A 144,179-nucleotide genomic window follows, 5' to 3' on the forward strand; every position below is an offset into this window, starting at 1 on the left:
CGAGATAGTGAAATTCTATTGCCAAAAACATAACTCTGTTGGATGTGGTGATTGTATGGTGTTAGAGCATAAATCCTGCAAGGTTCAGTTAGTTACTGATGTATCCGGTAACTATGGCAACAATGATGAACTTGAGCATATAAAGAAGAAGATAGAAGATCTTCGAAAAGATATATCAGCCTCAAAACATGAAATAAAGCGAAGTTTACAAGTTGCTGAGGAGGCAACGATCAAAATTATTAAAGATATAAATTCCTATCGCAGAGAAATGAATAGTTACCTAGATCATGTTGAAACAGATCTTATACAAGAAGTTGAAAAGCTAAATGCTAATGATGTGTCTCAACAAAGTCAGTTTCTAGACGAGTGCAAAACCATGGAAAACGAAAACAAACTAGATAAATATGCGGACAAGATTAATCAGTTGTTCGTAACAGCAAAATTGGCACGGATGAAAATAGAAGAATTTCGAAAGGATTCAGAAAATCTTGCTTCAAGATTTCAAATAAAGATTTGCGAGTTTGAGCCTTGCAAAGAAATGGAATCACTAAAACGAAACCAGGCCCAGTTAGGAATCATTGTGACACAAACGCAGACATTTATTACACACAGAAAGAAACGTGTAGTTGATATGAAGGCACATTATGTGAAGAAGCTCGATGTAAAATCTACTGATGACAGATATAATTTTTGTCAGATTACAGGGTTAGCAATGCTTTCTTCTAATGAGCTTCTGCTTGTGGATTTTCAAAATGATTATGTGAAGATTTTGAATGTAAGCGACAATACAATCACATCAAAGTATAAAACATCTGGTGTACCATGGGATGTAACAGCGATAAATTCTGAAACTGTTGCAATCACCTTACAAGATAAAGGGAAAATCTTGTTTATGAACAATAAAAACGGACTAACTGAAAGTCACAGCCTGAAAGTAAGAAAATGGTGCAGAGGGATTGATCATCACAATGGTGTCATTGCAGTGTCCTTTATCCGCCCACGGGCTGTCCAGATACTGAACATGAAAGGTGAGATTTTACATGAAGTCAAAGATACGAGCATGTTTCAGTATCCAAACTACATAGCTTTCAGAGGTGATAAGAGTATTGTTGTGTCTGACTGTGATAAACATGCAGTGTATGAGCTAACAGTAGAAGGGCAACTAAAGGCAACGATGACTAGTGAGGATCTTTTATATCCAAGGGGACTGGCAGTGACCAGCAATGGAACTGTTGTTGTTTGTGGACGAGATAACAGCGGAAGAGTAAGCATGATAGTTCCAGATACAAGAGAAATTCTGCCTCTCTATGTACAGCATGTCCAGCAACCAGTGTCAATTCTTGTTTGTGAAGAAAGCAACAAAATGTTTGTATGTGAAAGCAGTAGTTCTAATGATTGTAATTACATAAAAATGTATTACCTTAAATAGAGTGCAAAACTAGAAACGAACTGTTTATTTGGTACCTTGGCGTAATCTGCAACTCAAATAAACTGTACATACTTCATTAGAAATTATTCAAGTATTGTTATTTTTTCATAAAAGATGTTTATATACGTAATACAGATTATATAATATTAGTCATTCTGTACATGTAACATGCGAACAAGGTTGTTGTATGGTTTATAAATGCCTTTTTAGTTGCGGTCTTCATTCCTCATCCTAATTTCTAGTACCCAACTGTTTTAATAGATTGCAAAGGCTCCCCACAGAGTGTGGTGTTGGCAAATATGAAATATGCCTTTAAAAACATAAAGTCCTTAATTAAAAATGGGCTGCTACAAAATATATGTCAGTTTGTATGTAGAGGTTTGATACCAGTATTTAGGAATTTTATAAATTAAAATAAGACTAGTACAACCAGCGTTTCAGACATACTGTCTGAATATCCCGCAGTTGCAAACCTTATATTGTATAAGTAATATTACATATTTCTTATAGTTCACTAGACTTTGAATTTGACAGAATATTTTTAGTTAGAAAATGTTTTTATGAAGATACGTGTTGTAGCGTCAAATGGAAACCACAGCAAATACATTGTGCTAGATATTACCAGAAAAAATATTTTGCCTTTGACTTTTTTCTCTCCACCTGTTAGTATACTTGCTTTGTTACATGTTTTAGATATATTTATGAAATTATAATTTCAGGAATCTGAAAATCTAATTACTGAATATCTCTATATTGTTCTGTGATATTCCTCACATAATAAGTTTTTTTCATTAAGGTACTTCTGCACATCTGATAAAAAGTAACGGTGTCATTTATCCGGTTAACGTAGAACAAAACCTAGATTCAGTTTACGGAAATGAAAATCATTTTATGAATTATAAATTATATATGGCAATCTGTGAGAAAAATTTATCTAAACGGCATCGTTACAATCTTTCTAAAGGGAAACGTCTCGCACGTTAAGGGGACGCATATTGCTACATTCACAGTTCATATAGCAATGAGGAAGGGGTGCATATTCAAGAAATCGATGGTGGGAAAATAAAAAACATATTCCTAAACTGATATAATACTGATGGACACCTGTAATATTCAGTATTTTGTGGATAAGGATGTGGTACTATGAATGTAATAGGAAAACAGAGGTCTTTGTGAAAGTACATTCAACACAAAATATTAAGCTTTTGTATAAGGAAAAAACAGGTTTTTTTTACAATAACAGTGTTCCAAATAATGTTGAAGGGATGAGATTTTCTTTCTAACACACCAGGTTTGCTTAAACATGTAAAAATTTAACGCCACGTCTGTTCATCTCGGGATGGACGCCATATTTGTCATTGATAAAAAATGTAAACAAAAAAATCAGAGTGGGATTAGCATTGCAAGGGCATAACATGACATTCTACACAATGAATACCTTAGAACAGATATCTAAGATGCTACACAGGTCAGGCGGGTTAAATGCATAATGTCGATCACTTGAAATTCATCTTGAAAAGGTGGTTAATTTTAGTTTGTTTACATGGTTTTTAATTTTCCAACGACTTCTCGGCGATTCACTGCAAATGTATTACTGCGCCGGACGAAAGGTAACTCTAATAAACAACGGGAGACAACTTAGGTGTCAGCACGTGTACGATTTTAAAAAAAAACATGTCGATGATTATAATTTCTTATCAAATAATGAATCCTATTCAGATATTCGTCTTTAATATTAGAAAATTATTAATTTCTGTGGACATTTGTCAAATAATATTACTTACAGTGGACTACTTTGCGCATCAAACTGGTTTCCGCTTCAGTTGTGAGGCACTTCCGTTATACTTTTTGACAACAATAACAAAACACAAAACGAATCAATAAAGTCACTTACAAACCGACTGCTACTTAAATCAGTGTAAGTAAAGTTGTTGTTACAACATTATACATGTTCGTTACGTTATGAGATAAAGTTTATCTTGAACTGCATAATCCATTAATTACGTTTAGATGATATTGCATTTACAACTTATTTGACCCCGTTTTTTTACGTGAATGACAGCATTCTCGTGCAACTCGTGCAAACAGAATTATGAAAAGTATGGTGGAGAATTCAAGGACAAATTATAAATGACATTAAAGTGAGGATAACTGTATATTCGTCCAGTTTTGATCATTGACATTCCTGCTGTTTATTAGTAACTTTTGTGAACAAGATTAGAATGTTGCTTTTGCACATATACACATTGATTGGACCTCTCAACCAAATTTCATACCTTATTTTTGGGATTTTTAAGACAATACAATTCAAAAGTTTGTTGAATGTGTTTTGATATTTAAGTGCATTGTAGTTCATGAATACCAAGTTAAAAATTAATAATGGCAACATTTCTAGGCCTTTATTGTAAGCCACTAGACTTCTGTAACGATAAATGTTTAATGTATTAAGGGGAATATACTCTTTTAGTTTTGTAATGTGGCATTCCTTGACCACCGTATCTTTTCTTATGCACTACTTTGTAAACAAACTAAATAATGTGTTTTAGCTCACATATGCGAAATGAAAAGCAAGACAGTGAACTTATTTCACATTCTTTCTTAAAATTAGAATCTGTAGGACATTGATAAATGTTTGGACAAAGTGAAGCACTATTATTTTCGCACCAAAAAGTCTTAATTGTTGACTTTGAATGTACACAAGAAGTCTTATGTAATTCAACAATAACTTTCTTGTTTCAGTTTTTCTCATTTTTATTTTAGTGAGCAATCCTTTGTGTACTTATAACAGTTGAAACAGTATTCATTTCATTTACCAAAACCTTGTACTTTTTTGCAGGTAAATTTTATAATACCCCACCCACTTTTTTCTAATTTCAAAGTATGCGTCCCCTTAAGTAATTCCAACTAATGTCATAAAATCAGCGTGTCATGTGCAGATCTCTAATCATGGGCAAACATCTCAAAAACAAGCGCACGGACCGATACATTTTATTTCACCATATTATAGACCACAAGTTTGTTTATGACTGTGATAAACTTCGTTAAAATCTACACAGCAGAAGAAGTATGGTTTGCGAAAATGTTATTGTGAGTTTTCCGTACACGACCATTACGAGAACTTGTGCGAATTCCAAATCAGTCTAGCAAAAAATCAAGCACACGACTCTATCCTTTTATTTGCCGAATTTTCCTAGTATATTCTGAAGATTTTGAAAAATCAGGGTTTATTCAAATTCTACATTTTAGAATAATTCTTTTTCCAAACGTGCAGAACTACCTTAACGGTGGAAGTAACTCCAGGTTGTTTTCTATGATGAAATTATTGGCCTTTGCTCCAAACATGAATGGTTCAGACATCAGATGAAAGTGTGTTGTTTTAAAATGTCTAGTTACATAATATTTGCAATATTTATTAACTAAGCTCCATGCTAAAATTATCCAAATTGGTGCCTTTAGTTTGTTACATAGCTCATAATCTCATGACGCGACACTTCAGAAAAGCCGTAAAAGCGATGCTAAGTAGGTGTCAGAAATACGTTTTTAACTTATTTATCCCTAGGTCAAATGTTTATAAGTAGTATAAAATATTTATTTATTTATTTTGTTGGGTTTAACGTCGCACCGACACAATTTTAGGTCATATGGCGACTTTCCAGCTTTAATGGTGGAGGAAGACCCCAGGTGCCCCTCCGTGCACTATTTCATCACGAGCGGGCACCTGGGTAGAACCACCGACCTTCCGTAAGCCAGCTGGATGGCTTCCTCACGTGAAGAATTCTACGCCATGAGTACATCTAAATTTGGAAATGTGTGAAATGTGTGGAATTTTACCCCGTATCCCCTATTTCCACCACACACTTACATTACCGTTAATAAATCGTTTATTCTAACTGTACCTTTAATAGCCTAATATATCTATATGAATTAGAAATTCAGTATGCTTAGGAAGATATCAGTCGGACTGTGAATAAATACGTGCAGTTTAACTATTTGATACATGATCTTTCATGGTCAAAATTAATCCAGTGTATTATCTTTAAAAGGGAACTTCCCTGTATTTCCGGTTTATTTTATTCGTTAGTTTTAGAATAAAGTACTGTATATAACAAAACTGCAGTTGGTTTATTTAGCGCAACAATGGAGCATTATTTCATCACGAGCGGGCACCTGGGTAGAACCACCGGTCTTCCGTAAGCCATCTGGATGGCTTCCTCACATTAAGAATTCAACATCCCGAGTGAGGCTCGAAACTACATCGATGAGAGGCAAGTGATTCAAAGTCAGTGACCTTAACCACTCGGCCACGGAGGCCCCTCATCTATGGGTTTGCATTATAGATATCTGTGGGCAAGAACTTAAGATAGTAACACTTGGTAGCTGAACATGTTTCTCGGTATTGTATTCGACATTCTTTGGCTGAAAATGTAGCTTAACGCACACTTGATATTAAATAAAAATTGGAGATTGTCACTACGGGTCATCTAAAATATATTTAGTGAACCTTTTGGGTGAATCTTATCTATCAGTACGCGCATAATATAAAAAGATGCATTAAATTAGTTGTGGGCTTTTTAAGTCCAAGGACAAGGTCACCGCTGCTAAGTCGGTTCAATATGTGATATTTAGTGAATATATTTCAGAGAAACTAGGTAAAAATGGAGCCCAAAACTCATAACCGATTTAGGATGCATTATATCTGTTTCTCTAACGCAATGTATCAAACGATTTCGAGCTGATGGAAACTCACGATAGACATACAGTATCTGACAATGAAAGTAGTCACTGAGTCTTTAACATTCACTTCGACTCGAACTTTTTCAAATGTATGAAGTTCTATTTATAATATGTTTTAGCATTAATTTAACAGTATTCTTGCGTTGACATATCACCCAATAGTCTATCTCTTTCTTGTCCAGCATTGCAGCATCTTAATATCCAAGCCTTCAAATGTTTCCTTACAGTTTTGTCAAGAACGCAGAAGAGTATGCAGTTCCAGAAAGCTTGGCCGCTGGCACCATAACTTTGCATTGTAAGTAAAAAGTCTAGAAAACCCTTCATATGTTGTTGCTGCAAAACATCAAGATCGGCATATGTTGTTATAAAGAATCGAGTAAATCCCCAGAGTTTGAGCAAATAAATGACCATCCACACAAACACAAAGTTTTCGTCTTCATTGCGCAGCGTGTCTGATAAAGACGCAAGTTGTGAACTTTTGTGGTGCAGTTTCTGAAATATGAAACATTTTGCGAGATAATTGTTACGCTCATTTGATTCTTAGTTGAAATTGGTTCTCAGATAAAATTGGTTGCGAAATATTCCATAAAGTTTTCAAGTAAAGTCTGAGATTTGTTAACACACACTAAATGCTCCTCAAAACAGTGATTGGAAAATGCGCATTTATATGGGTCTTGCTCTCTACACTAATTAAAACGCTGTCAATTTAAATGTGTTTCACAAACTTCGACCATTTTACATTCCATGCCAAATCGCCATTACAGTATTGCTCACGAATACGCAGATTCCATTCACAATATCTGCTTTTCCCCAACTGTTTTATGGAACAACCCGAATTACTATAAGTATTACAGAAATGAATTCAGAATTGTTCCCGTTTTACACTCGAGCACACCTTTGCTTGGATTTGAAATTAAAAGCCTATTACAAACACAAATATTAACTTGATGAATTTTATATATGATTCTTTTTTCAAGAATTCAACATTATAAATGTTTAGATTTTGAATCACGATCCTTTAACTGGCCAATGATTCATGATTCTGTGCTTGTTGTCAATAAAAAACGAGGAAAATCCTCAAATCGATTAAAACAAATTATTTTAGAAATTAGAAACTTTCATTATGTTGAAGAAATTCCATACACATAGCAAACTGTTACCTAGCGTAATTTTCGGCAGGCAGTGACTCACTGCTTTCGTCGGCACTGACTGACCGGTGTTATGGTAGGTCACGTGACGTAGGAAGGTCACGTGATCGGAGGAGAGGTTCGTAGAAGCAAGAGGGGGGTTGGGGGGGGGGGGGGGGGGTGAGCTCCAGGCCATTGTCTCGGCTGAGCGATGGTCTCCGCTGTTTTATCTCTATAGCCTCTTTGACTTTGCGTTTGATGAGTCCACTTCCACTTGTCAGAATCTCGGTGTTTTCAGATTTGATGGTATGTCCGGTGTTTTGACAATGTCCGATCGCGTGACCTACCATAACACCGGTCAGTCAATGCTGAAGAAGGCAGTGACACACTGCCGAAAATTACACTAGGTAAAAGTTTGCTCTGAGTGTGGAATTTCTTCAACATAATGTCAAATCCAGAGCATGGGAACAACATCATCAGTTGTAGAATCTTTCAGTCCTACCAAATGAATAGGATCTTTGAAAGTATAGAACCCACAATAGAAAAATAATAACACGCTCGGTTTGATGGAGTCTGTTTAAAAAAGGTAATGGAAAATGTAACACCCCCAGCAGAATTCTGCTACATAGATATTGAGCGTACTCCGTGAAACCAGCAAATATACAGATAAGAAAGCTGAACAGCTGTGTCCAGAGCTCGAACTCATGACTAGTTATGGCATGAAACTTATATTATATACAATGTACCTTCATGAAAGCTGATATGCTAGATTTAAGAATGCTTACCAGATAAAATTTCAGATGGATGTAGAGGAAACATGCTGTTAAGTAACAAGCGATCTGCCATCCAATATCTGCTATATACATCCATGTCCGTATTTCCTGCGGCGGCAAGTTGCTCTTTATTCCACACCACACTCCGGTACCATAGCAGAAATCTTCTCCTAGACAGTCCTTGTGCAGCAGTATCAGAACAATAATTACTGTAAAATCAAAAAAGCAAATTACTTTAGTACGAAACAGTTACGGTATTTTGGCGAATCTTGATCGAATAGGTCATACTTGTACTTAACTAATTCAGTGTATGTAATAAAGCTAAACATCTTTACAATATTTTTCAAGTACAAAATTACTGACAAACTGAAATTAAGAGCTGTCACCCATGTCACTCTAAGAATCAGATTTCTTTGCTCGCAAGGAAATGTATTAAAATGTGACGAAAAAAATGTACGATTTTTTTATAATAGTAATGATACTTATAAGTTTAAAATTAACGTTCTGGAAAACCAAATTGCTGAGATCCCCAGTATATGGTTGCAATATGGACAAATGCTTACAATGCTAATGGAACCATAATTATACACATTTTCCCATATACGGTGCATATGGGTCCCATAAATTTCCCATATACAGTGCATATGGGCCCCATATAGACTTCGTGTCTTGATAGGATTTCTTGTGTTATGTTTGTGTACCTGCTAAATTTTAACGCGCATACGCTGAATAAAGTGCGTTTAAAGGCACGGTTTGCACATGCATGAACACTAGGTAAAATAATTTGATACATGTAATAACAAGTAAACATGATTTACCTAAGAAATAAGTGGAGAACACTTGGTATGTTTTTGTTCATAAATAAGAAAATCCCTGAATACTTGAATTAATAGATATTGGAACTCATCTGTCATGAATATACAGAATCATATTCAGTTCCAGCTTCAGTAAATATAACTCCATTTTCATAATAAAACACAGCGACTGGGACATTTATAATTTATGCGCTCTGGACAGACTTACTAAGCAGAGAAAAAGGTAATCAAATCTTGAGCAATACCCGGTAGTTTTTTTTTAATTGGCTCTATTCAACACTTCCTCAATGGATATCAGTAACAAAAGATAAAGGATCTTTTATTAACTGTTAAGTCTGATGTGATATCAATTAATTAACTGATAAATCACCGTGTATATGTAGAAACCTGATACAACAGATGAACATATAACCTTGTACAATCAGTGATTAAATTTTATTTGTTTTCTATGAAATGCAGTTGAAAAACTTCATCTCTTCATCCCATTTTTATTGCAAATTCATGAAATTTCCATCCAAACCTTGTTTCCTCAGATTCCAGTGATATGTGTTTTAAGTATTACTACATCACTATATTAATAGGCAACAATACATTCTACCGTAAAACGTTTATCTGAACTGTCATAAATGCTGCAAAGAAAAGACTGCTTTCAGAAGAAGAACGAAATATTAGCTCAGCTGATCGAGGCCGTTATGACGATCATAATAATGCCACTTTCTTTCTGTTTCCCATGGCAATACGTTCATTATCCACCGCCGAAGGCGGAGGGATATACTTTTGGCGTTGTTCCTTAGTCCGTCCGTCCGTCCGTCCGTATGTCTTTCCGTCCGTCCGGAGCCATATTTAGGAAGTGGTATGGAATACTTTGATAAAACTTCATATGCATATTCATCACTATAATGAAATGCGGCACGTCAAGTTTCAGTCAGATTACCCGGGTAACGCCAGAATTATGGCTCTTAATAGTTTCTAGTGTTAACTATATAGGGTACTATAAATATGACATATTTGACCTAGAACTATGAAACTTAGACTGAATTTAGATCATCATAATGTGGTAGTGCACACACAATTTCGCCAGGATCGCTTTATTAACTTCAGAGTTATTGCCCTTTAATTGTTTAAAAATCCCCATGTATGTACATAACAAACTAACCAATTGGTAGAATTTCATTAAACTTCTTTCATCTTTTCCCATGAACATTTATTAGCAACATGTGAAGTTGTGTTCCCACACCCGGAAACCCCCACCGCCCTGGTCACTCGCACTTCCCCCATATTTTTTTTTCATTTTTTCTTTTTTTTTAAACCTTAAACCTGCCATGAATATTTATCAACATGCAAAGTTGTACCCTCCCTCCACCTCGCTCCACCACCCAGTCACCTCCACCACCACGATCATGCAACCCCCCCCAACCCTCCCCCCGCAATTTTTCTCTCCATTTTTTATATTCCATCAATATTTTTTATCAACATGTGAAGTTTTATACCCTCACCTGGTCACATCCCCCTCCCACTATTTTTTTTTTCAAACCTTCCATGAATATTTATCAATATGTGAAATTGTACCCCCCACCTCCCACCCAATCACCGCCCACTTTCAAGATTTCTAACTTGATTGTGCTAAGGACATCTGTTCTTTTAAGTTCAAATGTAATAAAATTATTTGCCTCTTAGTAACATTCTTAACTTTTTGCCGGCTTTATTTCTTTGCCATTCCTCACCACAAACCCATTCGGCGGAGGATACCAATTCGTCGAATTTTCTTGTTTCATTTCATCTTACAATCAAATTTCGATCTAAATCTACTTACATGGAACTATCCAACACAGCACGTGATACAGCGCGTGCATGTAGTATACTTCTGTTCGTCGCGTTCTTATTATGACAGATGACCACAGATGTATTGCAATAACGGCGGTCCATAGGAAAGAAGCTAGATTCGAAAACGTCGTTACAAAACTTTGTCCAATACATAAGTACTCATTTTCTGTAATTTTATTAACAGAGGTACAGTTTTCAGCTACATGATCCTTGCCGTCGTGGGCGTATGCATAGCGCACGACGGCAGTTAAATTGCCGACGGCGGTAAATAGGTCAGCCAGTGTGAGATAAACAAGTAATTTCCTAGTGAAATTCTGTATTTCTCTAATTGTAAAGTATGTCACTAAAATAACAATTCCGCCAATAATAGACAAGCAACTACTCATCCCAGTCAGTACCAAGTTATATACAGCTAAAGTCACCGTTTGTCCCTCCATTTCTGAATGTCCGGAAGTTTTGATTAATAATTTTTTATCATACGAAAAACGAAAGCAAACGAATAGTGTACATATGTTTATGTGCTAATCAATTCGAGCGTTGAATGTCTGTACAGACATATAAAACATAATTTTATGAATCAGTAGTTCGCTTTTTTCACTGATATTCGGATACTTCGCTAGCTTCTCCACAATTCAAAAACCGCCTCTTCACAAATCTTTTCCATAACTTTATGATACACAATCTGACTAAAGTACATCTCCTATTACGCTACGCTTCGTTTAGAAGATCAAGTACTTAAGTCAGATTGCACTTACTGAATGAGATAAATTGACGTGTAGGTTTTATAGACTAAACAGTTTAGAGACAAAGATCTGATACCTGAGGTAGCCACAGAGGTCACGGCAGGACATTTAATGTGACCAGATAGTGTTCGAACTGGGTCGAGCCCTACCCAGCGAGCATGCCCATATCGGATACATATAAAGATATGTGGTCAGAATATCAGCAGATCGGCCCAATGTCTGTCCTATTTATAAAATAGTAACAGTAGTGATTAGTGTTATGTGTGTAAAATAGGATTGTTTAAGAATACGTTCAGGACCGGTTGTTCGAAACTTTAACAGGCATTGACTTTTATTAGCCTTACTCATTTGGCTTATCGTATGGAACGCCCTAGCTGATGTTGATATAGTGACTTTATGCAGTACATATACCGGTATATGAAATGCCTATACCTATATATACAGTGCTTATACATGTATATAAAAAGCTTAACACTGTACATGCGGTGCTTCCATCTGTATTTATATCCGGTGTTTCAACTTTATATGCGGTGCAAATAACATTATGTGCAAACTCTATTATGAGATCGGAATATTACGAAAGTTAACGAATATTGTCGAAAACATCCGACATAGGATATTATTCGAGGGCATTCTGCCTCTTCTACACCGGTTCGGGGTAGGCCTAAAGTGAGAAAATAAGGTTATTTTCGCGAAAATAAGATTTTTTTTTACGAAAATAAGCCATATTGTTTTATACACATTAGAAAGCACCACAAATATAGAGCTGAAATTATCGCATGTGCAGCTGAAACCACCGCATGAAAATGTAAACCCAATCCATATACAGTTGCAAGTACCACGTATACAGTAGAAAGCTTATCATATAAAGTTAAAAGCACAGCATATGTATTTTAAAGCATCCAATATAAAGTCAAAAGCAAAACATATAAAGTGAAAATCACCGTATATACAGATACAGATAAGAGCATCCCGTACACAGTTAAATCCGCATAAAGTTAAAAGTACAATAAACATTGTTAAATGCACGGCATATACAGATAAAGGCGATGCATATAAAGTTGAAAGCACCACATAAACAGTTGAAACGATCGCATATAAAGTTAAATATACAGCACAATCAGAGTGAAAGCATTGCATATGTCTGAAAGGATCGAATATGAAGTTTAAAAAACGCAGCACATACTGATGAAAGCACCCCATATACAGTGTTAAGCGCATCATATACAAGTATAAGCACTGCACATACAAGTAGAGGCACTTCATATACTGATATATGTACAGCATAAAGTGCTATTTCAACATCAGAAGACAGCTATGGCTGTCCATATTATCGGGATTACTTAATTTTTAGTAGTCATCCCTCTAACGAAGGGACGGTGACAGTCAAAAGTTATCACGCGGTCCCAGAACGTGTTGTTATTTGGACTAGGCTTTAGAAGACTTTAAAAACAAAGTTATTAGTTAAGGATTATGAGCACTTAAATGTCTTTGCAGTAAAATTAAAACACCGTACTAGTATTTCCCACAAAGACTAATATATTTTGAATAAAAAATTACCCGGCGATTAATTTAACAGCCTGTTCTTTCAAAGAACCGTTGGGCTCAGACAAAACAAAACCGTTTATGAATGTTTTTAAAATATCAATGGAGGGCCAACGATTGAGTAGGAAACAAGTCACTGGGCCAATGGAGAGCCAATTATAGGAGTAGGAATTTAAATAAACCAGTTGTTGGGACAATGCAGGGCCAACAATACAAGTAGGAAACCAGTCGCTGGGCCAATGGAGGGCCAACGATATGAGTAGGAAACCAGTCGTTGGGCCAATGGAGGGCCAACGATATGAGTAGGAAACCAGCCGTTGGGCCAATGGAGGGCCAACGATATGAGTAGAAAACCAGTCGCTAGGCCAATGAGCAGCCAACGATAGTAGTAGGAAACGAGTCATTGGGCCAATGGAGGGCCAATGATAGGAGTAGGAAACCAGTCGTTGGGCCAATGGAGGGCCAACGACAGGAATCGGAAAACAGTCGTTGGGCCAACGGTGTACTAACCGTTGGGCCAACGTTGCCCCAATTAGCAAAATGGCGTTGGGCCAACCACTGTCTGCTATCTGGGTAATTGGTCTCAAGGTGAAATAAAAAAAGGGACCATTTACACAATAATCTCATATCATTATTTTATTAACTTTTTACCATAACCTGGCAAATTATATTTTGAGAAAATCACAACCTATGATTAGATTTTTTTTCAAAGCGCCTAGGGGTTCAAGGGGGGTATTCGATCTACTCCTTACCACCAAAACAAAATGGCGGCCAAAACTGAAAATGTGAGTTTTTCTTACTTTTTATCTTTTTTAAGGATTTCTAGACCATGACACATGGCTATCAACCTGCTCCACTGTTTTTTCTATCTATCGGTACCTTTAACATTGGAAACAGTGCTGTAGTTTGTCTGGAATGCTGGTCATGGGATTTGAATCGATGGAAAATCCTCCGGTAAACACGGGATAAGGAATAGTGCGATTAGCAAAAATGGTCTTTTTTCCTTATAATTCAAATAATTGTGAGCTATTTTTCTAATTAGAAGAAAAGAATCAATATATATTTCCATCATGGTTAGGTTGGAGCCGATTAAAAGTCGTAATTTTAAATTACACAGTTTTTTGTCTGATGGTAAGGAACAGTGTACGAAAATAAGAGGATAAGGTGCAGTTCACTTCTTCAAGCAACTTTTTACTTTGCTCTTTTCAGAGACAATCAAGTAAAATTCTATTACAATAATATTTTAGTGATCATTTATAACTATCTCTTGCTAAATGTAGTAAGATTTAAAAGGTATCCGCCTGTCTATCAGACACGTGATGTACTGAAAGCCATAAGTTCAGCAAGTATTTAATATAGTATCCCTCGCCAACATTTAAGTACTTATAACTTTCTATTTGGTATAGCGCCCAAAGTCATTAATAACAAGCAATTGCCTTACAAAAATGTTGAAATATTATTTTTTTTGTCTTAAAAAACCATTAAAAGGTAAACCTACTTAAAATACAATGTGTTTTACTAAAGATAGTGAAAACTCAGCAACACCACTTAACTTGTTTAGGTGTTATGCATTCTTTGTAATTTTGCGTTAAAATACATACGTTATGCGACATTTAGGCGCACTAATTCACGATTTTATGGATACAAAGACCAGAAATTATTCATGGTTGAAGCTATAACTATGTATACGACTTTTCATAATTATGGTTAACTCTTACATTTTAAGTTAACGTTGGCTTAGAGTTATTAAGGAATATTACCTCGCGAGTTCGCTAGTAGATTATTGAACGAACATTTAACTGTAACAAAACATATTTAAAAACGTTGACAAAAGGCAAATCGCAAACATAATAAGCTCATAAAATCATAGATATACTCTTACGATGCCATTAACATATATATTTGGAAGAGCAATTTGAATATTTTATGTGTCCTGCTTGTATCTTAAGCTGCATTACAAAAGTAACGTAAGTATCATTGCACATAGGTATGAGAAAAAAATACATTCAAGTAAGGCTTAATATGTGGCAAATATGATTGTTATTTACCAACATTATGTATCTTATACCACGAATTTAAGAACATTTAATTATCAAGCTTTTCTTGGAAACATTTATGTCAATCAACAATAACACATATTAAACTTGTCAAAACTGATCAGAAATATGCTGATGGTAACGTATGTATCCCAAATTAACTAATAAATTCATTTTCGGGCATCAAAATTCGTGTTCAAGATTGCCATCAAATTGAAGCCGACCATTGTAAATCAAAAGCACAAATACTTACTTATTCAAATTAATTATTTCTTACGATTGTCAAATTAATTATTCGTATTTTCAAAGGTGGCTTTGATAATCTCGTTCTCTTGTATATTTGTAAGTGGCAGCTCTTATAACAAGTGCTTTTGTCACTGAATCCATGAATCACAATCACTAATGAAGAAAAGATAATTTTATTTGAGTACAACCACATTCATGAACAAAGCACCAACAAAAACCAACAATTCTACATATAAAATTTCATTCAGAGTTAACAGTTCTATTAAGTCTGTCTTTACTGTAAAGACTTTTTCAAATATATTAACAGTCTTGTAAAAAAATATTTCAAGATATATCACGGTTGGAACAAAACTTTATGCCCTTTTACTTGCAGATTTTTACCTTAACAGTAATTAAAGCTAGCTCTTTTACCTTTTAGCTACCAGTTCTACGGCAGCGATTTGTTTTAAGGTATCGATTTTAATAGATACGAAAATAAAGTAATATAAGGTCGCATACGTTCTTAGTAAAACTACAAACACTATCTTTTCGGTTAAGCCTGCGCCCGAACAACCAAAGCCTATTCAACAAACTAAGAAACAATCTCGATACTCCGAAAGAAACACGGTACATTTTCACAGGGAATGTATAATGTCATATTATACATTTCTTGTGAAAAAGTACTGTTTTTTTTTCGAAGTCTCGAAGTCCGTTTCTCGTTTTGTTTTTCTTATTTTCTCTCCTCCATTTTCTGTTTGCCAAAGGATATAATTAGCAGGGAGGTAATAGTTTCACTGTCTGATTCTCTCTTTTTAAAGTAGCGCACTGTCTTTAGCCTTCTCACATTCTCGATACACCTTTCAGATTTTAGCCCTTGATGTTACAATAATGTTAACCTGATGTGCAACCCACCACAAGTCAACAGTGATACACCAATAACCTATGTATTGTTACATACGTTACCGATCACTGTGCTATGGGTACCACGGGTATGCTGTTTCCATTCATTTTGTATTCAAAAATATGTTAAACATGTATCTTTATGCTAAAAACACTATGACATACGACCAATTCTGTAAACAAAACCTTTTTAGCAAGAAATTAATATTAAAGCATATATTATCAGATTTTAAAAATAGAATTTGCATGACGTGTTTTAAACAAAAATAGTGATAAAAACAAAACTTTTTAGCAAATTAAAACGCCTGAGCGTATTATCTTGGAAACTAGACTTCAAAAAATAAAAGAAGCCTCATGTTGTATAAAAAGTAATATATGAGGCATGAAAGGATAGATACGTTACCATACGTAACGTATGTATCAATAATTTGTACTGTGTTTATAGCGTACTCAATATGTACAACAACATAAATTTAATTGAAACAAAAAAATATAATTGTCATATAATCACAAATAGGTTTTACTTTAAGCTTCCTATTTAAACCGAACATTACCAGCGGAGCCCATTGAACATTTTCAGAAAAAGAAAACACGTCTTCAAGGACAAATGTGCGACTTAACCTGTGTGAAATCTGCATCTTACGACATAGACGATACAAACTGATGACACTGTCAATTAAAACTGAGTGACACTTTCTTGTTTATGTTATTTTAAATAAGATTGGTAACGTTTGTATCGATCACGTATCATTTTGCCATTTCTTATGCCATTTAAATTAAGAAGGACCTCTGCTTCATAACAGACAAATGATTGATGTATTGAAAATGCATATACTGTTTTGGCATGAAAAAACTACTCTTAGTTCAACATGAACTGCTGTGATTTTCAGTGTCTTAGAATAAATGTAACGTTTGTATCATAGAAAGTGGAATCTTTACATAAGGAAAGTTTAAGTGAAAAATATATCACTACTAAGTATATCTTGTATCAAATGTTATAACATGTAGTTGAAACAAAAACTAGAAATAACCTATAAAGACATAAAAACGATATTCTTTATATGTCAAGCTCATATATTCATAGTAGGATAGATCCATAACCAAAGTATTCCTTCATTGGCGTCATATCTGTTTTATTGTTTAGGAATCGTAATAACACAAACATACATATTATGATGCAGTTATTAATAATTAGGGAACATGTATTCCTTGCATTTACTAAAAAATCCGTCATTAACTATAAAAGCGGTCAAGCGTTGTGATTTTTTGTATAAAACTTGCGCATGGCGCCAGTAACGTATGTATCATTTTAAATTGTCTTTTGTACATTTTTTGGATTATGGATATGATAAATCCAATTGACATTTGGTAACAAGTATAAACACATATTCATTGGAATTATAGGATGTTTAATTTGCTTCCGGAGCCTATTTTTAAACAACCACGATAAGGAACACTCGATTGTTCATCATTTAAAACTTAACGATAGGAGGGTTTACACTATGGTTCATCTACAATATTAGTGTAGTTTAACAGCCAGGGTCACGATTCAGACCTCTTTAATTATAACATGGTATAAAAATGTCAACTGGTTATCTCAGAAATCGTCACCTCAGTGCAAGAAGTGGATAACTGCATTGACTTAAAGAAGGACTTATTCACTTTTTGCGCTAAGGTGACGAAATGATGAGAGAAAACTGAAAAATCCGTTTGAAAAAATTGCACTGCACCTTATCCTCTAATTTTCGCACACTGTTCCTTACCATCGGACAAAAATTGTGTTTTTTTGAAAATACGAACTGTGATCTGCTCAAAACCAACAGTATTAGATAAATATGTGGAAATATTCCTTCAAATCAGAAAAATAGCTTACAACCTGCGGTATATTAGGTAAAAAGACCATTTTTGCAAGTTGCACTATTCCTTATCCCGTGTTTACCAGAGAATTTTCCATCGATTCGAATTTCATGACCAGCATTCACAAATTAAAGTGCTGTTTCCAAAGTGAAAGGTACCGGTAGATGGAGAAAACAGTGGAGAAGGTTGATAGACATGTGTTATTGTCTAGATATCCTTGAAAAAGCAAAAAAGTAAGAAAAACTCACATTTTCAGATTTGGCCGCCATTTTTTTTCCATGGTAAGGAGTAGATCGAATACCCCCCTTGGGGGTTGCATATATGCCTAACTCGGCTACGAGCCTGCGATGTTTCATCTTCTAAATATAGTAACAAAAATTATGTCTAAAAATAGAATACACTAGCTATTATTTGGATACAATTTGCATTTATCCACAGTGTTTAGAAAGCCCGAGAGCTTGTGTATGGACTGACAAGAAATGAATTTTCTTTGAAAAAAATGAAAAGAGTAGTTATCTTCAAGAATGGACGTTTTGTTGACGGGAAGGTAAGATTAGTTGCCTTGTTCTTGCTCATGAAGCAAATAAGTTACATTTCTATTTTAAACTATGATAAATTTGTGACAATCAACTAACTAGCCACTAGATCAATTCACTCTGTTCGAGTCTATAAATTTCAATAGACTACTGACACTGAGTAGGAGCTCAGGAAATTGAAATTCTATCCATAAGCCACCATAATTCTGTAAAAAAGACTTGTGGTAGCTTATGGATATAATTTAAGTTTCCTGTGCTAATTGAGAGTAAGACAAAGACAGACACAGGGCTTCCTCATTTAGAAAAATCTAGTTGGTGCTTAGATTAAAACTGATAGTCACACAGCTGATTTCAGTCTACTCTTGTGTTGTCTTGAACCATATAGTCCCAGTGGCGTGGGGACGATTTGAGCATTGGGGGGGTGGAGAGGATGGGTTTGGGAGGGGGTAATCCCGGGTATCCCCCTCGCATCAACGGGGTCCGAGAAAAAATGCTATTGAGTAAATGGTGCAGCTGGCAACTTCTTGGACTGCTCAGTAGCTGCTGAACGTGAGTTTGATAAAGAAGTTACACACAAATTGTGAGGGGAGCGAATATTGAATATGATGAATTCAGCAATGAAATGTTTTGTTTTTTCCAGGTTATATCTGTGACCCACTGTTCTTCTTTGGAAGATGTTCTGTCAGATGCAAGCAAGAAATTGGGCTTTGTGGGCAGAAAAATCTACACTCCTCAAGGCGGGCTCATAGATGAAGTGTCACTGCTCAGGTAGGATCTTAGATCATCTATCAATCTGACTAAAGTACATCTCCTATATTACGCATAGGATCTGAAAACGACCTATTCATTGCTTGTTCTGACGGCTCTTTCGCTAGCCAATCACAGCCTAGCTTACAACATCTTGCAAATCTACATGTAGCATTGACTTTTGATATTTACAATTCTTATGTCGTAATGTATCAGGTAGCCGGTTAGCTCAGTCGGTAGGCCACTTACTTTGTAAGCGAGGGGTCCCAGGTTCGAGTCCTGGAATAACCGCATATTTTTCTTATCCTTTGACAATCGAACAAGTCGTCTGATTGGATAACATAAAAATAGCAATAATGGAAATCCAAAATATACAGAAGACGAATGTGAATGGGTCGTTCTCAGATCTTCGTTTAGAAGATCAAGTACTTTAGTCAGATTGATCATCTATGACCTTAAAGGCTCATAATGTTTTTGTTTGAAATATATGCTGCACAAAGTAAGATGTATACAGTATTTTGTTAAGACTATAAACATCATAATACTTCCTTCTCTTCCGTTTTCTTTTAATTGTCAGGGCACTCGTTTGGCCGTTTTTAGGGCTGAATATGGGCCCCATTCCCCTCATGAAATAATATGGGTTTTTTTCCCCTCTCAGAAGAAAATTCCCCAGATAATAGGTTGACTGTTTGATACAACTAGATATGAACTCTCTTTCAAGTTATATTATAGTGCAAGGTTACTTCTGCAATATAGTTACATTAGTTAGAAATGATTTAGAACAGTATTAATAAGTGTGAAAAGTAGTAACAGATATATATGGCTTAAAACTTCCCCTCTTTCAGTCAGGGGTGTAACTGTTTTAAGTTATGTAACCTATTTCAGTTACTTTTTCAAGCATTTTATAACCTGTATTAGTTATAAAATATTGTTAAGTCAGGTAAGTTATTCAAAAAAAGTACATTTGTATTTTTGCTGTTCTCACAAAGTGACCTTTAAAGTGAAATTAGTAGCAATAAGCATAATGGGATATGTTAAGAGTTTTATAGCTTTACATCTTTTGTGTAAAGTTTTATCAGCCTTGCGTAAAAAAATTTACTGCATAGCTGGAAAGATAAAAGTTCAAGGATTCAAGAAGTAATTGCATTAGTCTCATTCAAAATGAGGAATTGGCACAGGAGGACTTTGTAATATCTAATGATAACTGAAACAAGTTATGAAAGAATACGCAGTAACTCGAATGGGTTATAAACTGCGATAACTTGAAACAGTTACACCTCTGACTGTTTTTGTCTTAAAACGACAAAAAATTCCCCTTCCTGAGGGTATGGGTACCGCGCACCTGTCCCCAAAAATTGTCTAGTGCCCTGATTGTATAAATTGAAATAACATTGTTTTGAAAGTCTGCTTTGCATTGCACAGTCGATTTTTAGATAAAAGTTATCTACATGGCTTGTCTTAAAAGGACTGGCATTGAGGTTCACCCCAAAATTAATGTATCAAACTAACTTTTTAAAACAAATGGAATATGTTTGCACGTACTTGTTGTGGTGTGTATTTTTAGTGTTTTAATCTCTTTTTCAGGGATGACGATGTGGTGTATGTGTCTGGAGGGGAAGCTTTTAAAGGTACTCCATTTACTTTTATATTGAGTTGTCTGCCTTGTTTAGGACTTCAATAGTTATTCCTGACATTAAGACTGCTGTAGATGAACTGAAAATTTAGAGTGACTGTAATGTTAATTTGCAAAAATATCACAGCTTTTAATTTCAGCACAACGCAAATATCAATATTATTACATGTATATATTAAGGTATGTAGGTGTGACATTTAATTCAATATTTTACTGGTGATTTTTTTTTACTGATTATCTAATTTTATTTGTATGTCATAACATCAGGATGTATTTATGTATCCGCAGCAAAAATGCAATCTTTCTTCAATATACTAATATCTGATTTTCCAACAGCTATATTTCATGCCCTTTTTTACTCACCTGAACTTTGCTGAAGGTGAACTATTAGTATAGGTGGATGGTCTGGCATCCTGCTTCCTGTGTTAACATCTTGTCTGAAATCATTGATGAAAATTGATGAAACTTAGCCTTGATGTTCCTTATGAACACAGAATTCTGGTTGCCATAGCAACCAAAAGGAAACTCTTCTTCTCCAAAACTGCAAGGCCCTGGGCATACATGTTTGTTGTAACATTGTGGTTCCCTACTAGATCCTCTCAAATGATGCCCCTGGGTTAAAAATTAGCCCTGCCCAGGGGTCACTTGTATTACATAGACTTAGGGAAGAAAATCTTAAAAAACTTCTTGTCTGAAGCTGCAAGACCCAGAGTATAGACATTTGGTATGTAGCATCATCTAGTGGTCCTTTACCAAGGTTGTTCAGATCTTGCCACTGGAGTCAAATGGCAGTCACTTATTTTACATAGACTGATATATGAAAAACAATAAAAATCTTCCTGTCTAAAACGTCAAGGCCTAGAGCTCAGATATTTGGCATGTAGCATTGAATCGAGGTCCTTTACCAAGGAATCATATACCCACTTGAGACAGGTAAGCAGTATAGGTCAGTCATGGCCCTCTTGTCTTTATTTAAGGATAGTAGAAAATTAAAAATGGATCTAGTAGTGAAGCTATTATTGAAGAATTAATTTCTCAAAACACACAAAATACTGTTCATGATGCACATCATATAAAGTTTAGTTAGAAAATAAATTAATGATTTAGTAACCATTCTTCCCTTCCAGACACAACAGGAAAACTCGAAATAGTGTAAGAAAATTCCAACAAAAGAAAAAAACAACTACAATTTCCTCTTAAACAATTATCCTATGGTGACATTTTTCACCATTATCACCAGGAATGTTGAAGATATTTCTCGTATCAGAAAGTAAATAAAAACCATCAGTTGTCTGTGCTACTGTTTGTGCTATTCCAACTAAAATATCTATCCTTGTTAAGGATTTCTTTAAAACAGAAATTCTGTAACTTGTCTGTGGAAAAAAGTCAATTGAAAAAGTGTCACATCACCATTGTATATGTTAATGTTCTTCTGTAACAGTAAAATGAATTTCACCAGCCCCTCACCTGTTATAACACACATTGTTTTGAAGTAAAAAAAAAAAGGAATACAGCATTAAAAAGCTTTTCAGAGAAATCATTTCTTTGGAAGGACATTATAAAAAGTTATCACATTATCACAAGTGTTCTCTGCGTGATACAGTTCTTTATTAAAATAAGGGTTTTTGGTGAAATTGATTTTGTTAGGTTTGGTTGTAAATCTTTAAATTTTTGTTTTATTTTTGCAGCACCTCCTTGTAATCATTCCAGTGTTTCAACTCCACATAAATCACCATGTAAGGTGTCACAATGTAGTTCTGGTGAGTGGGTCACCCTGAATGTCGGTGGAACTATTTTCTCTACTACGAGGTATATGATAATGTTATTTTGTGCACCATGTTATTATATGAAAGGATACGGACACAAAATTAAGTATATATTATCATAGTAGATGATATTTCTTGCTTTTAATTGACATACATGACGGTAACCTGTTATAAATAGATTATAAATAGATTTTTTTTTTCTTTGGTGTTGTGTGTACAGTCTTTATTATTTCAGTCTAACGTTGAAGATGACAGCTAAAAATTGCCGTAAAAAGTCACATTTAATTTTTCTTTTACAACTTTACTTATTTTTAAAGCCCTGCCCCAAGTGGTGGGGGGTTATAGGAATGGTCTCTGTCCATCCTTCCGTCCGTCTGTTGGTAACACTTTCTTGTCTGCTCCATATCTCCTAAACCCCTTGAAGGATTTTCATGAAACTTGGATCAAATGATCACCTCATCAAGACGATGTGCAGAACCCATGAGTCAGCCATGCAGGCTCAAGGCCAAGGTCACAACTGAGGGTCAAAGGTTTGAGCCTTCCATTTTGTGTCTGCTCTCTATATCTTCTAAATCCCCTGAAAGATTTTCATCAAACTTGGGTCAAATGATCACCTCATCAAGGCGATGTGCAGAACTCATGAGTCAGCCATGCCGGCTCAAGGTCAAGGTCACAACTCAAGGTCAAAGGTTTTAGCCTTCCATTTCGTGTCCGCTCTATATCTTCTAAAGCCCTTCAAGGAATTTTATAAAACTTGGGTCAAATGATCACCTTATCAAAACGATGTGCAGAACTTACGAGTCAGCCGTGCTGGCTCAAGGTCAAGGTCACAGCTTAGGGTCAAAGGTTTGAGTCTTCCATTTTGTGTCCACTCTGTATCTCCTAAACCCCTTGAAGGATTTTCATCAAACTTGGGCCAATTGATCACCTCATCAAGAGCTCATGAGTCAGCCATGTCAACTCAAGGTCAAGATCACAGCTCAAGGTCAAATGTTTGAGCTCTGTATCTGCTAAACCCCTTGAAGGATTTTCATGAAACTTGGGTCAAATGATCACCTCATCAAGACGTTGTGCAGAATTCATGTGTCAGCAATATCATTTCAAGGTCAAGGTCACAGCTAAAGGTCAAAGGTTTACCCTTTCACTATCCATAACAGTGGCTGGGGATTCAGCTGTCTTTCAGACTGCCTTGTTACCACAGAGATGATGATCAAATTCAAGATAGGAAATTAGTATTAATGTTTTTGTGACTTTACAAATAGTCATGTAATGATGTTACTTTAATTTAATAAAACAATTGTTTTTGTACCCCCCGGCAACAAAGTTGTAAGGGGGGTGTATACTGGTTTCAGGTTGTCTGTCTGTCTGTCTGTCCTGTCTGTCTGTCCGTAGACACAATCTTGTGCGCACCATCTCTCCTCATCCCCTTGACACAATTTAATGAAACTTCACACAAGTGATCAGTAACAACAGTAGTTGTGCATGGGGCATGTTAGGTTCTTTCAGAAAAAAATCTTGCAGAGTTATGGGACTTTGTTTTTTGTTACTATACTATATACATAGACACAATCTTGTGCGCACCATCTCTCCTCATCCACTTGACACAATTTAATGAAACTTCACACAAGTGATCAGTAACAACAGTAGTTGTGCATGGGGCATGTTAGGTTCTTTCAGAAAAAAAAATTGCAGAGTTATGGGACTTTGTTTTTTGTTACTATACTATATACATAGACACAATCTTGTGCGCACCATCTCTCCTCATCCACTTGACACAATTTAATGAAACTTCACACAAGTGATCAGTAACAACAGTAGTTGTGCATAAGGCATGGTAGGTTTTTTCAGAAAAAAAATTTGCAGAGTTATGGGACTTTGTTTTTTGTTACTAAATTATATACATAGACACAATCTTGTGCGCGCCATCTCTCCTCATCCCCTTGACACAATTTAATGAAACTTCACACAAGTGATCAGTAACAACAGTAGTTGTGCATGGGGCATGTTAGGTTCTTTCAACGACAAAAATTGCAGAGTTATGGGACTTTGTTTCTTGTTAACATACTATGTACATACAGTCTGCATATGCAGTCTTGTGCGCGCCTAATCTTCCGAACCCTGGCACACAATTTAATGAAACTTCACACAAGTGATCAGTACCAACCCTAGTTGTGCATGGTGCATGTTACATTCTTTTAGATAAATATTCTGCATAGTTATGGGACTTTGTTTTTTGTTACTATACTGTATACATACAGTCTATATACATACAGTCCACATAATTATGCAATTTTGTGTGCGTCAAATTGCAATGTACTGTGTCAGTGCATGCGGAGGGTACATTCATCACCTTTAGTGATAGTTCTAGTTGTTTCTGTTAATTATCTGGTTAAAATAACATGAATAAATCTTGGGCTTAATATTCCATTAGATATATACCTGAATATTAACAATGGTACTATAGGAGCAGGAACTTGTTCTTTGGTAATGTAATCAGATTACGTCTTACTGTCAGTGAAACAGATGACAGGTTATTTTTGACAATTAGTCCCCTACTGGTTGAATACCAGTTTCGGGGACTACAGGATAGCGCTTTTTTGTCGGTCAGTCCATCATTCCGTCCGTCCATCCATAATATCTTGTCCAGTCCATTACTCTTTCATCATTGAAGGGATTTTAATATTACATGGCACAAATTTTCCCCATAATGAGACAGTTTGTGATGTGCAAAACCTAGACCCTTAGCTCAAAGTCTATGAAGGGATTTTAATATTATTAGGCAAAAATGTTTTCCATAATAAGGGGATCATGTGTCATACATAACTTTCAGACCCCTAGCTTAACCTTTGCCCTTCTAAATTTCTATAATGGAATGTTCCAGCATTCAATTTTGGCAGTACCACTTATTATTCAAAGGGGTATTCACTGAAAATTTACTGACTGAATAGCGAACAGTGCAGACCATGATCAGACTGCACATGATCTTGGCCTGCACTGGTCGCAAAGGCAGAACCACTTGCCGCCAGCAGGCTAAAGGTTAAAGCAGTGTTCCAGCCAGGATTTGAAAAGGGCAGGGTGCTAGTGCCCAAAAGGGCACTTGGGAGTCGCGAAGCGACGAGCAGGGGGGAGAGTGTGGGAGGTGGTAACTTCATACACTTAAATTGTTCACTGTGATGATCTTACAAGCAGTGCATGTGTTCCTTATCTCTACTTTGCTTTTTTACAAAATTATGTCCCTTTTTAGCTCACCTGTCACAAAGTGACAAGGTGAGCTTTTGTGATCGTGCGGTGTCCGTCGTCCGTCCGTGCATCCGTCCGTGCGTGCGTCCGTAAACATTTGCTTGTGACCACTCTAGAGGTCACATTTTTCATGGGATCTTTATAAAAGTTAGTCAGAATGTTCATCTTGATGATATCTAGGTCAGTTTCGAAACTGGGTCACGTGCCTTCAAAAACTAGGTCAGTAGGTCTGAAAATAGAAAAACCTTGTGACCTCTCTAGAGGCCATATATTTCATGAGATCTTCATGAAAATTGGTCAGAATGTTCACCTTGATGATATCTAGGTCAAGTTCGAAACTGGGCCACGTGCCATCAAAAACTAGGTCAGTAGGTCTAAAAATAGAAAAACCTTGTGACCTCTCTAGAGGCCATATATTTCACAAGATCTTCATGAAAATTGGTCAGAACGTTCACCTTGATGATATCTAGGTCAAATTCGAAACTGGGTCACGTGCCATCAAAAACTAGGTCAGTAGGTCAAATTATAGAAAAACCTTGTGACCTCTCTAAAGGCCATATTTTTCATGGGATCTGTATGAAAGTTGGTCTGAATGTTTATCTTGATGATATCTAGGTCAAGTTCGAAACTGGGTCACGTGCGGTCAAAAACTAGGTCAGTAGGTCTAAAAATAGAAAAACCTTGTGACCTCTCTAGAGACCATATATTTCATGAGATCTTCATGAAAATTGGTCAGAATGTTCATCTTGATGATATCTAGGTCAAGTTCGAAACTGGGTCACATGCCTTCAAAAACTAGGTCAGTAGGTCAAATAACAGAAAAACCTTGTGACCACTCTAGAGGCCATATTTTTCATGGGATCTGTGTGAAAGTTGGTCTGAATGTTCATCTTGATGATATCTAGGTCAAGTTCGAAACTGGGTCACGTGCCATCAAAAACTAGGTCAGTAGGTCAAATAATAGAAAAACCTTGTGACCTCTCTAAAGGCCATATTTTTCATGGGATCTGTATGAAAGTTGGTCTGAATGTTCATCTTGATGATATCTAGGTCAAGTTCAAAACAGGGTCATGTGGGGTCAAAAACTAGGTCAGTAGGTCTAAAAATAGAAAAACCTTGTGACCTCTCTAGAGGCCATACTTGTGAATGGATCTCCATAAAAATTGGTCAGAATGTTCACCTTGATGATATCTAGGTCAAGTTTTAAACTGGGTCATGTGCCTTAAAAAACTAGGTCAGTAGGTCAAATAATAAAAAAAACCTTGTGACCTCTCTAGAGGCCATACTTTTCATGGGATCTGTATGAAAGTTGGTCTGAATGTTCATCTTGATGATATCTAGGTCAAGTTTGAAACTGGGTCAACTGCGGTCAAAAACTAGGTCAGTAGGTCTAAAATTATTAAAATCTTTTGACCTCTCTAGAGGCCATATTTTTTAATGGATCTTCATGTAAATTGATCTGAATGTTCACCTTGATGATATCTAGGTCAATTTCGAAACTGGGTCACGTGCGGTCAAAAACTAGGCCAGTAGGTATAAAAATAGAAAAACCTTGTGACCTCTCTAGAGGCCATACTTTTCATGAGATCTTCATGAAAATTAGTGAGAATGTTCATCTTGATGATATCTAGGTAAAGTTCAAAACAGGGTCACGTACCTTCGAAAACTAGGTCAATAGGTCAAATAATAGAAAAACCTTGTGACCTCTCTAGAGACCATATTTTTCAATGGATCTTCATGAAAATTGGTCAGAGTTTTTATCTTGATAATATCTAGGTCGAGTTCAAAACTGGGTCACATGAGCTCAAAAACAAGGTCACTGTGTCAAATAATAGAAAATATGACGTCATACTCAAAACTGGGTCATGTGGGAAGAGGTGAGCGATTCAGGACCATCATGGTCCTCTTGTTTGACTTAGTAATTTTTGGTTAAGTTCACTCAAGCATTGATGGTTCCATAAACAAGACTCACTCAAGCAGCTCATGTGTTCACCAAATTGTTTTCCTTGTATCTTCTATGCTTTGATTGCTTGAAAACCCCGAGAGACTTAAATGTTTTGTTTATCACCATGCAACCTCAAGTGTTCATCTGTATCTCTTAAAAGAAACTAATATAGTATTTTATACCTAAATAAAAATTACTCAAATCTTGTATTTACAAAATGTACTCTTTCATTTACAGTGTTTCATACGTTTGAAATGTTTATGTCTAAAATGACTACACCTGCCGTTACATGACTGAAATACTGTTGAAAAATGGCGTTAAAGCTAAAACAAACAAACAAATAAAATGACTACACCACCAACTGAACTGTGGTTGTTTTAATAGAGTCACAACCTATACTTCCCATGGGAAACATCCTGTAAAAAGTATCTCAGATGAAAACCTGACATAATTATGCCAAAGAACTAAATTGTTAAACCTTTGGCTTTAGGTCGATATATATTTCATGCTGTTTTAGTTTTTCAGTGAATTATGGAAATATTTGAGTGAAGTATATTGGTATCTGGTAATTTTGAATTGAAAAAAAAATATATATATATTTTCCAGGTACATAATTACAAAGTTAGTACAATGCAGTTAAAACCATTGAAAAAAACTGAATTGTTTTACATGTAAGATCTTAGAATGTCTTTCACATATTTTACCACATGTGTAAATATTGCATCTGGTGTTCAATGAGTGAAAGATATTTCAATGCTACACTGAAAAAAATCAAACATGCTCTGTTATGTGCAGATGTAATGTTATAGAATGAAATCCATTTGGACTATAAACAGTTTCTTGTAACAGATGTTTTATAGAATAATCAGCATCTTCTGGCATATGCAGCTTTATGAAAAATGATGTTTTCTTTTAAAGGGTGTTTTTCAATATTATTTGTTTTACCAGAGGGGACTTATGATTTGCAACCCGCCTTCCCCATCCATCCATCAGTTTGTCACACATTGGGATCCTGTAATTACTAATAAGTACAAGGCTATTTTTCATAAAGCCTGAGGTATATGGTAGATGGAAGTCAGTTTGTAGTATAAGCGCTATATTCCCTTTTCTGTTATTCCATCAGTCACAAAAGATAGATCCTATGTTTTGGTTAAGAGAACAAGAAACTTTTCCATGACACCTGGTATATAGATGATTGATTATTTTGAAAGTATGCAAGGCCTTCAGTTTAGTGTGTGGTTCCTATGGTGGCAATAATGACATATGTCCTTTTTGGTAGGGGAACTTTAGTGCTTGGGATAGTCATTTTACATTATAATAATATTGCTTTTTTGTAGCTGATATTATATTAGTACTTTATGAAGGACCAGTGACTTGCTCATGCTTTGATATAAGAACTGTTTTGCATGACTTACAAGAATGAATTTGCTTCTCTTTCAGGAGCACACTTACACAACAACACCCAGGCAGCATGCTGTCAGCAATGTTCTCTGATGATCCAGGTATAGTTTTTATACTATAATCAGCATTAAGGCCTAAAATATGAGTATGAGGAATAATTTCTTTATTCCTTTACAAATACAGTCAAACATCATTCGCTTGAACTCAATGTGACTGTCAAAATTTGTTCGAGTTATTGGTTGTTTGAACCAATGAAACTTGTACATTATATAGAGATTTTGCTTGGGCCTGATAATGAGTTCCAGCAAGGGTGGTGTTTCAGTTATCGGAGTTGGAGCAAAGAAAGTTTAACTGTAGTATTGAATGCCATTGAACATAGATTACAAAATATAATCAAACTGGGCTAGTATATTTCTAGTCAAAAACTGTGTTCAAATCCAGTGCTTGTTTACATTACTGAATGTTTGTATTTATATTTTATCACCCAAGTTTTTCTAGATTGTCCCATATTAAACTTAATAATGGTTATAAAAATTAATCAAATTTCTACTGTGTATTAGTCCCCTACTGGTTTTAAACCAGTTTTTGGGGGCTGTAGGATTGTGTTTTACATTATCATTCCATCTGTCTGACTGTCCATATGTTCATGTCCAGTCCACAGCTTTGCCATCCATCAAGTGATTTTTATGCTCCCAGAAGGGGAAGCATATAGTCACCATTCCGTCTGTTAGTCAAGCTTTCCTTGTTTGGAGAATTCTTCAGCAACCATTGGTTAGAATTTAGTGAAACTATATCTTCGTGTGCGAAACTGTATCTTCGTGTTGCGGTTGGGTGATTTTTCACCAAGTTATTGTCCTTTGATTATTCAACAGTAGTATACTATAGATTAATTCTTGTCCAGAGTATTTCTCAGCAACCACTAGTTTGAATTTAGCCATACTTAATAGGTAGAGCCAAACTTTATAGGAAGCTTTACTACCAAGAGTTGATGTGCATATCATCTTCGTGTTCTTTATCAAATTATTGCCCTTTTAGTATTTGACATTAGTACCAATTCTTGTCCGGAGTATTTCTCAGCAACCACTGGTTGGAATTTATTGAAATTTGAAATAGGAAACTTCACTTCCAAGAGGAGATGTGTATATAATCTTCATGTTCTGGTCATTTTATTGCTCATCTGATTTTTTGAAAAAAAAGAAAAAAGATGAGTTATTGTTATCACTTGATTTGCGTCGGCGTTGCCTGGTTAAGTTTTATCTTTAGATCAGCTTTTCTTCTAAACTATCAAAGCTATTGCTTTGAAACTTGCAACACTTATTCACCATCAATAGCTGACCCTGTACAGCAAGAAACATAACTCCATCCTGCTTTTTGCAAGAATTATGGCCGCTTTTGGACTTAGAAAATCAGATTTCTTGGTTAAGTTTTATGTTTAGGTCAACTTTTTTCCTAAACTATCAAAGCTATTGCTTTGAAATTTGTAACACTTGTTCACCATCATAAGCAGACTCTGTTCAGCAAGAAACATAACTCCATCCTGTTTTTTTGCAAGAATTGTGACCCCTTTTTGACTTAGAAAATATCAGATTTATTGGTTAAGTTTTATGTTTAGGTCAACTTTTCTCCTAAACTATCAAAGCTATTGCTTTGAAACTTGTAACACTTGTTCACCATCATAAGCTGACTCTGCACAACAAGTACCTTAACTCTACATTGCTTTTTGCAAGAATTATGGCCCCTTTTGGACTTAGAAAATCATGGGTAGGACAATATTTCTGTTATACAGAGACAAAAAATCAAATGAGCATATGCACCCGCAAGGCAGTGCTCTTGTTTTGACAGAGTTATTGCCCTTTAACTTTTCAACATTAGTAAACTTTAGCGCCATCCTAGTTAGCAGAGTATTTCTCAGCAATCGCTGGCTGGAATACAGGGAAAATTCATAGGATACTTCACTCTCAAGAAGAAAATGTGCCCAGACAGTGAATTCCACTTTAAATTTGTTCTTTTAACATGCAATAATCATATCAGGGAATATCCATTGATTTTATGTATTCTCGTTATTACAGATGAATCGTGGTGTAGCTCTGTTGATGGTACTGGTGCATACCTTATTGATAGAAGCCCTCGCTACTTTGAGCCAATCTTAAACTATCTGCGGCATGGTCAGCTCATACTGGACAAGCATATCAGTGCTGAAGGTAACTTCTGTCAGACATTCTCATGCTACCACATGCTTTAAATAACATTTAGTGGAGCATGATGAGAAGTCATTGTGACATTCTAAAGTATCTTGATGTTTATTGTTGGCTGTAGTTTTATTAGCTCATCTGATTTTTTGAAAAAAAATGATGAGTTATTGTCATCACTTGAGCGGTTGTCGGCGTCGGCGTCGGTGTCGGCGTCGGCGTCGGCGTCTGCGTCGGCGTTGCCTGGTTAAGTTTTATGTTTAGGTCAGCTTTTATCCTAAACTATCAAAGCTATTGCTTTGAAACTTGGAATACTTGTTCACCATCATAAGCTGACCCTGTATAGCAAGAAACATAACTCCATCTGGCTTTTTGCAAGATTTATGGCCCCTTTTGTACTTAGAAAATATCAGATTTCTTGGTTAAGTTTTATGTTTAGGTCAACTTTTCTCCTAAACTATCAAAGCTATTGCTTTGAAACTTGGAATACTTGTTCACCCTCATAAAGCAGACCCTGTACATCAAGAAACATAACTCATCTTGCTTTTTGCAAGATTTATTGCCCCTTTTGGACTTAGAAAATCAGTTTTCTTGGTTAAGTTTTATGTTAGGTCAGCTTTTATCCTAAACTATCAAAGCTATTGCTTTAAAACTTGCAACACTTGTTCACATCATAAGTTGACCCTGATATAGCAAGAAACATAACTCCGTCCTGCTTTTTGCAGACTTATGGCCCTTTTGGACTTAGAAAATATCAGATTTCTTGGTTAAGTTTTATGTTTAGGTCAACTTTTTCTCTTAAACTATCAAAGCTATTGCTTTGAAACTTGCAACACTTGTTCACCATCATAAGCTGACCCTGAACAGCAAGCAATAATTATTTCCCCTTTTGGACTTAGAAAATCATTTTCTTGGTTGAGTATTATGTTTAAGTCAACTTTTCTCATAAACTATCAAAGCTATTGCTTTAAAACTTGCAACAGTTTTTTCACCATCATAAGTGGACACTGTACATCAAGAACATAACTCTATCCTGCTTTTTGCAAGATGATGGCCCTTTTTAGACTTAGAAAATCATGGGTAGGACAATATTTCTATTACACAAAAAAAATCAGATGAGCGTCAGCACCCGCAAGGCGGTGCTCTTGTATATTAAGAATGTCCTAAATATGTCTAGATCATTAAAATAAATACAGTTAAAATTATATGACATATACTGTAAAATCACTTAATTTCTAGGGCATGAAATTTCGTGGTTTTGGTCAAAACTGCAATTTCGTGGGGATATGAATTCGTGGATTTCAACTTTTGAACATAAAATGAATGGGAATTTTACTTGTTCGTTGGGATTAAAATTCGTGGATTGACTCAGCCACGAAATCCACGAAAATTAATCCCCCACGAATATTAATGATTTCACAGTATGCCAAGCTGTTACAGTTGTAAAATATGGAGGGCCTGTTGGGACTTGCAAGTATTGCTTGGCTATAAGGGCTGTACTGGGGCAAGACTTCCTCTGGGTGTAGCAAGGGAAAATAGAGACTGTTCAGCTTCGTTATTGTCTAGCACTTATTGAAGGACATGTCTTTCTCTGTATGTTTTCTGTATATTTATAATTAAAGATTTCTGCTGCTGTTTCAGGTGTTCTAGAAGAAGCAAAATTCTTTGGCTTGACTTCTTTAATAGAAACTTTAGAAGCTACCATAGAGGTTAGTATCACCATGTTCTTTGACAATTTACTTAACTTGTGTTTTTATAAGGAAGTTGAAATTACTCAAGAAAATGAGGTAATGCAACATTATATAACAAACATTCAAAGAGTAAGCTAGTAGAAGTAAGGATGTATGAGTTGAATTTGATCATATAAGCTCTCCAATAATTGTCTAAGTTTTCCTGGACATGCTTGAAATGTTTTTCACTGTTAGTCATTATTGCAGTAGTTAGTATTCTGTGTTGATTATAAATTGAAACTGCAGTGGTTGCTTAGTAGTAGAGTACCGACTTTGAATGTGGGAGGTCCTGGGTTTGCTACCTAGGCGCATTTTTAGCTTGACTATACGAAGTATGGAGAGCTGTCCTGCTCGACCCAGTGTCGGCGTCCTTCCGTGTCCGCACTTTAGTTAAAGTTTTGATGCACTTTCACTTTATCTCTGTAATTACTAGATGGATTTGTTTCAAACTCAAAGTAGTTATTCCTCATTATCACCCACATCATATGGCACAAGGGCCATAACTCTCACACCAGTATTTCATGAATTATCCCCCCTTTTTACTTAGAATTTCAGGTTAAAGTTTTGATGCACTTTCCCTCTATCTCAGTTATTACTAAATGGATTTGATTCAGACTTAAAATAGTTGTTCCACCTTATCACACACATCATATGACACAAGGTCCATAACACTGGTACCAATATTTCATGAATTATGCCCGCCTTTTACTGAATAGAATTTTAGATTTAAGTTTTCATGCACTTTCATTCTTATCTCAGTTATTACTAAATGGATTTTAAAATAGTTATTCAACATCATCACTCACATCATATGACACAAGGGCCATAACTCTTGCACCAATATTTCATGAATTATCCCCCCTTTTTACCTAGAATTTCATGTTAAAGGGTCACTTGATTTTACATAGAAAAATCTTAAAAAAAATTTTCTAAAAATAAACCAGAAGGCCTAGAGCTTAGCTATTTCGCAAGTAGCATGGCTTAGTGGACCTCTACAAACTTTGTTCAAATCATGACCCCCGGGTTCAAAATTGACTCTGCCCCAGGGGTCATTTGATTTTACATAGGAAAATCTTCAAAAATTTTCTAAAAATAAACCAGAAGGCCTAGAGCTTAGATATTTCACATGTAGCATGGCCTAGTGGACCTCTACAAAATTTGTTCAAATCATGACCCCCGGGGTCAAAATTGACCACGCCCCTGGGGTCACTTGATTTTACATAGGAAAATCTAAAGAAATCTTCTTCTCAAAAACCAGAAGCCCTAGAGCTTAGATGTTTGACATGTAGCATTGCCTAGTGGACCTCTACTAAAGTTGTTCAAATCATGACCCTGGGGTCAAAATTGACCCCGCCCTAGGGGTCACTTGATTTTACATAGGGAACTCTTCAAAAATTTTCTAAAAATAAACCAGAAGGCCTAGAGCTTAGATATTTCACATGTAGCATTGCCTAGTGGACCTCTACAACATTTATCAAATCATGATCCCCGGGGTCAAAATTGACTCCGCCCTAGGGATCACTTGATTTAACATAGAAAAATCTTATATTTTTTTTCTAAAAATAAACTAGAAGGCCTAGATCTTAGATATTTGACATGTAGCATTGCCTAGTAGACTTCTACAAAATCTGTTCAAATCATGACCCCCGGGGTCAAATTGACCCCGCCCCAAAATTTCAGAATTTTCTAAAAATAAACCAGAAGGCCTAGAGCTTAGATATTTGACATGTAGCATTGCTTAGTGGACCTCTACAAAATTTGTTCAAATCTTGACCCCCGCGCCCCCCCCTCCCCCGGGTCAAATTGACCCAGCTCAAGAGGTTACTTGATTGTACATAGAGAAGTCTTCATAAATTTGCTTAAAATAAACCAGAAGGCCTAGATCTTAGATATTTGATATGTAACATTGCCTAGTAGACTTCTACAAACATTGTTCAAATGATGACCCCCGGGGTAAAATTGGTCCCGCCCCAAGGGTTACTTGATTGTACATCTAAAAATCATCAGTTTGACATTTGAAACATGTAGCTCATATTACTCAGGTGAGCAATCCAGGGTCATCATGACCCTCTTGTTACTATATCTCAGTTATTATTGAATTGATTTGATTCAATCTTGAAGTTGTTATCACCCACGTCATGACACAAGGTGCAAAAATCACTCTTGCACCAATATTTTATGAATTATCCCCCATTTTGCTTAGAAATATACTTATTTAATGTTCTTTATCTCTCTTATTACTTAATACTTTTGACATCGACTCAAGCTATTGTCCAGTATCTTCATTCTTATTGGAGTCATTAAACAGTCTAGTGACAGCCCCAGCTTCTTCTGATGTACTCAGTTTCACAATCCAGCATCGAAATAGTCGAGCGCGCTGTCTCCTGTGACAGCTCTTGTTGTATCAAGGACATAAAAAAATGGTACTAGTAGTTTCTTCGCTTCAGCTATGCTTTAAGTGGATAGTTCTAGGTCTGGTCAGCCTGCTGTCAGTATAATGTGACTGGGTTGGGTATTAAGTTGTGTGTCTATGGCGTGATATTCTAGTGAGGCAGCGCTATAAAGTTTGGGGTTGTAGTCACTGCTACAAGTAGACTGTCATTTATGTGACTGAATGATTGGTGAAAAAGACGCTAACCTAGAACACACACAAACACATTATATATTGAAATAAAAACATGAACAACATCTCATTCATTACTATAAACATAAAGACATAAAACAGCTTTGAAAACATTGTCTAGACTGTCAGCAAGTGATTTTGCCTTTGCGACCAGTGCAGACAAAGGTCAGCCTGCCTGTCCGTGCGGTCTGATCATAGTCTGCACTGTTTACTGTTCAGTCAGTAAATTTTCATTGAACAGTTCCCTTCAATTAATAAATGGTACTGCCCAAATTGAATGATGGACTAGTTCATTTTAGAAATTTAGCAGGCAGAAGGTTAAATAAATATATGAAATATTGATTTTTATCCTCTATAGAGTGAATTGCCCCCTGAAGATCAGACACCGATCAGTCGTCGTGAGTTTGTGATGAAGTTGTTGGCAACATCAACAGACAAAGAACTGCGTTGTCAGGTATGTTGAAATATGTTACAGGCTGTCTAGCGTCCCTAAAATTCCTACTTTTTCCTATTTTTTTTTCAATTTGGCTAAAATTCCTATTTTTTTTAAAAAATCAAAGGAAATTCCTAAAAAGGCCCTATTTTTTCACACAAATTAATTCCTAATTTTTTAACTTTTTTGCAATGATCAAAAAGAGAAAATGTTTTAAATGTTGTTTAAAAGTTCTTCTAATTCAGAAAAAAACAGTTTAGCACAGTTCAAAGCAGTTTACCAGTGGTAGACGTCTTTTCTGTAAATAAAGCACTATTTGTGAGTTACTTTTATGTCAATCACATAAAGGTAAGCACATTACATGGTCTTTAAAGTCCATATTTTAATTTGAAGATTCCTAAATTTAGCCCTAAAATTTCCTTAAAATTGTACCAAATTCCTAATTTTAGCCCTATTTTTTTGTACAAATTGCCCTAAAATTAGCCCTAATTTTTTGTCAGGGTATGCTAGGCAGCCTGTATGTACTTTTTGATACTATACACTATCGCTAGTATACTAGATTTGCTTTAAGAAGAGATTTTTCCGGAAGAATTGTTTTGAGATATTGCTTATTTTCTTCAGTTCAAAGAAGTCATATGCTTACCCGCAAGATATTTTGTGCTTGGGATACACTTACACTAGCTATTAAAAGGTAGAGCTGTAAAATTGTATGCCTTAAGAAACAAACAGAAAACATGGGACTACTTTTTAGCTCGACTATTCGAAGAATAAGTAGAGCTATCCTACTTACCACGGTGTCGGCGTCGGCGTCACACCCTGGTTAAGTTTTTCGTACCAGTCAACATTTTGACAAAGTCTTTTGAGATAAAGCTTTGAAACTTTCAACACTTGTTTACCATTACCATGTCCAGTTATAGGCAAGAGTACATAACTCTGTCAAGCATTTTGACTGAATTATGGCCCCTTTTGACTTAGAAATCTTGGTTAAGTTTTTCGTACCAGTTCATATTTTGACAAAGTCTTTTGAGATAAAGCTTTGAAACTTTCAACACTTGTTTACCATCACCATGTCCAGTTGTAGGCAAGAGTACATAACTCCATCAAGCATTTTGGTTGAATTATGGCCCCTTTTTGACAAAGAAATCTTGGTTAAGTTTTTCGTACCGGTCCACATTTTGACAAAGTCTTTTGAGATAAAGCTTTGAAACTTTCAACACTTGTTTACCATCACAATATCCAGTTGTAGGCAAGAGTACATAACTCCATCAAGCATTTTGACTGAATTATGGCCCCTTTTGACTTAGAAATCTGGTTAAGTTTTTCGTACCAGTTTATATTTTGTGTAGTGTTTGACATATGGCTTTGAAACTTTTATATCTTGTTCAGTATAATAGTCTCTATCAATAGGCAAGAGTACGTAACTGTCTCATCTTTTTTGGCTGAATTATGGCCCTTTTTGAACTTGGAAATTGGTTCTGTTTTGTATATGTCCATGTTTTGTCAAGACTATTTGACATATGGCTTTTAAACTTTAAACACTTGTTTATCATTATGATTTCCATCTCTAGGCAAGAGTACATAACTCTGACAACTATTTTGACTGAATTATGGCCCTTTTTGGACTTTGAAATTTGTTCAGTTTTTCTTACAAGTCAGCGTTTGAACTGTGGCTTTGAAACTTTTAACACTAGTTTATCAACATGATTTCCATCTGTAGGCAAGAGTACATAACTCTGTCAACTATTTTGACTGAATTATGGCCCTTTTTGGACTTGGAAATTAGTTAAATTTTTCATATAAGTCCATGTTTTGCCTAACATATAACTTAACATATTTGCCATCATGGTCACACATTGCCATTTAGTGCAAGACTAATCGAAATCCACAAATATAGGAACATTTTTTGTTTAATCCATTTTTTTGTTTAGTCTGAAAATATATGGAAATATTTTGACCCCATTCTTCAATTAATTCTTCGAATAGTCGAGCGCGCTGTCATCCGACAGCTCTTGTTAATAACAGTCTTGACAAGTTTCATGTACTCTTAAATTCTTTTAGTCCGATTTCATTTATATTCATTTGAAATTCCTGATTATAAGTTTAGACTTTATATAGTAGATATTTATAAGGGTACAGAAATAGAATAAACTTGAAATAACAGTCAGTGTAGCAGATATTGTATTTTATTAATGCTAGTGTCATTGTAGATACAAAATTATGTAATAAAAAGGTTATTATCTTTGCATCATGAAATATGCACTCATTCTTTTGTTCAATGTAAAAGTAAAAAGCATATCACAGAATTAACTAATCAGTTTTTCTGTTTTTCTTCAAAACATACATTTTTGCTTGACTATACAAAATATCCAGAGAGCTATCCTACTCGATCTGGTGTCAGTGTATGTTCCGCGTCCACACTTGGTTAAAGTTTTGGTGCACTTTCTCTTTATCTTTTTAATTACTTGATGGATCTGTTACAAATGTAAATTACTTATTCCACATCAACACCAACATCATATGGTACAAGGGCCATAACTCTCAAATCAGTAAAAGTTTTGGTGCATTTTCACTCTATCTCAATTATAACTAAATGGATTTGATTCAGACTTAAAATATGTGTTCTATGTCACCACCTACATCATTTGACACAAGGTACATAACTCTGGCACCAATTTTTCTTGGATTTTGACCCCTCTATACTCAGAATTTCAGATTGATTTACATGCACTTACACTATATCTTTGTTATTACTAACTGGAATTTGATTCAAACTTAATTTAGTAGTTGTTCTACATCAACATCATCATCATCATCATATGACACAAGCTCTGGTGCAAATACTTCATGAATTATGTCCCCTTTTGCCCTAGAATTTTAGTTTTGTTGTTTTTTCACCGTATCTTTGTTGTTATTAAATAGATTTGATTCAAACTTAAAATGGTCATTTCGCATCATCACCTACATATCATAAGCCCCATGATATGATACATGGTGCATTACTCTTGCAGAAAGTTTCCATGAATTATGGCCCTCTTATACTTAGTTAATGTTTTGCTAAACTTAACCTCTACCTCTGTTATTACTAAGTACATTTGAAACTGTACAATTAGGGTCATTAAACACTCCAATGGCAGCTCCAGCTTCCTCATATGTGTCAAGTTTCAAAATCTAGCATCGGAATAGTTGAGCGAGCTGTCTCCTGTGACGGCTCTTGTTTAAAAACTACTCAGAAATATGAGTTACATTTTATGTTGTTAATGGAGTGTTGAATATTTTATTTGAAGAATGAATGGCCCTTTGATTATTATTCTAATCATGTTATCGTTGTAGGGAATGAATTTTGCTGGTGCCAACCTCTCCAAGTTAGATTTGAGAGGGATAAACTTCAAGTATGCAATACTGAAAAATGCCAATTTGAGTGGTGCCAATTTGTCCTATTGTAATTTTGAGAGGTCTGACCTGTCGAGAGCTGTGCTTGATGTAAGTATAGTTTCTGAACATCTGCACATCTACCTCTACAGTTTCCAGGTAATTCAAATGAAACTTGGTGTTTTTTTTTCAGATTTTGTGGATGGTACAAGTTTCGGTAAATTAGATACTTATGGATTTAAGTGGGTGAATTGATGATAAACTGCCACTTGGTTCAATCAACACATCAGTTTTAACATACATTACCCTGAAATCCCGAAAATAAGCTGCGGCTTATTTTAAATTTTCGTAAGAATTTGGTGGCTTATTATCAAGACCAGCTTATTTTTGAGTCCGGCAAACTTTTGAGTAAATATATTCAGTAACGGTTTAAAAACCAGCGTATTTTCGAGTACCAAAATGCTGAAGATATGGATGTCATATATTTTGCTTTTTAGTACAAACATTGACATTATTAAATACTGAAAATAATCCGATGCTAACAGATAATCACGCATTAAAATGTTTTGTCTTGCCTAACAAACAAATATTTAATCGGCCAACGGATATGAATAACTTACACAATATGTGATAAACACTGCATTGTGTTATAAATACTGGCCATGTTAATTACTGACGTGACAAGAAGTGTTTGAGACAGGAATTTTATTGCTTTTAAAGTTTTAATTTGTGTAGGCTTTTAAAAATCAGCACAACTTGCATTATGTTTTAAGTGTAAGTTTTATCGCTAAAACAGATGGAAATAATCTGCTATGTACACGTTGATTACTTTTGGTTACTTTTCTATCTTATATGGTGACCTAACAAAGTCATTTACACTATTACTGCTCCAAAAACCTGGACGACTTATTTTTGAGTGCGGCTTATTTATGAGCCCTTTTTGCCTGTAGTGAAATGGTGGCTTATTTTCGAGACTGGCTTATTTTCAAAACTGGCTTATTTTCAGGATTTCAGGGTATTTTAGTAACACAAAAAAAAGGATGCATTCACATTGTCCATATAATAGTATTTATAGTAGCAAAATTTTCATGTAGTTAACAGGAAGTTTACAAGTTGTTTCTTATAAGTCCTTGAAGGTAGCTTATTCTGTCCTTGAAAAGTCCTTGATTTTTGCTACAGCTTGCCTGTATGAACCCTGTTCTAGCTCGACTGTACAAAGTATATGGAGAGCTATCCTACTCACCCCAGCGTCTGCGTCTTCCCGTGTCCCCACCTTGGTTAAAGTTTTTTTTACACTTTCTCTTTTTTCTCCTTATCTCTGTAATTACTTGATGGATTTGCTTTAAACTTAAAATAGTTATTCCTCATCATCACCCACATCATCTGTCAAAAGGGCCATAACTCTCACACCAATATTTCTTGAATTATCCCCCCTTTTTACTTAAAACTTCAGGTTAAAGTTTTTTGCACTTTCGCTCTATCTCATGTATTTCTGTATGGATTTGGTTCAATCTTCAATCTGAAAGTAGTTGTGTCACATAATCTCCCACATCATATGACACAAGGTCCATAGCTCTGGTACCAATATTTATTGATTATCCCTTACTTTTACTAAGATTTTCAGATTAAAGTTGTGATGCACATATCTCTGTCAACTATTTTGGCTGAATTATGGCCCTTTTTTAGCTTGACTTTCGAAGAAAATGTAGAGCTATTGCACTCGCCCCAGCGTCGGCGTCGGCATTGGTTAAAGTTTTTGATAATGTCAAATATCTCTGTTACTATCAAAGCTATTGACTTAAAACTTAAAATACTTATTTACTATCAAAGTCTACAGTAGGAGAAACAATCCCCATAACTCTGATTTAAATTTTGACAGAATTATGCCCCTTTTTAACTTAGAATTTTTACTTAAAGTTTTTGATAAAGTCAAATATCTCTGTTACTATCAAAGCTTTTGACTTGAAACTCAAAATAGTTATTTACTATCAAAATCTACACCAGGAGAAACAATCCCCATAACTCTGATTTGAATTTTGACAGAATTATGCCCCTTTTTAACTTAGAATTTTTACTTAAAGTTTTTGATAAAGTCAAATATCTCTGTTACTATCAAAGCTTTTGACTTGAAACTCAAAATAGTTATTTACTATCAAAATCTACACCAGGAGACACAATCCCTATAACTCTCGTTTGAATTTTGACAGAATTATGCCCCTTTTTAACTTAGAATTTTTACTTAAAGTTTTTGATAAAGTCAAATATCTCTGTTACTATCAAAGCTTTTGTCTTGAAACTCAAAATACTTATTTACCATCAAAGTCTACACCTGGAGAAACAATCCCCATAACTCAGATTTGAATTTTGACAGAATTATGCCCCTTTTAACTTAGATTTTTTTTGTTAAAATTTTTGAATAAGTCAAATATCTCTGTTACTATTAAAGCTTTTGACTTGAAACTCAAAATAGTTATTTACTATCAAAGTCTACACCAGGAGACACAATTCTCATAACTATAATTTGAATTTTAAGAGAGTTATGCCCCTTTTTAACTTGGATTTTTTTTTCCTGGCAAAGCTCAAATTCAGAGTCAAGCACTGAGAAAATTCGAGCGCGCTGTCTTACGGACAGCTCTTGTTGACATTGAAATTGGTTCAGTTTTCGTACAAGTACACGTTTTGTCAAAACTATTTGACATGTGGCTTTGAAACTTTGAACACTTATCTAATGTCATGATCTCCATCTGTAGGCAAGAGTACATAACTTTGTCAACTATTTTGGCTGATTATGGCCCTTTTGGACTTGGAGATCAATTAAATTTTTCATGCCAGTCCATATTTTGCCTAACCTGTTTGTCATGGCTTTGAAATCATTTGTTTACCATCAAAGTCTACTTATGATCCTTTTTTGACATAGAAATTAGTTAACTTTCGCATACCATTCCATATTATGTCTAAGCTGTTTGATATATGACTTTGAAACTTTGAACACTTGTTTATCGTCATGGTCACATATTACCATATAGTACAAGACTTATCCAAATCCACAAATACAGGTACATTGTTTGTCTTATCCATTTTTAGATCACCTGAGCAATGCTCAGGGTGAGCTATTGTGATCATACTGTATCTGTAGTGTGTCCGTCTGTCATCAACAATTTTGTTTAAAAGACATCTCCTCCATAACCACTGAATGAATTTTGATGAAGCTTGGTATGGATGGTCCTCTACCAAATTTGAACGAACGGTTCCGCTTGGTTGACATAGGGGCTGACAGAGCTGAAAATAGAAAAATCTTCAAACAACATCTCCTCCTTAACCAATGGTCTGATTTTGAAATAATTTCACACAAATGGTCCTTATGTGATGTCACCCTCTACCACATTATTCAAATTATATTGATTCGTCAAAAAACATGGCCGCCAGAGGGCGTGGTCACTTTTCCCTATATGTATATAGTGGAAACTTTAAAAATCTTCTTGTGTGAAACTATCAGCCCAATTTTAGTATGATTTTACACAAATGGTCCTTGTGTGACCTTGTACAAAGGTTGTTCAAATTATTCTGATTCGTCAGAAAACATAGCTGCCAGAGGGTGCCGTCACTTTTCCCTGTATGTACATATATAGTAGAAACTTTAAAAGTCTTCTTGTGTGAAACTATTGGCCCGATTTTAGAATAATGTTACACAAATGGTCCTTGTGTGAACCTCTACCAAGATTGTTCAGATTATTTTGATTTGTCAAAAAACATGGCTGCCGGAGGGCATGGTCACTTTTCCTTATATGTATATATTGGAAACTTTAAAATAATCTTGTGTGAAACTGCTGGCCCGATTTTAGTATAATTTTACACAAATAGTCCTTATGTCACCCTCTAACAAGATTGTTCAGATTATTTTGATTCATCAAAAAACATGGCCACCAGAGAGTGTGGTCACTTTTCCATATAAGTATATAGTTGAAACTTTAAAAATCTTCGTGTGTGAAACTGCCACCCTGATTTTAAAATAATTTGACACAAATGCTTCTTGTGTGACCCTCTACCAAGCTTATTCAAATTATTTGGAATTTTCAAAAAACATGGCTGCCAGGGGGCATGGTCACTTTTCCCTTAATGTATTCCATACTTGTCCAAATTATTGCCCTAAGGTCAAAAGATGGCCACACCCCTGTGTCTATCATGTATTTATATAGGCTTTTATATTAGAAACTTTGAAAATCTTCTTCTCGAATCAATAATAGCTAGAGCCCTGATATTTGACATGTGATATCAGATTTGTAATGCCTACCGTAATTTTTCAAATTATTGCCCTAGGTTCAGAAGTGTGTGTGACATGTATGTAATATAGGTTAACATAAAAGAAACCTAACTCTGTACTTATACATTGTAACAAGCACACTTGAAGCCTTGTACACAGGTGAGTGCTTTAGGGTCAATGACTCTCTTGTTCTTCTTTTGTCTTAAAATCTGTGGTAATATTTTGACCCCATACTTCCATCAGTTCTACAACAGACAGCTCTGGTTGCTAGATAGATTTGATTCAAACTGAATGTAGTTGTTCCACATTACATGTATATGTCATATGGTATGACAGATGTTGCAATATACTTGCAGAAATATTCCATGAATTATGTCCCTTTTATTAGCTCGACTATACAAAGTATAAGGAGAGCTATCCTACTCGCCCTGGCGTCGGCATCGGCGTCTTTCCGCGTCCCCACTTTGGTTAAAGTTTTGGTGCACTTTTTCTTTTTTAGCTCACCTGTCACAAAGTGACAAGGTGAGCTTTTGTGATCGCGCGGTGTCCGTCGTCCGTCGTCCGTCCGTGCGTCAGTGCGTCCGTGCGTCCGTGCGTCCGTAAACTTTTGCTTGTGACCACTCTAGAGGTCACATTTTTCATGGGATCTTTATGAAAGTTGGTCAGAATGTTCATCTTGATGATATCTAGGTCAAGTTCGAAACTGGGTCACGTGCCATCAAAAACTAGGTCAGTAGGTCTAAAAATAGAAAAACCTTGTGACCTCTCTAGAGGCCATATATTTCACAAGATCTTCATGAAAATTGGTCAGAATGTTCACCTTGATGATATCTAGGTCAAGTTCAAAACTGGGTCATGTGGGGTCAAAAACTAGGTCAGTAGGTCTAAAAATAGAAAAACCTTGTGACCTCTCTAGAGGCCATATTTTTCATGAGATCTTCATGAATATTGGTCAGAATGTTTATCTTGATGATATCTAGGTCAAGTTCGAAACTGGGTCACGTAGGGTCAAAAACTAGGTCATTAGGTCTAAAAATAGAAAAACCTTGTGACCTCTCTAGAGGCCATATTTCTCAATGCATCTTCATGAAAATTGGTCAGAATGTTCATCTTGATGTTATCTAGGTCAAGTTCGAAACTGGGTCACGTGGGGTTAAAAACTAGGTCAGTAGATCTAAAAATAGAAAAACCTTGTGACCTCTCTAGAGGCCATATTTTTCATGAGATCTTCATGAATATTGGTCAGAATGTTCACCTTGATGATATCTAGGTCGAGTTCGAAACTGGTTCATGTGGGGTCAAAAAACTAGGTCAGTAGATCTAAAAATAGAAAAACCTTGTGACCTCTCTATTGGCCATATTTCTCAATGGATCTTCATGAAAATTGGTCAGAATGTTCACCTTGATGATATCTAGGTCGAGTTCGAATCTGGGTCATGTGCGGTCAAAAACTAGGTCTGTAGGTCTAAAATTAGAAAAACCTTGTGACCTCTCTAGAGGCGATATTTTTCAATGGATCTTCATGAAATTGGTCAGAATGTTTACCTTGATGATATCTAGGTCAAGTTCGAAACTGGGTCACGTGGGGTTAAAAACTAGGTCAGTAGATCTAAAAATAGAAAAACCTTGTGACCTCTCTAGAGGCCATATTTTTCATGAGATCTTCATGAATATTGGTCAGAATGTTCATCTTGATGATATCTAAGTCAGATTCAAAACTGGGTCACGTTGGGTCAAAAACTAGGTCAGTAGGTCTAAAAATAGAAAAAACCTTGTGACCTCTCTAGAGGCCATATTTCTCCATGGATCTTCATGAAAATTGGTGAGAATGTTCAGCTTGATGATATCTAGGTCAGGTTTGTAACTGGGTCATGTGCAGTCAAAAACTAGGTCAGTAGGTCGAAAAATAGAAAAACCTTGTGACCTCTCTAGCGGCCATATTTTTCACGAGATCTTCATGAAAATTGGTGAGAATGTTCACCTTGATGATATCTAGGTCAATTTTAAAAGTGGGTCACGTGCCTTCAAAAACTAGGTCATTAGGTCAAATAATAGAAAAACCTTGTGACCTCTGTAGAGGCCATGTTTTTCAATGGATCTTCATGATAATTGGTCAGAATTTTTTATCTTGATGATATCTAGGTCACATGTGCTCAAAAACTAGGTCACTATGTCAAATAATAGAAATAACGATGTCATACTCAGTTGAACACTGGGTCATGTGGAGATAGGTGAGCGATTCAGGACCATCATGGTCCTCTTGTTTCAACTTATCTCTGTAATTACTTGATGGATTTTATTCAGACTTGAAATACTTATTTCTCATCATCATCTGTCATAAGGGCCATAACTCTGGCACCAATAGTTCATGAAATATCCCCCCTTTTCACTTAGATTTTCAGGTTAAAGTTTTGATGCACTTTCACTCTATCTCTGTTATTACTGAATGGATTTGATTCAAACTTAAAATAGTTGTTCAACATCATCGCCCACATCATATGACACAAGGTGCATAATTCTGGCACCATTTTTTTCATGAAATAATCCCCCTTTTTACTTAGAATTTCAGGTTAAAGTTTTGATGCACTTTCACTCTACCTATGTTATTACTGAATGGATTTGATTCAAACTTAAAATAGTTGTTCAACATCATCACCCACATCATATGCCACAAGGTGCATAACTCTGGCACCATTTTTTCATGAATTATTCCCCCTTTTTACTTAGAGTTTCAGGTTAAAGTTTTGTTGCACTTTCACTCTACCTCTGTTATTACTGAATGGATTTGATTCAAACTTGAAATAGTTGTTCAGCATCATCACCCACATCATATGACACAAGATGCATAACTCGGGCACAATTTTTCATGAATTATTCCCCTTTTTACTTAGAATTTCAGGTTAAAGTTTTATGCACTTTCACTCTATCTCTGTTATTACTGAATGGATCTGATTCAAACTTAAACAATTGTTCAACATCATTACCCTTATCATATGACACAAGGTGCATAACTCTGGGACCAATTTTTCATGAATTATTTCCTCTTTTTACTTAGAATTTTAGAGGGGCCTCCGTGGCCGAGTGGTTAGAGTCGTTGACTTCAAACCATTTGCCCCTCATTGATGTGGGTTCGAAACCTCATTTGAGGGGTAGAATTCTTCACGTGAGGAAGCCATCCAGCTGGCTTACGGAAGGTCGGTGGTTCTACCCAGGTGCCCGCTCGTGATGAAACTGTGCACGGAGGGGCACCTGGGGTCTTCCTCCACCATTAAAGCCGGAAAGTCACCATATGACCTAAGATTGTGTCGGTGCGACGTTAAACCCAACAAAATAAATAAATAAATAAATAGAATTTTAGGTGAAAGTTTTGATGCACTTTCACTCTGTCTCTGTTATTACTGAATGGATTTGATTCAAACTTAAAATAGTTGTTCAACATCATCACCCACACCATATGACGCATGGTGCATAACTCTGGCACCAATTTTTTCATTAATTATTCCCCCTTTTTACTTAAAATTTTAGGTTAAAGTTCTGATGCACTTTCACTCTGTCTCTGTTTAATTACTGAATGGATTTGATTCAAACTTAAAATAGTTGTTCAACATCATCACCTACACTATATGACACAAGCTGCACAACTCTGGCACCAATATTTAATGAATTATGCCCCTTTTTGCTTAGGATATACTTATATAGTGTTTTGATACATTTTATCTTTACCTCTTTTATTACTTGAAGTTGATATTTTTGACATAGACTCAGGCTATTGTGCAATATCTTCATCCACAATTGGAGTCATTAAACACTCCAGTGACAGCTTTAGTTTCAGTTTCACTATCCAGCATCGAAATAGTCGAGCGCGCTGTCTCCTGTGACAGCTCTTGTACTTGTATCACAGCTCGGTGTTTTTTCTTAACAAATTAGGTGCAGGTAATTCGTATACACTGAGTACAGGGTGCGGTAACTAGAAGTGTGCAGGTATTTAATACCCCCACGCTAGTTACTGCACTGTTGGATAGGAAAGTATGCCAGCATGTCTGGAACAGTAGACAGCGAAGTGTATTTTATTGATTTTCTGCTCTAGCATTGGTTTATTAGTCCCCTACTGGTTGAAAACCAGTTTCGGGGACTATAGGAATGCACTTTTCCGTCATTCCGTCCGTCCGTCTGTCCGTCAGTCCGCAATTTTGTGTCCGGTCCATAACTCTGTCATCCATGAAGGGATTTTAATATTACTTGGCACAAATGTTCCCCATGATGAGACGATGTGTCATGCGCAAAACCCGGACCCCTAGCTCAAAGGTCAAGGTCACTATTGGAGGTCAAAGGTCAACAGGGCTTTTTTCCTGTCTGGTCCACAACTCTCCCATCCTTGAAGGGATTTTAGTTTTACTTGGCACAAGTGTTCCCCATGATGAGATGATGTGTCATGCGCAAATCCCTAACCCCTAGCTCAAAGGTCAAGGTCACAATTGGAGGTCAAAGGTCAACAGGGCTTTTTTCCTGTCCGGTCCATAACTCTCCCATCCATGAAGAGATTTTAATAGTACTTGGCACAAATGCTCCCCATGAGGAGACGACGTGTCATGCGCAAAACCTGGACCCCAAGCTTAAAGGTCAAGGTCACAATTGGAGGTCAAAGGTCAACAAGGCTTTTTTCCTGTCCGGTCCATAACTCTCCCATCTATGAAGGGATTTTAATATTACTTGGCACAAATGTACCTCATAATAAGACGATGTGTCATGCACAACTTTCAGACCCCTAGCTCAGAGGTCAAGGTCACACTTAGCAGTCAGATGTTAACATAGCATGAACAGGGTCTGTTTTATGTCCGGTCCATAACTCTGACATTCATTAAGGGATTTTAATATCACTTAGCCCAAGTGTTCCCCATGATGAGACGATGTGTCATGCGCAAATCCCGGACCCCTAGCTTAAAGGTCAAGGTCACAATTGGGGGTCAAAGGTCAACAGAGTTTTTTTCCTGTCCCGTCCATAACTCTGCCATCCATGAAGGGATTTTAATATTACTTAGCACAAATGTTCCCCATGATGAGACAACATGTCATGCGCAAAGCCCAGACCCTTAGCTCAAAGGTCAAGGTCACAATTTGAGGTCAATGGCAATAAGGTTTTTTCCCTGTCCGATCCAGAACTCTGTCATCCATCAAGGGATTACAATATTACTTGGCATAAATGTTTCCCATGATGAGACGACGTGTCATGCGCAACACCCAGTACCCTAGCTTAAAGGTCAAGGTCACGCTTTGAGATCAAAGGTCAAGAGGATTTTTTTCCTGTCTGGTCTGTAACTTTGTCATGCAAAGCAGGATTTAGATAACAGTTGGCACAAATATTCCCCTGGATGAAACAACATGTCATGCGCAAGAACCAGGTCCCTAGGTCTAAGGTCAATGTCATATTTAGAGGTCAAAGGTCAAATTCAAGAATGACTTTGTACGGAATATTTCTTCTTCATGCATGGAGGGATTTGATGTAACTTGGACCAAATGTTCACCACCATGAGGCACCCTTGTTTTTAGAATTACGTCCCTTTGTTGTTACTATAAATAGATTTTATTGTAACTTTTTTATTACTGGCGGTAGAGAAAAATCGAGACCACTTTTCTGTGGTATAGCATGCATGTTACATCCAATTTTTAGGTGTATTTTGACCTATCTCTACCTGGTTAAGAGTTTCTTGTGGACTTACATTATATAGATTTTTTTTTTTTTTTTTTTTTTTTTTTTTTTTTTTTTTTTGTGTTGTTACTATAAATAACTTACATGATAACATTTTTATAATCAGCCAAAAAAATTCAATATTAAAACAACTGTGGGTTTTTATATATGCACATTTTAATCCAAGTGTGTTGTTATAACATATTGTATATGTAGTACAATATTGTTTATACATCATTGACAGATATCAGTTCATTATGTTATACTGCAGTAGAGAAAATTAGGTGCCTTCCAGTAGGGGACTTTGTATTGCATGGCAATACTTCATTCACTTGTTTTACCTGGGCTTTACACATTTGTGAAGCAAGGATTTTAAGTACTCGCTGAACTGCTGTATATGGCAATGTGGAATGCCTACAACTACCATATATGGATGGCTATGATACAAAACAGAAAGAACATTAAAACTCTCGGGTAAACGATTTATACTCGGGGGCTATGCCCCCTCGTACAAATCGTTTACCCTTGAGTTTCAAAGCTTTTTCTATTACTTAGTTAATGTTTTGATACACTTTAACTCATACTTAAACTATTGTCCAGTATTGCTTAACCCTTTTGCTGCCGAGGACCCGATTACGTTATGTACACTCTAGTTTGCCAAGGCACTTTTCTGGAAATCACCTTAGTTTTGACAGAATAGATAAGCGTCTTTATTGTTCACAGAAAGTATACAAAACCTATAATTTTTAGAAAGAAAAATAATAAATGCATACAGATGAGCAGATTTATTCTAAAAAAAATTTGTTTTAATTTGAAATATGCTGACGTAATTTGTGAGACGGGTATACCCGTCATACCCGTCATACATGTAGACAGCAAAGGGGCTAGATGGGGAAGAATCACCGTAAACAGCTATAAATTTTTGAAGAATCTACTTGGTTTGTAAATCTATATTTAGAAAACAAAGCAATATGAAGTACCTAATTTCCTTATCGAATCTTCAACATTTAGAGGGAATATTGTAGTTGTTTTGTCTACATTACCCTGCAGTTGAATCGCCGTTTGAAATGTGGAAATTTACCAGATCACTTAGGTCATAATCGCTTTCCTGTGTACAGTATTCTAAAAATACAACAGCAAACACAGATGGAAAACATTCTTTTAATATGATTGGTTGCTCTGGGATAAATTTATGTGACGTTATTTGCATTGTTTATAGGTTGGAATGTTTGGAAATCCCAAGACGGGAAAACCCGTCTTGTAGAAAAATAGGCTGGTATAGGAGTGGGACGGGTATACCCGTCTTGTAGGCAACGAAAGGGTTAAGTTAATGTTTTGATACACTTCGACTCAAACTTAAACTATTGTCAAGTATTGCTGTACCCCAGTGTAAGCTCCAGCTTGTGTCTACCCTTACATTTTATCTTTTAATTCACCAATCGGCATTGAAAAAGTTGAGCACACTGTCTCTGTGACAGCTCTTGTTAGCTCACCAGAGCCAAAGGCTCAAGGTGAGCTATTCTGATCGTTTGCCGTCCGGCGTCAATCGTCCGGCGTCCGTCCATAAACTTTTACTTTAAACGACATCTCCTCATAAGCCACTAGGCCAATTTCATCCAAACTTCACAGGCATGTTCCTTGGGTGAAGCTCTACAAAAACTGTTCAAAGAATTGAAATCCATGCAGAACTCTGGTTGCCATGGCAACCGAAAGGAAAAACTTTAAAAATCTTCTTATCAAAAACTAGAAGCCCTAAAACTTAGATATTTGGTGTGAAGCATTGCCTAGTGGACCTCTACCAATTTTGTTCAAATCATGACCCCGGGGTCAAAATTGATTTTACATAGGAAAATCTTAAAAAATCTTTTTCTCAAAAACCAGAAGCCCTAGATCTTAGATATTTGACATGTAGCATTGCCTAATGGACCTCAACTAAAGTTGTTCAAATCATGACCCCGGGGTCAAAATTGATTTTACATAGATTTCTATAGGAAAATCTTCAATTTTTTTAAAAAATAAACCAGAAGGCCTAGAGCTTATATATTTCACATGTAGCATTGCCTAGTGGACCTCCACAAAATTTGTTCAAATCATGACCCCCGGGGTCAAAATTGACCCCGCCCCAGGGGTCACTTCATTTTACATAGGAAAATCTTCAAAAATTGTCTAAAAATAAACCAGAAGGCCTAGATCTTAGGTACTTGACATGAAGCATTGCCTAGAAGCCTTCCACAAAATTTGTTCAAATCATGATCCCTGGGGTCAAATTGACCCTGCCCCATGAGGTTACTTGATTGTACATAGAAAAATCTTCAAAATTTTCTAAAAATAAACCAGAAGCCCTAGAGCTTAGATATTTGACATGTAGCATTACCTAGTAGACTTCTACAAAATTTGTTCAAATCATGACCCCCCCCCCCCCCCCAGGGTCAAATTAACCCAGCCCCAGGGCTTGCTTGATTGTACATAGGGAAATCTTCATAAATTTGCTAAAATAAACCAGAAGGCCTAGATCTTAGATATTTGATATGTAACATTGCCTAATAGACTTCTACAAAATTTGTTCAAATCATGACCCCCGGGGTAAAATTGGCCCCGCCCCAGGGGTTACTTGATTGTACATCGGAAAATCTTTCAAAAAAAATCTAAAAATAATCAGTTTGACATTTGAAACATGTTGCTCATATTACTCTGGTGAGCGATCCAGGGTCATCATGACCCTCTTGTTTCTTTTGCCAGATATTTTATACTTTTCTGTTTCTGGTTTCAGTAATTGGTTGTTCTGTATGATTCCTATAAAATTTCTGATAGAAACATGCTGTAAGCCATTCTGTTATTTGACACATTTCACTCCTGCATAGTAAAAGTTCATTATAGTGTTATACATCTGACACTAACAGTCATTTAATTAGATTGTAAAGAGATGTGTTATGGATATTTCCATCATTGATGAATGATTGACCTTCTCATATATAGTCCACATTCATGAAAGTTTTAAATTGTATCCTCAACACTCTACTGGAGTTAAATTAACCCTTATCATGCTTGACATGACTGAGTCTGCCTTTGCAACTAGTGTAGATCATGATCAGCTTGCACATCCATGCAGTCTGATCATGATCTGCACTGTTTGCCATTCAGTCAGTATCTTCTTTGGTAAGCACAAATGGAAAGACAGACAAGTTCATTTATAATAGAAATTTAGCAGGGTAAGGGTTAACAGAGGTCATAAAAATACAGCATGAAGTACATTAAAAACAGGAGTAATGTATGCTAAATGTATAATATTGCTATATGTTAGTGGTTAAAGAATATTCTTATTGAAACATTTGACAAGTTAGAAGTAACCATTTAAAGTTTGTTTGAATGAAAGAAAAGTCTGCATGAAAGTTTAATGTACAGCTTACAGATAACAAAGGAAGTGAAATATTGGGTATAGGAAAGTTTGCCCCTCCTTCCATCCATACTAGCTGCCTCTCTAATCCTGGGGAAAATGCCTTGTAATAAAATGAAACCAGTCATTTCTGTAAATCACCTCTTCAAAATAAAATCTTTAACATCATTTAAAGTGACTTTATTAACCCCCCTTTCTTTCTCCTCGACAAGAAACCAAAACATAACAGGGAAACAATCAGTTAAAAAAGAAGGGAAATACTCAAAGCTAGGTAGATTATGAAGGTAGTTGTAAGACAAGTCTCTGATGCAGTTGTGGTTAATTTAAAAATTGTGTTCTATTGTTAGCAGTCAGTAATATGATGGATTTGTGACACTGGCCTCTCTAAACTTGGCCAGATCTTGTGCTGAAGTAATAAGACACGGGTTTCCGGTTGCCAATGGATGATCTTTCACAAACTTATTGCCCTTTGATTATTCAGCATTTGTAAACTATAGTGCCATCATACTCAGGAGTATTTCTCAGCAATCACTGTGAAATTCAGCAAAAATTCATGGGATGCTTTACTCTCAAGAGGAGGTGCACATATTTTTTTCATTATCAGTTGGAATTAGTTTCCAATGAGATATTGCCCTTAGATCATTCAGAATCAGTGTACTGTATATGCCCAGTTAGTAAATTCCACTTTTGTTCTTTTAATATGCAAATTTCGTGGAACATCCATCATTTTTACCAATATGTTTTGTGTTTCTTAGCTCGTAGAAGTATTTTTAGTCTTAACATTGTTGCCAACGACCACAAGGGACGAACACTAACAAAGTTTTCTACCAGTAGGGACTTCTGTATTGCCACTACAGTACTCAGTCACTTGTTAATTATTCAGTTAGCTTAACACGGGGTTCTCATGTGGCTGTAGGACATATAATATAGCTGTAATTTTTCATGTTTTCAGTCAGCTAATCTGCTAGGTGTGAAGATGTTATGTGCCAACATGGAGGGAACCTCACTGAAGGGATGTAACTTTGAAGATCCAGCAGGAACTAGGGCAAACATGGAAGGTATGTGTTTATTTGCCTGTATCTGAACAGATCAAAAAAGAGATATGGTTAGAGTGTCATTTTAGGATTTACTGGGTGCCCAGTTTCCCCACCCGTACACACATAGCAGTGTACCTGGTCTCTGCTAATCTTTTTCACCACACTTCTGTAGGTTTGATCCACACATGGAATGCCTTCACTTGAGTAAGCTAAGGTAAGCTGCCATGTTAAAGGTCTGTGGATCTGCTCAGACAAATTCTGAAATAATGCTTAGAGGGACACACAATGTCTGTTTCCACTATCAATAAGGAAAGTCAGCATGTGATCTAAGTTTGAAGTTCAACTGAAAGTACTTTTATTGAAATAGAATAGTTGAAACAACTTACACAGAATAAAATTGATACATCTGGAAGATCAATGTAAAAAGATCCAAAACATTTCAGCTAACATATTGAAAATCAAGTGTAAGCATCACATGATATCATATGTTTCTAAAAATAAAGGACAGAATTGTAATATTGTAAGTATTTTGGGAGTAGTAATTGTGTTACCGGTACTATTTGTCAAGTATGTGTAGCGTTGTGTGTGAAATGTTGCACATTTCATTACTTCTCATGAACAGACTCAATCAGGAAAGAGATACATGGGAAATTTTGATAACTCACTTCAATCTACAATGTTATAGGTCTCTATATTTGTGTCTCCCACCCGCTGTGGGAGACAAATTGTTTTTGCCCTGTCAATCTGTCCATCACACTTCATATCCAATCAGTAACTGGAGAACCGTTTGACCTAGAACCTTCATACTTGATAGGATGGCAGGGCTTATGGAGTAGATGACCCCTAGTGTTTATGGGGTCACTACATCAAAAGTCAAGGTCACAGGGGCCTGAAAATGGAAAACCATTTCTAGTCAATAACTTGAAAACAATTTGACCCAGATGTTGAAACTTCATAGGATAACTGGACATGTAGAGTAGATGACCCTTATTGATTTTGGGGTCACTCTGTTAAAGGTCTAGGTCACAGGGGCCTGATCATGGAAAACCATGTTTGATCAGTAACTTGAGAACCATTTGACACAAAATGTTGAAACTTCATATGAATGTGTGACATGCAGAGTTGATGACCTCTTTTGATTTTGAGGTCACTCTATTTAAGGTCAAGGTCACAGGGGCCAGAACAATTTATTTTTGATCAGTAACTGGAGAACCATTTAACATAGAACCTTCAAACTTCATAGGGCGATAGGACTTGCAGAGTAGATTACCGCTATTTTTTTAGGGTCACTCCATCAAAGGTCAAGTTCACAGGGGCCATCCACCAATCACACTTCATTTTCGATCAATAACTGCAGAACCATTTGACCTAGAACCTTCTAACTTCATAGGATGACGGGTCTTACAGAGTTAGATTACTCTTTTTTTGGGGCGAGCTTTCGAGCAAAGGTCACAGGGGCCTGAACATGGAAAACTCTTTCCCATCAATAACTTGAGAACCACTTGACCCAGAATGTTGAAACTTGATAGAATATTTCAATATGGATAGTAGATAACCCCTACTTGTTTTGGGGTCACTCGATCAAAAGTCAAGGTTACATGGGCCAAAACATTGAAAACTGTTTTCAGTCCATAGCTCTAAAACCACTAGGCCCAGAATGTTGAAACTTCATGGGATGATTGGACATGCAAAATAGATGATCCTTATTGCAGCCAACCATCAGTGTCTCATTGAATTTTGCTCCTTTCCCCTGTTGACTTCTTGCCTATTACTACTATGCATTTTGGAAGACTGGCACTTTATAGCTCACCTGTCACGAAGTGACAAGGTGAGCTTTTGTGACCGCTTGATGTCCGTCGTCAGTCGTGCATAGTACGTCGTGCGTCGTACGTCGTCCGTCAACAATTTCTAAAAAAATCTTCTTCTTGAAAACCGCTGGGCAGAATTACACCAAACTTCACAGAATGATCCTTGGGTGGCCCCCTTTCAAAATTGTTCAAAGAATTGAATTCCATGCATAACTCAGGTTGCCATGGCAACCTAAAGGAAAAACTTTAAAAATCTTCTATTCCAAAACCACAGGGCCTAGGGCTTTGATATCTGGTGTGTAGCATCATCTAGTGGTCCCCTACCAAGATTGTTCAAATTATCCCCCTAGGGTCAAAAATAGCCCCGCCCCGGGGGTCACATGGTTTATATAGACTTATATAGGGAAAACTTTGAAAATCTTCTTGTACAAAACCACATGGACTAGGGCTTTGATATTTGGTTTGTAGCATCATCTAGTGGTCTTCTACCAAGATTGAACAAATTATCCCCCTAGGGTCAAATATGGCCCCGCCCCGGGGGGTCACATGGTTTATATAGACTTATATAGGGAAAACTTTGAAAATCTTTTTGTACAAAACCACATGGCCTAGGGCTTTGATATTTGGTATGTTGCATCATATAGCGGTCCTCTACCAAGATTATTCAAATTATCCCCCAATGGTCAAATATGGCCCCGCCCCGGGGGTCCCAAGTTTAAAATAGACTTATATAGGAAAAAAAGTTTAAAAATCTTCTTGTCCGAAACCACAACACTTAGACCTTTGATATTTGGTTTGTAGCATTGTCTTATGGTCCCCAACCAAAATTGTTCAAATTGTACCCCTTGGGTGAATAGAGGCCCTGCCATGGGGGTCCCAAGTTTTATATAGACTTGTATAGGAAAAAGCTTTAAAAATCTTCTTGTCTGAAACCATACGACCTAGGCTTTTGATATTTGGTATGATGCATTGTCTAGTAGTCCTCTACCAAAATTTTTCAAATTATGCCCCTAGGGTTAAAAGAGGCCCCACCCTGGGGTCATTTAGTTATTATGTGAGTTATATAGGAAAAATACTTAAAAAATCATCTGATCCTATTTCCAAGACTGTTTAATTATAATTACCTGATGACCCCAAGTAATATGATGTCACTTGACTGTGACCTTGACCTACTGACCTACTTTCTTGTTTTTTTAAGATACAGCCTTGAAATTTTGATGACATAAACAGTTTTGCACACAAATTGTAAAACTGAATTTTATTGACCATGAATGTGACGTGACCTACTGACTTTCTTAATATTTTATCATCAGTTTGACATTTGAAACATGTAGCTCATATTAATCAGGTGAGCGATCCAGGGTCATCATGACCCTCTTGTCTACAAAATAATCTTCTAGTTCTCAGTATTGTCCTTTTGGTGGCCCAAATCACCACAAATCGCAACATACTATTTGCAGAAGAATGAAACATAGTATACCTAGACATTCAGTCAGATTACTTTAAATTGTTAATGTATTTCTTTTACTTTCCAAGAAATTATATGATTGTGTTCAGTATTTTGTGTGCATAATACACCTAGTATATAGAACCTGACTTTTTCCTGATTTCAGTCTGAAAATTTACAAGGGTATTATATATTGGTGCAGGTCAAAGTCATTAATGGTATATTTCAGGAGCATTGATGAAAAGTGTTAACCTGGAGGGAAGTCACATGGCTGGCGTAAACTTGAGAGTGGCTAATCTAAAGAATGCCAATCTTCAAAATTGTGACCTGAGAGGAGCGGTACTGGCTGGAGCTGATCTCGAGGTAATTCTAATTTACTGTATGATAAATACATTTTTTGCCACAGGCTGGAGTTATCCAATGATAACTATCCCATGAATTCTAGCTGTCAAGCAATACAGAGGATCATGATAACTATCCCATGAATTCTAGCTGTCAAGCAATACAGAGGATCATGATAACTATCCCATGAATTCTAGCTGTCAAGCAATAAAGAGGATCATGATAACTATCCCATGAATTCTAGCTGTCAAGCAATACAGAGGATCATGATAACTATCCCATGAATTCTTGCTGTCTAGCAATAAAGAGGATCATGATAACTCTACCATGAATTCTTGCTGTCTAGCAATACAGAGGATCATGATAACTATCCCATGAATGCTTGCTGTCTAGCAATACAGAGGATCATGATAACTCTCCCATGAAGCACTACAGAGGATCATGATAACTCTCCCATGAATTCTTGCTGTCTAGCAATACAGAGGATCATGATAACTCTCCCATGAATGCTTGCTGTCTAGCAAAACAGAGGTTCATGATAACTCTCCCATAAATGCTTGCTGTCTAGCAATACAGAGGATCATGATAACTCTCCCATGAATTCTAGCTGTCTAGCAATTTTAGAGGATCATGATAACTCTCCCATGAATTCTTGCTGTCTAGCCATACAGAGGATCATGATAACTCTCCCATGAATGCTTGATGTCTAGCCATACAGAGGATCATGATAACTCTCCCATGAATTCTTGCTGTCTAGCCATACAGAGGATCATGATAAATCTCCCATGAATTCTTGCTGTCTAGCAATAAAGACGATCATGATAACTCTCCCATGAATTCTTGCTGTCTAGCAAAACAGAGGATCATGATAACCCTCCCATGAATTCTTGCTGTCTAGCAATACAGAGGATCATGATAACTCTCCCATGAATTCTTGCTGTCTGGCAATACAGAGGATCATGATAACTCTCCCATGAATTCTAGCTGTGTAGCAATCTTTATGGGACTATAGTTTTTTGTGGGGCCTCCGTGGTCGAGTGGTTAAGGTTGTTAACTTCAAATCACTTGCCCCTCATCGATGTGGGTTCAGGCCTTACTCGGGGCATTGAATTCTTCATCTCAGGAAGCCATCAAGCTGGCTTATGGAAGGTCAATGGTTCTACCCAGGTGCCTGATTGTGATGAAATAATGCACGGAAGGGCACCTGGGGTCTTCCTCCTCCATCAAAGCTGGAAAGCCGCCATATGACCTATAATTCTGTTGGACTGTCAGTGCAACGTTAAACCCAACAAAAACATTAAAAAAAATGTGGTTTTTTTTGTTACTATACATACAGTCTGTACAGTGCAACCTCTGTAGCGCAACACCCTTTGGGAGATACAAGTATTGACTGTTATGTAGAGGTTGTTGTTCCGGAGAAAATTGATAGTATATTTCAGCCTAGGGAAATTTTGATGATGTTGTTATAGAGAGGTTTTTGCTTAAGAGAGGGTCGCTCTGTAGAGGTTGTACTCTGTATGCAATCTTTTTAAGTGCCTAATCATCTGAACCCTTGTACACATTTTAATGAAACTTTACACAGTTGATCAGTACCAACCTTAGTTGTGCATGTTGCATGTCAGGTTCTTTCAGAAAAATATTATGCAGCGTTAAGGGCATGTTTTTAGTTACTATACTATATATATAGAGTTTATATACAAAAAGTCCAGGTAATTTTTGCAATGTACTGGTCATTGTGTGCAGAGGGGTACATTCATCATCTTCAGTGATAGCTCTAGTTATTATTATTATTATGCCCCTCTTAAAGAAGGAGTGGTATATTATTTTTATGCCCCCGGCATCTACTGATGCGGGAGGCATATAGTGATTGTCCTGTCCGTCCGTCCGTTCATTCGTTCGTCCGTTCGTTCGTTCGTCCGTACGAGGTTAACCAAATGGGACCGTTTCGTCTAGCATCAATACCCCTTACTAGAATGACTTGATACTAAAGCATCAATACTGCTTACAAGAATGAATTGATACTAATACAGATGTAACCTGTGACCATTCCTCATCTTCAAACATCACCTGACCTCAGTTTGACCTTGACCTCGTTTTGGACTTAGGTTGCTTTGTATCGACAAGGATACCACCAGGGGCATCAAGCGTTTATTGAATGCAGCTCCTTAAATAATATTGTTCTTGTATGGGTCTGTCGGTCGAAAGACATGTTAGTTTCAGGGGCCTGTTTCAGTAAGCCTAATTGGGACGAAGTTAGAATGTAGGTGTAAGGTGGTTCACAAACATTTTAAGCAGATACATTTTTACTCTTTGACTATTCTTAGAAGCTGCATTGAACAAACATAAGATAGATTTGTCCTAAAATTGAATTATCATCACTATTTTAAATTGATACAAGTAATACCCTATTATTAGCTGTTGTCCAATATCTTGATCCACAGTGGAGTCATTAAACACTCCAGTGACAGATCCAGCTTCCTCAGAGTCAGATGTGCCCAGTTCAAAATAGTCGAGCGTGCCGTCTCCTGTAACAGCTCTTGTTTGCTTTAGAAAGCAGCAAGCAAATTGTATGATGATTAATATTAATTTTTTTTACATTTTTAGAACTGTGATTTGTCAGGATGTGATCTACAAGAAGCCAATCTCCGAGGTGCCAACTTAAAAGGTGCAGCATTTGAGTTGATGTTGAACCCACTACACATGGCTCAGGCCGTAAGGTGACTGAGAAATCACCTGCACCTGGACCAGGCCGAGAAAGCGCTTTATAATTTATGGTCTTTCAACTACTGTAGAATGAAATGAACTCTTGTCATTTTGTATTGCACTTGTCAGTATACCTCCCCCTCCCAAACATATAGCAGAGTTTAGAAAGAGGAAATTTTTCCCCCTCATGAATGGGATATCTAGCTCCAGAGCCATGCAGTGTCTGGAATCTGCCACAGTTACTGTAATTATATTTTTCATTGTGCTGTCATGTTTTGAGAGGTGGAGACAAAAATTCTATCTCAGCCAGTTATATATTGCCGGTATGGTATAAAGCTGGCTTATATTCATGACTGGTAAAATTGCCTTGGATGCATTGTTGAAAACTGTGAGGACAAGTAACACAAGAAAATTTCTTGCTGTAGCTGAATGTTGTAAATTATTCAGCTTATATGAGATATTCTAGATGTTTGGATCATTTGGCTTATATTCATTTTTAGACGACTTTTCAAAGAAAAAGTAGAGCTATTGCACTCGCCCCAGCAGCAGCAGCAATGCCGTTGCCGTTGGTTAAAGTTTTTGATAAAGTCTGTTACTATCAAAGCTTTTGACTTGAAACTTAAAAATTTTATTTACTATCAAAGTCTACACCAGGAGAAACAAACCCCATAACTCTGATTGAATTTTGACAGAGTTATGCCCCTTTTTAACAGAATTTTTTGGTTAAAGTTTTTGATAAAGTCAAATATGTCTGTTACTATCAAAGCTTTAGACTTGAAACTTAAAACAGTTATTTACTATCAAAGTCTACACTAGGAGAAACAATCCCTGTAACTCTGCTTAAATTTTGACAGAGTTATGCCCCATTTTAACTTAGAATTTTTGGGTTAAAATTTTGTCAAGTTTTTACTGGCAAAGCTCTAATTCAGAGTCAAGCACTGAGAAAAGTCGGGCACGCTGTTATCAGACAGCTCTTGTTTACTGTCACAGAAAAAACTTAACTTGAAAAATGTTGATAGTTGGAAAGGGACCAAGTTTTGACTCTGATGTAAGAGGGTGTCAGTTTCCCTCCTAGTATGTAGGAAAGGGAATCTGCTGAAGGGCATTATTGTATTGCTAAGTAAGAAATGTTCAGATATAAAAATTATATATCATTAGAAAACAACGCAGATAAGACTGAGGAGTTTTCTTTAAGGTTGCTCTGCATGTTTTGTATGCCCCCACACATTTATGTATCCGTCTGTATGTCCGGAAATCTTATGTGTCGAACTTTTTCCACACTGTTAGCCTGACTTGCTTCAGTCTCACAGATGAACAAGCTTGATGTGCAGATGACCTTAAAGGAAGGAATTTTTTCTGTGACTATTTTTGCTGCAGTTATGGCCCTTTTATAGTTTTTGCTATATGGAATATAGGGATAAGTCTTGTGTGTCCAACTCCTCCCGCACTATTAGCCTGATTTGCTTCAAACTTTCACCGATGAACAAGCTTGATGTGCAGATGACCTTTATATAAAGGAAGGAATTTTTCTCTGAATATTTTTACTGCAGTTATGACCCTTTGATTATTTTTGCTATATAGAGGAAGGCACCGTATGTGGGGGCATCCATGTCCTATGGACACAATTCTAGTTATCTGATGTAATGCAGTAATGTGATTTATCTGGACCACTTTAAATGCGACCTGCATCCAAGAGACTGAAATGTAAATCATTAGCCATTGATAATGTTAAGAAAGCAGTCTTAATACTTTTTATTTCTGAAGATAAATATAATAATAAAATATTTATTGGGAAATAGCATCAAATTTTGTCCAAAAATCAGCTTGAAATTTGAAGGCACCTTTAATCATTGGTAAATAGCTGGAAAGAAGTCACATGGACTCGTACAGTTTACATGTTTTTGTAGCTCAGCATATGAAAGAAAATATTTTAAAATCCATTAGCAGTTTCATTTAAATTTATATTGTTAAATGTTTTCTAAAATGCTGAAGTGTCGTCATAATTGAGATTTTCTGAGAGGCTTTCATTATTTAAACTTGCTTGAGGTCCAGATGTTATAAATCAGTCTAGCAACAAACACCAATGCACACGAACCTGTATATTATCTATTAATAAAATTGACTATTATTAGTAGAGAATTAACTGTCAAGGTTTAATCAAATTCTACATCGTAAAAAAATCTTGATCTGAACATGCTTAACTTACTTATACTAGTATTTTTTTACAGCAATTTTAACAGAATACTCCTATTATTGTATCTTGATAGATTTCTGACTTCACAGCTTTGGGTTTGAAAAGCTTGTTTGGGGTATAGATATTTTTGTGTGAAAAATATAGATATGTACAGTCAAACCTTTCGGCTTTTGGAAGGGAAAAGACAAAGAAATAAAATTTCTGAAGGTATGTTCATAAAAATATACATGCAGATATGTAGAGAGAAACCTGTACAAAGAGACTACACACTGGGAAAAAAAACAAGTTCTTTTCTACTCACAGTATGAAACACAGCAAGTTTAAAAACAAGCTTTGTGATCTGTAGAACTCTGCACGTGTGATCTGTAGAGCTCTGCACGTAACGGACTTTAACATAAGTTCGACTATATAAAGTTTGGCATCTAGGTTTTATCAAGCCTTTACATAGTTAATCAGAATGGATATAACATAAAGAAGTAAGCAGTAAAAAGATAAACATTTTTCTTACTATGATAAAACTGTGATATAATTAAGCAAAAAGTTAGTTTATAGAAAATTCATAAAATGTTAACAACTTGTAATATCACCAGTTTTCCTTTATGTTTTTTTGTAAATGTTCCTGATGTAAGTCATTTTGTTTAAGTTGTCTCAAGATAATAAAATGTGATTCATTAGGATTAATGGGTAAATTTACCTTTAAGAAAAAACGTGTTCCTTATACCAGTTTGTGATTATTAATCACATGACTGTGTAGTCAATTTTCCTTGAAATTCCAATGTAAACATTACATTCCTTTGACAGGAGTTCATTGTTCATAGTAATTATGCATGTAATACTTCCCATATATACTTATGGAAAGAAAGGATATCTCTTGAATGAATTGATATACATATTTTACATACCCTGTCTGATTTAGAATCATTATTATAAAAGGCAATCGCAGTTCAGTTTTAACCATTTCCAACCATTCCTGATATTTACACAAATTATTATTGATGAGAAGTTATACATTATATGAGCCGTACCATAGAAAACCAACATAGTGCATTTGCGACCAGCATGGATCCAGACCAGCCTGCCATCTGCGCAGTCTGGTCAGGATCCATGCTGTTCGCTTTCAAAGCCTATTGCAATTAGAGAAACCGTTAATGAACAGCATGGATTCTGACCAGACTGTGCAGATGCGCAGGCTGGTCTGGATCCATGCTGGTCGCAAATGCACTATGTTGGTTTTCTCATGGTGTGGCTCAATTATTGTCTTTCATTTACATACACTCACAAGACAGAAAATTATAGAATTATTTTAACCTTTACCCTGCTAAATTTCTAAAATGGACTGGTCTATCATTCAATATAGGCAGTACCAGCTATTATTCAAAGTTGTGTTCGCTGAAAAGTTACTGACTAAATAGCGAATGTACAGGCTGATCTTAGTCAGCACTGGTCGCAAAGGCAAAATCACTTGCCGCCAGCAGGCTAAAGGTTAAAAATGCCTATTTAATAAATACAACAAGGTTTTAATACTTAATATAAACACAATTCTTAATATGCTTTAACTTGGAAACTTGTTGATAAATTTCCACTTGCAAAAAATCTCCATTTTCTTGTCATCAGTGGATCTGTGCATGATGTCAGGAGTGAATTACACTCGTCTGTCAAGTTAACATCAACATCCTTACTGCTAGTCATCCAATATAAGTGTTGCACAAAATTTGTAGTTTTAATGTCGTTTTATGGTATGAAACTGATCTGTTAAATGTAATGTTGATAGTATACATCATTCAAAAGAGCTTTGAAGGTGGTAATGGCATTTTTCTTAAAATCTTGTGATATGGTATTTTAGATTGTCCATTTTTGGATGCAATTTTGACTCCATTTGTTACTTGATCCACATGAAACTTGTGGAATATCTTTTTAGCATACAAGCAAGAGAGATTTTAATGGCAATTATATTTTTACCTTTAATATTAAAATGATTTGAGATAGCTTCATAATTAAAAATCTTGTGTGGCTTTCCAAAAATTGTATGTCTTACAGGCGCATGTAACCTTCAAATGGTTTATTGACTTTTAAATTTGTAGTCAAGTAAGGTACATTTCTTTTGAAACACGAAGAACTCAAGGAAATAAAACTGCTTTGTCACAGCAATTTAATGTCTCTTGATAAAATGTTAAAGCTTTTTATTCACAGTTCAATTGAAAAAATATGGACTCTTCATTTAAACAGAGTTTAAAAATAAAACATACATTTTACATTGGGAAATACAGAAAAAAGCAAATCTTTGATACATGTTTACTTTGAAAGCTACAGAGATATTCAGCTATAACTTCACATGTCAGTCTGGATAATTTTAACAATAAATGTTGAGCACTTTGGCTTTATCCAATGAATGAACTATATAAGAAATTATAATAAACAAAAGATTTACCAGGCCATGAACAACACAAATCCCAATTGTCTGTAAATTAATAGTCATAGTTTAGATGTCCTTGATACGAAACTTTTTGTAGTAAAAAAAGTAACTCTTTTTGCACTCATTGTCTCTTTCTTTGTATTGTATGTTTAAGGTATCGATATTGTGCCAAATATTTATTTGTGAAATAAAGAAAGAAATTTGAAAAAAATATTGCTTTGTTTATTGACTTCAATCACTAGTGAAACCTGTAAGAGTATTTTGGATATTGTTGCATTGTTTATTAGCTGCTTTTAATTAATCAGCAAAACCTAAGTGAATGAATTTTGGGATAGTAATGCATTGTTTATTGCATCATCATAATTGAATCATAAGTGAAAACTATGAGGAAATTTGGGATAATATTGCATCGTTTATTGCATTGTCAACAAAACCTAATTATTATGAAGCAATGTGGGATAGTATTGTATATATTAGCTCAAAGATTCAGAAATAGAACATCCGTTTAATGACTTCCCCTCACGAAATGCTTGATGGCTCTTCATCAAGCTTAGTATGTAGCAACAATATTAGATCCTCTCTCAATTTTTAGCTCACCTGAGCAATGCTTAGGTGAGTTTTTGTGATCGCTCGATGTCCGGCGTCTGTCGTCTGTCAACATTTAACTTGTGTATGCGATAGAGGCTGTATTTTTCAACTGATCTTCATGAAATTTTGTCAGAATGATTACCTTGATAATATCTAGGCCAAGTTCGAAAATGGGTCATCTGGGGTCAAAAACTAGGTCACTAGGTCAAATCAAAGAAAAACCTTGTGTATGCGATAGAGGCTGTATTTTTCAACTGATTTACATGAAATTTTGTCAGAATGATTACCTTGATGAAATCTAGGCCAATTCGAAAATGGGTCATCTGGGATCAAAAATTAGGTCACTAGGTCAAATCAAAGAAAAACCTTGTGTATGCGATAGAGGCTGTATTTTTCAATTGATCTTCATGATTTTGGTCAAAATGATTGCTTTGGTGAAATGTAGGTCAGATTCGAATATGGGTCATCTGGTATTAAAAACTAGGTCACTAGATCAAATCAAAGAAAAACCTTGTGTATGCAGTAGGGGCTGCATTTTATACCGGATCTTCATGAAATTTGATCAGAATGTTTGTCTGGATGAAATCTAGGTCGGGTTTGAATATGGTCGTCTAGGGTCAAAAACTAGGTCACTCGGTCAAATTAAAGAAAAACCTTGTGTACGCAATAGGGGCTGCATTTTACACTGGATATTCATAAAATTTAGTCAGAATGATTGCCTTGATGAAATCTAGGTCAAGATAGAATATGGGTCATCTGGTTGAAAACTAGGTCACTAGGTCAAATCAAAGAAAAACCTCGTGTATGCGATAGAGACTTATTTTTCAATTGATCTTCTTGAAATTTGGTCAGAATGATAGCCTTGATGAAATTAAGGTCAAGTTTGAATATGGGTCATCTGGGGTCGAAAACTAGGTTGCTAGGACAAATAAAAAAAAAACGTTTTGTATGTGATAGAGGCTGTGTTTTTCAATTGAGGTTCATGAAATTTGGTCAGAATGATAACCTTGATCAAATCTAGGTCAAGTTTGAATGTAGGTCATCTTGGCTCAAAAACTAGGTCACTAAGTCAAATTGAAGAAAATACTTGTTTACACTTAAGAGACCACATTTTTGGTCCAATCTAAATGGACATTGGTCAGAATATTTGTTTCCATGAAATCACTAGGTTAAACATGTTTACACTGTTATGGTGTGTTTCTCAGGTGAGCGGCCTAGGGCCATCTTGGCCCTCTTGTATTCTAACAGGGCCACTTGGCCACTGTTAGTTTAGTTTATACTAATTTGTTTTAGCCTGATTGTGATGAAAGCTTCAAGCTTGCTGGAACCACTCTCCAGTCCACTTCCTGGAAAACCAGTACTGGTGTCATATGAGAAGTCATGGGCGTGACCCCAGTGGGGCTCGAACCCACGACCCCTAGATTGAGTGGCCAACACCTTATCCACTAGACCACCGCTCCCTACTATTAAGGACCTTTAGAGCTAAAGATAGAAATAACCCATAACAACTTCTTGATGGATCTTCATTGCGTTTACCGTCTTGGTAGCCTAGAGGTACAGCTCCCTTTTGGAGTGCGGGAGCCCCATGTGGTTCTGGGACGATCTGTATATGAAAAGAATTGGAACCACTGCCTTACCCTTGCATGATCGTAAGAGGCGACTAATAGGGTCTTAACACTTGGTTTTAGTTTAAACTGTATTTATTTTAACACTTGGTTTTGCTGTAACTCTGTGATTCCAGCAGGTATGCAAATTTTAAGTCCATACCTCCTGTTTTTATTTCGATGTAAATGAGATGTGAAACCAAAATTTGTAGTCCTGTTTGGCGCCATATAACCTATGCTGTGTTGGTGCGCCGTAAAACACAAAATAAATAAAAAATAAAATTGGAGTGCGGGAGGTTGCGGGTTCGATCCACGGCCGGGTCATACTTAAATTAATGCTGAGTACTAAGCGAGGAAGCTACTATTATTAATAATACTAGTAGCTTCCTCGCCTAGTGCTCAGCATTAAGAGGCTAGTGCTAGGATTGATCAGACCGTTGTCAGTATGTGACAGGGTGGGGTATCATGTCGTGTTTCTGTGTCGTGATATTCCAGTGAGGCAGCTGGGTTGACCAGTCTTAGTTCTTTTAATTATCGTAAATGCTGAAGCTACTACAATGTAGTACTATTTTTTATGTCTTTGGTATGACTCTGCCACAGAGCGAACTTTTAAAGTTAAAGGTACGTTTTATTTATAACGTTGTATGTAATAAACAATGTTCTTGTGCGACAAGCTAGGTATCTTGTAACAGATACATTCCTGTGCATATTTTACCTCTTGGTACAACCCTTAAAATACTGAGTGCCAAGCAAAATATCTACAAAATAGCTCAACTAGAACTGCAAATAACCCTAGCAACCTCATTCGTCACCATACCAGCGCCATTATGCATGCCAATGGCACGTTCAAGTAAATTTGGAGGAATTCCAGGCATATCAAAAAGAAAGAAAACTAATTGAATTCCAATTTTTTCAACGTCTTTTTAGACAAAAAAAAATTCTTCTCATGAACCGCTTGATGGATCTTCATCAAACTTGGTCTCTAGTATTATTATAAGATCCTTTCACAACTTTGTTCAAATGGAGGCACTTGGCCACTTTTAGGGACCTCTAGACCTAAAACTAGAAATACCTTTAAACGACTTTTTCTCATGAACCGCTTGAAGGATATTCATCAAGCTTGATCTGTAGCATTATTATAAGGTCCTCTCCCACATTTGTTCAAATGAGGGCACTTAGCCCCTTTTAGCTCTTAGAGCCAAAATTAGAAATACCGTTATAAACAACTTCTTCTCATGAACCGCTTGAAAGATATTCATCAAACTTGATCTGTAGCATTATTATACGGTCCTCTCCCACATTTTTCAAATGGGGCACTTTGGGGCCGCTTGAGCCAAAATTAGAAATACCTTTAAATGACTTCTTCTCATGAACCGCTGGAAGGATCTTCCTCAAAGTTTGTACGCAACAGTCCACTATGGTACTTATAAGCAAATTAACCGTAGTGCCGTAGCGTAAGTGATCGATGTATAGTCTACAAAACTCATCAGTGGCAGATCTGTTGTTTTCAGAATCTAAGAATGCCGAAGCACCATAACGCAAACATAGCAATATAGCGAAGATTACCATAGCGCAGAAATGTTTGTTTGTTTGTTTTGGGTTTAACGCCGTTTTTCAACAGTATTTCAGTCATGTAACGGCGGGCAGTTAACCTAACCAGTGTTCCTGGATTCTGTACCAGTACAAACCTGTTCTCCGCAAGTAACTGCCAACTTCCCCACATGAATCAGAGGTGGAGGACTAATGATATCAGACACAATGTCGTTTATCAAATAGTCACGGAGAACATACGCCCCGCCCGAGGATCGAACTCGCGACCCCGAGATCCAACGGTCTTACCTATTGAGCTAAGCGGGCGGGCTAGCGTAGAAATGAGTAATTAATTGTTTTTTTTTTTTTAAATGAGTTTGTTAATTACCGAAACGAACAACCTCTAAAACTAATTTGTAATTCTGAAGAATAACCGTCCCTAATTAGCCTGAAATGCATTGTCTTATTTACAGTTAATTTTAGTACATTATTGGAAACAAGGCGATTCATTTTCATTTCAAAAGTACATGATACCTGTGATTTATTGCGCATTATGATGCAATATATCATGTAAATGCTTCAAATTAATTAATCAGGTCGCTGTATACGAATATGGCAGCAATATTATATTAGTGAAAGTATATACTGTTACTAGGTTAACAGATGGAGACAGTAAAATACTGGCTTTATGCCGATAAATGTCTCTGTTTTGGACTTTTTGTATCGCCTGTAATAAAGTTCCTAATGCTGTGGCTTTTCGTTTATTTTGGCTAACAGTGTTTGATTTTTATCATATCTGATGCAGATTACCTTTCTTATCATTCCAAGGTTGCAAAATTCAATAATTTTATTTGTCCAGAAACTATATTTTTTGAGTCTAAACTGCCGAAGTCCAAATAACAGTACTTTTTACTCTCAATTTTTATATAGTTGAACATGACAGTCGAGCAAAGAACGCCATCAAAGGCAATTTCTAGGCCTATTTTTCGGATATATAGACATGAACATGAACTTTCCTTACCACATATGAGCCGCGCCATGAGAAAACCAACATAGTGCGTTTGCGACCAGCATGGATCCAGACCATCCGCGTCCGCGCAGTCTGGTCAGGATCCATGCTTTTCCTTTTCAAAGCCTATTGGAATTAGAGAAACTGTTAGCGAACAGCATGGATCCTGACCAAACTGCGCGGATGCGCAAGCTGGTCTGGATCCATGCTGGTCGCAAACGCACTATGTTGGTTTTCTCATGGCGCGGCTCATATATAGTTTTATACTTTTAAACACCGAAAACGAAACTCAGCTGCTTAATCAAAAGTCTATACTAAGGTAAGAAATGACTGACGTATTAGATTTCGGCTCTTACTGCGATCAGGATACAGTATTGCAAAGCATGTTTTACGTGACATGTATGTTATAAAAACCCTGTCATGTCTTAAAGAAGATAATATTATGGTGAGGAACAGGGAGCTGAATTTACAACACCGTGTATATCCAGTAATACCAACATGCGCAAAAAAGATCATTAGCGCAAAATATAATACCAGAATGTGCAAATAAATTGCGGAAAGCGCCACTGAAGGAACACATGGTGAGTAAACTGGCCAGTATATTTTGTACTAATCAGTGTGAAAACAATTAAATGCATACGGCTGCGACGAAAGTGTGTTACAAGCGGCAATAAGTAGATGCATGCTCTTGGTTTTCAAGAGCATTCGTGAGAATGACGACCCTGGAACCGTTTTGAAGGCGGACTTCGTGTTTAGTACAGTAGTGCATATTTTACCTCATTTTATAGTTACAGTAAAATATTTGACACAGTCACAAGGGAAGTTTATGTTGTGTTTATCAAAGTCTAGCACAGTGTCTGACGAACAAATGTAATATTTTAAGACTGGCTCTTAAAAGTTAACAAAACATTTGAATAGTAAGGGTATGCAACCTTTTGTTATATGACTGGAACATTAAAAAGTAACTGGTTTTAGAAAGAAGCGTAAACTCAGCATCTCAAGTTATATACTATGAAAGGTCATTCTTTAAGATTTAAAATATAGCATATGTATATAGCAAAAATGTTTATCATAATATTAGTAGGGATCTTTTGATGGATCCGTTTGCAATTTTCAGTTTGAACGTAGTCAAGGTTGGTTGTCAATGAAATTTAATCATTTGTTTCTAGGCCAAATGAAACTGTCTTTTGGTGTTGCTTAATACATTGGCATCCCACTGTATTCAAATATTGCACGAAAATCCAAAATAATTATATCACACCAACAGCCATTATGTGTTTCGAGACTTTCTCAGAAAAGAATCGACAATATACCAGATCTACAGACCAACAGTTAGGTACACCAGCTCTAATAATATCTCTAGTAAAATGAAAGCTTGTAAACTGTAAAATGTAAATTGTAAAATGTAAACTGACAAAAGCAATACTAGCTTAGCAATGTCTCAGTGAGTGAAAATTTAGACAAACGTAAGCCTTGGATTTAGTACCTTTATCTATAGACATTTGCGTAGTTTTAATAGCCACGGTACCGGTAAAGCAACGTGTATTGTGTCTGTTTGGGCTGATCACTACCAAATACAGTGTAAGCCTCCGAGGTCTAGTTACAAGTAGACCCAATTAAAATATAGTGCATTTTTTCACCTTATTTTTTTTTTCACAGAACATTGCTTGATGCCACTGATGGTGATTGTTACAAGTAATATAGGTTGTATAGTTAACAGAAGTCACTTTGGGTAAGTTTAATAGGCAATTATGAAAACAGGAAGTGGTGCAAGGATACCACTGTTAACAAGCCGGAACCGGTGTAAAAGTTGCTGTATTTTAGACGCTTATATAAAAGTTAACACCCTATTTTCTTTTAATTTTTTTGTTGCACTAACATCCAGCTTTTGAAAGATGGCAGGCTGCCAAATCTGATATATTAGAAAATAGATTTGCAGAGCTGGTTTTGAAGTGTGGTTTATATAGAATTTTATAAGGGATGCATTTAGTGGTGTTCAGCCTTTAAGGATTTATTATTTAGTACCGCCGAGATGACATTATGCATTTCTTATGCGTACACTGGTGTAAAATACGCGTATATTGATTATATACATCGCCAGTCCATAGTTGGTACTATTTTTCAAGTATATTTTGAAATGAAAACTTGAATAAAGAACATATTTTTTTTTGTATTTTCATGTAATGCCATGCCGGTCAGTACCATACATTTGCTGAATAACTGGGTTTGTTAGTTAATTATCATTACTATTTGCCCGAGGTCTGAATGCAACCAGTCTATAAATAATTTATTACATGAGATCTGAATTAGATTTTCAAGTTTTATTAGATACGGAACACTGCTTGTTTATTTGTTGGTTCAAAGTTTAGCGTCGTTTCTTGATAGTATTTCAGTTATATAACGGCGAGCCTAACTTGTGGTACTACCCTGTTCTCCGCGAAAAAACCTTTTGGAGGACGAATGATTTTAGAAACATTGTCTTCTTTCAAATAGTCACAGAGGACGTAAGTTTCGCCCTGGGATTTGAACTCGAACTCACAGCCTCATTATGTATAGCTCTCTCTAATGATCTAAGTGACTGGCCTTTGTTCGGACTATGGACTGGCTATTTATATAAGGATTATTATAGTTTAATTAATCTAAATATCCAATCAGCTGCCAGATATTTCCATTTGTACTCACTTATTGGATTAATATGCCGGGTTACAGAGTTCCTACCAGTGAGTCAGCAAAGACACTTATTGATTTCCTTATTGATTAAGCTATTGCTTTCATTTCATTACTGCAAAACGTAAATTTATTAGATGTTCAATAAATGATCTGCTGTTGTCAGAATATAAACATTACTTTTTATGAGTTACGAGCTCGATATCACTATTTAGGCACTATTTATTAATCTAAAATCACAAAAGACGCAGAACTGCTCTGTCTCGCCACACAAATAATTTTGAACTGTGCAATGCCGCCACACATTTTTTCGACCATGTCATGTTTGAATGTCTATAACTCGTTGAATATTGCGTTTTGACAGTTAAAAGTTGGACAATATTCAGAGTAAACATTATTTTAAAGGTTGACGTTAATAGGATAAGTGAATTAAATATATCACGATAAACTTTCGTTTTCGCATTTTTTTCAACAAAATCACACTTTTAACTCGGCATAACTTACTCAATAAACATTACTTTTAAATGGGAATCACATGGCATGTTCTTTGTTCATGCTACTTCTTACAGAAATAAATATCTTGCACCAACCGATTCTTGGATCTAAAATACTTACCCCGATATAGATGCCTGCAAAAATATCGGAGAACTGTTTTGTATGCCACGAATTGTTTAGCTCGCAACCGGTTAACGGGTCAAATTTATATCGGTCTAAGCCCGTTATTTCTTGTATATGCTTAGCTGCAAACAGAATTCAATGTTTAAATGCAGTGATCATATCGGAATGGCTGAAACGGCATTGTTTGCAAAAAGGAAAATATTATGCTTGTTACTTGTTACAGTTTGTTATCTAATACTGATCACTATTACTATCAAATTATACAACAGGACGGAAGCAATTCCTTTTAAAGAAAAGGCAAATATGAAATGGACACTCCTAGTGACAGTCAACGATGGCTTCTTCGACTTTTTTCAGAACTGGATTCATTTCTACAGAAAACTTCATTTGAACTATAAGCTGATAGTCATAGCGGAAGACGATATTGCTTTCTCAAAACTACAACAACTTGATGGGAATTTAATAACACTTGTAAGAAGTCGGCGGAATTCTTCGAGTGAGGCTGTAGTGTATGGAAGTCAAGCGTTTAGCGAGTTGGCATCTGGACGTCCGACCTATATTCTTAAATACCTTCAGACAGGTGTAAATATTGTGTACGCAGATTTAGATGCGGTCTGGTTACGGAATCCCTTTCCTTACTTCAACGGAAACTTTGAAATTTGGATGCAGTCAGACGGGCCTGGGAATTTCTGTACAGGACTGATGGCCATTGAAAGCAGCAACGAAACTATAAAGCTTATGCAGGAATGGCAAGCTTCATTAAAAAAACATCTTCAAATTGACCAGGATGCATTTAACGAGGTGGTAAAATATTCACAGGTACGCTTAAAGACCTTAGATACGAACCTTTTTCCTTCAGGAAAACTATATTTTCAAGAATTCAAGGACAAGCAAAGAAGACATGTTGTAATCGTTCATAATAATTACATTAAAGGTCATCCTGCAAAACTGCAACGCTTTAAAACATATAAGCTGTGGTTCTCCTAGTAGACAGTCAACTATTTTGCTTTCCAGATTTTATAAAAGGAACACGAATTTGAAATTTGACATATCAATAGCAGCTTTTTTGTTTAAAAAATATCACAGCTGCTGCGACTAGAAACCCGTAATCGAAAAATCATATGCCAAGGACATTTCGCTAAAAACATGTGTCTGAACAATATTTTGTTATCTAGTACTAGCATACGATTTGGTATGATAGGTTCGACAGTTTTTGTGTGAGGCTGTTGCTATCACTTCCTGTCGCTGTACATGGTTTCATGACTCTAGGTGAAATATTGTTAAGATGTAATAATGTAACACAATCTTTTAAGCATTCGCTAAATCAAGTACCTTAACTCTGGTCTGGCTAAGTGAAACCCGGAACACCAGGTGCACAACTTCACATCCTCTAATGCTTTATGACTCTAAGTAAAATACTTTTTGAGATACATGCGACATAAACTTCATATTCTTCACACAATCAAGGGTCATAAATGTGGTCCGACTGACAGAAAACCCGAACAAACTCCAGAGTCTTGCAAAAAAAAAATCAGGTGCACAAATTCACATGCTGAATAATATTCCTGTAATGCTTCATGACCCTAGGTCAAATACGTGCGACACAAATTTTTATGCCCTAAATGTATTTATTACTAGAGTTGGTGTACTTGACCCGGGGTCTTACAAGAGGTTTGAACAGAGCCACATTTGAAAGTGTCACACTTCTTAAAAACCATTTTGGTTGGAGAGTCTTTTAAAACATGGTATGATGCTAGGCTGGTCATGCTTTGGGTTAGACTACCATACATTATACACATACGACCATTTCTAACCCGACACCTAAAAATATCACTGTAAAATCCGAATTCACAAAATGGCATAACGCAAAAACGCAGTGCATGTCGCGATCTTGAAACAATCTTGAAGATGATTGTAACGATCCAGTTTCTACCTCACGTCTGAAATTTTATAGTAAATAAACAAGTACAATTTGGACGTGCTGAGTTAAATTGTGTTAACATTTATAATGTTCTGAATTTGAGATCTCAGATGCTTCATTGAATAAAGAATACATGTTACATATACACGTACTCGTACAGACATAAACATTCAACCACTCTAATATTGCATTTACACGTGGCACCGTCCTAGCTGAACCGTGACTATGAGATCAGTGGCAATGTTTTTCCAACGAGTTTCAACAAAGGCTCGCCGCTGTTGTCAGCAAGTTTGCAGCATGTGATACATAAAAATTAAAATTTGATTACAGTCTCAGTGCAGTCAATAACTGAGAATTTTCATATCATATGACATATGATAACTGAATCAAAACATTTTATCATATGTTCAATACAATCTAAAGGCTTGAAACAGAAATGCATCAATAATGTAGACTGTTAACGTCACGTTTGCATTCAAAGCCGCTTGGCAAATTGCGCAAACATGAATTTAAAATTTGAAAAAAATACTGGAAACGGATACGTTAATTGAAACGAATTATTATTCATAAGGAATATCATTTCGGATTGATTTTGTACTATGTTGAATATTATATATTAATGACCAATATTATATGGAAGTGATAAGCTCAAAAACACGGTATCATCACAAATTTGCGTTCAAGTGAATCTCTCAATGACAAATATCATATGTATATATGATAAATTATATCATGAATTTGGTAAAAATCATTGATAAAAACGAGATGAAAATGTTTGTTTTACGTGTTGCATTAACATATCTTTCATTTGTCATACATACTGCATCTGGTGTCCATTCTGAAAAACATTTCTATTTTGGCGTATCTTGTGCAGGCGTTGTCACCCTTAGGTTCATCATCAACTCGGCCTGTGCGGTGAAACTTCTGCCGAAGGTTAGCTATGCAGGGTGGGCACATGTCTGCCAATGACTCGGGCAACCTGTAAAGAAAATAACTCAATATTAAAATTTCACTGATAAATGTACATTTGTATTATAATTTATTGTGAAAAGATTCATTTTGTAAATATTTGCAGTCAAAATATCGCTATATAAATAAAATTCTAGTTACTTGCGTGTCTGAATGAATGCCCGGCTTGCAATATGCCGATTGCGCGACCGCGCTCTTGGATGTTCACCCTAACCATTAAAATTTTAATAACTAAATTATGTTGTTGTTTTTTTACAGGGTGAATAGAATTCTAGAATAACTTAATAAAAATAGGAATCGATATTTTTGCTTACAAACATTTCCTCGTGCAAAGTGTTGAAAGGGTGCAGGTACCAGGCGCAAAACTGCTGGATCGTCACGGTTGAAAGATTTTATAATTTCTGTACAGCTAATGTAGCCAAACAACTTTAAGTGTAGTTTCAAACTAATATATTGAACCATATTCGAGAAAACTGAATTTAAAAAGTGCCGGGTCAGAAATGGCCGTATGTGTAGTTATGACCAAATTCGACAGGCTGCCAGTCTATTAAACATTCCTTAGAAGGAGCATAATAATTATATCGGTTTTACATGATATTAAGTCGTACTGTATACCTACTGTCGTTTTCATGATCACACGTTATCTGTTTTCTTGCCACCCCCCCCCCCCCCCCCCCCCCCCCCCCCCCCCCCCAACCCCATGTCAAACTAAAGTCTTCTTTCATCAAGGGACAGTACCCTGTATTTACCGTTGATAAGAAGAATTAGATATGCAAGTTTCTCCCCTTATCTACCCGTTTGGTAACATAACGTATCTTATCACCTAGCCTGAGATTCAGTCGGTGATATTTTTTGCTTTGTCATAACATACGCACTATCTTATGTGTATAAGAAAGTTGCTGTTACTGGCCCGTTTAGTTTCTAACAGTAGAACAAAAACACATGAAAAATCAACAGACTGGAACCCAGGCTACTTTTCACAAATAAACAGTGTTGTTATTATCATCTATAAAAGAAAAGGAAAGACGAAATGAGAGTCCGTGTAATTAATGCAAGAATTTTACAGGATAAAATATTTTAATGATTTTTTCATTTTCATGATTTTCGTGATTGAAATTTCAATTAAAAACATTTAAATTGTAAAGATGTCCGGATAAGAAAATTTTGATTCATCAAAAGCTTTTAAAACTCGATTTGTAACATTTAGTGTTAAAATAATATTTTGCTTCAAGGCTTTCTTTCGATTTTAGTTCATTTTTGGGCAACGTTAAATGTCGCAACGCCGCTAAATGTCGCAACAACCGTTAAATGTCGCAAGGTTGACGTTAAATGTCGCAACCACCGCTAAATGTCGCAAAATCGTCTGCCGCTAAATGTCGTACCTTTAACGTTAAATGTCGCAAAAATTTGCCCACCGTTATATGTCGCAACACCAACGCTAAATGTCGCACAGCAAAATAAGGTAAGTTTAACAGTCTTTACAACTTAGAGATAAGACTGGGTAATGCATGCTTGATTTGGGAAGGGCTGAACTGACCTTTCACTCTAATTTGCACGTTTGCTTTTCAGTGGTACCGCACCATACATACGTTATATTTCATATGTAAAGGTTTGAGCACTAACGTGGTACTCGCCACAGTACTAGATTTATTTCAGGTCCGAACTATGTAATTCTAATGGAGTCCTGTTTAGCTCATGAGACATTAAGCTCGGGCTCCGTATTGTCGCGCGTTGTATCGCATGTCTTTAGTCGACCTGAATTTCGTTACACAACAGGCCGGGGGCCAGAAATTGTTGATGGAGGATGTGGGTGGGGGGGGGGGGGGTCACCAGTTTTAAACTAAAGCGTCACCGGCGACGTGCGGTAGATACGGGGTTCCTCTGTCCGTATTTGTGGGAACGTTTTTTATATACAGGTATGAAATGTTGGCCTGTGGTGCATTTTTGTCTATTTTTTAGGTACGTACTAGAGGGGTACTCCCCTTATTTTAGGTGGTTAGGGTCTTTTCCCATGGACAATTTTGAAATAAAAGTATGGAATGCTGGACTTTTATTGCATTTTTTGTTCAAAATTTCGGTGTATGGGAGGGGTAACCCCTGTCATTTTCAAGGGCTCAGGGTCTCTCCCCGGGAAAGTTTGAAAAACAGGTATAAACTGGTTGCCTCTGGTGCATTTTTTTTTCTTAATTTTAAGGTACTGGAGGGGTACTCACCCCCATTTTAAGGGGTAAATGGTTCTTCCGCCTGGGGAATTTTGAAATAAAAGTATAAAATGTTCGCCTCTGGGGCGTTTTGGGTCTACATTTTGAGAAAATATTATTTCCAAAATAGTTGGGTGCAACTTTGATGAGTATAAGTCACTAGTAAGCCAACAAAGGCGGGGTTTGGGGTGGAGGAATCGGCTCGTGCAACAATCCAGGCCTGTTACACAACAGGATGTTCAACTACGCGACACGAAGACTGTGTTTTGTACCAGCTGTAGAAAACGAAGATTTTCTATTAATCAGCATTGGGTTCTATTTCTTTGTTTGGAGGTTTACATTTAAAGCCATAAGGTGACTATCAAGCTTCAATGGTGGAGAAAGATCCTATGTGGCCCTCTGTACATTCTTTCAGGTAAAGCGGGAATTGTAATATTATTTTACTTTTAGTCTCTTAAAATTGTTTGGTTTAGTCTCATTCACCTCATTATCCTACTTTTCCGCCTACCCACACATAACCCCCTCTTTCTCTCTCCCCCCCCACGCCACCCGCCCCACCCCTTCAAACATGTAAATATTTATATTTTCTATTAATTTTCTTGGTGCTGTGTGTTTGTGTCTTAGATTTCTGTGTCGTAATATACCACGTTCCCCACCCATACCCAACCCCCACAAACATACAACACTATTACTAAATCGTATTTAGTTAGAAGAAACCTCAGAATATTTCTGTCCTAAAATACTGGCCCTATTACAAAATAATTTCACAAATATTTTTCTTGCATGACTGCTCAAGCAAGGTGTGGAACTCAGGTGAGCGCTCTAGGGCCAACAAGGCCCTCTTGTTGCTATACGTAACAGCACTTATCATTAAGATAATTATATGTATTACATAAACCTGCTAATTTTTCTTCCCTCAAAAAAGTAAATATACACAAGGAATCGATAGTCATAGTGTCAAATAGGAATTGCGACATTTAGCGTTGGTGTTGCGACATATAACGGTGGGCAAATTTTTGCGACATTTAACGTTAAAGATGCGACATTTAGCGGCAGACGATTTTGCGGCATTTAGCGGTGGTTGCGACATTTAACGTCAACCTTGCGACATTTAACGGTGGTTGCGACATTTAGCGGCGTTGCGACATTTAACGTTGCCACAGCGAGCAATGCGAGAACAATATGGCGGAATGAGAAAGTGAGGACGATTCGTGCATGATTTGCAGGGCAAAAGAACTCATTTCCTTATCCTTTTAGTATTGCGTGCAAACATATGATAAATTTATGACCAAATGAAATATTATTTGAATCTCGTGAATGTAACATCCGGGCATTCGAAGCGTGAATTTTTGTTGCGCACAATGAAGGGTCGTAATGAGGTTTGTTTTCACATATTGACCATGCATTCGAAAGTAACGAGGTATGTTAACCTTTGTGACAAATAAGAAGTTTGGCATGTTTCAATAACGCCACTTTTCCATCCTCGGGTTTAGTGATATGTAATCCACGGAGCGCGAGCAGCCAGAGAGTCGCCTCAATTAGGAGAGAATAATTTTAACGTCAGAGGTTATTTCTGGGGTCATGGAGTTTGATTTACCAGCTTGTAATGACAACAGTTTGCGAGGTCAGTTGCTCAGTCTAGTGTGACGTACCAATTCTAATGGCGTCCTTGGGCGCTTCGTTCTTCTTGTTCTTCTGTGTCCGACCCGAGATGTAATCGTCCTAACGACATGAACAAGGCCCAAGAACATTTTTCTCGGGTCAAAATTTCACACCACCTCCTAATCGGGAGGACCGCGAACAATGCGAGAACAATATGGCGGAATGAGAAAGTGAGGACGATTCGTGCATGATTTGCAGGGCAAAAGAACTCATTTCCTGATCCTTTTAGTATTGCGTGCAAACATATGATAAATTTATGACCAAATGAAATATTATTTGAATGAGGAAATTACACTTCTTTTGTAGAAATGTTGGTTTTCCCCGTCGATAATGTAAACAAGGCTATAAAACTCCACTTCCGGTTCCCGTTGTTAGAGCGTTTTACTCGAGCTACGTGATCCGACTCGGTTCAATTCCATCCGGGGAATAAACGCCCAAGGACGCCCTAAGTGTTCCTTCTAAAAAAGGAACAATAATGACTATTTTTCAGAGATCATAGATTTTCGTAGATATGAACGTGTTACAGGAGTAAGTAGAAAGTTGGTGTCATTTTTACAGTAATGGAAATATTGAAAGGAAATAGTGTGATTAAAATACATATGGAGACAATGACATGATACTGTTTACTATGGTACCTTATGTGTAAATGTAGTATATGCAATGCTCTCTCTCTCTCTCTCTCTCCCTCTCCCCCCCCCCCCCTCTCTCTCTCTCACTCTCTCACCCCCTCTCTCTCTCTGTTTGAAGTATGCTCATTTTTGTTACAGTTAATCTTGTGTGCAAAAAAGATCGGAGCTTAGTGTGTACTGTAGTAAGTACGCTGCTTTTGTTCTCATTGTTGATCTGCAGATTTACATTAAGTTCTTAAATGACGTGAAAAGCACACTAAACAAGTCTGACCGAGGATCCTTGCTCTAATATTTCTAAAGCAAATATTATATGTTATAATTATTACGTTATAACACAGGTGCATATGGACAAAATATGGACCAAATTGCCCGCTGTAAGTGAATGACTACAAATGTAATGAAACAAATATTAACATTGCGCAATGGCAGTTATTAAAACATGTTTGACCTTAATTCGATCCTCCTAGATAATCGGAGGGTTGACTTGGAAGATTATTTATCTCAATACTGTAAACTGAGATATATTCGCAAAAGTTTGATTTTTGCTAACATTCGCTATTGAATACACTCATTACATTTATTACTAGAATGGTGTATAGCCGCGAATTTTCGGTATTGCGAATAGGTCTTGGCACAATAAAGTCGCGAAGTAATAGAAAATTCTAATGTCAACAGTATACAACTTGAGTCTGCAAGTATTCTTATCTTTGTTAGGTTTTGTGTGGACAGTACTAACAAACGCAAAAGGTGAAAAGAAGTCAATATTATCTTTTAGACTTACTGTCCATAATATGTTTTCATTTAAATTTAAATATTTATGTATTAAATAAATCTCTATTTAAAAGTTGAAAACTAAAGTCGAAAAGTTTCATAACTTCTTCGTGTGCCGTGAAGGTATTTTGACAATGCACTTTTAGCGTTCAACTAAATGAATACTTTAAAAAAAATCTTGAATTTTTAAAATCATCTGCTTATGATTATGATAAGGATTTTTTTATAATATTAAGTGTAAATCTGGATATTAGAAAAAAATGCATTTATCTGTGTAGTCCTGTGAGTGAATTCTGTATTTCTCTGACCAAAGAAATATGTCCGAGGTTTTTTTTTAAAGAAACTAAACTCTTCTTGCTGCAAAAAAGTACGTTAAACATTTGTGAATACAGGCACAATCCATTTGAAAAACAAAAATCATGGACACATGCACTCTAGAAGGAGTTTATAGACGATTTTCTTTCTAACCGTATTTGTTCCGAATTTTTTCCATCATCGTATTCGTCCCTTTAGTTTTTGTTCTAAATTATTCCCTACATATATTCTTTAAACAGGCACGATAGCGCTTGACTCCAGGACGACAACATTGCTAATCTTCGTAGCAGGTAAGAATACCAAAACTTCTTATAGCAAAACATTTTTTTTTAATGTAAAATATACACACCTAAAGCTACATTCTTTTCATTATTTATTTATTTTATCATCTTATTTTATTTTTTGTTTATTTTTTCATCCTTATTTGTTTTTTCCAAAACGGAAATATCTTCGTTAATTGTTAAATGGTTTTACACCCCGGCGCCCGCTTAGCTCAGTAGGGAGAGCGCCGATCTACGGATCGCGGGGTCGTGAGTTCGATCCCTGGGTGGGGCGTACGTTCTCCGTGACGATTTCATTGTGTCTGAAATCATTTGTCCTCCAACTCTGATTCATGTGGGGAAGTTGGCAGTTACTTGCGGTACAGGTTTGTACTGTTACAGAACCCAGGAACACTGGTTAGGTTAACTGCCCGCCGTTACATAACTGAAAAACGGCGTTAAATCCAAAGCAAACAAACAACCAAAACAAATATTGTTTTGCATCAATCCTTAGCAAGTTAAATTCTGAGGGTGGTCTCTGAAATCAATTTAAGACCAGTGGAATCATATTGTCACAGTCTCAGTGTCAGAACTTTAGAGTATGTTCAAAACATCACTATGCAAAGATTGTACCATCATTTTTGTATCACTTGTGTTATACATTACGTGTATTTCGCACTTATAGTTTTGAAAATTTTGCCAGCGATATTCAGTTTTATGTTACAACGCTCATGCTCTATGAGAGCTAGCTAAGTCACTAGCTAATTTGCATTTCTCAGGAAGCAGCATCAAAATATAATAACGTAAATTACTAATTTCTCAAAAAAAGTGGTTTCTGAACCAGTTTTTTCAATCCCGGCCATGATAAAAAAATATTCCACCAATGGATAGTTACTTTAAACTAGACATAACATCTAACAACAACTAGCGGGTTCAAAATTTTTTGACTCGCTTATCCGTATTTAATATGTGAAGCTTCACAGTACCTGTTAAGTGAATTTGTTAAGATCATTTAATTGGAAAATACGGGCGTTCCTAATGACTACCTACAGTTTCACTTTTTACCTTTAGGTTATAGAATATTTACCTACAATCTAATCGTATACTTAGTAAAGTAGGTTATTGCTATCATTTCTCATCGGATCGTTACTGTGAAACTTGATCACTAAATGATCTATAACATATTTTTTATTTTCTATAGATCAATAGCCATGCTTAGTTTTTAAAGGTGGTCAATCACATTTAAGCAACATTTTTGACATTTTCAGTTCCCGCATATTCCGTTTGAGATTTATTTAAGGAACATAAAGACCCATTCTGCATAGAGCTAGGTATCTGTTAGAAATGTATGTTTCATTTTTTTAATTATTTTTTTCTTTTTGGTTAAAATTTGTAATTACCTCCCTTTTTAAATAAAAGTACTACAAAACGGATAATTTCTTTTAATTTCAATGTGATTTCTAAGGTTCCCATTAATCTGGTCTCATGTCAAATCCGAACGAGTGAATTTGAAAACAAAAATCATAATGATCAAAACTATTGTTTGCCGAATGAATTAACAAAATCATGGGGTCATCTAATTCCCTTTTTTTTCATGATACTTCATACAGTAATTAGAGCTGTTTACTATGTATCTGTTCTTAATCTTAGCGCTTTACGCTCACTTATCAGAACGTTATACGATATTATGTATATATGTTTTTTGACCTTGTATTAGGTTGTAACAGATTTGAGGACGAGGAACCATAATGGCTCAAGTCCTTAATTTGTGAAATAAACTATTCTTCTTCTTCTTCTAATCAGAAGTTCAACGAACAGTGGTGTGCGAAAAGGTGGGTTTTTTTTCTCTCAGTTGCAGTCTTTAAAACAATATCACTCAGGGCGTTTGGGTTTCAGTGCAGAATGTATAACAAACGACAAATCGAATTTTGCTTAAAATATGCTATTGATCATGTTATTTATGAAAATTGCTTTGAACATGTTTTTCTATATTGAAATAATTTTTTTTTCATGTTTGATTAAATGTATCAGTAAATATGTTTGCCGTTGAAAGACCCTGCGTAAAATCAAAGAAAACTATTAATATGGTTAGGAGATTTATACCATAAAACACAAAAAAAAGCACCAGGTTTGTAAAATATCAAAGCATACTCCAAATGAATACTTTTTAAATTCTTGTTTAAATGAATTAATGTTTATCCGAACACATAATTACATAAGGGCTTCATAAATGTCCTGAAGTTGTATGAACTTAAGTGAATAACAGTTCTTCCGCGATGTATATTATGTTTAAATAAATGTTCTTCATTTTCATCCATTTTCTGAAATGTACTTGCTTCGGATCCGATTGAAATTATTTATGATATATAAGCATCAAATATATTAAATCACTTGCCCCTCATCGATGTGGGTTCGAGCCTCACTCGGGGCGTTGAATTCTTCATGTGAGGAAGCCATCCAGCTGGCTTACGGAAGGTCGGTGGTTCTACCCATGTGCCTACTCGTGATGAAATAATACACGAAGGGGCACCTGGGGTCTTCCTCCACCATTAAAGCTGGAAAGTCGCCATATCATGTGTCGGTGCGACGTTAAATCCAACAAAAAATATATATATTAAAGAATTTCATGTAAGACTTTTTACTGAGGAGAAAAACAAATACAAGTAACGACCTTATTGCGAGGGTAGTTGTAAAAAAATATCGCGACAATTTAAATAAATGATTTTTATTCTATTATGTCGTTTTCAGTTCTTTATTCTATAAGCAAGTGTATAAAAATGGTATTTGGAAGTAGGTGGTAGGAGTTTAAAGGATTTAATATTTTTTTTATTGATTTCGTGGTATTTGTGGCAACGTAAAATGTCGCAACGCCGCTAAATGTCGCAACCACCGTTAAATGTCGCAAGGTTTACGTTAAATGTCGCAACCGCCGCTAAATGTCGCAAAATCATCTGCCGCTAAATGTCGCACCTTTAACGTTAAATGTCGCAAAAATTTGCCCACCGTTATATGTCGCAACACCAACGCTAAATGTCGCACTTCTTATTTGACACTATGACTACCAATTCCTTGTGTATATTTATTTTTTTGAGGGAAGAAAAATTAACAGGTTTATGTTATACAAATAATTATCTTAATGATAAGTGCTGTTACGTATAGCAACAAGAGGGCCTTGTCGGCCCTAGATCGCTCACCTGAGTTCCACACATTGCTTGAGCAGTCACGCAAGAAAAATATTTGTGAAATTATTTTGTATTAGGGCCAGTGTTTAAGGACAGAAATATTGTGAGGTTTCTTCTAACTAAATACGATTTGGAAATGGTGCTGTATGTTTGTGGGGGTTGGGTATGGGTGGGGAACGTGGTGAATAACGACACATAAATCTAAGACACAAACACAAAGCACCAATAAAATTAATAGAAATTATAAATATTTACATTTTTGAAGGGGGAGAGAGGGGAGTGGAGGGGGGTATGTGTGGGTAGGCGGAAAAGTAGGATAGTGGGGGGATGAGTCTAAACCAAACAATTTTAAGAGACTAAAAGTAAAATAATATCGAAACTCCCGCTTTACCTGAAAGAATGTACAGAGGGCGACATAGAATCTTTCTCCGCCATTGAAGGTTGATAGTCGCCTTATGACTTTAAACGTAAACCTCCAAACAAAGAAATAGAATCCAAAGCTGATTAATAGAAAATTTTCGTTTTCTACAGCTGGTACAAAACACAGTTACACTGTTTAGGTTAACTGGGTACGGGTATATAATAAGTGACACGGACAGGTTTAAGTCTCTCGTGTGCACACCTTATATGAACTGCTTTATTAAGATCGGTGCGGTTCGCTGGTGCATCAAATTGCGATTGAATTTGTTTTAACATATCGGGATTCGATCCTTTGGTGGCAAGACATTTTTAGTGTAGCATATATCTTAAAATTTTCATTACAAAACTATATTTTGTAGCAGCTTTTACTGAAATGAAACAGATTGGGCTGAGCTGGGCTGGGCTGGTTTAGCCTAAATATATGATAGAAGCTATTCGCTTTATATACGCCCGAAGGGACGTATGTTGGTATGACCCCAATGTACGTCTGTCTTTCCGTCCGTCTGCAAGCAATTTCGTGTCCGCTCTTTAACTCTTGAACCCCTTGAAGGATTTCAATGAAACTGGACATAAATGTTCATCGCACCGAGACGACGTGCAAAACGCATGTTTTGGACAACTTGCCTAAAGGCCAAGTTCACAGTTAGGGGTTAAAGGTCATATGACTTTGTCTTGTATCCGCCCTGTTACTCTGAACTTCTCGAAATGTTTTTAGAAACTTGGCACAAATGTTCAACATATCGAGAATGCGTGCAGCGCGCCTGTTTCCGATGGCTCGCTTCAAAACTATTGTCACACTTAGGGGTCAAAGGTCATGCCTTCGTGCGTATATCGTTTCGCATTGCGGTGCTCTTGTTATATTTGGTATCGTGAAGGTAAGTTGTTTGCAACTATCTAAATCATATGTTATATTTTAGTAATGTAGTAAATTATGGTGATACGCTTTTATCAAAACTTTAGAACAAGAGGGTCATGATGGCCCTGGATCGCTCACCTGCGTAATATGAGCTACATGATTCAAATGTCAAACTGATGCTAAAATATTAAGAAAGTAGGCCAGTAGGTCACATTCATGGTCAGTGAAAGTTAGTTTTAAGGTCAGTTTTAAAGTCGATGTGCAAAACAGTATATGCCATCCAAATTTCAAGGCTGTTTCTTAAAAAAAAAACAAGTAGGTCAAGGTCAAAGTCAAGTGACCCCTTATTACTTTGGGTCATCAGGTAGTTATAATTAAACATTCTGGGAAATATGGTCAGATTATTTTTGAAGAGTTTTTACTATATAACTATTTTGAATCGTACGTCAAGTGCTGGTATATGAGTTCCATAAATTAACACAATTTAAACAACATCAGAAAATCCAACAGTTTTTAATTTCTTGATACACTTTGACGTTAAATGGAAGCAAGAAGCTTTTACCCTATTACATTTATAAATATACTATTGCATTGTTTGTAAAGTCAAGAAACACCTACATATATGTTAATAAGTTATCATGTTTTGGAAAATATAATTTATTTGCATCTAAAGTAAAAGAAATTGAAAAGTTTAGTGATTTAGATTATATTTTCAATATAACCCATGATGATACTTTTAAAACAAAATTGGAAGCAAGAAGATGTTCATTTAGAATAAATATTTTCACATGAAATTAAAGAGGAGAAATTGGCGTATACTGTCATATGTGTTAAAATATTCACAAACTAAAATACATATCTGAAATTAATCATTGAAAATAAATGTCTTATATAATCTATTGCTCAAAGTGATATCAGCAGGGAAACCAATATTGATTATCGGATAAATTTCAAGGGGGACAACCTACTATGCCAGACAAATATGGGGATGCGTGTCGTAATGTATCTTGCGAATCGTGTTGTGTGTCGACTGCCTGCTCTCCTAGGTCGACGCACGAAATGCGATACGACGCACGACAATAAGAAACAAAGCACGCCATGACAAGCGCACCAGATCTGTTTTTAGTCACAGTCTTCGTGTCGTGTAGTTGAACATCCTGTTGTGTAACAGGCCCGGATCGTGGTCCGAGCCGACCCCTGCCCCCCCCCCCGACCCGCACCCTTGTTGGCTTAGAAGTGACTTATACTCATCAAAGTTGCACCCAACTATTTTGGAAATAATATTTTTCAAACTGCGGACCCAAAACGACCCAGAGGCGGACATTTTTTACTTATATTTCAAAATTCCCCAGGGGGAAGAACCCTTGACCCCTTAAAATGAGGAGAGTACCCCTCCCCTACCTTAAGATTAAAACAAACAAAAAATGCACCAGAGGCAACCTTTTTATACCTGTTTTTCAAACTTTCCCGGGGAGAGCCCCTGAGCCCTCGAAAATGACATCGAAATTTAGAACAAAAAATGCAATAAAATTCCGGCATTCCTTACCTGTATTTCAAAATTGTCATGGGGAAAAGACCCTAACCACCTAAAATAAGGGGAGTGCCCCTCTAGTACGTACCTTATAAAAAAAATGCACCACAGGCCAACATTTCATACCTGTACATAAACAACTTTCCAACAAATACAGACAGAGGAACCCCGTACCTACCGAACGTCGCCGCTGACGCTTTTGTTTTAAACTGGTGCCCCCCCCCCCCCTCCTCCCCATCCTCCATCAACAATTTCTGGCCACGGGCCTGTTGTGTAACGAAATTCAGGTCGATACAACGCGCGATAGCGCGATAATACGGAGCGCGAGCTTAATGTCTCATGAGCTAAACAGGACTCCATAGAACTACATAGTTCAGACCTGAAATAAATCTAGTACACTGTGGCGAGTACTACGTTAGTGCTCAAACCTTAAGAAATAAAATATATAACGTATGTATGGTGCGGGACCACTGAAAAGTAAACGTGCAGATTAGAGTGAAAGGTCATTTCAGCCCTTCCCAGATCAACACATTGCATACTGATGCATGCAAACATGCATTACCCAATGTTATCTCTATTTAACTTAGTACCTTATTTTGATGTTCGACATTTAGCGTTGGTGTTGCGACATATAACGGTGGGCAAATTTTTGCGACATTTAACGTTAAAGGTGCGACATTTAGCGGCAGATGATTTTGCGACATTTAGCGGTGGTTGCGACATTTAACGTCAACCTTGCGACATATAACGGTGGTTGCGACATTTAGCGGCGTTGCGACATTTAACGTTGCCACATACAGGCTATGAAATGGACTAAGGCAGTCTGGCATTGTGGAAACTTTAACTTGCAGCAATAAAAACACATGTATTTACAATATACATGTAACAGTACAGAAAGAAATAAAAATTTAAGACACCGGTCACATAATTTTAAGTACTAAAATTTTAGGTTTATCAGACCACTATCGCATTTGCATTTGCTTAATTAATCAAGTATAATATGTTGCGCAACAGAACATCTGGTTGTATATGGATAGCACACACTGCATGCAGTTGTGTAAACTCGCAATTCTGTGATCAAAAGTATTCAATAATTTCCGAAAAAGTCAACGTTTTAGGATATATTTTTAGGATAGAAATATGATGATTTAATTAAACATCCAGTTCATTTTCTTTCATTTCTTTTCATCATGAAGTTTTTCTTTTTATAGCTGACCCTTATACAGGCGCGGATACCTGCTGTGTTAGCAGAAGTTTTATCATATTGTCATGCTGACAGCTACTATACTTAACACTTTGCTATTAATGAGAAACTCATTACACGCTTATATATAATAAGCAAAACAGCCAACATGCTATATGATATTTTACTTTAAAATCAAAATTACTGTAATATTAAAATCTATTTTAAATTAAACGATATCAAGTTAAAAGATATATCATGTCAGGCCGTTGTTCACATTTAAACTTAGAATAGTTTTGACAACTATTTGTTCGACTGTAAACATGATAATTACAATTAAACACTCGAATCAATAGAATATTTTATATACTTCCAATAGTGCTAATTTTATGTATTAGTCCATTATATCATATAGCAATCTGGTAATACATATATTAACAGTAAAATTAATACAGTCGTTTGTTGATATAGCTGTGATTTATTCTGTTATGCACTGATCCGATTCTGATAAATACAATGTAATAGAAGCGAAACCCCTGTAAAAACAGTTAAGAATTCTGATTTTGTTTAATTTCTATACTGAATCTGCACGTTATACTATTTTTATTTCGCACGCACTAATTTCACTTTTACAAAAATGCAACAGATACATTCTGTCACTCACAGTGAAGCGTGGATGTACAATTTACAAAACTATAAACTGTAATTTTGGACATTTCAAATCTGTTATATTCTAAGATCGAATATTTCAATGACACGTGGTTGAGACAATTTACATTTTCTGACTGTAACAATGACACATGACTGACTCACCGAAATACACAGTAATTTTTGACACCATTTTCTTCTCTTTTTTTTTTTTAAATAAAATAAACGATATGTAACGCAAAATGGGATAAAGGCAATATTTTATCTTTTATTTTTAAAACAATCAGCCAAAAAACTTAAGCTTTACAATGGTATCTTATCAGCTAACCGAACATAACTCGGACATTTTGGGCAGAGTGGCTAAAGTGCAATTTTAGCCGTTTTTAAATGCAAATGGAAGCAAGATGCTATTGAATTACTTTGAATATTTTTATATCATCATTTTGTTTGTTTGTTATACTTTCACGTCATAACAGTGATAAAATTTGTTCCAGAGGAGAAACAGTATTAAATGTCCTTTAAAGTAAGCGAAAAACGTGTTTTGCTTGCATTTTATATAGGTTATATTGGGAAATACTATGGTTGGTTTCAAATGAAATTGGAAGCAAAAAGAAAATAGTGTTACATTAATAAAAAATATACCAGTGGAAAGATAAGAAAATGAATTGTATGGTAGGAACAGTGATAAATTTAAATATCAGAACAGGAAATAAGAATGGTCGAAACAAAATTTAATCCTTCTATATTTCAAGGTAAAACTCAGGTCTGTCTGATATCGGAAAGTCTCTGCGGCGGCTGTTCTCGCACCCCGTTGCTGATGGCTTGATAAGACGCCTAAGAAGAAAAAAGTTGGGTATGCACCCCAACACATACACACGTACATGTCTCACCACTTAGGCGATGGACCCGTTAAGACAATCGACAACATTCGTGCCGAATGCGATTTCGGAATCCTTCGGCTATAAGGAAACTTATTTTTCACAACAACCGGAAAATGCCGACATCGCATACGGAGAAAACACAAACGAACATAAACTGTCGATTGTCATTACGGGCCCATAGCCTTTATACATATTAGGGAAATTCGGCAGTAAAGGTAGGATAGATAAAATACTGTTTGAATTTTGTGTACTGTTTATACAACCAATAAAATATTCTGAAAGTCCTGAAATTTATTGAAACCTTATACTGTACATCGACAGAAGCCAGTTGAATGTCCAATAGACTGACGGAAAACAATCAAGGAAGTAGTTTTTAAAAAGAGAAACTAACTCCTAAGGCCATCATTAATTTATAAAAATAAAGACTTGAAAGTTTGCGGTTTGTATAGTTTAGTAATATATACTTGACTGTTAAAAATAAATATGCTTAAGATCACCAATGTTTCTGTTTGCTAATTTGATTTGGTGTAGTATCAATCTTAAGACATTTTTAGCAAATGTCTTTACTCTCCTTTTTTATTTGTTTTAATATCATTTAAATAGATTTTAGGTGGTCAAGTTTAACAGAAATTCAGAATTAGATTTTCGGGTATTTAACTTTGCATACTAGTATGTATGCACAAGAAGCATAATCACTCCAGGAGTGATCGTGTGACAATATCTCAACGACAATTGGTTACGGTATCCCTCAATGTGATCTGACTGGGATTTTATCAAAATAATTACATTGATAACCTTTATTTATGTCCTTGCATTAATTTGTATTCCAGAAATAAACGCATAAACTAACAAAAATGTAAAGATTTTACAGTTATACGTCTGTGTTATTAAGTAAACACTTGTATTTTGCTATTTTTAGAATAAAAGTTTATACCTTATGTTTTTCAAAAACAATAATTATAGATAATGATAACTTGATGTTTTAACCTCAAATATAGTTTTTCTGAAACTGCTTTTTCAAAAACAGACTGTATTTATTTAATTACATATTCCACATTCGACCGATGATGTAACAGACTCTAAACAAAGACATAGGCAAGCGTTACAAACTCTCATCGATGTATTATGGCTTAGCATATCATTTAAATTTTAGCTAAACATACGATAAGTTTAAATGCGTTTGAATAGAATTATGTTGAGTATTCACATTCTGTTCAAACTGTGTAATAGTTATTTTAATTCCATTTCTCCCATGGTTTTATTTTAGATATAAGACAATACTAATTAAATCATATATTAATCTATGGAATTTCACACTTTTTATACTTTCTTTCGATGTTAGTTTAGTTACTGATAGATTATTATGAATCTTTCTAAAATAAAAGTACGGTGGCACAGAAGTAATTTATACTGTTATGTGCGCATGTATTAGTTATTCATGAGCACGTAGTAGCAAATAAGTGTACACGTACTAACTAATATATTTACACGTAATAAGTAATACGTGCGGATGTAATGTGTAATGCGTATGCATGTTATAACAAAACATGACCACGCAGTAGCTAATACGTGCGCAGATTCTAGAAGTAATGTTCCACAATCCGGATTGTCAATGGTGCAGTGTTGATGACTGGCTTACTGTCGCGTACGCGCGTATTAGTCATAACGTGCTCAAATGTTAGCTGTTACGTGTACGCATATTATTCATAACGTGTAAACGTATGAGCTATTTTGTACCGACTTGGTAACATTTCGTTTGTGGCTAACGCTACACCGACTTTTTGACTTTTCATGGTGAAGGAAGACCCAACGGGCTCATTTAAACATTATTTCATGTATGAGCGGGCACCTGGGTAGAGCCACCTACCTTTTGCAAACCAACTGGAAGGCTTCCTCACATGAAATAAAGTTACACCCGAAATGAGGTTTTGAACCCTGGTGAGAGTCAAGTGATACCATGTCAACGATCTTAACCATTCGGTCACAGAGGCTTTTACATAATAACTAACACGCGTGAACGCATTGCATAAAACAGCCAATTGTTTGCCAATGTAAAATGCCCCTTTTAAATGTTTATTGTACATATCTAACCCAAGCAAAAAATCTGTTCAAAAGAAGTAAGGAAAAAATGCAAAACTGTATGGGGTTAAAGTAAATTCATACGTTTTAATAAATTGCAGTTTTCAAAATAAATGTGTTTACTGCGAAAGTACAAGAGATCTGAGTAAATGCAGCAGAAGTTTTGATTTGTTGTAACCAGCAAAATTATCAGAGATTTATAGAATTGCTTTTTATGTATTGCTGTTTAAAGAAAAAAGAAAAACTTTTTAATATAATCCGAACTATATTAGAGACTATAGTTACTGTAGTAGTTTCATGATTTTCGTTTTGAAAAAGGAAAAAAAAGATGCAATGAGCCGTAAAAGAGTCTTATTAATCATTCTAGCATTATAATGATTATAATTCTTCAATAAATTCAATGCAAGACAACCAGTTTCAGTCGCTTACATAAACACACTATGGTTAACATAAAAACATAAAATGGGCGCGACATTATTTATGGTTATATATCATGGCATACTGTATTTAGAATAATTATGTCATATGTAGCTGTATAAAAGAATTCCATCGAAGCAGTGTTAGGATGTGTAGAGATGTTGCACATTCGCTAACTCTCAACACTTCGAATCTACATTTACTACATACACGTTTCTATTCCCCGTTAAGTTACACTGGTACCGGAAACGTCAATATTTTTCCATACACTGACGCCTGAATTTCATATCGGGTGCGTGACGTAATTCAGTGTTTGTTCTTGCACTATTTTTTCTATTCAGTCCAGTATTGTCAATGCTGTTCAGGCTATTGAACAAATTTATAATATTTACGTTTTATTTATACGTGTAGATGTGTATGTAATTAAAAGGTTATTATCTTTGCATCGGGAAATATGCACTCGTTCTTCAGCGGAAGAATATTGCGCTCCTAAAGTCGCGCAATATTTCCGCTGAGAACTCGTGCATATTTCCCGATACAAAGCTAATAACCCATAATTATCTTACGTGCGTTGCGTTCTGTGCTTCCAAGGGACCTTCTATAGATTGTTTTACTGTCAAAGAGCAATTTTTAAAAACCGAGTGACGTCCGGACATATGTCTCTCCATATTTAGACTCAATAGTGTTATATTCTGGTCATTTGGAATCATGGAGTCTATTCAATGTATAATAGAAAACCGCTTAAGAATTATTGGTACAGGCCAGTAAGGCCTACCATGCACAACCCTAACCCTGCAACACAGATATCTTTTCATAGGTACCAAATTGTTTGGCAGTACCAACTGCAAGAAAATAAAAATGTTCCCATAAAATACATGTACTTGCTTGTACTTTATATGATTTCATTGTTTCGATGGCAACCGTTTATGCTTGGTCAGTTCTGGTAATAAAATAAAATAATGGTGCCAAAAAGAGCTTTTTATTTAGCAGTATCTCAATGTTAATAAACTAATTTGCATAACCGTGAATATTAATAGGAATTTTACAAATTGTTAAAAATAACATTTTCTAAGTTTTAAATCAATTTTGATTCAGAAAACAGTTTTAATTTGGTCTTAAGAACGCAGCATTCTCTACAATAGTATTTTGTTGCTCTGTATTAAATATTTAATGTACACTAGGCATATTGAGCTAACTTTCATTAAATGAACCAGTGCCACAACCAACATTATCACTTTATTTTGAAAACTGAATAAAATGATAAAATGAATTGTTATCAATAAATGGATGATTACGTGAGATATGTGACAGGACGCAAAAATATCATTTACATGAAACATGTCTTTTAATGTCATCATTTAATATATTTTATATTCTAACACGACCAGCAAATAACCTACATACATGTAGAGCAAAAATCTATCTCTGGTAAGTTTGCAATAAACCACTCGCGTGCAATGACGTCATCCGATCCAGGTGCGTAGCACGGTCGTAAAAAGTAGTTACCATTTTTCTAACAATGTTGATACTAGTATGTCGTGTAAGAATCGAAATAATAAGTTCCCAAGTGTGATTTATCGTAGAATAACCAAAGTTTTACGTTCTTATGCGAAACAATATATCACGAAGGCCTTCGTGATATATTTTTACGCATAAGAACTCAAAACTCGTGTTATTCTACGATAAATCACGTTTGGGAACTTATTATTTCTTAATTTTCAGAAAGATCCAATTGGATTGATTGATAGATATATTTATGCTTAGTACATGTATTGCCAATGTAAAAGATCGTAATAAATTTGTTTATCCTGTACCTTCCTCATATTTTTTGTGTGCAGTAAGTGGTACTTAACCAACTCGTAAGAATAGCCGTACAAGTAAAATATTCTCTTTCTAACTACCTTCTGCGAATGCACTGATGGTAAAAAAAGTTTTAATGATTTATATTGAAAAGTTAAATTAACATGAAAATTGATATCACACTTAACAGAGCTACATGTTGCTTATATATTAATTATGTTTATTAATCCATTCACGAGTAGATGGATATACATATCATGCATATCAACAGCAACAATCTTTTTGTCAAATATAGAAACCTTTCTAATCCGAAAAACTTTCTAATCTGAACTTCTTTTCTGGTCCGAGCATGTTCGGATTATAGAGGTTCCACTGTATAGTACTTACATATTTTAAAGCTTCGTCACGAAAAAAATCGATGTTTGAAAAGTATGAAACTATATCTAACAACTTGATAATAGAATATTCATGGACTGTTTTCTAAAAAAGTATGTAATAAAATAAGATATTGAAATGGTAACGTAACATGTGCAAAGTATGTTACATACTGATTCGTCATTCAAATAAGTGTTAAAGACTCTATGTTTTTCTGAAACAGCTTACATTATCACCAGTTTATTTACCATAGTTGATTTTATCATGTTTTTCACTTTTAGTAAAATCTTGTTTCATGGGATTTGTTTATTTTATGCAAATTAGTTAAACACTCCTAATGTGGAGTAAGTTATCTACCTATCAGAGGCAAAAGAACTATTTTAGAATATACTAAAGGAATTTAACATCAGACTAAAACTGGTACATTAAAGTTGATATAAAACTTGGAAAATGTTATTTTCTTAAACACATTTTGTCATTTTGTATCATTCTCTTTAATATTCATGAATAGGCAAATTAGTTTATTTGTGCAAAAAAGTGTTTATAAAAGGTCAGTGTCTAAGCTCCATTTCGATATCATTTTTATCATTCTAAAACAAAAACTGATCGTTCCTTAGAATTGGTAAGTCACACTTGACTGAGCAACTGACTTCGAAAGCTGTTGTCATTACAAGCTAGCCAATCAAAGTCCGTGACCTTAGAAATAACCTCTGATGTTAAAATTATTATTTCCTAATTGAGGCGACTTTCTGGCTGAACGTGTTCCGCGGATTACATATTACTAAACCTGAGGATGGAAAAGTGGCGTTGTTGAAACATGCCAAACATCTTACTTGTCACAGAGATTAACATTCGCCGTTACCTTCGAATGCATGATCAATAAGTGAAAACAAACCCCATTACGATCCTCTCATTATGCGCAACAAATTCACGCATCGAATGCCCGAAAGTCATATTCACGAGATTTAGTAGACTCTTCCACGCGTTTATACTATATAAGTACCGTAAAATATCCACTATTCACTTTTAATGTCCGCTACTGTCATAGTCTGGTATCATCTCACAGTGTACTCGTGAGTTAAACCAAAGAAGTGTATTTATTTTTATAGCTCTTTGGTTAAACTATTGTGCGTTTTATTCGACCTGGCGGGGCGGAGTATGCAAATAATGCTAATCTCAAAACACGAGCAAAATAGGTAGAGCAATATAATTTTTTAATTTCGTAACCAACAACTAAATTCAATGCTACATTGGTTACAAAGTGAGGTATAGTAGACGCAACTTGACCGCGATGGTTGACCTTCGGCTGATTATTCATATCCATTATTTCATTGTAGAAATAAAGGGTGATGAGGGTAGCCATGTATATTCATATGGAATATGTTTGTATCCAGTGCAGTATCAAAGTGTGTATACATACATTTGATCAGTAAAAACTTTCCAATACACTAATTTATAATTTCACAAATTTATATTTCCACTTTCTCATGCAGCTCGTGTTTTACGTACACTCCTTTTCAATAATAGTTGTGCCTAATTATGTATTATAATACAAAGGTCAACCACATGGTCAAGTTGCGTCCACTATAGATGGCCACTGACAATTTTTAGGCAATAGAAAACAACATATTTCTTTTTCAATGTTTTAGTTTTTTTTGTGTTTTTGTGCAGAAATAAACGCCCCCCTTGGTGCAAAATGTAACGCCCCGGGGGCGCTTAAACGGGGGATACGGAATGTCGATAAGGTAGAATGCTCTTGTCCTTGCGTCCAATCCTTGGGTTCCACACACAGATGACTGATATTTAAAACAGACATTGCAACCACAATTTTACAAGATGATCATTATATACTTATATAGATGTGCCCTAGAAAGAACTTTTGCTAAGCTTTAACTTGTTAAGATATTTTGGATTATCTATGTCTATATAGTTGTCATTATAAAAATGAATGGTTGTCATGGAAACAGTGAAATCATGTGAAGTTCAAAAGGACGGATTACACTAAACCGGAAGTGACTACTCAGTGTTACATGTACAGTGTGAAGTAGTCCAAAATGTAGTTCCATGCTTTGGATGAAATCTGTTATAATGAGTGACATGAGGAGGTGACAGTGAAATATTGGCTTATTTTTATTGCTTATTGTATTGAGAAAAGATCTAGACCATTTTCATTGTGAATTTCCTGGAATACGTTTTATTCTTTGCGAAAAATGTCTACCTACGCGTAATTGCTTAACGGCTGTTTTCATGGGGCATTTTTAGAGGATGATATTTCTCAGAACAGATTATTTTTCTTATATACAACATAACTTGTCAATATTTTTCTATTTTTATAAGAAGACATGTCATACTAAATGACCATATATGGTTTTTATGTCATTGAAATGCTTTAAAGTGCTGAAATGAGCTCTGAATATTTTATTGTTAATATGAAATAAATAAGGAATTGAATTGGTACAGTGTAACCAAAAGAGTTATTTTTTTTTCATTGGGACATTTTTACTCTGAAACAGTAGGTCCTGCCAAACAATTTGGTACCTATGAAATAATGTCTAGGGGACTGGGAGTGGATAGAATAAGGGTATTGTAAACTTTTCTTCGACATTGCCATCAATAAAACTTCCTTGAAGTACTAATGCTTATACGATGGGGGTGTTCAATAAACAGCTGGAAAAGTGCTCCTATTTCTTCACATAATATAACAAAATGACGAAACTGTTCTATGCTTCTAAAGGATCTTACAGATTTTATTAACTATCACATAAGCAATCTTAAAAGTGCCGTGTGGCGGTCATAAAACGTCTCCCCGTGCTTGGATTCAATGTTGTTATATTTTCTGGTCATTTGGGAAAATAGAGTCCATTCAATACCTATATAATAAAATTTTGCTTAAGCCGGTGCTGGGGGTGCTGCATTTTTCATTATCACTCATGAAAAGTTTAAATCAAACCGAGTCTGCTATCTTTTCGTTGTGGCCGCATTCAATGCTTCTATGTAAAGGATTTTTACAGATTTCATTACACAACGTAGATAAGGGATTTTTAGTTGAAATGTCAAAATCCTACCTTCTTTGGGCATAAATAAAGTAAAAGCTATACACATTGCAACGTCATGTGACGATAACAGGTCCATTTTTTTGTTGTCTTTTTTCCCATTTGTCATTCGCTAAAACATTACTTTTGTAAATTTCAAGCTATCATATATCTGGTGAATTTTAACGTGCATGTAAGTATTGCGACAATAACATCTGAATATAAATCAGATATTATTAAAATGTTTGGCAAGCATTTTGTGTTAATCATCGTCTGAAAATTAGTGTTAAATGGAAATATTTCGATAAAATTTTGTGTTTTGAATCAAAAATTAAGGAAAAGACAAATACTATGCTGCAATAGGTTTAAGGGACAATGCTTTGAAGAAAACACGATTTTACCTGTTGTATTGGAGGTTTCATATCGCTATTACGTTTAGCTCATGTATTATAATTTCGTGTCCCATAATAATTTCATCAATATCACAGGATTTTCACATGGTAAGCATTTCTTGGGTGTAAAAATGCGTTTAATGGCGACATATATTGAAGCACTGGCGATCACTATAGTTACGTTCACGTTCTGAAATCTCTAACTGAGGTATTCATAGTCAGTGTGTTCTTAACTATCGTAATTTAAGATCAGAAATATAGATAGTCGAGCATTATGTCGGGTGTTTTTGAACACCCTTCAAACTAACCCGGAAAATTTATTTCTACTCTTTACACTGATTGAAATGGAATACATTCATTTATTACAACGGAAACCATTACCTGTAACCCGACAGAAGCCAACATACTGGCCAACTGACAGTCATTTTCAATGACAGTATTTATACAGAAGGCGGACAACATACCAGGAAATAATTTGAGATAAAGAGAAACTAAAATGAGAGCCAAAGCGGACGGAAAATTGAATCATTAACTTGTAAATCTTCAATACACGACTCAGTTGGTACATTACGAAAACATAGAAATTCTCAAGTTAAAGAATAGGAATTATTCGATGTACTTAACTTAGCTGATCTTCTAATATGAATTCTAATACGACTCGGCTTGATTGCAAAATTAAACAAAGAAAAATGTGACCTCTACAGTGTTAACAAGCTTTTCCTTTGATTTCTGTGGTGACCTAGTTTTTGGCCCCACATGACCCAGTTTCGAACTTGGCCTAGAAATCGTCAAGATAAACATTCTTACCAAGTTTCATAAAGATAGTTTTAAAAATATGGCCTCTAGAGTGTTAACAAACTTTTCCCCTGATTTGACCAGCTGACCTAGTTTTTGACCCCATATGATCCAGTTTTGAACTTGGCATAGGAATCATCAAGATAAGGATTCTGACCAAGTTTCATGAGGATAGGTCATAAATATGGCCTCTATGGTGTTAACAAGCTTTTCATTTGATTTGACCTTGTGACCTAGTTTTTAACCCAACATGACCCAGTTTCTAACTTGGCCTTGAGATCATTGAGATAAACATTATTTGCAAGTTGGTATCATATCAATCGTAAATAAAACCTCTATATGGCAGAAAGGGCCAAAATAGACAATTATGCCCCTTTAAGAGGCAGTAACTCTAGAACTCATGATGGAATATAGACGGTTTTCGAAAGGAACAGAGATCTTATTGTGACTTAAGTTGTATATAAGTGTGGTTAAAATCAAATATAAAATGTCACTTCTATCGTGTTGACAAGGTAAAAATTAACAAATTTTGGCTCTTTCAGGGGTCAGTCAGGGGCCGTTACTCTGGAACCTATGATTGGATCTGACGGATTCATCATGAAATCAATAATCTATTTTTATTAAAGGTATTTTGCAAGTTTGTATCAAATCAAACCACAAATGAAGTCTCTATATGGCTGCAAAAGCCCAAATAGCAAATTTTGGTCTTTTAAAGGACCATAACTCTGGAACCAATGCCGGGATCTGGCCAGTTTTCGAAAGGAACCGGGATATTATGCCAATACAAGTTGTATGCAAGTTTGATTTAAATCCATTGCAAAATGTGGCCTCTATCGTGTTCACAAGCCAAAATAGCAAATTTTGGCCCTTTAAGGGGCCATAACACTGGAACCCATGATAGGATCTGGCCAGTTTTCAAAAAGAACCGAGATACTAGTACTATGCCAATACAAGTTGTGTGCAAGTTTGATTAAAATTGATTGTAAAATGTGGTCTCTATTATGCTCACAAGAAATTGTGGACGGACGGACGACGGACGGACGGACCACGGACGAAGGGTGATCGCAAAAGCTCACCTTGTCACTACGGCATGAAAATAAGAAAATACAGACACAACATTGAAGCGGTTAGGAACCTTGGAATAGCCTGGCCTTACTTTAATAAGCATATATTTTATGACATTGATGTTACTTAGGGTTAGATGTATATTTTTCACATCCGTACCGTTCATTATACACAAGCACAAGCATGGATAAAAACATCTTCGTGACAAAAAATGATTTTTACTAAATTTGTGAAGTTGTTATCACATTTAGGAATCTAATTATCAGATTATAACAAAGGCGTTTATTGATCTTCTTGAGGAACTTTGATTATGCCGGTTGTTCCGTGCATTTTTAAATTGTCCAGTACAATTTATATTGTTGCGTGCGTTAAAGTTTAAAAAATTGTGCTGCGTATTTTGCAGGTTGTTTTGTACATATTGTAAGTTGTTATGTACATCTAACAAGTTTCGCTGTACATTTTACAAGTTTCTCTGTACCTTGTTGTCATTTTTCATGTTTCCCTGTATATTTTGTCATTTTTCATGTTTCTCTGTACATTTTGCATGCTTCTCTGTACATTTTAGAAGTTACTCTGTACATTTTGCAGGTTGTTTCCCTGTACAATTTAAGAGTTTCTCTGTACACTATGCAAAGTTTTCTGTACATTTTGCAGATTGTTCTGGTTATTTTGTAGTTGTAATATGCATTTATAACATGTTAGGTACATTGTGCACCTTGTTCTGTACGTTTTGTAGAAGATGTTCTGTTCAATATGCAAGTTCTATGCGTATGTTAAAATTTTTCTGTGCATTTTAAACGTTGATGTATGCTTTGTACAAGTTGTCATGTTCATTCCACAAGTTGTGGTGTGCATTTTGTAAGTTGTTTCGTACACTTACTAAGTCATTATTTAGAAGACATTTTTTAGAAATGACAAACACGTGTGCAGTCTGCTATCTATCTTGCTAACGCGTTAATTACGCTAAAACTTGATATGAAAAACGAATTTAGTTGTAGTTTATACCAAAGTCACAACTATCAATCTAAAAAGTTTGATTAAAACGTTTTGATATTGTATGTTATATTTAAAAGTGATTTTCTTATATGCATCTGGAGGTTTCTTTAATCCTTATATAAATATATAATATAACCTAAAACTTACTTAGTCATTTTGTTTTTACTTCTTTTTTCTGTTACTACAAATGTGAGCGTTATACGTAAATTAAAAACAATTCTAACACGACCCCTAGCAATTGCTATATGAACATATAGCAAACAACCAAACCGAGCTGCGGTGGCCTAATGGATAAAACACCTACACCGCAATCGGGATGTCAAAGGTTTGAGCCCTGTAAGAGGCTTTTGGTGAGCCGCCAGCTAGTTAAATAATGGTTATCGATTGCCTACCTGCCTGGTGCCAGACGTTAAAAAATGGGAATCGGGAAGTAAAGATGTTCAATATATGTAGGTGTCTCAAGCCCTTTCAGTTGAGGTGACACTATAATAAACAAGCACTTTACTCTTTATACCAGATGTTACCTCTGCTTCCATTGTAGGCTTATGCCATTGATATACTCATTTGGATGCAGGTACAATAATCAACAATAAATATCTTATAATCCTTGTTCCAATCCTCCAGAATTAAGTATATTGTCGAAATTTCATGTCACGTTTTCTATTTTTAGAAACTGCATAGACTTCATAAACATTGAAAACACGACAAATCAGCAGTTTTGTCCTTTCGTTCGCGCGTCTTGAACACATGACAAAACAACAGTTTGTTTTCGGCCTATCATGTATTCGTTTCGCCTTCTGGTACACATGTGTAGAAAGATTACACAGTTTGCGTGTTACGAGTTTTGGCATATCAACTTGTAAACCAATCTGCAAACAAAACAACGCGTGGATATGTTTGTTCTAATATATGTGTAATCGTTTTGCCTATGTCTACAGGAAGGAAGAGACACGAAAGGTCAACAAATTGCTGACGTTTCGTGTCTTCGTGTTCGAAGCGATGAAACTAAGGCACGAAAGGAAAAATATCTTCTGAATTGTCTAAGATCGTTCTTTCATGTCTTTGTGTCTTCGGGGTGAAATCACTAAAGCAGAATTGTATTACACAACACATGTATTGAATGGACTTCAAGATCCCAAAACATCAGATGTATAATAGCACTGAATCCAAGTAGAAGGAGATCTTTCAGTTTAAAGACTGCTGTTGTAATAATTAATAAAATCTTTTAGAAAATCTTTCTAAAGCATAGAAAGCAATTAAGTTAAAGATCAGCACTCTCGGTTTGTCTGAGGAGTCATATGAGATAATGAAATGAAACACCCTTGACGCCCACTATAGCACCGGCTTATATGGAATTGTATCAATAAATATGCAGATACATTGAATGGACTCCATGATCCTGCAGGACAGCGCAATAGACTATTTATGTATGGGAAACTCCGTTGATATGGGGCCATATTTCTGCCACGAGATTGCTAGGTAGCTATCACGATAATATTGTAAACTTTCGAAGAAATTTGTGCATTTTTCTGAAAACATTTCAGCAAAACATAATATTTTCTAGATATTTTATTTGTTTTACTTAAAATATTTTACAAAATTTCGTGTTAGTGCTTAAAAACTGACACGAGATACTTGGCAACCATCACGATAATATTCTACATTTTCCAGAAAAGTTGTGCATTTTTCTGAAAACATTATCGCAATAAGTTATTGTTATCAAGTTATGCTTTTTATTTCCTAGAAACGTAGGCTATTTAGATAAAGTTATCAGAAAAGCTAGAAATAGCAAGATAATCGCTGAAAGTATCGTGATAGCTATCTTGCTAATAAATGGCAACTATGGGTACTTACAAAAAAATATCGAGATACTTATGCAAAAAATATCGCAATAATGTTTACAGGAAACTTTCTTTTCAGAAAACTTCGCTCTATCAAGATTACTTTTTTATCTCGTGGCAGACTGAATATGTCACCATACATTAGCAAGTTTAAAGTTATTGCATATATTGAAGGAGTGACTGTTCTGAAGCTGCCACCCATTCTCTTTTTTTGACCACCCTTTCTTTTACCAATTCCATACACATTTTAACACGTCATTTAAGAAAGCGAAATACGACACCAAACCATCTTTGAACGCCTTAATATTACAAAAGCTGTTTGGGATGTTCTTCTTAATTTCAGCCGTGCCATGAGAAAACCAACATAGTGGGTTTGCGACCAGCATGGACCCAGACCAGCCTGCGCATCCGCGCAGTCTGGTCAGGATCCATGCTGTTCGCTTTCAAAGCCTATTGAAATTAGAGAAACTGTTAGCGAACAGCATGGATCCTGACCAGACTGCGCGGATGCGCAGGCTGGTCTGGATCTATGCTGGTCGCAAACCCACTATGTTGGTTTTCTCATGGCGCGGCTCATTTGTTTCCTGTAATTTCAGATAGACTACGAGCAGTCGAAGTATATGTTTGAAAAATTCAAACTGCTTAATATGTTTTTCCAAACAGAGCTTCCTGTCTAAATTAGTCTTTAACTTCACCATTTCATACAAACACAGAGTCTAACCCAGACGTGTTCCAAACAATAAGAAATACGCTTGTGGACTTTTCGAACTAGACCCCTCATATTGTTACGAATATAACAATACATGTGATACACATATTCTTGAAAATTTATTCGAAGATATTTTAATTGTTGACTGAAATTGTGTAAAAAAAGTGTTTCACTGATTTAAAAAGTTTAACAATGGTAAAATCAACGATCGCTATGAAGAAAAGGCTATATTTTGGTTAGAAATGTGCATTTCATTAAAATGACGCGATCTGCGTCACATAAAAAGTTATATAATTCCATAATGAATGTTTTGGTAATGCTGTTCCTTGCTAAGAGAAAATGGTGGTGATTTAGTAGCCAGACTTTCGTAAAAACGGATCGGTTATGAATTGAAAACATATCTGAATCATTTCTAAATTACTTTATTGGTAAGATAACAAACCCGTCTATGTGACATGTGGGTTTAGATCAACATAGTTGCCTACCTTTACATCTGAGTGTTTTACCTGCGAAACATGAACTCGTGTTGCACGTGCCGTCCTCGACTAAGTTAATTTTCCAATACGCACGTGGATAAAACATTTATTTTATTATTAAGCAGAGGGTCGGTTGCGATTATATTCCAAAATATCTTAATTATTAGACGTGTGTCTTGGGAGAAAAGGGTGTAGTTGCAAAAGTCAAAATACTAACACCAATGATAAAAGAAGTAAAGAATTATCAGGTAAAATGTATTTTAGGGGGCAGAACAGAATTTGATGTGATCTTAAACGTTCAAACAAATTACTGTGAAATCATTAATATTCGTGGGGGACTAATTTTCGTGGAGTTCGTGGTTGAGTCAATCCACGAAATTTAATCCCAACGAACAAGTAAAATTCCCATTCATTTTATGTTCAAAAGTTGAAATCCACGAATTCATATCACCACGAAATTGCCGTTTTGACCAAAAACACGAAATTTCATGCCCACGAAATTAAATGATTTTACAGTATGTCATTTTATAGGCATGTGACAGAGGATTCAAAATGCAATCTTACCATAAAAGACACATGCGTTGGTAGCAATTCAACAAAACACAAGTTAATTAAGATATTGATAATGAAACATTTAGTATATTATAAGAATATATTAGTAATTATTGTGCGTTTAAGAAATATGATAAGCAGTCAGGGTAACACCTTATCTTACACCATTTCGTGCAGAATTCAGTACGTACTATTATGCGGTATATGGTCGAGCTCAGTATCAAATCACAGCAACTTCTCACTATTTTTCACGTTATGGATATTAAGGTTTACGGACACCTCAATTGAATAAATTGGCCAGAGGAAATTATCTTTATCTTTTGTCACGCATGCTTTAGCAAATTTTCAAACAATGCGTTTTCGTTCTTACAGTTTCGTATCTTGAAAGTATCTCATAATCGGTCACTGAATATGCATTAAAAGCATGCCTTGAACTCCACACGATTTATAAACTCTTAAAAGATTGAACCCAATACATCGAAGTAATATGAATCATTTTTAAATTCTTTCTTTAATCTGTGTACCGCCACAGGAAGCAACATTCAGGAGCCTTTAAAGGACGTACAATCTTTATACTGTTTTTATTTTATATAAATGGGTATCCATTCCTTAAGTATCTTGTACAAAAAGATACCTTTCAAGTAATTCATGACTGTATTCAATGCCATTATAGTATTACTTCCTTGTTTGGGACAAATATAAACCAGCCAATGGATGGAGGCTACATTTCTTCCAAAGCTATCGCATAAGATTCACCTGAAATGTTACAATTACTATGAATGGTGGATGAAAGGATTCTGTCTTCTTAAGCTACAAATTGTTTTAAGATATTAGATTTGAATAAGGAACAATTAACTTTTGTCCCTTTCGACGATGAATTTAAACCTGATTGTGGATATAGTGGGTAACGTCTTGTCACTAACCCTCTCAGGTGGGTAGAACATGTTTGTTGTTAATAAAATTCCTAGTCTTCATGTACAAGATTAATTTTGGGCTGGGAAGCAGGGGTGTGCTTTTTAGTTTGCAGTTGAAGTAAGTTATCTTGAATTGGTTGCAATTACCAGTGTTATTTATCTTTCTGTACATAGATAAGATAAGATAGAATAAGATAAGACATTAATAATGAAATAATGTGAAATATGTTTTTTTCTGAAATAGTGACCTTAGTTTATGTTTAAGTCAAAATGACAGACATATATACAAAAAAATGAAATCTCTTGAACATTATTGTTCTCGGGATTCACCTATTTGTCACCTGAATTGTCCTGATGGAGGCGTTAGTTGAAACATTAGTGTGATAAATGACTACAGAATAAACTTATCATGTTGTTGCTGTTGTTGAAATACCTATAACAGACATATATACAATGAATTTAAGAACACCAGACCACATGGATAACTAGTGTGTTTTTGGTGAATGTTTTATAAAAGCTATTTTGTGCGATTAAATGCGTTAAATTAACGATAATAACCCACAAGTATTTGAAGCCGATGCTTTAGAAATGAAGAAATCTGACTGATAAATTGGTAGTGCTTTTCTTCGATCTTCTACGCAGTGTTCTCCCTTATATACGTATAGGTAGATATTTCTAAAGTTGAAGGGAAGCAACTCCTGCGTGCAGTTTGACTTTTCTTAAAAAGACTGCCCCAGTCAAAATAAGAAAAGTCATATTTGGAAAGTTGTTATTTCGTAATGGTAACAGGAAGAGTTATGTGTGTATTGGGTTAAATGCTATAATTTCCTCGACTCTTTTTACACACATATCTATTTCAGCTGGATTTTCACTTGAAAAAAATGCGCATAATTCCACATTAATATGTGCAATATCTGTTTAATGCTAATATTTTTTTTTTCAAATGGAAATGGTAAATGACACATTTAATCTAAGATTTGTAATTTTACCTTGCACGTGCCTGTATCTAATTGCTAAATACTGATGTAACAAAGGTCAAAATAAAGAAATTGGCATATATTTTCTTAGGAGATACTATATTATGACATATGTAAACGTTTGCATATATAGAATCACAGCAGTTGAATATCGTTTACTATACTTCTGGTAACATATGATGTAGCAACAAATTTTGCACAGTCATTTTTTTTTTATCTTTGTTTGATTTATTTATATATTTATAATACTTCAAAACATGAAGAAAATGACAGATCAGATTTCAGGGGCCGTATTCATAAAACATCTTAAGTATAAGTTTTGAAAAACTTAAGTTTAAGATTTTACTTAAGTTTGTGGTGATTTCAGCTTAAGTCTAAGTAAAAACTTAAGTCCTAGTCATTAAACAGTTAAAACTTAAGATAAGTAAGAAATGACTTAAGTCAGAAAATAAAATAGCGTGGTGAGTACGATTAAAGTGTTGTTTTTCAGATAAAATCACTTTAAATATAATTGTGCATGTTGTATCTGTTTGAAATTAATGTTGTTTTTTAATGTTTTCGTCCACAATAAAAAAAACAAGAATTACTTATTAAGTTGTTTTATGAATAAGAAATATACTTAAATAAAATAAATTTCTAACCGAAGTAATACTTTTAAAAGTAAATAATCAATTTCTTATACTTATACTTAAGATGCTTTATGATTACGGCCCAGATCTCTTATTTAATATTGTATAAAGTACATCGTTGTTCTCGGCATTCACCTATATGCATTCAATGGAAGGATTCTGCACATCTTTATATAAAGGTGTTTGCTTTACTGTAGTACTCTCATACACGGACACTTTCTCCCCATGCAATTTTTAGAAGAGAGTATATTACGAAATAATACGAACAGATATATGAAGCAATATATATAACGCTTATATTATATGCAGTCAAAATGTTGAAACAATACATCGGATATGTGATAACATACCATCGGGCGGGTAGATCAAACAACAGGGTATACTTTTACAGTTACAATTTATCAAGATCTTTTAAAGGGATTGTACGCGTGTGTTTACCTATCACATTGATTCGTACCAGTTATTTATACTATTTCAATTAAGTCATTTCTTTACCGGACAACACGGGGAAGGGACTTTATTTTCGTCGTTTCAATCCCATTCATTTATATGCTAAAACAATTCTTATATAAATTGTCGGTCCATAATTTTTGCTATTGACCAGTCGAAAGTTTTGCTTGGCTATAGACAAAAATTGAATAAAAAATATTATGAAAAATTATTTTTTACTTTACTTATTGAATAGTTTGCCTTGCCGGTCAATAGTTTAAATTGTTGACCAAGACACTTTAGGGAGTAGACCATTTCAAGCTTTAAAAATGCACTGAGGATTTAAATGTGTCTTCTTTCTGCTAAGGAAACCTATCCTATTTCTTATGTTAGATTTCATGCCGAGAAAGATCTTTTCAATCCTGTAGCTACATACGCTGATTTTGATGTGCAATACACCAGTCCGCTATGATAGATGCATCTTTTGTAAAATAGTTCATCGAATAAGAAAATAGCATTATTAGGAAATGTTTTACAACAGCTGCGCACTCGCCAGCTCGACATAACGAAATATTCTAAACTAGCCATCATAAACATCCACAAGCATAAGGAATGATATGTTTTTGCATTACTGAAAAAGAGGATAGGCCTGATTTATAGAGAATTTTTTATGTAACTGTCAACTCTGATTTCTTTTTAGAGAAATGAACCTTTATCCTCTCTTCTTCGACAGGGCCATATTCGGACGTTAATTGGAGATAATTTCGATATTTGCTTATCAAATATCGCAATACCACAGGGCACGTATTTTTCTGTCTGACATATAATACTACACACATTTAATCATGACTGATATATGAATATCACACACGAAATAAGTTAATGTCAGGACTAAACATAAGATATTCCACTGCGTTTAGATTCCTGTATTCGTATAACTGACATGCAAACAGTAAATAGCGAATTAAAGCAGTAGAACAGTCTTACTTGTTAAATGTTTAACTATGAAATTATAAAATCTAAATCTAAATAATTGACAAGTGATACACTCAAAGCATACGTTTAGTCAGCATTTTTGCAAGTATAACTATAATACAAAATAAGATTTCGGCGTTTCTAAAGTTTTAACTGTATTTGTCAACTTCAACTTCTGGAGTCAGGCTTGAAGGTTATTGCCCCTATGTATAAAACAGCCTTTCGTGAAATAGAATATCTACTGTCTAGTTAAATAACTGAAATTGTGTAAATGATAAGAGTATAATAAAACTGGTAAAGTAGCTCATAATATGTCATCACTGCACATGCATTCTTTCTTAGTATCGTATAAAACTCTGATATGTTCTTAATCGAATAAGAATGAATTCTTGCTCTTTTCCCTTACGAATTACATGCAGTACAGTTATGCAAGTTTTTTTACACAACACAATTGCATTTTACACAATAGATGCATTTTTTTTCTATGAAATTGCACAGGACTACGGCATAAATATTACAGAGAACTTTATATGTACAGGAGAGGACAATTTCTTTGTTTGAACCATTCTTATAATAAGTGTTTTCAATAAACACCAATAAAAGTGCTCTAAAACCTCTGTTTCTGGTCCAGTGTTGATAAAATTTGAAAACATAGTAGATCTAAGCCAATTGTATGTGAATATTTAAATAACAAACATAAACATTCTTTATATATCCTTTCTAAGGCAACGTCACAACCTTTTTGGTGGCCAACGTCATTATAACGCCGTCATAAAAAACATTATTAATCATTATCATTCGTGATTGCATTTTCCAAACTTCTTGTGAACAAATGAAAACTGGTTAATAGTATTCCTACAGTATTGACAAAATTGAACCTTGCAATGTGATACACACATTCATATCAAGGAGCTGTTTAATTTTCAAACTGTGGCATGACGTTATTGTTTTTGATGTATGTTCCATACTAGTAATTCGTAAGACACGGTGCCTCTTTATGGGGAACATGTGTGCAAAGTATTATTACAATATCTTGTTAAATGACAGAGTTATGTACCGTACAGGAAAAAGAAACTGTTGATTTTTGACCTCCAAATGGGATCTTGACCTTTGTTTGCATATGGCATGTCGTCTCATTTTGGGGAACATTTGTGTCAAATACTATTAAAACTCCTTGATGGAAGACAGCGTTATTGCCCGAACAGGAAAAGAAAACACAATTGAGTTTTGACCCCAGAGTGTAATCTAACCTTTAATTACTAGACAAGATGCCTTATTAAGGGGAACATTTGGTCATAAGTAATATCATAATCCCTAAATGGATGACGCAGTTATAGACCGGATATAAAACAGACCCTATTAATCTTTGGTCTGACATCGACCTTTAACTGGGACATTGGTGTTGTGCATGTCATATTGTCTTGTTATGAGAACAATATGTGCCAAGTAACACTCAGATCTTTTGATGAATGATAGAGTTATAGACTGGACAGGAAAACAACCTATTGACATTACATTTGACCTCCAGGTGCCACTTTGATCTGTAAGCTAGGGGTTTTGTATTTTTGATGACATTTCATGATTATCGGGACTAATAACAACACCACTTATTGGATGACATAGTCCCAGACCGGACACTAAACAGACTCTGTTAATACCAATTTAATCTTTGACCTCCAAGTGTGACCTTTTAGATACAGGTCTGAAATTATGCGACAGGAAAAACCCACGGCTAACATCTGATCTTGACTTATGAGCTAGGATTGTGAATTTTGCATTTAACATGTCGTCTCATTATGGAAAATATATTTTCAAGGTAGCATTAAAATTCCTTCATCGATGACAAAGTTATGGACCGGATACCAAAGCGTGAATAGGCGAATTTAGGGAATGGCGGAAAAACGCAGTCCTGGTGACACTGTCGATTTCAATACTGTTATTACCATTTCATTTTTATAACTGATTTATTAACTAAAAACCTTGCATAAAAAGATATCAAAAACCTTGCATAAAAAGATATCTGTCTTTGGTCTTACTAGTATTTGCAAGGATATATTGAGGATATTTGTTTGTTTCAGTGTATGACTGAAATATCTTTCACGAGCAGCATAACTATGAGTAAAAATGCAAGGTAATGGTGTTCATGTGTGAAAGATATTTTGATCTTACATGTAAAACAAACACGTTTTCTTTTCATTTCATGTTTTGGCTGACTGTCCATAAATACAATAATTGTTCTTTGTGTGTGTGTGTTGTTAATGGCATGTTGATATGTTAAAAATCATGGTCGTCATGACCATTGCTTATTTTCTCTTTATGTAAAGAAAAGAAAAAAAATGTAACACAAAAGATTCTTTTTGGAACGTTTTACATAGACTTTTCACAGTATCCGAAAAGACATGGCCGCCAGAGGCTGTGACACTTCAACATGCGTATTGATATATATCGTATGTCTGAGCTGTGAAACTCGGTAATTGATCTTCAACCACCATGTTTTGAAAAATAATTATCTAGAGCCCTCGGAACCTTATCTCGAGCGCACGACGTCTTATCTCGAACGAACGATAATCTATTCTATAATGTGCGTCCTTAACAAACCACCGTAAACTTGAAGCATTGCAATTTTAATTGTGACTAGAATTATTTCATAATTCTTTCTTCGAAATTCTGTGTATTATAAAATTACGAATCAAATTAATATTGCATATGATATGACGAGAAAGCCTCTGGATAAACATAAAAACTTCCATAACCAAGAGGCGATTTCTTGGAACTGAACATGTTCTATTTCCTTTCAATCTTAATGTTATACATAATTTATGCCTTGCTTGATAAAACCGTAGATTTGTTATTTACAGTTTGCTCGATGTCAATTGTCTCAAGTCTCTACACGACTCAGACACATGCAACGCCTATACCGCACTGGATGCAGCCATGTAGAGGGTCTCTAGATTCAAACACAGAAATGCTTTTACCCAACATGCTACTAAATACACCAGATTCTGACCAACTGATAGCCCACAGACTGTGGATGAAGGCTAATGATGTCACCTTAATTGCAACATTTTTAAGAGATCAAATGGTAATGTTTGTTTCGTAGATTTTTTTATTATAGATGCATATGCAACAAAAAGAAATGTTTAGAAATAGCTTGGTAAACATTAAAAAGTAAAAAAATAAAGATTCACAACAGAAAATGATACAACCATTTCAAAATTACCACAGTAATGAAAAGGCAGCCATTTAGATCAAAGTGGCGTCATCGTTTTTCCTTACATAGACTTTACAGAATAAGATAACTATGGCAAAACAATTAAGAATGTTTTATTTTTTTCAAATTAATACCACATTATGACCTACTAAAAGGATTAATTTAAAATCAGAAAATTGCGAGCACGTGTCTCTTTCAAACAACCATCGTGAAGATATTAGCAAATTTTAGGTATAGGTGTTTTAAATGCTATAGTTTAACAAGAGCTGTCCGTAAGACAGCGCGCTCGACTTTTCTCAGTGCTTGACTTTGAATTAGAGCTTTGCCAGTAAAAAATATCCAAGTTAAAAAGGGACATAATTCTGTCAAAATTCAAATCAGAGTTATGGGAATTGTGTCTCCTGGTGTAGACTTTGATAGAAAATAAATATTTTGAGTTTCAAGTCAAAAGCTTTAATAGTAACAGAGATATTTGACTTTATCAAATTTTTTTTTTTTAATTCTAAGTTGAAAAGGGGCATAATTCTGTCAAAATTCAAATCAGAGTTAATGGGAATTGTGTCTCCTGGTGTAGACGTTGATAGTAAATAACTATTTTGAGTTTCAAGTCAAAAGCTTTAATAGTAACAGAGATATTTGACTTTATCAAAAATTTTGACAAAAAATTCTAAGTTAAAAAAGGGCATAATTCTGTCAAAATTTAAATCAGAGTTATGGGGATTGCTTCTCCTGGTGTAGACTTTGAGGGGAAATAAGTATTTTAAGTTTCAAGTCAAAAGCTTTGATAGTAACAGAGATAATTGACTTTATCAAAAATTTTAACAAAAAATTCTAAGTTAAAAGGGAGCATTCATTCTGTCAAAATTCAATTAGAGTTGTGGGGATTGTTTCTCCTGGTGCAGATTTTGATGGTAAATAATTATTTTAAGTTTTAAGTCAATAGCTTTGACAGTAACAGAGATATTTGACTTTATCAAAAACTTTAACCAAACATTCTAAGTTAAAAAGGGGCATAATTCTGTCAAAATTCAAACAGAGTTATGGGGATTGTTTCTCCTGGTGTAGACTTTGATAGTAAATATCTATTTTAAGTTTCAAGTCAATAGCTTTGATAATAGCTTTAACCAACGCCGACGCCGACGCCGGGGCGAGTGCAATAGCTTTACATTTTCTTCGAAAAGTCGAGCTAAAAATGGTGAAACAAGGACGTGCGATCTTACTAATTATGTCATTTTTTTTTTAAAATATGTATGTAAACTCATGTAAAGTCTCGCAAACATATCTGATTCTATACTATCTTAGATGTTATTATTTAATTAAGCATATATGGTAATGTCCGCATAAGAACCAATCGATGACCTCATCCTTCCCTATGGCTGCCGTTTAAGTACAAGGACTGAATTTGAATATATATGCATTTTGTGTTTGTAGTGTGATTTTCATATTTTTCTACAGTTTAAAGATTCAACAAGCTTGTATGAATATTCCCCTTTAATGATTGCATGTAGATATTACCATTCGCATCACTGAACAGAGATTTTTTAGCATTTCTAGGAATAAAAAGTGACTTTGGAATTTCTTTAAAATTCATAAAATGCTCAGCTTCGTATAAATAGTTTTGTAAATGAAAAAGCTCCTAAGCGAAAAGAGTATTATGACCTGCGAAAGTGGAATGTTGACGGACTCGACCTTCGGTTTCGATAATCAACTGTCTCTCGGCCTTCTACAGACATTAATACAAAAAACGTGTATTATCCCTATATCAAATCTGCTTTAATAACAATTAAGGCTACGAACACGACAACATTTATGTAATAAGTGTTGCCATATTTAGCATAACTAGTCATCATCATCATCATCATTAAAATCATTATCATCATCATAATTAATATTATTGTATTTACAGGCAGAAGAACGTATCCAAAGTTCAGACTTACAAGAATTTTTAGATGAAAATACAACTTTGCCTGGTTTTCCAGACTATAGAGCGCTGAATGCACGGACCCTGGTATATTATTACTTTCAAATATTTTCTATTTATATTACGTGCTTATTTGAGCATCTACATGTATTTCCTAAATTCCTAATTTCTGCATGGAATAATAACTGTGTGTAGTTAAAACACTTGATTGCACTGTCGTCTTGATGTCGTAAAATTTCGCGTATTGTTATGGGCAAGACTTAAGTATTATTGTTACACTCGCACAAACCATCTACCTAATGACTGCACGATCATAGAAAATGCGTACAGTTAGGTGTAATAGAAAAATTGAACAGGTCATATAATTATTTAAATTACAAAAACGAAGTATATCTGATGACAAAATGATTAGTTTTTTTTATTTCAGTTTTAGAATATTATATACTATATATATGTATTTCTTCTACGAGGGTTGATCCAGAAGTACTGCCATTGTGCAATCTGTGCAACTCTCAATTGTTGTGTATTGTTGTACATTATAAAAACTATATCAAAATGTACGGATAATCAATCCTGAGTACATGAGAAAATATCATTTTCAACGCTTGTTTCGTTTGAATTACATGGAAATTAAACGTGTACCACATTTTCTTGCACGCAAAAACGAAACTGGTCTCGTAAAATGACGAAACAATCGTCAATCAATATCAACAAACATCTACTTTAATAACGTAGACTGACCAAACAGTAAATACCAAAATACTGACACAGATGTTAATCAAAGCATAGGACCCTTTCATATCTGTCAAGATTGCTGACATGGCGGATATGATCTCCAAAAGCAAACCTTGACCCATGAAAGATTTGATCCAACTTTTAACCAATAACGCATACGATTGATAAAACACAATTCAAGTGTTATACATCTCTTTCTGTTTCCTTGTTAACAACTAGAATATCAAGATAATATAATCATAGCGATAATATTTTGCATATGTCCTTTTACTCTATGCAAGGTGTGTAAATATCAATTTGTAGTCCCTGCAGGGCAACATATCAAGACAAAATGTTGCAAGTCACTTGAGGCGATTAATGGTTTACTCCGTGTATGTCGGCCCTTTTCGGACAAATCCAAAACATTTGAAGCCCGTATCTGGTCATTTAATAGTACTTGATAGCATACTTTAAACATGGCACTTCTCTCTTCTCCAGGTTATATGTTTTCCATCAAGTTCGCAATGGCAACCTTGATGAATTCATTCTTTAGGATGCTCCCAGATTTCAACCATCCCTATCATTCTTTGATAGCCTTTTTATCATGAATCCTATCTTAAAACTTATTCACGAATTAAACTTGAGGTTCAAAAGGCGAACGTTATAGGATTTGATGACGCCATTGTTGTTGCGAATATGTTGCAACTTGCAGGTTACCGATTCTTCCAGGATTATGCAGACATCATTTTTCAAGCCTTTCTTTCTCATTTCTCTCCCGGCAATTTCTGAATCCTCCATTCGCTGGTGTACATAAAAGGCTCTGCCAATATCAAACACCTGAAGTCTGTTAGTATGTAGGTGTCCTATACTACATTAAGTAAAATCCGAAATAAATGAAATAGTCGTTTCTCATGAAACGAAACCTATATAAAACTGATGAATTCTGCTTTTAACTCGGTGACTATACGCGCTGTATGCTAACGGCATAAAACTATGTAATATCGTAAAGACGATGTACCTTGGTTTGATACAAAAATCAAACTCTAGTAGGAACATGCAAATGTATATCCAGCTGGACTGATTAAACTGCCCTGACATTATTCCAACGAATCGTTGTAGGAGTACAAAGTACAGGTATCAGTCATATACTGTAGCCTACCAAAATGTAAACTTTCAACTCTTTCGCTTTTGTTGGAAGTATACTATAGTATTCTTAATGAAAAAGCATGTTTGAATTTATTCAAACGCGTGATTTCAAGTTTAGACTAATAACAATTATAAGTCTAACTTTTAAAGTATTATGCTAGGAACTTCTTAAAATTATTTACATGTATGACGACCATCTTGATTTCGTGAAGTTGGTCTCATGCTTATTTTTTTTTTGTGGCTGTAAAGAAATTTTGTACCAAGTTTTGTGCTTTTCAAATTTTGGAAGTATTTTTGTGCAAGTGTACTGTACATTCTGCCGCCTCTCGATAAATTACAGCGGATTAAAGATCGCAGAGCGGTGCTAAAATTATCATGGCATGGAGACAAAAAAAGTTGATTCCTGATATCAATAACGTCATTAAATTGTTGTGTGCGTTGACCTTAACCATCATCATACTTTCAATATATGCCGATATCTCAATCAGTATTCAGCATATTTTTATGATATTTTCAATAAATCTTGTGCATAGATCGATTTTACTTTTGTTATTGCTCCTTTCATGGTACATATTATTATGACCTCAGTTATATTACTTTTGTATAAACCCTTGTATACTTATAGAAAAGCCAATTTAACATTATATGGTCAAAATTGAAGGAGCACTGAACTAACATCAATGAATTGGGATTTTTTAATTATTTACATTTTTAGTCATGTTTATTTGAAACTAGACGTACAAAACAAGCCCATTACAAGAACAATCATTAACTGCTTTTTCGCGGCAGGTTGGGAGAGTGTGGGTGGGAGCGGGGTAGGGGGAGATTGGGAGAGGGGGGATGGGAGCGGGGTAGTGGGATATTGGGAAGTTTTTCCTTCTGAATTGCGTTATATTCGGTTTAATAGTATTTGGATTAAACAGTTTACATGTACTGAATGACTTGCCGGCCAGTTTTGACTAATTTTAATATTTTCTACTGCTTACCGACATGCAATTCATTAAGTGTATACATGACATCAGAAATGAGTTTTCCTATCTTGTTCTTAAATAATAGACCGGTCAACTGTATAAATTATGGATCGGCAATTTGTATAAGGAATCATGTAATAATTTGATATTATATGTACATCTATATTTAAACAAACTGTATAAGGGAACATGTAATAATTTGAAATGTTAGAAGAATATCTAAACACATTTTGAGGTAAGGCTTTACATTACACCTGCTTTGTGAAAACGTATGCTCATACATAATATGTAGTTTGGTTAAATTGCTGTACCGCTTAGTTAAGAAGAGTCTGTGCTTTGCGCCTATAAATTGTTTGCAAATTGTTTTGAAGTCTATGGTTCAGCGACATTAATGATATTAGATCAGTCTAAAATCTCGCGTCCACATGTTTTTAGGAACACTTGTCTTTGATGTAAGATGTAATTGGTTGCCGATTGTGTCAATAGATGGTACTCGATAAACAAAGGAATTATTGAAATGCTGATGAAGTCTACATCATTAATTCTCGGAATACTGGGCAAAGAGTTTCAAGGTAGCCCGGCAAGCACGCTCTGAAAAAAATATGTTGCCTGACATAATTTCCTAGTAGCCCTGGGCTCCGGACATAGCATGTTTGTAACCCTGTGCTTTTGCCTTGAGATTTAACTAGATCCTTGGTGACATTTGCTTGCAAAGTTTTCGTCCACGAGAAATAAAGAGATTCGCAAAACTTTCGAAGTATTTGGTTTTAATTTTCAACTTCTTATTTTAGTTATTTCTATATATCGTTTAACCCGTTATATTGATATTTCCAGTAATGTGTGATCCTGACGCCTCGGTTGACATTCAATTTTCTCCAAGGAATGCGATATTTATATATCATTACATGACTCCTTGTACAAGTCGCAATCCCATAGTTGGTGCTTTATGATCGGTTTATATTCTATACTAGCTTACTGGGTTCACAAGTCAAAAACTTGAAAACAGGTCTGTAAAAATTAATTCTTGATGTCATATAATAAAACACGTACTGAATGGTTTGTTGGTCACTATGAATATATTAGCAATTGATATATATTCATAAACGTTACGCTACAGCAAATGTACTTTAAAAATAGCGATTATATAGTATATATGACTCACTGCTACAAGTAGACACCGTCGTTTATATGACTGAAAAATTGTTGAAAAAGACGTTAAACCAGAACACACACACATACATTTTACTTATAAATATGTGGAATAAGAATTACTAAGTACTTTTTTTCACTTTTGTCTGATTTATGCACATTTTTTGAAGAATATTTCGTGCATACAGTGTTATCTACTTGTTTGAGGTTGTGTCATTCCCTTTCGACATATCCTTTACTAGAATATGGACATAATGCGTTTACATTTGGCCAGGGAACGTGTATGTGCAAAACGGTATTAAAAATGCACGTGAGTGTGTCACTTTTAAAAGTGCCCTGTTAGAACACTACCTGAAAATGACAAAAACAGCAGTTTATTCTAGAATGAGTTAAAATGACCCAAGTCTAAGTGGCAAGATACTTACTTTGTTTTCAAAATGCTACCAAGGACATCATGGCCTGTCTGAAACCAAGCGTCAGATCAGAAAAAAATGTTACGATCTAATTAAATATTTAATTTGGATTTCATCTTTTTGACAAGGAAGAAAAAATGTATAAACAATGTGAGAACTAGTAAAAGTCGAAATAAATAGAGTTTTGAATTTTAAAAATAATATAATACAAATATTACATTAATAGCTTCGATAATATTACATTAATAGCTTCGATGACAGTGCTTAAACTGCATTACTTAATTACAAGTACATGAAAGATCAAAATTAATGCCTGACCGATAATAAAAAAATAACTGCGCGGATGCGCAGGCTGGTCTGGATCCATGCTGGTCGCAAACGCACTATGTTGGTTTTTCTCATGGTGCGGCTCAATTAGTAAAATACGGGACACTAAAAAAAAGCAACTAGAGAATGTATTCTTTATTCCCTGTACCTCTGCATGTATCGGCACCTTCATATTGTAAATTAACATCTATTTTCACACCACTAAATATTAATATAAACCACAAAAGGAGAAATAATTCAAAATCAAAGAAAATGTTTAAGTTTTCACTAGTTGAAATCCTACAGGACTTAATCTTCTTATAGATTTTACTGAATTCACGTCTGATCCATACCATAAATTAGCAGGGTTATTACTAAGTCTTGATCTTCTTGCAATAAACATTCCGCCAATCATAATTGTTTCTGCTTTTATTTCCTTGTAGACTGTTCTTGATTTGTCAAGCTAACCCATTCTAATATATAGCTATATGGCTTCCTTCACAAGGAACATACCGTTTTTATTTGTTTCTGAGAATATAATAACAGTCAAAATCAACGAAGCTGACGAACAGAGTACTTAAGTACTTTTCATCGTTCAATTTCATTAGCTTTCAGCTTTGTTTGAAGTCAGCAACACATTTGTCTTTGCCCATTTACGAACAAAATGATCACTTTTTTTTGTAAAAAAGTAAAAACAACAAACAAACAAAAATATCGATTGGCCAAAATAATAAGTTGCTTCGTGAAGTTCAACATGAAATTAAACGATGAAATTCCTACCAATATACCTTAATCCACTCATTACCATGAGTGTCCTGTTTAGGCACTTTCCATGAGAAGTACGAAAAACTGTTGCAAGGCGGGAGTGCCTTTTGTTTTTATTTTACCCTGATCCAAAAAATGCTAAGATTGTCTCTGGAACAAAGATTGGCCATTAACCCGATGCTTTAATGAATTTATTTGCCGAAAGTCTAAATCAAGTACATGTGTATATTAAATAAAGTAAAGTCTTTCTTTTCACACAGAGCCAACTGAGAAAAAATTTGTACTAGATTATTATCTAAGTGATATAGCCAGACCATTCAAAGTATAAAACCATATTTTAAGATTTAAATATCTAAAACATATTTTGTTTTGAAGAAAATACCTTTTAGGTAATCCGAAAACGTCCAGTTGAAACTCAATACATTTTCCAATCAACAGAGCTACATATATCACTCATATATCAATATGTTTATGTCCAGTATATAACGAATTATATAATATTGTACAAAAACTGCCATAGAAGAAGATACGTTAATTTTCTCTCCTAGAGCATTTTCTATACTAAAGGTACTGGGCACTGTATACGTGGACCGTAATATACACTGAATATTTTTATTGAGGTGAAAACTTTTTGTATGGAAGTTTAACATGTATGTAGAATATACTGTACTTAATTAATACCGACAATTAGTTTTAGAAACATATCGGCTGAAAAGACATAGATAAATAATCTGGCCTAAATAGCTGGGTTAATTTCGAAAGTAAATATACATCCTGGCACATAATATTCTATGGTTTTATCGTAAAAAGTAATGTTTTCAATATTTTTCCTTCCATATATTTTCTATCCTGTTAACACCCTTATCAAATCTCAGTTCCAACTAATGTAATACATGAATTTAAACAAGGATCTTGTCTCAAACTAAAACTTACGTAAATAAAGAAATATTTATTACATCAGGTACTACTCCATGTTTGTGTCAAAAGCAATACATTTATGTTAAATTAAACATCTTCAGGCTCCTTGTTATATTTCCGTGTCTTCGTTTAACTGAATTAAACAGTTTTAAAAGTATTGATCACATACATTCAAGCCTGTGTTTGTTGACTATATGTATAAACTGTGTTCATTTCAGTTCACTGAACGACTTCAAGAAGACTACAGAAGGGTGTCAATCGCCTCTATATTTGTTGAACAAATGCGTTTGGACGAAGAGCGGTCGTCTTATTCACCCAGTTACACAGTTCATCTTGGACAAATAGAGTCTCATATATATCCGTTATTGTGTCAGCTGAAAATGGCAGTATTGGGCAAGGGTGTGCATCTGCCTTACGTCAGTGATGACGTCATGCAACACTCATTAAGAAGTGTCGACACGCTTGCGGAGCGACATATGCGTGACTATAGGATCATGAAAGATATTGTTCGACTCTTCCATTCCATTCAAAGGGATTACGAAAATATACGTTTAGCGAATCAAGAAATATCAATTCATGTAGATAACCGATGATAGGTGCTACCATCAAGGGGCAGTTAGTGCAAATTTATACCCAACTAATGGCTTGACGCAGTCAGTATTTATAATGGGACATTACGACTTCGTTATATAGTCTGCGTGTTGATATTTTTAACATATTGAAATTATTTTTGGAAACAATTTGCTACATACGATTTGTAAGTCATAGCGATATATTACTCAAAGGAGACACTGCTACGTGTTATAAAGAAGACATCTAAAAAAATTACTTATAACTTAAAAATCAACAACAAAAGTAAATTCTTAAGAAATATTTTACATTGAGATATTCTGAAAACACATTTGTTTTGTCAGCAGTATTTCCGTTTTGAAAAGGCGGCCAGTTAATCGCTGAAATAGTACTTACCTTCTCCGCAAGCAACTTGCAAATATCTCCACATGAATTGGAGGTGTAGGACAACTGTTTTCTGAAGAGCAAGTTGATGTTTTCTGCGGATGTTTTACAGAAATTCAGGGCTTCGTTCACTTAAAGTGTAGTGCTTTACGGTTATAAATGCAAACTCTCGACATAAACTAGTGCATTACTATGGAGTCAATGACAGGACACAAACAGTAGCTTCTATTATCTGGTCGTAATGTTCTAAACAGGAAATTAATAATACGATTTTATTCATAACATGAAATATTAACTTCCAATTATGCTCCATAAAATGACGTATTTAAGAGCAAATTCTTGTTAAGTTTATAATAATTAATTCTAGCAGATTTGTGATGAAAGATTGTTCAAACTTTATTTGAACCAAAGGTTGTCCTCTTCCTGCAAACGTACCTGTGACATTTTAGAAGGAATGGTCGTGACCCCAGTAGGGGGTGAACACATGACCTCCGGTTGACCTACTGGCCTTAAAAATTCACGATTAGATGTCTTGAGAAGAAGATTATGCTTTTCAAAAAAGGAATAATTTCAAATAAAAGTCCAGTTTGCTACAAGAGCGACAGTATTTGAACTACATTCAGTTCAAAGATAATCTTTCTGTTATCACCTGACTTTACATGTAGATTCAGAATGTGCATGTGTAGATATCTCTGGACGTTTCTGTTAGTATTGACTTGTTTTGTGTGTCGAATTGCACTTGTATATATTTCTTGATGCCACCCACTGATATTATTTTCATATGTGTCAGTAGTTTAGATGAAATGTGTCGTTGTGTTATCATAAGCATTGTTTCCGCAATTAAAGTTATTAAATGAAACATGTTACTCTTTGTGTCAATACGTAGATAAGAGCAAAACGGTACATTTCCGCCCATTAAAATTCTTGATATAACACCCAGACGGGCGCTGTCAGGGTTCAATCAAGCGGGAGATAAAATGTAGTAACATTTATAAGGGAGGGGGGGGGGGGGGGGGGGGCGGGTGTTACAGCTAGTTGTAAGTCTTGTTCAAAACTTAATGGTGTGTGTATGTGTGTGTATGCGTGTGTGTGTGTGTGTATAGGGGGGGGGGGGGGGGGGGGGAGGGTATTTTAGGCCCTGAAGTGACATATCTTTTTAAGTAACATGCACTGATAATGTCAGTTAACTTTTACTTGTTCAGACATTTAAAGATACTGACTAACTGTACTTGAAAGTTTATAGCCATGGAAATTTTATATAACGTTAACGAGCACCTAAAAGACCCGCCACAACCTACAACCTAGTGGCCACCTTTTTCCTCTCACATGAACTTCGTGCAAATCATTCTCAAAATACTGGTATGATACAGCTATTCTACAATATGGCAGGTGGACATTTTAGGCACTCCCTGAATTAATGTGTTTCCACAACTCCATCTGCATATTTATTCTGTCAGTCTCTTTTCAGTATAATATAGAAACATAGATTAACAACTATCTTACACTGTAGAAACAAAGTGTGGTCTAAACTCACCTTAATACAATGACGAGTAGGCTGGTTCCTTATTCCATATTCCTTTTTCAAAATAAGGAATAAGGAACTAGTTCCTTATTTCTTATTCGGAGAACACTATGTAAAAGCAAAGAGAAAATAATCCTTACTCGGTTCAGCAGCATAAAATGAACACGCTAGATCATAGCACGAGTGATTAACATCGAGAAACCGAATAAGGAATAAGAAACTGCTTCCCTACTCCTTTTTCAAAATTCGAATAAGAAATAGAACAAAGAAAAATGAAATTACGTAAATCATAACATACTCTTTTCAAAAAGTGTATGTACATTCTCGTCATAAAATGATTCAAGGATGTAAATGGTATTTTCCACAGATATGAGAGAGTATGACTCAAAATAGAGGTACAAAGTTCGAATAAGGAACTGGACTTTTCGGAGACAAAATGTCTTGTCATAAAATGTTTTCAGGATATAAATGGTATTTTCCGCGGATAAAAGACAGTACGACTCAAAATCGAGGTACAAAGTTCGAATAAGGAACTTTACTTTTCGGAGACGACATGTTACAAGCAATGAGAAAATAATCCTTACTCGCGGTTAAAAAAATCCACAGCATAAAATGAACACGTTAGATCATGGCACGAGTACGTTAGATCATAAAACCGGATAAGGAATAAGGAACTGGTTCCATATTCCTTTTTCAAAAGTCGAATAAGGAACAGAACACAGAAAATGACAATACTTTAAGGCAATAAAATCTTTTCATAAAATGTATATACATTGTCGTCATAAACTGTTTTAAGGATATAAGTGGTAATTTTCACAGATATGAGAGAGTATGACTCAAAATAGAGGTACAAAGTTCGAATAAAGAACTGGAATTTTCGGAGACGACATGGTTTATGCAAGGAGAAAATAATCCTTATTCGCGGCTAAAAACTATCCACAGCATAAACTGAACACGTTAGATCATAACAGGAGTAAGTGAGATCGAAAAACCGAATAAGGAATAAGGAACTGGTTCTCTATTCCTTTTTCAAAAGTCGAATAAGGGATAGAACAAACAAAAATGAAAATATTTAAATCACAATAATGTCTGTTCAAAACTTGTATATACATTGTCGTTATGAACTGTTTTAGAGATATAATCGGTCTTTTTCACGGATAGAGGTACAAAGTTCGAATAAGGAACTGGACTTTTCGGAGACGACATGGTACAAGCAATAAGAAAATAATGCTTAATCGTGCTTAAAAACGTTCCTCTTTATTAACTGAACACGTTAGATCATAGCATGAGTAAGGTAGATAAAAAAAAAACGAATAAGGAATAAGGAACTGGTTCCCTATTCCTTTTTCAGAATTCGAATAAGGAACAGAACACAGAACATGGCCAACATTCCAATACATTGACCGGTAGTTTCGGCAAAAGTAGTCTCCCTTGAATATACACGGATCGCGGACCCGATACTAGTAACCATTCATAACATTTATCGATAAACAGTTTTACTATAGATTTATATAGGAAAGTATATTTCAAACATTAAAAACGTATTTTTATAGTTATTTAACGAAATTTTATAACCTCGTGAAGTAATCTTGATACGGTGGACGGACGTTTTGTCCCAGGATGTTTTGGCCAGGATGTTTTGGCCAGGCAAATTTTATAAATAGGATGTTTCGGCCAAAAATAAATTGTGGTCTCATAACATGCAAAATATGGTCTGGAGATTATTCTAAAGAATTTTATAGTATAATTGAACAAATTAAACTGACAAGAAAACGAACTCGTGTTATTTTATTTTTATTTATTTTTTAATCATTTTTTACATGTATTTACTTTATAATGACATGAAATTATAGCAATTGAATATATCAAGTGGAAAAGTGATCAATACATGCATGTGTCTGACAATAAATTAATTAATTGCTTCACAAAAATTGTTGAATTAGTTTTTCATAAAATGATTTCTAACAACCCTAATGATCAATCATACCATGGCATATTAATATCCAGACCATATTTTGCATGTTATAGAAATAAAATTTAATTTTGGCCAAAACATCCTACCCCAAAAATTGCCTGGCCAAAACATCCCAGGCCAAAAAATCCTAGGCCAGAACGTGTAGGCCAAAACGTCCGCTGGCCAAAACGTCCTACATTCCGACGGTACAAGGCAAGGTGTATCAATGTGTTGCATATCTGTTCGAGCGTTTTATTTATTTATTTAATAGATAAATATGCATTCATTTATTTATTTGTCCGTCACTAGTGCCAATTATATATTCTGTTTGATATTATGATTAAAGATAAAACTTTTTTTCAATTGGCAAACTTTAAATCACATCTTTAATGGAAAACTCAACCGCTTAACAAAATAGTCCATCAAAAATAAAAAGATCATAGACAACCAGTTTGCTTTCCAAAAAGGAAAATCTACTGTTGATTGTTTGTTTTTGTAACATTCCATCATTGCTAAATTACTCTCAATTCATAAAAAAGTTTACTGTGCCTTTATTGACTTCGAAAAATACTTTGATAAATTAGAAAGATCTTTCAGTTTTCATAAATTATTAACAGAACAGATAAGCTCTAAATTTGTAAAAGCTATACAAAGTATGTGGTCAAAGCAACTATACGGTACACTAATAACATCTCACCATTCTTCGAAATATAGGTGCAAAACAAGGTGATCCTAGTTCCAGTCTTTTTTTCTGTTTTTCGTAAATGACCTTTCAGATAGCATAAACAATAATATAGAGGGTCGTTTCATTATAGATGATATCAAACTCTACATATTGTTATTTGCAGACGATGCGGTACTCTTCGCGCATGAACCGGCAAGTCTTCAGTCAATGCTCAATGACCTTTATAATTACTGTACAACTTGGGGTTTGAAAGTAAACACCAATAAAACTAAAATAATGGTATTTGAGTTAGGTCGACATACATCACAAGTCATGATTTTACTTTCAACAAAATTGTATAAGAAAATGTAAAATCGTTTAAATACCTAGGGGTCAACTTGTTTAAAAATGGTCACTGGCATCGCACTCAGAAAAAACTTGCCAAACATTCACTATTTGCTCTACAGTATTTCATCAACTAGAATGTTATGTTCAGGACAAGATTTCATTGTTTGATACCTTAGTTGGATCTATTTTAAATTACAGTGAAAAGTGTTCGGATATAAAGAGGGCAAAGATATAGAGCTTATACATTGTAAATTTTTAAGGAAAGTTCTCTGCGTAAAAAAATCAACTAATCTTGATGGATTATACGGGGAGTTAGGACGACATCCAATGAAAATTCAAAGAAAACTTATCATGATTAAATACTCGTTAAAAATACTAAAAACAGACGATAACTGTCTACTTAAACAAATGTATCATTTACTAAAACGAGATGCAGATGATAATATTACATATAACGGTAATAACTGGGCATATCAAATAAAAACTATATTGAATGATATCGGAATGTCCAATTTGTGGTTAAACCAAGATATTTCTAACCTTAACTTCCGGTTAATTAAATTAAGAATATTAGAGATTTACAAACAAACATGGTATTCAAATAGCAACAATTCAAACAGGTTATCTTCATATAGTATATATAAACATGATTTTGAGTTAGAGGAACATATGAAAAAACATGTAAAAACATGTAAATATAAATAAATATAAGATAATTCTAACAAAATTCAGACTTTCATCGCACAATCTAAAAACATGCCTGAAACAAACTGTTCGTTAATTGAAACATTTCGCGAACATTTTGTTATATATGGGTCTAAAATGTTACGTACCGTGAACCATGGCTTCTTTACGTTCACTGATCAGTGCATGAATGTAAAAGTATTAATTACAAATTAATGAATGCTGGTGATTTTCATTGTGATTATAATGTGAGCCGCGCCATGAGAAAACCAACATAGTGGGTTTGCGACCAGCATGGATCCATGCTGGTCGCAAACCCAGTATGTTGGTTTTCTCATGGCACGGCTCATGTGATTAATTTACCCGTGCATGCATTTCAGTATTATACAGTAGAAGATGAAAAATGGTACACATGAAACCTATTATTTTAATCAAAGAGCTATAAAAATAAATAACTGTGTATTATATATTTCTTTGTTTAAATTGAAAAAAAGTATATATTTATTACGTACAATAATCACTTTCACCGGTATATGACCTTTTTCACTATCATGATATTGGCAGATGTCTTTTATCAAAACAAAGACATTTTATTACTATATTATTATTCTACATTCAATAAAGGAAAATCAATTCCTATATATATATGACAGAACATTTCTAATTTACGTCTCAGCTGATGACTTTTATTACAGACGTACTTTGGGGTAGTCTGTTTCACTGATCTGTCTTATCGAGTTAATATGTAGTATCTAACGCGTGGAAGAGTCTAACTTTGGGGGTAATTAGCTTAGCCTGGGGTGTTTATCTCGTCTCCATCCTGTGTATTCGCAAGGGTCCATAAAACATCACGCAAAAAACACTTACAGTCAATATGCAGTAATTTTCAGGGTGATAAATTAAAAAAAAAATAACTTGAGAACATAATTTTACAACATTACGCTTCACAGAAAAATAGGAAAAGAAAGCTTTCAAAAGGAAACTGAAAAAAAAAACGAAAAAAAAAACCCCCCAAAAAACCCCCCAAAGAATTGTTTTGTGTGATGTTTTATGTTTATCCTTTGCCATTAAAAAGTGGCATTTTTAATTTTCATATTTTCGGCCCTTACATTCAACGAAACATAACTTCACCCAGCATATACATGGCAGAAAATACACATTACATACGCATAATGATTCGAAAATACTTTAATGGCAATAAAAACTTTTCATAAAGTGTAGATACATTGTCGTTGTAAACTGTTTTAAGGATATAAGTGGTTTTTTTCAACGGATATTAGAGAGTATGACTCAAAATAGAGGTACAAAGTTTGAATAAGGAACTGGACTTTTCGAAGTGGCAAAGTGGGGCCATTCTTTTTTGATGAAGGTTTGTCCCTCTCAAATCTATTCCAAACCGAAGTATGATATTCCAGTGCTGTATATATTACTACTTATGTCTTCATCTCATGCATTTCTGTTGGTGTTTTAAAAACTTTAAAAGACGATAAAACTAAGAAATAAATAAAACTGCCATTTACTTTGAAATGTTTTGCCATTTACATGATCGCCAGAATGCTGAAAACAAAGTATTTTTTGTCATTTAGTGTAAAAGTGCATTTTGACGCAGATGCGAATACTTCGACTCGCTGCAGACCTATTACAGACTCCGGTATATACCGGATTCAAGCAATTTGAAGGAAAGTATCTTTAATGTATATATTTTGTGACCACGACAATACTAGCTCTAACCTTTAGTCGGTATATTATACATATCATACACTAAATGCATGCTGTCATGCAATAATTTGCGTTTTTTTTTGCCGTGCGCTCCGATTGATAATCACTTCAGGACATGCGCAGAAGACCGCTCCAGCTCTGGCAGACTGCAATGAGCAACATCGCTAAGAATGACCGTGACACTGAGCGAAAAATGAACAGATGTTGCGATACGCAAGCATCGAATGAGGATTTTACATTTATGCGTCTTGATGCGCCTTGTCAGATTTTTCTGTTGATTTTGGTCACAATTTTGCATATCACGGCTCACAAATGTATAATAAATTGATTATAGTGAAGTCTTCAAGCAACCACCGACTGGATACATTTCTTAAAGAGTAACTGAGATCTTGGCGTTGAAGATGCACGGCTTATAAATGTACCATGAATTGATTACAGTGAAGTCTACAGGCATAAACTTAGCTCTAGAACTGTTTCAAAAATGGATAAAACAATTAAGCAGATGCATATTGGTTGCACACCAATGCTAATTACGAGCCAATATTTTGAAATCCATGTGAATGTACACTCTCTTCTTGTAGATAGTCTAATAGAATTTGAGACAGCCTGAAATTTTAATACCCTGACAGAAAAGGCAAGGGTGTCCATAGCTAGTCGGCATTAGTAAATGACATTTTACGTAATAATATAAACACAATTAGCGTCTTTAAGAAAATTGTTTAACTGACATTGAAGTATATTTCTAGATAATATACTTAGATTGTAAATTACTTAACACTGTAAATAATGTGAATCTATTTTAGTAAAAAAGATTTCATTTTTTTGTACTTTCATTGTATTGTATAAACAAAAATGTATCTATAAAGGACATAATGAACAAAACATTTGTGTGACGTTAACACCATAAATGACGTATCAACTTAGTTTAAACATATTTTAATGCTCATTCAATATTTACAAGCATATATTACATTTTTACAAACACAAACAAATAAGCAAATGGGTCGGGCCACAAGTTCTTACAACATCAGATGACGGCCCTTTTCAACAGATATAAAACGAGACAAATTGGCGGGAAAAATTAAAGATTTTGTAAATTTGAAAATGAAATAAAGCATGTAGAGAGAAGTGGGGGGGGGGGGGGGGATTATGCTGACGGAATAAAAGAGGAATTGTATATCTGAGTACGACGAGTTAATGTTTCATAGTCGTTGTTATTACGAAGAGGATAGGGAGTAGTTTCAGAAACAGTTGCAGGAAATATATCTAACTACTAGATAATTTGGCAAGTTTCCTTGTCTTGCTTTATAAACATTTACAAGTATTGAATAGTGCGCCTGTCTTTTAATGAAACCCAACCTATTTCCTTCATTAACCGTTCAATTGAGACTGATCTGGTTAAGCCAGTTACAGTTCGTGCTGCTTCGTACTGAATCTTTTCTAAAGCTTGTTTCTCATAGTCGCAATATTCATCCAGTACAACAGATGCATATTCTAATAAGGGTCTTAAATAAGATATGTATATCTGTATCAATGAATTACGATTAATTTTAAATTTCAGTGATCTCATTGATCCAAGGAATTTCGAAGCGGATGAAAGTCCGCCTGTTCCAAATAGTTCCAAACACGTCTTTTATATGGTACTGAAGAAGGTCGGTCAAATTTAACGTAAGCAAATGTGCCTAAATGATCACAAATGTTAGCTGGAGTATTAAATGTTCCTTTATGTAAAACTGAAATATCGTTTGACATAACAATTGGGTCTAGAAGTGTGGATGAATAAGGCGTAATTCGCGTAGGTTCTACTATTACGTTGTACATATGAGCCGTGCCATGAGAAAACCAAAATAGTGGGTATGCGACCAGCATGGATCCAGACCAGCTGCGCATCCGCGCAGTCTGGTCAGGTCCATGTGTTCCTTTAAAGCCTTTGAATGGAAACTTAGCGAACAGCATGGATCTGACCAGACTGCGCGGATGCGCAGGCTGGTCTGGATCCATGCTGGTCGCAAAGCCACTATGTTGGTTTTCTCATGGCACGGTACATATTGTTCAAAATTAATATATCTCGCAGTTTATGATTGTTCATATTAAGCTGGTCTTCATTAATGTATCCTACAATTAGAATCTTACTGCTAATAGCGAAAGCATTTTCTATAGAAATGTTTAACCTATCCCAAAAATCAACAGTTGTTTTAGGTAGTCTGTATACATTTGCAATCAAATATACTTCATCGCGACTTTTTACTCTAACCCATATAATGATTCAGGCAGCGATATTTCTATATCAGGAATTCTGCTAGATATTAAGTGTTCTGTGATAAACATTAAAAGGCCTCCTGAATGACAAGTACTATCCTTACGATATAATTCACCTAAATGCTCTAAAATTAAAACATTTGAGTTCACCGAAGTATCAATGTGCGTCTCAGTGAAGCAGAGAATATCAAAGTCTAACCAACTGTCACGAACACAATCTAATTTGTTACGGATACTTCTCATATTTTGATGGAAAATCGATAAACAGTTGTCGTCATTATTTACTGGTCCCGGATTTAACTCAATATCGCCAGCTAATAATAGTAATAGTTTTATCAAAGTAAAAGCATATTCAGTATTCGAAAACAAAACTTCATTGAATACGCCGCTGAGCACTACTACCAACGATACGAAAAGCCCGGTTCGAAAATTAACGACACTAAAATACAAGATTATTATAAATGGCAACGTAACGCAGAAGATAAAATTATGTATTACATGCAGTATAGAATTGACAATGTGCAGAACTGGTTGACTGTAAAACACAAATCTTTGAATACCGTTATAAAAAAGACCAATTGCCGCGCGGTAAGCACTAAGATCATTCATTATCTAAACGGATATAAAATTATGTATTAGCTATTATCCCTGTATTGCGGCGAGGAGGTCATAATAACATAGTGTAATCTTCAACCCGAAGAAGCTGGACAAAAAAGAAAAAAGATCATAGAAAATATGTAGAGTATCAACGTCGCGATATCTAGCTTACCAATAGAAAGGAAATGTAAATTTACAAAATTTTCAAATCTGCCGTGAAGACCCCCCCCCCCCTTTTTTATTTGATTTTATTATTCAAAAAAGATTAAAGAAGACTTTATTTGACAATCAAGAACTTTTACCGTTCCATTTTATTTTATATCGACTAAACGGCCATGGAATACATTGATTTTTGTCGCTGTTTTCCCCCACCACTACTACGGATATATCTTTATTTAAGCATTTTCCAAATGAAATAATTTACAAAACGCAACATGTAAACAATATAACATTGAATTTAGCTATATTCTTGGATTTGAAAACTGTTATAACATTAATTTTAATGCGATTATGACAGAAAAGCGGCGATTTCCCTCGAAAAATACATGTGCCGCCAGGGGGCGCTCCTCAAAGGAAATTTGGAGGACGGATTACACCAAACAGGAAGTGACTACTCAGTGTTACACGTGAAGTAGTCCAAAATGTAGTTCCATGCTATGGATGAAATCTAATATAATGAGTCATATAAGGAGGTGACAGTTATATTTTTGGCTTAGTTTTATTGCATATTGTATTGAGAAAACATAGAAAAGATCTAGATCATTTTCATAGAGAATTTCCTGGAGTCAGTATTATTATTTGAGAAAATGTCTACATACGCGTAATTGCTAAACGGCTATTTTCATGGGGGCACTTTTAGAAGGTGGTGTTTCTTAGAACAGATAATTTTTCTTATATGTAACATAACAAGTCAATATTTTTCTATTTTTAATATGAAGACATGTCATACTAAATGACCATATTATGCTTTTCATATCAGTGAAATGCTCTTATGTGCTGAAATTGAGGTCTGAATATTTCATTGTTTATATGAAATAAAGAAGAAACTGAATTGGTAGAATGTAACCTGGCTCGGAAAGAATTAATTTTTTTCTCCAACTGAAAGACAGGCGATGTCATACAGGCCTAATATCAGTCTTATATCTTATACTTCGAAATTTTCGTAGGAAACCCGCAAACCACCTTAAACCGCGTTTAAGGATTATTTTCTCATTGCTTATACCATCTCGACTTGGAAAAGTTCAGTTCCTTATTCGAACTTCGATACCCTGTTTTAAGTCATACACTCTCATATCCGTGAAAAAATACTGAATATATTCTTAAAACAGTTCAAGAAGATCGTGTATAGACACTTTTTAAAAAGATTTTATTGCGATTAAAATATTCTCACTTTCTGTGTTCTATTATTGATTGCTATATGCAGGATTGGAGTCAGAATGTTAATGACAATGGTGTGTTATTTGTTTGTAAACATCTGAAAATGTCTTTTGATTATGAACTTTATCTCGATTTGTTGCCCAAGTATCAAAGAATTCTTTTAACTAGAATGAGAGTGTCTGCTCACAGGCTTAGAGCTGAAACAGGTAGACACGGACAAATTAGAATTGAAAGGAATGAAAGACTGAACCAGGTGTGTTCTAGTGGAGAGTTGGAAGATGAATTCCATTTTATTTTGACCTGCTCAAGATATAATTTTATGAGAAAACGATATATAGACACATATTATATATGCCGTCCAAGTATGTTTAAACTGTTACAGTTGTTAAATTCTAAAGATGAAAATGTGTTGTCAAAACTTGCGTGTTATACAAACTGTGCTCAAACGATTCGGGAAAATTATCTTAGACAGTGATATTACTTCTCAATATTTCATAGTGTACGTATGAAGAAAATAGTATTATGTAAATTACCCTCTGATAGACTATGTTAACCAAATTACATACTCTTTTTGTATATACAAATGCTATTTACTGTTATATAATTATGATCTTGACATTTTGTGTATATGTTTATATGGATGATAAACAATGTGTAAGTCCAAAATTTAATAAAATATTGTCTATTGTCTATTCTTTATTAGACTTTTGAAAAAGGAATAGGGAACCAGTTCCTTATTCGGTTTCTTGAACTTACTTACTTGTGTTATAATGTAACGTGTTCTGTTCATGCCCAGGAACGTTTAAAACCGCGAGTAAGGACTATTTTCTCATTATACATAATACCATGTCGTTCGGAAAAGTCCAGTTCCTTATTTGAATTTTGATACCCTATTTTGAGTCATACTCTCTCATATCCGTGAAAAAATACCACTGATATCTTTTAAACAGTTCATGAAGATCATGTATATATGTATTTTTTGGAAAAGATTTTATTGCGACTAAAGTATTTTCATTTTCTATGTTCTGTCCCTTATTTGACTTTAAAAAAGGAATAGGGAACCAGTTCCTTATTCCTTATTCAGCTTTTCGATCTTACTTACTCGTGCTATAATGCAACGTTTTCTTTTCATGTCCATGAGCGTTTTAAACTGCGAGTAAGGATTATTTTCTCATTGCTTGTACCATCTCGAACTTTGATACCCTATTTTAAGTCATACACTCTCATATCCTTGAAAAAATACTGATTATATCCTTAAAACAGTTCAAGAAGATCGTGTATAGACACTTTTTGAAAAGGTAAATTGCGATTAAAATATTTTCATTTTCTGTGTTCTATTCCTTATTCGACTTTTGAAAAAGAAATAGGGAACCTTACTTACTTGTGTTATAATGTAACGTGTTCTGTTTATGCCCAGGAACGTTTTTAACCGCGAGTAAGGATTATTTTCTCATTGCATGTACCATGTCGTTCGGAAAAGTCCAGTTCCTTATCCGAACTTTGATACCCTATTTTGAGTCATACTCTCTCATATCCGTGAAAAAATACCACTTATATCTTTAAAACAGTTCAAGTAGATCATGTATATATGCTTTTTGAAAAGATTTTATTGCGATTAAAGTATTTTCACTTTCTATGTTCTGTTTCTTATTCGACTTTGGAAAAGGAACAGGGAACCAGTTCCTTATTCCTTATTCAGTTTTTCGATCTTACTTACTCGTGCTATAATGCAACGTTTTCTTTTCATGTCCATGAACGTTTTAAACTGCGAGTAAGGATTATTTTCTCATTGTTTGTATCATCTCGACTTGGAAAAGCCCAGTTCCTTATTCGAACTTTGATACCCAATTTTAAGTCATACTCTCATATCCCATTCTCATCCATCAGATGTTCGTCAAAATCCCGAGACGAACATCCGGGGAACCACGGTAGACCTCTGGTATGCGAGAATGTTCATCCGGGGAACCACGTTAGACCTCTGGTATGCGAGAATGTCATATCCGTGAAAAATACCACTTATATCCTTAAAACAGTTCAAAAAGATCGTGTATAGACACTTTATGAAAAGATATTTTTGCAGTTAAAATATTTTCATTTTCTGTGTTCTATTCCTTATTCGACTTTTGAAAAAGGAATAGGGAACCAGTTCCTTATTCCTTATTCGGTTTCTTGACCTTACTTACTTGTGTTGTAATGTAACGTGCTCTGTTCATGCCCAGGAACGTTTTAAACCGAGAGTAAGGACTATTTTCTCAATGTATGTACCTTGTCGTTCGGAAAAGTCCAGTTCCTTTTTCGAACTTTGATACCCTATTTTGAGTCATACTCTCTCATATCCGTGAAAAATACCACTTATATCTTCTAAACAGTTCATGAAGATCATGTTTATATGCTTTTTGAAAAGATTTTATTGCGAGAAAAGTATTCTCATTTTCTATGTTCTGTTCCTTATTCGACTTTGAAAAAGGAGTAGGGAACCAGTTCCTTATTCCTTATTCCTTTTTTCGATCTTACGCACTATTTTTTGTTGATTTAACGTGTTAAAGGTATGCCGTGGAACGTTTTTAACCGCGATTAAGGATTATTTTCTCATTGCTTGTACCATTTTGTCTCCGAAAAGTCCAGTTCCTTATTCGAAACCTCTATTTTGAGTCATACTCTGTCTTATTTATGGAAAATAGCACTTACATCATTGAATCATTTTATGACGAGAATGTAAATACACTTTTTGAAAAGATATTGTTATGATTGACATATTTCATTTTTCTATATTCTATTCCTTATTCAAATTTTGAAAAAGGAATAGGGAACCAGTTCCTTATTCCTTATTCGGTTTCTCGATCTTAATCACTCGTGCTATGATCTAGCGTGTTCATTTTATGATGCTGAACCGAGTAAGGATTATTTCTCATTGCTTTTACATAGTGTTCTCCGAATAAGGAATAAGGAACCAGCCTACTCGTCATCTTATAGATAAAGTACTGTGCATACCATACATATTAAGACATTAAACACATTATCTTGGCCTTAGATAATGTCACTGTCAATTTTTACTAGATACCTGTTATTTCTCATTTTCTTCATGCAAAGCATGTATAATTTACCATCAAGGATATACAAAAGAATACAGTTATTTTGTGACGCTTCTTTAAAGACCCACCACGACCTAGTGACCTACTTTTTTTAACCACAAAAACTCCATGAAAATCATTCTTAAAATACCGGTAATATACAGCTATACTACAAGTTTTCAGGTGGACAATTTAGGCCTTTCCTGAATGAATAAATGAGTTTTGACAACTTCATCTGCAAATTTATTCAGTTAATCTCTTTTCAGCATAGTTTCAAAAATATAGATGAACAACTAACTTACACTGTAGAAACAAAATGTGATTGAAATTTAACTAAATACACTGATTTCTGTACATATTGCTACAGTAATTCAATAAAATGTTTAGGCATAACACACATTGTCTTTGCCTAATATATGTCACTGTCAATTTGTAACTAGATACTTGTTATTTCTCATTTTCTTCATGCACAGCATGTATAATTACCATCATGGAAATACAAAAGAATACACTTATTTTGTGGTGCCTCTTTGAAGAACTGTTCAGAAATATCGTGCACTTATTTTGTATGGTTTGTATTACAGGAAAGTAGTTGACATAACATATATGCACTCGATATAACATAGATGCACTCGATGCCATTGCATTTCATGCAGGTATTCGGTTAATTGGAAACGAGAAGAATATCCCAGTCTTATAGTATTACAGTCTGAGTACTGTATTCAAAGGGCCATTTGACGTTTATATATACGAGTACATGTATTATGCTTTAGAAAATGCCTTGCATACTAATAGTTCGACCGCGTATTCGATAGGGTAATATCTATGGCACGCCGAAGCTACCTTCTGCTTATACTTCTTAAACGGTGATGTAGACATGTCAGTTGGTAATATTTCGTAATGTGCATTTACTATGTCGTGCAGTAGGTACGTCAGTTCATGATGTGCATTTTACATTTCGTATAGTAGATAATTCAGTTGGTGATGCGCATTTTACATTTCGTGCAGTAGATAAGTCAGTTGGTGATGTGCATTTCACAACTGGTGATGTGAATTTTACATTTCGTGCTGTAGATAATTCAGTTGGTGATGTGCATTTCACAATTGGTGATGTGCATTATACATTTCGTGCAGTAGATAAGTCAGTTGGTGTTGTGCATTTCACAATTGGTGATGTGAATTTTACATTTCGTGCAGTAGATAATTCAGTTGGTGATGTGCATTTCACAATTGGTGATGTGCATTATACATTTCGTGCAGTAGATAAGTCAGTTGGTGATGTGCATTTCACAATTGGTGATGTGCATTATACATTTCGTGCAGTAGATAAGTCAGTTGGTGATGTGCATTTCACAATTGGTGATGTGAATTTTACATTTCGTGCAGTAGATAATTCAGTTGGTGATGTGCATTTCACAATTGGTGATGTGCAATATACATTTCGTGCAGTAGATAATTCAGTTGGTGATGCGCATTTTACATTTCGTGCAGTAGATAAGTCAGTTGGTGATGTGCATTTCACAATTGGTGATGTGAATTTTACATTTCGTGCAGTAGATAAGTCAGTTGGTGATGTGCATTTCACAAATGGTGATGTGCATTTTACATTTCTTGCAGTAGATAAGTGAGTTGGTGATGTGCATTTCACAATTGGTGATGTGCTTTATATATTTCGTGCAGTAGATAAGTCAGCTGGTGATGTGCATTTCACAAATGGTGATGTGCATTTTACATTTCGTGCAGTAGGTAAGTCAGTTGGTGACGTGCATTTCACAAATGGCGATGTGCATTTTACATTTCGTGCAGTAGATAAGTCAGTTGGTGATGTGCATTTTACATTTCGTGCAATATATAAGTCAGATGGTGATGTGTATTTTACATTTCGTGCAGTAGATAAGTCAGTTGGTGATGTGCATGTTACATTTCATGTAGTAAATAAGTCAGTTAGTGATGTGCGTTTCACAATTGGTGATGTGCATTTTACATTTCGTGCAGTAGATAAGTCAGATGGTCATGTGCATTTCACAACGTGATATGCATTATATATTTCGTGCAGTAGATATATCAGTTGTTGATGTGCATTTCACGAATGGCGATGTGCATTTTACATTTCGTGCAGTAGATAAGTCAGTTGAAGATGTGCCTTTTACAATTGGTAATGTGCTTCATATATTTCGTGCAGTAGATAAGTCAGCTGGTGATGTGCATTTCACAAATGGTGATGTGCATTTTACATTTCATGCAATAGATAAGTCAGTTGGTGATGTGCGTTTCACAACTGGTGATGTGCATTTTACATTTCGTGCAGTAGATAAGTGAGTTGGTGATGTGCATTTTACATTTCGTGCAATAGATAAGTCAGTTGGTGATGTGCGTTTCACAACTGGTGATGTGCATTTTACATTTCGTGCAATAGATAAGTCAGATGGTGATGTGCATTTTACATTTCGTGCAATAGATAAGTCAGATGGTGGTGTGCATTTCACAAATGGTGATGTGCATTTTACATTTCGTGCAGTAGATAAGTCAGTTGGTGATGTGCATTTTACATTTCGTGCAATAGATAAGTCAGTTGGTGATGTGCATTTCACAAATGGTGATGTGCATTTTACATTTCGTGCAGTAGATAAGTCAGTTGGTGATGTGCATTTCACAGATGGTGATGTGCATTTTATATTTCGTGCAGTAGATAAGTCAGTTGGTGATGTGCATTTCACAATTGGTGATGTGCATTTTATATTTTGTGCAGTAGATACGTCAGTTGGTGATGTGCATTTCATATTTCGTGATGTGCATTTTATATTTCGTGCAGTAGATAGGACAGTTGGTGATGTGCGTTTCACATTTCATGATGTGCGTTTCGCATTTCTTGTGGTAGATATTAAAGACAATTGGTGATGTGTATTTCACATTTCGAGTAGTATGTAAGTCAGATGTTATTTGCATTTCACATTTCATGAAACTTGTTAAGAATGTTTGTCTCAATAAAATCTCGAACAAGTTCGAAACTGTGTCACATGGGTTCAAAATCAAAAACTGGGTCACGGGGCCAACTGTGAACTCTCTGGAGGCTACGTGTTGATCGGATATTCTTGAAACTTGGTCAGCAAGTTTGTCTTCATAAAATCTTGAATCATTTGGAAAGTGGGTCACGTGGAGGCAACAACTAGGTCACTTGTCCAAATCTTAGAAAAACCTTGTGAACGCTGTAGAGGTCACATTTTGATCGGAACTTCGTGAAACTTGGTTAGAATATTTGTCCCAATGAATTCTTGAACAAGTTCGAAAGTCGGTCATATAGGTAAAAAACTAGGTCATTTGGCCAATTCTTAGAAAAAAAAAACATGTGAAAAATAAAACAACAACACATTTTTTATCAGATCTTCATGCAACTTAGTCAGAAGATTTGTCTTCATAAAATCTTTTACAAGTTTGAAAGTGGGTCAAGTGGGGTTAAAGAACTACGTCACTGGGTCAGATCTTAGAAAAATCTCGTAACCGTTCTAGAGTCCTCATTCTTATCGGTTCTTCATAAAACATTGTAAAAATCTTTGTCTCCATAAATCCTTGCCTTAGCAGGTTTCTCAGGCGCACGAAATATGAATGCACATCACGAACTGACGTATCAACTGCACATCACCAACTGATTGATCTACTGCACGAAATGTGAAATGCACATCACCACCTGACTTATCTACCGCACGAAATGTAAAATGCACATCACCAACTGGCTTATCTACTGCGCGAAATGCAAAATGCACATCACCAACTGACGTATCTACTGCACAACATAGTAAATGCACATTACGAAATGTGAAACGCACATCACCAACAGGCACGACTACATCACCGTTTAAAAAGTATAAGCAGAAGGCAGCTATGGCGTTCCATACATATCGATATTTGGTCCATGCCCATGATACTTTCCGAAAAATCTCTATAGAGTAAGTTGATATGTAGCTCAATATTTTCAGTGTGTCGGCTCTTACCCTTACTTTTTGAATTTTAATTTAGAGGTATCAAAGATTTTTTTTAAGTATTCAATTCTTGTAAAAACAAAGTGAAAAAGGAGGATAACTTGATAATATTTAAAACAGATTACTGGTCTTGTGGTCGTTCCGTCCACTGTTTGCCATCTATAGTTGACTTATACTGCATTCTGAACGAACAAATGGAATGATGGAACTCAGCAACACGTTTGGTGATGTAGAAAGCAGTAAAGCATTTTTTAATCTAACCTGTTGAATATAAATTGTTATGTTTAATTGACGTCTCTATCCTTCTTTAAAGCTTGAGGTTTACTCATTTAATATTTTCTGTAAAAAAGTCCTTTAGAATCGTAGAACGCAATCCTATAGCAGACTGTTTGATTGAGTCTCTTCATGGAAGGCACTAAAATAGGCAACAACACCCCCCACCCACTAGCACTGGTGAAAGCGAAATTATGTTGTATTAATATAACAAGAAGCAATGACTCCAAAGAAACAAAAATAAAATACAAGAACACTAGGAAGAAGTACGGTAAGGCAATACAGCGCTTTAAAGAATGTTGTTGTGATAAGTAATAAAATCTGTTAGTAGATTCTTTGAAATCAAATAACGCAAAGAGCAAACTGATAAAGGACCAGACTTGATTGAGTCTGTTCAATAGAGGTAATGAAATACTCATCATTCCGTACCGGCTAAAGCCCCACGTTGGGCGCCAAATGTCACAGGGTGAGCAAAATAAGCAACCAGACCGGGACTCGAACACAGGGACTCGGAATACCGTTCCAATGCTCTACCGACTGAGCTACGAGGGATGTTCGAAATGAATTGCTTATTTCTATCTGGAGACTTCAAATTTCAAGTTAGCCCAAAAGAGCTCATTTCATGCCCTCGAAGTACTCCCCGTGGCTAGAAATGCAAAGTTTCAGCCGATGTATCCACTTCTTGAAGGCGTCACGGTACGCTGATTTGGGCACAGTAATAAGGTACTGATGAATGGCAGATCCAAGTGCCTGTCGGGACTGGTATTTCCGCCCAGCAAGGAATGATTTCAATTTCGGAAACAAAAAGAAATCACATGGGGCAAGGTCTGGGGAATACGGGGGGGGGGGGGGGGGGGGGTGGTGAGGCAAAACAGTTACTTTTTCTTTCTTCAAAAACGCCGGTACTATTGCGGAGGTATGAGCGGGGACATTGTCATGTAGAAGACGGACATGTTTAAAACCAGTGGCAGGGCGTCGTTTCTGATAATACTTTTTCAGTTTCTTCAGTACTACGTCTTTGTAGTACTTTCCGGTGATGCTTTTGCCCTTTTTCACCGGCACATTTATTGCGACTCCTTCACCAGAGAAGAAGATTGCATACAAAGCCTTCTTTGCACTCAAAGAACGTTTGGCAATTATTGGGCGTTTGCTGTGTTTAGTGGCCCAGATCTTATTGCTTACCTTTCTGACGGGCTCATAATAATGGACCCAGGTTTCATCACCTGTGACGACATTGGCAAACTGCTTTTTGTCATATTTTGGAAACATTTGAAGCAGCTTTTTGGCCACTTTAACCCGTTGCCTCTTTTGCTCATCAGTCAACAGATGTGGCACCCATCTAGCAGAAATCTTTCTGACTTTCAAATGCTTCTTCAAAATAAGGTGAACCGTTGATAGTGATATGCCTACCTTTCGTGCAATATCACGAACTGTAAATCTGGCATCTCCTTCAATGATTTCCTTTATTTTGGAAACGATTTCTTTACGAGATGCAGATTTTAGCCTACCTGATTTCGGTGCATTTTTGATGTCCTCTACACCAGACTCAAATTTCTTTTTCCACCGCCGAACTGTGTCATAAGACACACAAGTAGGTCCATAAGCAGTAGAAAGTTCAGTCATCAGCTGCTTCAAAGAACAACCAAGTTTTGAGCGAGCCTTGATGTAAGCCCGTATTTCATCTTCTTGTCGACGCTTCTACCAACCATTTTTACTACAGTGGTCAATGATTGCGTGTATTCAAATGGCAAATTTTATGTCTTACACTTAGTCTAACATGTACACTTATACACCGTTGTGTAGGTATTGAATAACCCTATACAGGTAGGTATTGGTTTTTATCGTGCCCCACGTGGATATCGAGCTAGAGGACAATAAGCAATTCATATCGAACACTCCTCGTATATTATCAATCAATTCGAATATGAAAATGTTGAATCCGTAAAACGGCGAAGCATGAGCGACAATATGCTGTTGTCTGGACTTCTAGAGTCTTGAAATTTTCATGAAGAGAAAGAGATAACAAGTTGCGAAGAAAAATACAAAACACTGAATGAGGCATCCACCAAGAGATGACAATAGATCGTGCTCATAGCATCGGTCTTTATTACAGTAGAAAATTTACGCCCCATCCTGTCTGTGTGAAATAAACGTTATTAAAGGACAAAGAACTGTTGAGGATGACAGCACCTGGCACATTAACAGGTACCGGCTTTGGTATATCCGTAAGTGAACACAGACTACTTTGCGAAGCAGAACAAACTTCGACAAAACGATTTTGATAAAGTTAGACCGGTTAGAGACAAGCTGCATGTAAATGACACATTATATAACCAAGAAACCATGCCTACGAACAAGAGAAAAAAAAACGCTAGTGGTGCTAGACCAAAAACATACAAAAACTTAACTCACAGTAATAGGTCGTATAAATAACTCGAAAATGATCCTAGTTAACAGAAAGTATGATACGCACAACGTAAGCGGGACGTATTGAACAAAAAAGTACAGATACATTAGAAATATTTTTGGAAAACAAATAAATGGCAACCTGTGAGTAAACTTATTGCATTGGCATTGTTACGATCTTCCTTAAGATATGATATTTAAACATCAGACACGCTAAATAATTCAAAATAATGTCGTGAAATTAGCGTGAAATGTGCAGTTCACTTTAATCACGGTCAAATATCTAGAAAAAAATAAATAAACTCATAGAGCTATACATTATATTTCACCAATTTATAGGCCATATGTTTATTTACAACTGTGAGAAGTTTCATTAAAATTTACATTTGAGAAAAACAATTCTATTCGCGAAAATGTTATGAAAGTTATGATTTTCCCATAGACTACCATCATGAAAAATTGCGTGAGGTCAAAATACCCCGATATTACAAATCAGTCCAGCAAAAAATTAAGCACACATTCCTATCTTTTAGGTTGCTGAATTTTCTTAGTATATTCTGAAGTTTTGAAAAATCACAGTTTAATCAGATTCTACATGGTAGAAAAAATGTCGATCCTAACGTGCAGAACCGCCTTATGAAGCAACATATTATTGATCGTGAATACGAGGATGATATATTACTTGCAACTCCAGAAAAAATCCACTTCCATTTCTGATCCGTTTATTGAATGATTATAATTATAGTCGAGAAATACGATCACTATATCATCTAAGTGTTGAATCTCAACATTCGCTACATGAAACAGTACCTTCGCCCCCGCAATATATCTCTATTGATAGCGTCTCACTTACTACGTACAAATGCGTGAAAGGATCAACAGGTTGGGAGACAGTTCTGACACGGAGAGTTTTGACTGCCGCAAGGAAAATAAAAACGATTTTTTTGTGTGGAATTATCCCAAAACTGAGGTGCCCTGAATATGTTTCGTATACAAATAATTATAATATCAAAGGGTTATAGGAGATAAACACAGACGATACTGACGAAAATTGTTTTCCCAGATATAGAGGATATTACATGAGTGTCTTTTCATATTGAATTTATCAAACGAGTTGAATAAAGTAATAAAATGCGAGGCTCTGCCGAGCATTTAACAATTTTACTCAACGAGTTTAATAAATTCGATGCGGAAGTTGGCCTTTCCTGTCGAAACACAAAAAAAAATGAAATCTACTTTCTTTTACTATAATTATTAATAAATCACTTTGACCAGCATCTTCTGTACTATAAACGACTATGACGTCAAAGCTTTATTACACTTGTGTATTATCATTTTTAAGTAATGGCTTTATAACACTCCCGCGACGTCAAACATGTGATAAATATATGAGCCGCGCCATTAGAAAACCAACACAGTGCTTTTGCGACCAGCATGGATCCAGACAAGCCTGCGCATACGCACGTTTCAAATGAACTTTCAGTATTATTTATTTAAGATATACTGAATATATACAATGATGCATTCGGCTCTCGTGGAATCGATCGCAATCGGCGCAAGTGTCTTTTGGGATACAGCCTTAGCAAAGTCTACTCGATCCAAATGCAAAATTGCAGATCAATATACTGCTATAACACTCATATTATATCAATTAAGATAACCTATAATAAATATATTATCACTGACACGGGGTAGTAATTGTAAGCTTTTTGACTTCCATGGATTAGATTTCTGTTCTTACCGCATTTTTAGTTCATGGTAATGTAATGTTATCGGTATTTCTTTTATTCATACACTATTTTATGTAACATATTTTACGTGTTAGTTATTTTTATTGATTTTTTATAGTATTTATGATCTTTTTTTTATACAATATATATTAAGGTATATAAAGAACATAAATTAACTGCTGGAGGTATCAGTAGTGTTACCAATACTGGCTGTGTCAGCGCTACTGTTGTCATTTGGAGCAATCGTCTTTCGTTTCAAGTGTTGATTAAGAAATGTATATCTTCTGTTGGTAGCGCTGTTAGTTTCGGTCACCGGAAATTTATGGA

General features: G+C 35.3%; 3 protein-coding genes across 3 annotated transcripts in view; 2 read left to right on the forward strand and 1 right to left on the reverse strand.

Moving 5' to 3' along the window:
• The window catches only part of LOC123546122 (E3 ubiquitin-protein ligase TRIM71-like), a 3,074-nt gene extending 1,559 nt beyond the window's left edge, over positions 1 to 1,515 (forward strand). The window contains exon 2 of the mRNA XM_053551281.1: positions 1 to 1,515. This exon is cut by the window's left edge and continues 776 nt beyond it. Within this exon, the coding sequence (XP_053407256.1) occupies positions 1 to 1,429 (1,429 nt within the window). The 3' untranslated portion in view covers positions 1,430 to 1,515.
• A 4,521-nt stretch (positions 1,516 to 6,036) lies between these two features.
• On the reverse strand, positions 6,037 to 11,388 carry LOC123543456 (G-protein coupled receptor 157-like). The gene is made up of 3 exons (XM_053551282.1): positions 10,692 to 11,388; positions 8,076 to 8,272; positions 6,037 to 6,655 (listed from the first exon to the last, which is right to left on the reverse strand). The coding sequence occupies exons 1-3, from the start codon at positions 11,137 to 11,139 to the stop codon at positions 6,290 to 6,292; spliced, it is 1,011 nt and encodes a 336-aa protein (XP_053407257.1). The 5' UTR covers positions 11,140 to 11,388; the 3' UTR covers positions 6,037 to 6,289.
• Positions 11,389 to 18,439: 7,051 nt separating this feature from the next.
• Positions 18,440 to 65,118, forward strand: LOC123546920 (BTB/POZ domain-containing protein KCTD9-like). The gene is made up of 12 exons (XM_053551283.1): positions 18,440 to 18,555; positions 19,185 to 19,312; positions 20,876 to 20,919; positions 22,613 to 22,733; positions 29,316 to 29,377; positions 31,346 to 31,477; positions 33,107 to 33,174; positions 36,177 to 36,272; positions 39,582 to 39,731; positions 53,914 to 54,019; positions 57,483 to 57,616; positions 60,200 to 65,118. Exons 1-12 carry the CDS (start codon positions 18,508 to 18,510, stop codon positions 60,314 to 60,316), a joined length of 1,206 nt encoding a protein of 401 aa, XP_053407258.1. The 5' UTR covers positions 18,440 to 18,507; the 3' UTR covers positions 60,317 to 65,118.
• The last annotated feature ends 79,061 nt before the right edge of the window (positions 65,119 to 144,179 follow it).

The sequence above is a fragment of the Mercenaria mercenaria genome, chromosome 9, assembly GCF_021730395.1.
Source record: "Mercenaria mercenaria strain notata chromosome 9, MADL_Memer_1, whole genome shotgun sequence".
NCBI classification, from domain to species: domain Eukaryota; kingdom Metazoa; phylum Mollusca; class Bivalvia; order Venerida; family Veneridae; genus Mercenaria; species Mercenaria mercenaria.

Coding starts and splice junctions, on each gene's coding strand:
- LOC123543456 (XM_053551282.1), bottom strand. CDS start 11,139: ATGGAGGGACAAACGGTGACTTTAGCTGTATATAACTTGGTACTGACT. Junction 8,273..10,691: donor GCTGTGTTGGATAGTTCCAT/GTAAGTAGATTT, acceptor TTGATTTTACAG/TAATTATTGTTCTGATACTG. Junction 6,656..8,075: donor TCCATCTGAAATTTTATCTG/GTAAGCATTCTT, acceptor TTCATATTTCAG/AAACTGCACCACAAAAGTTC.
- LOC123546920 (XM_053551283.1), top strand. CDS start 18,508: ATGAAAAGAGTAGTTATCTTCAAGAATGGACGTTTTGTTGACGGGAAG. Junction 18,556..19,184: donor GACGTTTTGTTGACGGGAAG/GTAAGATTAGTT, acceptor TGTTTTTTCCAG/GTTATATCTGTGACCCACTG. Junction 33,175..36,176: donor CTTTAGAAGCTACCATAGAG/GTTAGTATCACC, acceptor TATCCTCTATAG/AGTGAATTGCCCCCTGAAGA.